General features: G+C 42.9%; 28 protein-coding genes across 28 annotated transcripts; 10 read left to right on the forward strand and 18 right to left on the reverse strand.

The window, feature by feature from the left end:
• Nucleotides 1-358: 358 nt before the first annotated feature.
• EAE97_003773 (uncharacterized protein) lies at nucleotides 359-3,063 on the reverse strand (the record flags this gene model as incomplete). The annotated part of the gene is made up of 5 exons (XM_038874285.1): nucleotides 359-448; nucleotides 497-2,579; nucleotides 2,630-2,818; nucleotides 2,873-2,996; nucleotides 3,054-3,063. The coding sequence occupies 5 exons, from the start codon at nucleotides 3,061-3,063 to the stop codon at nucleotides 359-361; spliced, it is 2,496 nt and encodes an 831-aa protein (XP_038734894.1).
• A 328-nt stretch (nucleotides 3,064-3,391) lies between these two features.
• On the forward strand, nucleotides 3,392-5,924 carry EAE97_003774 (uncharacterized protein). The gene is made up of 4 exons (XM_038874286.1): nucleotides 3,392-3,865; nucleotides 3,912-4,370; nucleotides 4,425-5,080; nucleotides 5,190-5,924. Exons 1-4 carry the CDS (start codon nucleotides 3,690-3,692, stop codon nucleotides 5,561-5,563), a joined length of 1,665 nt encoding a protein of 554 aa, XP_038734895.1. The 5' UTR covers nucleotides 3,392-3,689; the 3' UTR covers nucleotides 5,564-5,924.
• A 1,786-nt stretch (nucleotides 5,925-7,710) lies between these two features.
• On the reverse strand, nucleotides 7,711-9,732 carry EAE97_003775 (uncharacterized protein; the record flags this gene model as incomplete). Its single annotated transcript, XM_038874287.1, has 1 exon — nucleotides 7,711-9,732. The coding sequence occupies one exon, from the start codon at nucleotides 9,730-9,732 to the stop codon at nucleotides 7,711-7,713; it is 2,022 nt and encodes a 673-aa protein (XP_038734896.1).
• A 7,554-nt stretch (nucleotides 9,733-17,286) lies between these two features.
• Nucleotides 17,287-17,631, forward strand: EAE97_003776 (uncharacterized protein; the record flags this gene model as incomplete). Its single annotated transcript, XM_038874288.1, has 1 exon — nucleotides 17,287-17,631. The coding sequence occupies one exon, from the start codon at nucleotides 17,287-17,289 to the stop codon at nucleotides 17,629-17,631; it is 345 nt and encodes a 114-aa protein (XP_038734897.1).
• A 1,821-nt stretch (nucleotides 17,632-19,452) lies between these two features.
• On the reverse strand, nucleotides 19,453-20,562 carry EAE97_003777 (uncharacterized protein; the record flags this gene model as incomplete). Its single annotated transcript, XM_038874289.1, has 1 exon — nucleotides 19,453-20,562. The coding sequence occupies one exon, from the start codon at nucleotides 20,560-20,562 to the stop codon at nucleotides 19,453-19,455; it is 1,110 nt and encodes a 369-aa protein (XP_038734898.1).
• Nucleotides 20,563-21,569: 1,007 nt separating this feature from the next.
• EAE97_003778 (uncharacterized protein) lies at nucleotides 21,570-23,063 on the reverse strand (the record flags this gene model as incomplete). The annotated part of the gene is made up of 6 exons (XM_038874290.1): nucleotides 21,570-21,880; nucleotides 22,036-22,113; nucleotides 22,164-22,225; nucleotides 22,282-22,670; nucleotides 22,729-22,802; nucleotides 22,856-23,063. 6 exons carry the CDS (start codon nucleotides 23,061-23,063, stop codon nucleotides 21,570-21,572), a joined length of 1,122 nt encoding a protein of 373 aa, XP_038734899.1.
• Nucleotides 23,064-24,212: 1,149 nt separating this feature from the next.
• Nucleotides 24,213-26,184, reverse strand: EAE97_003779 (uncharacterized protein; the record flags this gene model as incomplete). Its single annotated transcript, XM_038874291.1, has 4 exons — nucleotides 24,213-24,520; nucleotides 24,582-25,294; nucleotides 25,349-25,797; nucleotides 25,918-26,184. 4 exons carry the CDS (start codon nucleotides 26,182-26,184, stop codon nucleotides 24,213-24,215), a joined length of 1,737 nt encoding a protein of 578 aa, XP_038734900.1.
• Nucleotides 26,185-27,087: 903 nt separating this feature from the next.
• Nucleotides 27,088-29,042, reverse strand: EAE97_003780 (uncharacterized protein; the record flags this gene model as incomplete). The annotated part of the gene is made up of 2 exons (XM_038874292.1): nucleotides 27,088-28,788; nucleotides 28,842-29,042. The coding sequence occupies 2 exons, from the start codon at nucleotides 29,040-29,042 to the stop codon at nucleotides 27,088-27,090; spliced, it is 1,902 nt and encodes a 633-aa protein (XP_038734901.1).
• Nucleotides 29,043-29,443: 401 nt separating this feature from the next.
• Nucleotides 29,444-30,281, forward strand: EAE97_003781 (uncharacterized protein; the record flags this gene model as incomplete). The annotated part of the gene is made up of 3 exons (XM_038874293.1): nucleotides 29,444-29,448; nucleotides 29,588-29,699; nucleotides 29,826-30,281. The coding sequence occupies 3 exons, from the start codon at nucleotides 29,444-29,446 to the stop codon at nucleotides 30,279-30,281; spliced, it is 573 nt and encodes a 190-aa protein (XP_038734902.1).
• A 1,049-nt stretch (nucleotides 30,282-31,330) lies between these two features.
• On the reverse strand, nucleotides 31,331-34,694 carry EAE97_003782 (uncharacterized protein). The gene is made up of 5 exons (XM_038874294.1): nucleotides 34,495-34,694; nucleotides 34,120-34,322; nucleotides 33,068-34,066; nucleotides 32,207-33,009; nucleotides 31,331-32,152 (listed from the first exon to the last, which is right to left on the reverse strand). The coding sequence occupies exons 2-5, from the start codon at nucleotides 34,231-34,233 to the stop codon at nucleotides 32,062-32,064; spliced, it is 2,007 nt and encodes a 668-aa protein (XP_038734903.1). The 5' UTR covers nucleotides 34,234-34,322; nucleotides 34,495-34,694; the 3' UTR covers nucleotides 31,331-32,061.
• A 3,360-nt stretch (nucleotides 34,695-38,054) lies between these two features.
• Nucleotides 38,055-41,799, reverse strand: EAE97_003783 (uncharacterized protein). Its single transcript, XM_038874295.1, has 14 exons — nucleotides 41,321-41,799; nucleotides 40,845-40,991; nucleotides 40,691-40,793; nucleotides 40,581-40,632; nucleotides 40,360-40,527; nucleotides 40,138-40,305; nucleotides 39,914-40,081; nucleotides 39,695-39,862; nucleotides 39,461-39,628; nucleotides 39,342-39,406; nucleotides 39,176-39,251; nucleotides 39,024-39,119; nucleotides 38,866-38,965; nucleotides 38,055-38,790 (listed from the first exon to the last, which is right to left on the reverse strand). Exons 1-14 carry the CDS (start codon nucleotides 41,483-41,485, stop codon nucleotides 38,470-38,472), a joined length of 1,965 nt encoding a protein of 654 aa, XP_038734904.1. The 5' UTR covers nucleotides 41,486-41,799; the 3' UTR covers nucleotides 38,055-38,469.
• A 1,316-nt stretch (nucleotides 41,800-43,115) lies between these two features.
• EAE97_003784 (uncharacterized protein) lies at nucleotides 43,116-44,930 on the reverse strand (the record flags this gene model as incomplete). Its single annotated transcript, XM_038874296.1, has 5 exons — nucleotides 43,116-43,377; nucleotides 43,429-44,051; nucleotides 44,103-44,544; nucleotides 44,607-44,806; nucleotides 44,859-44,930. 5 exons carry the CDS (start codon nucleotides 44,928-44,930, stop codon nucleotides 43,116-43,118), a joined length of 1,599 nt encoding a protein of 532 aa, XP_038734905.1.
• Nucleotides 44,931-45,428: 498 nt separating this feature from the next.
• On the forward strand, nucleotides 45,429-46,135 carry EAE97_003785 (uncharacterized protein; the record flags this gene model as incomplete). The annotated part of the gene is made up of 2 exons (XM_038874297.1): nucleotides 45,429-45,593; nucleotides 45,728-46,135. 2 exons carry the CDS (start codon nucleotides 45,429-45,431, stop codon nucleotides 46,133-46,135), a joined length of 573 nt encoding a protein of 190 aa, XP_038734906.1.
• A 224-nt stretch (nucleotides 46,136-46,359) lies between these two features.
• Nucleotides 46,360-47,663, reverse strand: EAE97_003786 (uncharacterized protein; the record flags this gene model as incomplete). Its single annotated transcript, XM_038874298.1, has 6 exons — nucleotides 46,360-46,389; nucleotides 46,472-46,546; nucleotides 46,615-46,644; nucleotides 46,779-46,897; nucleotides 47,105-47,172; nucleotides 47,548-47,663. 6 exons carry the CDS (start codon nucleotides 47,661-47,663, stop codon nucleotides 46,360-46,362), a joined length of 438 nt encoding a protein of 145 aa, XP_038734907.1.
• Nucleotides 47,664-48,208: 545 nt separating this feature from the next.
• Nucleotides 48,209-50,481, reverse strand: EAE97_003787 (uncharacterized protein; the record flags this gene model as incomplete). Its single annotated transcript, XM_038874299.1, has 3 exons — nucleotides 50,017-50,481; nucleotides 49,663-49,951; nucleotides 48,209-49,602 (listed from the first exon to the last, which is right to left on the reverse strand). Exons 1-3 carry the CDS (start codon nucleotides 50,215-50,217, stop codon nucleotides 48,209-48,211), a joined length of 1,884 nt encoding a protein of 627 aa, XP_038734908.1. The 5' UTR covers nucleotides 50,218-50,481.
• Nucleotides 50,482-52,403: 1,922 nt separating this feature from the next.
• EAE97_003788 (uncharacterized protein) lies at nucleotides 52,404-55,590 on the forward strand. Its single transcript, XM_038874300.1, has 6 exons — nucleotides 52,404-53,223; nucleotides 53,319-53,428; nucleotides 53,539-53,923; nucleotides 53,978-54,288; nucleotides 54,381-54,958; nucleotides 55,212-55,590. Exons 1-6 carry the CDS (start codon nucleotides 52,736-52,738, stop codon nucleotides 55,362-55,364), a joined length of 2,025 nt encoding a protein of 674 aa, XP_038734909.1. The 5' UTR covers nucleotides 52,404-52,735; the 3' UTR covers nucleotides 55,365-55,590.
• Nucleotides 55,591-55,819: 229 nt separating this feature from the next.
• Nucleotides 55,820-59,581, reverse strand: EAE97_003789 (uncharacterized protein; the record flags this gene model as incomplete). The annotated part of the gene is made up of 4 exons (XM_038874301.1): nucleotides 55,820-55,823; nucleotides 55,879-56,018; nucleotides 56,143-58,759; nucleotides 59,559-59,581. 4 exons carry the CDS (start codon nucleotides 59,579-59,581, stop codon nucleotides 55,820-55,822), a joined length of 2,784 nt encoding a protein of 927 aa, XP_038734910.1.
• A 1,581-nt stretch (nucleotides 59,582-61,162) lies between these two features.
• Nucleotides 61,163-62,384, reverse strand: EAE97_003790 (uncharacterized protein; the record flags this gene model as incomplete). Its single annotated transcript, XM_038874302.1, has 2 exons — nucleotides 61,163-61,819; nucleotides 61,905-62,384. 2 exons carry the CDS (start codon nucleotides 62,382-62,384, stop codon nucleotides 61,163-61,165), a joined length of 1,137 nt encoding a protein of 378 aa, XP_038734911.1.
• A 1,236-nt stretch (nucleotides 62,385-63,620) lies between these two features.
• On the reverse strand, nucleotides 63,621-65,100 carry EAE97_003791 (uncharacterized protein; the record flags this gene model as incomplete). Its single annotated transcript, XM_038874303.1, has 3 exons — nucleotides 63,621-64,350; nucleotides 64,451-65,004; nucleotides 65,086-65,100. 3 exons carry the CDS (start codon nucleotides 65,098-65,100, stop codon nucleotides 63,621-63,623), a joined length of 1,299 nt encoding a protein of 432 aa, XP_038734912.1.
• A 6,263-nt stretch (nucleotides 65,101-71,363) lies between these two features.
• Nucleotides 71,364-72,296, forward strand: EAE97_003792 (uncharacterized protein; the record flags this gene model as incomplete). The annotated part of the gene is made up of 4 exons (XM_038874304.1): nucleotides 71,364-71,453; nucleotides 71,592-71,703; nucleotides 71,769-71,938; nucleotides 72,072-72,296. The coding sequence occupies 4 exons, from the start codon at nucleotides 71,364-71,366 to the stop codon at nucleotides 72,294-72,296; spliced, it is 597 nt and encodes a 198-aa protein (XP_038734913.1).
• Nucleotides 72,297-76,880: 4,584 nt separating this feature from the next.
• On the reverse strand, nucleotides 76,881-78,222 carry EAE97_003793 (uncharacterized protein; the record flags this gene model as incomplete). The annotated part of the gene is made up of 5 exons (XM_038874305.1): nucleotides 76,881-77,493; nucleotides 77,548-77,707; nucleotides 77,818-77,991; nucleotides 78,050-78,068; nucleotides 78,202-78,222. 5 exons carry the CDS (start codon nucleotides 78,220-78,222, stop codon nucleotides 76,881-76,883), a joined length of 987 nt encoding a protein of 328 aa, XP_038734914.1.
• Nucleotides 78,223-79,670: 1,448 nt separating this feature from the next.
• Nucleotides 79,671-80,995, reverse strand: EAE97_003794 (uncharacterized protein; the record flags this gene model as incomplete). The annotated part of the gene is made up of 4 exons (XM_038874306.1): nucleotides 79,671-79,951; nucleotides 80,028-80,537; nucleotides 80,589-80,805; nucleotides 80,864-80,995. The coding sequence occupies 4 exons, from the start codon at nucleotides 80,993-80,995 to the stop codon at nucleotides 79,671-79,673; spliced, it is 1,140 nt and encodes a 379-aa protein (XP_038734915.1).
• Nucleotides 80,996-86,039: 5,044 nt separating this feature from the next.
• On the forward strand, nucleotides 86,040-87,649 carry EAE97_003795 (uncharacterized protein; the record flags this gene model as incomplete). The annotated part of the gene is made up of 3 exons (XM_038874307.1): nucleotides 86,040-86,404; nucleotides 86,462-86,897; nucleotides 87,425-87,649. The coding sequence occupies 3 exons, from the start codon at nucleotides 86,040-86,042 to the stop codon at nucleotides 87,647-87,649; spliced, it is 1,026 nt and encodes a 341-aa protein (XP_038734916.1).
• A 1,435-nt stretch (nucleotides 87,650-89,084) lies between these two features.
• On the reverse strand, nucleotides 89,085-95,500 carry EAE97_003796 (uncharacterized protein; the record flags this gene model as incomplete). The annotated part of the gene is made up of 2 exons (XM_038874308.1): nucleotides 89,085-92,262; nucleotides 92,310-95,500. 2 exons carry the CDS (start codon nucleotides 95,498-95,500, stop codon nucleotides 89,085-89,087), a joined length of 6,369 nt encoding a protein of 2,122 aa, XP_038734917.1.
• Nucleotides 95,501-95,735: 235 nt separating this feature from the next.
• EAE97_003797 (uncharacterized protein) lies at nucleotides 95,736-96,444 on the forward strand. The gene is made up of 2 exons (XM_038874309.1): nucleotides 95,736-96,207; nucleotides 96,267-96,444. Exons 1-2 carry the CDS (start codon nucleotides 95,781-95,783, stop codon nucleotides 96,413-96,415), a joined length of 576 nt encoding a protein of 191 aa, XP_038734918.1. The 5' UTR covers nucleotides 95,736-95,780; the 3' UTR covers nucleotides 96,416-96,444.
• Nucleotides 96,445-96,476: 32 nt separating this feature from the next.
• Nucleotides 96,477-97,898, reverse strand: EAE97_003798 (uncharacterized protein; the record flags this gene model as incomplete). Its single annotated transcript, XM_038874310.1, has 2 exons — nucleotides 96,477-97,482; nucleotides 97,681-97,898. The coding sequence occupies 2 exons, from the start codon at nucleotides 97,896-97,898 to the stop codon at nucleotides 96,477-96,479; spliced, it is 1,224 nt and encodes a 407-aa protein (XP_038734919.1).
• A 1,241-nt stretch (nucleotides 97,899-99,139) lies between these two features.
• On the forward strand, nucleotides 99,140-100,383 carry EAE97_003799 (uncharacterized protein; the record flags this gene model as incomplete). The annotated part of the gene is made up of 2 exons (XM_038874311.1): nucleotides 99,140-99,686; nucleotides 99,743-100,383. The coding sequence occupies 2 exons, from the start codon at nucleotides 99,140-99,142 to the stop codon at nucleotides 100,381-100,383; spliced, it is 1,188 nt and encodes a 395-aa protein (XP_038734920.1).
• A 333-nt stretch (nucleotides 100,384-100,716) lies between these two features.
• On the forward strand, nucleotides 100,717-102,869 carry EAE97_003800 (uncharacterized protein). Its single transcript, XM_038874312.1, has 3 exons — nucleotides 100,717-100,894; nucleotides 100,949-101,391; nucleotides 101,476-102,869. The coding sequence occupies exons 1-3, from the start codon at nucleotides 100,834-100,836 to the stop codon at nucleotides 102,727-102,729; spliced, it is 1,758 nt and encodes a 585-aa protein (XP_038734921.1). The 5' UTR covers nucleotides 100,717-100,833; the 3' UTR covers nucleotides 102,730-102,869.
• The last annotated feature ends 781 nt before the right edge of the window (nucleotides 102,870-103,650 follow it).

Below are 103,650 nucleotides of genomic sequence, written 5' to 3' on the forward strand. Positions count from 1 at the left end.
GCTGTTTTTCAGCATGTCAACGTTAGGTAGGATTTTACGACAAAAGTGTCTGTTTCACAATTCGAAAAGGTAAAATGTTGGTGTGAATGTCTATTGAGCTTTCCAGGCTGTTAAAGCGAGAATACTCCATCAACCGGGCCCTAAATCAGAAAACGTACATCGAAACAAGTTGGTTCAAAGTTCATTGGTTTTAATAGATAGTCTCCATTGTATTCTTTGTCGCTCACGTTATGAACTTCCAGGGCTGATACCTGGGCGAACATGAGTAGCGCCACCAACCAATTACTTCATGCAGTACGCCGAGTAATAATAACTTTTCATAGATTTTCTAAATGCAGTTCGGTTACTTATAACCTCACTACCTTGGCTCCGACCAATCTACCTGATCCGTAACTTGTCCCGCAGTTGGGTGCGCATAAGAAATCTTTAACCTCAGTCGTAATGGTGGCTAAAACAATCAGTAAATGATCTGTGGCATTTTGTCAAGAAAACTTACCCCTTTGCTTCCTGTAATCCTCATTGATTGTGTTGCTTCTGCCCCGGGTCCCAGATCCGAGCTTGACATAGCTTGTAATTGGAGTTTTTGCGTTTTAGGTACTGCAGCTTGTAATGCCACTGCAGAGAAAGATTGATGCATGGAGGAGTTCTTAAAACGAGCCAAGACTTGCACTAAACCTTCTGCATTTCGTTGAAGTTGCAAAGTAATGTTAAGATCATTTTTGTCGTAACATGGATGGGTTGGGAAAGAAGGAGCCTGAGGTGGAGGCGAAGATACACTAGAGAAAACATCGTTTGAAGGAGTTGCCGTAGCAGATGGGGGTTGTTGAGATGGAGTGCTACCAAATAGCTCCATAATTGAACTCATATTTGACTGTTGAGCTGGAGGTGATGTAGGTTGAGATGAATCGGTGCCTCCAAGTATGTCTGCTAGAAGGTCTGCATTATTTTGGGATCCGCTATTAGCACCTCCAACACTTGCATCAGGCATTCCTCCGTCTCCCATTAGGTCAAACAACAGATCCTGTTCCGCTGGTTTGACGATCTTTGACTTCCTGTTAGATGCTTTACTTGGTTTCTTGCTTGCCTCTCCCAGAACTCGGGATTCTTCCTTAATTTGTGGTGGTGGCATTTTTTCCAATACACCTTTTCTAATGGAATCATAGCTGAACAAGTTGCCATACTCTACCGCTCGCTGTTGAACCTCGATGTCAAGGTTCGTGGAATTGTTGGACAAGATTCGTCGAATCCGATCAATTTGTGCAGGGTCTGATAGACGTGTACTGAGCTTCATCAAGGATGTGACAATATATTCTGTTGCAATTTGAGTGGCGTAACTGCTGTTAAGAATAGTTGAAAACAAATCAACAACTTCATTCTCCTTAACTTCTTGGACAAGTTCCTCTTCCTCGTACTGGCCACCACGAAGTAAAGTTTCTCCGTACTCTCCAATACACCAGGCACCGGCCAAAGTAAGACCTTCTTGAGTAATGTCCTTCTTCAAGCTAGTATAGAGCTTCTGAACCGCATAAGTTTGCAATTCAGGAGTGGTGGCAATAAGCCGAATGAATGAAGATAGAATTTGCTCCTTGACGTAGTTTCCTGCTAAAGTCAAGACTCTTAGCATGGTATCTACATGCCATCTTTTGTTCGGCGAGAATCTGTCTGCTGCGATACCAATTTGACTGGTCATAATTGGCTTGAACTCATTATCGGCAACTTCCAGGAAAGCAAGAAGTTCCCTAATAAGTACCCTGACATTGCTTTCATTGATGAGAGTGAAACTTAAATCTAATGCACGCCGCCTAATACTGATATCAGGATCTCGAAGACATTCAAGTATAGTATTTCTATGTCGTTGAACTGCGTTTGGCTCAATTGCGACCACTTTAATGAGTGTATTCAATGCCACATATCGAATATTGTTGTCTCGATTTGAGAGGAACTTTCCAAGGATATTGACACCAAGTACTCTCAAACCAGAATCAGCTTCGATATCGAGAATAGTAAGGACGGCCTCGTATAAAATAGAATTTCCAACGTTCTTTGAAGAATCTGTATTTGTGGCAACTTGAGCCAAAATGTCGTTGATTTGTTCACTTGTTTCTGAATCTCCACGGCCAAGAACTCTCAACAATTGTAATATCTTAACTTGTAAGAATGGATCCGTAACTCCAGTGACATCATGCTCAGGGGCATAACCGGAACTAGCCAGTCCCTTCAGCGTTCGAACTAAGCCGCCGCTAAATGGTCTGAATTTCTCCACGATTCCCTCCTCTCCTCCTTCCGCCTCGTCCATTTCGCAGAGATTTGTTACTAATGTAAGACCGCACAACAAAACACCATGATTTCGATCCGACAGGAGGTTTGCGGCCTTTTCGAGGAAATGCTCTTGTAAATCTGGTACTTTTTTGCATATTCTCATGGCACATAATGCAGCCTTGCGACGGATATAGGGGTTGGCGGTAGAAAGAAGGGTTTCGATTTCAGGAAACAAGTCTCGAGACATTTCGACCGATGCAATATTTCCCAGGGTACATAGAGCCAATCCAACGATATATTGATTAGAGTGATTGAGGTCACTGTGTTCGAGTCAGCTTCATGGCCCCATGAGACTAACAGTTGCGCATACTTTTTCAAAGAGTTTGTAACCAATGTCAGTACCTCCTGATTTTCGTCCAGTAGAAGCATTGTTCCTAAATAACCCAATCTCTTATCCGCAAATCTTGGTGATGCAAGAAGTTTGAGACATTCTATTTGGCCAAAATGCGTTCTCTCACCCAACGTGAATAGGTATAATAGCTTCGCTACATTGTTTCGCCTGCCAGTCCGATATGTCAGATATGTTCAAATCAACAAGCGGTGACCTTCCTACCTGACATTATGATCACCACTCTCTTCACGAAAGCTTGCTCTTATAGCAGCACTCTCCTTTTGTACGACTGCGCGCTCATCTGCGATTGTTTTCGAAGCTCGCACATTGCGAATGAATTGCTTCACTGTGTATGATGAGCTTGGAAATCGAGGGGTATGGGGCATCATTGTTTGTTACTTACATGAACTCATTCTGATACTGTTCAAGGCCCAAAATGGGCCAAACTTCTAAAACTTCCCAGCTCAAGAGACCACAAGTTTTGCTTCAAAAAAGGAGCAGGAATAATAAAGTGATTGAATAGTGGTCGTTTTGATTCTGAGGTGCCTAATTGGTGATGCAAAGGCCACCATACTTCGCTTGATGTCTTGATGACTTTCAGGATGCATCCCCTAAGCTTAGACTAGTCCGCATATGTGCTAGTACCGAGTGGCGCCCGAGGCTACGATTAAGCCTACTGTGGCTCGGTATGGCCCCGGTGCGTATTTAATACGCGGGCTCGCGGGTAAGGCCGCTGGTTGAGTGAGTGGGAATATAACCCACAGCCTCGAATATCATCATCCATGGATAATGGATAAGCAATGAACCAGTCAATCTGGTCAAAAATTTCTTATTCTGTTGATTGTATATGAAGAAAAATGGAAACGTATCTAATTTGAGTTTCCCTTATGAAATGACATATTCAACTGAGTCCATAAAAGTTGCCAGACCCTTCCCAAACTTTGATTTGTTTCAAAAGGGGCATTCATAAGGAGCTTCATTCCCCCAATCTCTGCGGCCAGCTTCACTTAATTTCTAAATCCATTTCAGTACACACGAGATGTCTACTTCTGCGGATGTACACACCAATGGGAATGGTCATGATCATATCTTGCGTCCCAGACCCCAAAATAGCTCTAACCCAACAATTGTTCGAACAATAAGTGAGGAGGGGTTATTACCAGTCAACAATATCAAAGACTTCTCTGAAGATGGTATTTCTACAGGTCCAACTAGGTGAATCTCTCAAATCAAGTCAAATGCTGTATCTAACATGAAATAGTGGGCGTACAACACCTGTTCCCGAAGATGCACCTCCCTCCGTTCAATCGATGTTCTCTGCGAAGAGGCAAATCAAAGCAGAGCAAAAACGTCGTATTTTCCCTATAATCGAATACACCTCAAGAGTCTCGCACTTAGATCCACATAGTGATCACCATGATTTCACTGGGTTTTACATCTTGTTTTGGATTGGTCTTGCTATCATGGCAATCACAACGATGTTACGAAATATCAAGGATACCGGTTATCCCATGAGAGTGGAGATTTGGCAATTATTCACAGTAAAGGTTTGGGAACTTGGGGTCGCAGATGCATTGATGGTCGCATCTACATCCATCAGTCTTCCCCTTCATAAGTTCTTCAGAAGCAAGCCAGGTAAATCTTTAGGATTTCAATGGACCAGAGGAGGGATGGCCACCCAGAGTTTATACCAAATTATTTGGATGGCATTCTGGGTTTCGTAAGTGTCCTTACTGCAGACAATAGTGAAGCGCAATGCTGATATGTATTGTAGCATACCATTCCTTCGAGATTGGACATGGACAGCTCAGGTTTTTCTTTTACTTCATACTATGGTCCTACTTATGAAAATGCATTCATATGCATTTTATAATGGTCACCTGAGCGAAACCGAACGACGACTACAAGAGCTTGACTCTCCAGCAACTGCTTCAAAAGCACCAGCATATCAATATCCAAGTCCAGGTCACAAGAGAACAGCGTCAGAGATTAAAGCTCTTACTCAGACCAAAGCTGACGAGGTTGCGAGTCTTAGGGAGGATTTAGCTCTCGAATTGACGTCTACCATGGGCTCTGTCACATACCCTCGGAATCTCACGTGGTACAATTATGTCGATTATATATTCTGCCCGACACTCTGCTATGAGCTCGAATATCCACGCACAGCAGGTATAGTCTGGTCAGAATTGGGATACAAAACTCTTGCTACGTTTGGTGTCATTTTCTTGCTCACTATCACTTCCGAAGAATTCATCCATCCCGTTATGACCGCATCGGCAACGAGACTTCAAACTGCAACCTCGTTTACCGAAAATGCCCTTGTCATTGCGGAATCTATCAGCTTACTCCTCTTTCCTTTCATGATTACTTTCCTTCTCGTATTCCTTGTAATTTTTGAATTCGTCCTCGGCGCATTTGCTGAGATAACCTGTAAGTACAAAATTTTCAACGACCCTCTTGGCTTACCCCAAATCTTTTTGCACCACGGTGCTTTTCCTTTCCTTGCGCACTGTACTGACAAGTAATTCTAAACCCATAGGCTTTGCAGATCGCCACTTCTACTCTGACTGGTGGAATAGTACAGACTGGATGCAATTCTCCCGCGAATGGAACATTCCGGTCCATCACTTCTTTCATCGTCACGTATATCTCGGCTCTCGCTCGTATATTGGAAAAGGCGGAGCCACTTTTATAACTTTTTTCATTAGCGCAATTGGCCATGAAATAATCATGGCTTGTATCACTAAGAAACTTCGAGGCTATGGAATGGTACTACAGATGAGTCAACTTCCTATCATTTGGTTACAGAGTAGACCATGGGCTAGAGGGAAGAAAGTGTTGAATAATGTGTGTTTTTGGTGTAGTATGATTTTGGGGTTGAGTGGTATGTGTAGTTTGTATGTTTTATTGTGAGGCAAAGGGGATGGGGGTGGGAAGTAGAGTTTGGCCCAAGAGTGGCCATTTCATTTACCATTAAAGGGGAAGGTGTATTATATGGGAGGCGTCGTTGGTGGCTGGCTGGTGTGTTGAGCCTCTATAAACTGCATAGATGGATACCAGAGCGTGCACTGCTTATTCTTATAATTTTCCTTGACTCATCACAAGTTAGATACCACAATTTTCAATCATCGTTTCTTTTGCTTTTTGTTTCCTTTGTTACATTTCTTATCACGCGCGATTACATAGATCTCATCACAATAGTTTGGATATGGATTCATACCGTTTCCGAAATGTTCTTAAACTTTATACATACCACTCTCTATAATTAAAATGATATATCAAAACCATCAAACTCCACATCATGATTCCAGTACGAAGAAATTGGTTAAAAATAACTCCAACTCTCATCTCCCAAGATTTCCTAAAGACATGCAACAAAAATATAAAAATCAACATAATTCACTCGTCCCATTCATCCATCTCATTTCACCCCATCTCATCTTTCATATCTGCATCACTAGGTACGAACAGCTCTCCCTCTTCATTATCCCCCTCCCCCAAATCTATACGCTCGCAACTTTCTTAGCGAAGGCAATGAAGATTCTCGGGCAAAACATCAATTTTAACATATGTAGCTTGGATGTGCAATGAAAAGTACCTATCTACCTACCTAAAACCTCCTGAGTTTCATCGAAATCCTTAGCTAGGTGGGTACCCCGAATCAAGGTAGGTTTTACCATCCCCTTTCACACCGTCCTATCTTATTCACTTCCACATTGCATAATCTCATCACAATCCAGCTCATACGTTTCTCCTCTTCATCTCATCTCTCTTGAATCTTGTCGCATATCTATCCATTTACTCGAGTATTCATCTACCATCTCCCATCTATCCATATATATAGATATCCCCCAGCATTAGCATTAGAAATGACATTCATTCCATTCCAAATAAGTAGCTGTTCCTTCAGATCTCTCTCTCCCTTTCAATTGATCAACGGCTTTTGCTTCTCGTCCCTTAATTCCTCTTTCGAGCACGAGCTCTAAATATCGTTCCTACAGAACACACCATAACATAACTTTTATATACTCCTTCCACACCCATCTAAGCCCCCACCTCGATTTCCACGAAATGGCTCCTCATCCTCGTCATCCTTCCTCGTCACCCTGGTCCTGCCCACTCATACAATGTTCAAGATCTCCCACGAGCATCTAGCCTCACTTTGAAGTTCACGGTTAGATTCAGAGCACGAAGCACAAAAACAATCATTACTTGAGAACTTGTAGAATTCCATTCATTCGTTCAATCATATCTCATATCTATCATTCCAGCCATCATCCATGGCCATGTTCATCAATCAGCACCCAGGTATTTAGATCACTGGTCTGCATGAATATTCAATCATATCCTTATGTCCTCCCTAATCAAATCTCTCTTCTCTTCTCTCCCTGCTCTCTTCCATTGTACAACTCCTCCCAAGCGAACCATTCCATATACCATGCTCCTGCCCGTCCATGCACTCTCGCAAACAAATGCCACAAAGAAACTCAATAAATTCATCCTGCCCCTATGTGTAATCCATCAATTTCACCCATCCGCCTTCTTCACCACTCACTTATCGCGAGCATTGCATAGTAGCAATATAATTTGCGTATCAATAACCCAATCCACTCAATCCATCCAATCATAAAACTACAACAACGATGAATAACTAACTCGATTCAATGCAATAGCAAACTTGAGACTCTTGCAGCGAAACATCGACGAGGAGAGAGCCAAAAGCGAAAACCAAGAAAGAAGAAAGATTTGTAACGATTTCTTTTCTCAATTTTCTTGGCTGGGTGTATCAGAAAAAAAATCTCTTGCCTTCTCGACGATTAGCTAGCTGCTATAGCCTGTCTGTTTTATTGCATAATTCGTCGTGTTCGTGTTATCCCCGTAAAAAAAAAGTAAGAAAAAACCCAACCAGCAAATACCGTAATAAGAAAAGTGGGGAATCATAATGTGCTGCGCTGTCGTTACTGTATAAAAAGGTGTATTGTGTTTAAAAAGTGGGTGTCGGTACAAGAAGAGTAATTTATGTAACAAATTGTAAAAAAGAAAAGTTGTTGAGCAAAAGCTTAGTAGACCGATTCACGGCCACGAGCCGGGGTATAGGGCGTATAATCACGATGATTCCCCGGTTCAGTAGCTCTATAATGCGTTCCAGACGAATAGACAATATTGTCGGGTGTGATTGGAGCAGAGAAGTTTACATTGTATTGTGGTGCATATCCACCACGACTTGTGGCCCGAGCAGCCTCTCGAGGTTTGGGTTGGGCATTGACAACTACGGGTTCAGTCGGTTCGGGCGCAGATGTTGGGTGATATCCCCGTGACCGAGATCGCACCTGACGAGAAGCACTTCCACCACTTCGTGCCAAAGGAGGACGAGTGGTTCGACGAGGAGATGGACTTCGAGGTCGCGCGTAAGCAGCATCGCGGAGATCTGATCGATAAGAACCCTTGAGTTCACTTCGCCCATTACTACCAATGACATAAGTTTTGGTAGTACCAGAAGGCTCAGGAGCTCGAGGCTGTCTAACATGAGAATATTGTGGTGTTGGTGATGGCGACTCGGAGTCAGATCCAGAATCAGATTCTGACACCGGATTCTGAACAACCCGAATTGGTCCACGACCTCTATCCCTAGTGTCTGTCTTCGTACCCATGCCTTGTGTAAATGTGGCTGCTCTGGTAAATGTAGGTGGTGGAGGTGGTGGAGGTGGCTCTCGAGGATACTCCGTCTTTGATCGACTAGGTTCTCGTCTACCCGACCCAACCCCAACTATCGGTGGCTCCGAATATTGTTTATTGAGGGTAGGCTTCGTAGGAGGTGAAGTTGATGCGGTATTCACATATGGTGACTCCCTAGTTGAGCGTCTACTTGGCTTTGGCGTATCTTTATTTTTCGAAGGAGTCTCTGCAGAACGGCGCGATGGTCGTGCTGCTGATCTCCGTGGTGTCTCATCATCACTATGATTTTCATAAGCAGCAGATGGGTGTACTTTGTAGTGATTGTTATATGGTGTAGATGATGGCGCAGCAAACGTTTCTGCTCGACGCATAGTGGGCATTGGAGGTGGGGCTGGCGCAAATGGCACCTCTGGTTTAATATCCGACTCTCTGCGTGAAGCTTGAACATAACGTGCAGCATTTGCCATATGATCTTTCCACTTCTCTCCCATCGGCGAGTCTTTCACCTCTGGAGGATCTCGTTCTCGTTCTCGTTCTCGTTCTCGCTCTCTTTCCCGTTCCCTCTCCCTCTCCCTGTCGCGTAACTCTCGTTCTCGCTCACGTTCTCTGTCACGATGCTCCCACTCTCGCTCCCGTTCTTGTTGAAGTCGAGCAGCAGTCTCGGCCCTCAATTCCTCTGCCCTTCGTGCAGCTCGTTCCGCTTTTCGTCGGAAATCATCCTCACTTGATTCTTCTTCAACATATGTGCCTGGACGTACTTTCTCTTCGGTGCCACGTCTCTTCTCCTTGTCGCGAGACTTCTTTCGATCTCCGTGATCACGCTTAGCTTCCTTCTCCATCTTCCGTCTTAACTTCTCTCTCTCATCTTCTTCCTGGTGTCTTCTACGCTCCCTTTCATCTCTATCCGAATCTCTAGTTGTTGTTTTGGATCTCCTGAAAGATGGTCTCGGAGTTTCTTCATACAAATCCTCAAAGGATCTCGGTGGCGGTTTCGAATACACATTTGACTCTTTTGGTGGCTTTTGCGCAGTCTTTGGATACGAGGAACTGTATGTTGACGTTCTAGGTTCTGCGGTCCTGACGTTGTATTCATAAGTTTTACTAGTCGAAACTGGATTTGAAGTTGAAGTCGAAGTCGAAGTTTTGCCCAACTCCTCTCTCAACTTGTGCAATTTGACTGTTTGGTCATATTCAGATCTCCTTGATACATCACTAAGTATTTCATATGCTTCTTGGACTTTTTGAAATTCATCGACTTTTATTGCCTTCAATTGGGGATCTTGAACCTTGTCCGGATGACACTGGAGAACAAGTTTCCGATGTGCTAATCGAATCTGAGGTAATGTCGCTTCTTTATCAACACCGAGGATTTTATATGGATCTGGAGGGAGGCGTGGCGAACTCATGGCGAAAGAAAAATGAGGGTATTAGGTTCAAGTAATGAGAAATGGGATTTGCGTAGTAATGTATTGCTCGTGAATTGCAAACCTTCGTGACTGATCTATTGCATTGTCGTCGAGGAACAAACGAAGGAATTGATGGAAGTGAATTCTTGGATGTCGATGTCGTTATTGATCTGCTATGAGAAGTGAAGATAGAAATCTATTGATTGCAATGCGAAAGTTGGGAAGTTGATTATATTAAAGAATGTTGGAGAAAGGAAGATCGTTGAGACGATTCAAATCCGAAAAGAGCTGAAAGGATTTCCTATCCAAATACCGGTAGAGTAATGGTCGATATGCAAAGGATCCAAATGGTATTGAAGAGAAGATAATTTGTCAACGGAGGAGTTGAGAGATATTTGGAAATATCTTGGATCCGATCTTTCCCAATCCTTGAAAATCTTTGGGGGTCCAGGTTCTTGGAGGCTTGGATGAAATGAATAGTGAACGAGGTCACGGATTATCCCAACTGGGTAGTAAGTACCCCGTTAAAATTGTCAATTACCTATGGGATGAAAACGGGCTCCAACCAAGGGACCGAGATGCGAACCACGTGGAATAGGAAGGTTAAAGGTAAAGGCAAAGGCAAGGCAAGAGTAAGGCAAAATTGAAAGGTCCAAAGCAGAGGCTGGAATTGATTGGTGATTAATTGACAATATCCAGACGATGTGGAATCCCAAAGGGTGAAATCTTGAGTCAGCAAGGCGCAGCGAAATCAACGGGAGAGCGGAAATCAGTCAAAATCCCGTGAAACCAGCGAAGAAGAAAAAGAAAAGGCTTTCGTAAGCTTGTGGCGATTTGTAACCTTCTTCAAGATCGTTCCTAAAGGAATTGAATGGACAGAATAGAAATAGACCGGTAGACAGAGTGAATGATGTGTACAAATTTGCCTTTCGGGTCGGATGTATACAGAGAATGGTTCCGTCCGGTGGTCGTCAGAAGTGAATACGGAGTATCCGTAGCGAAGAAGATGAAGCAGTAGTAGTAGTAGTAGTAGTAGTAGTAGTAGTAGTAGAACAGTAGAAGTAGAAGAAGAGTGAGGCGCCCAGGTGTGAAGTCTCTCTCGACGATATATCGGACTGGGGTTGTATTTGAGATGGTAATGATAATGAGGTGATGTGATGATAAGGGACAATTGGTATTGACGTTTTGTTCTGCGCGAGTACTCTATACACAAGGTAAAAAGTAAACACACCAAAACGAAGGAACCGAAAAAAGGAGGAGAAAGGATTCTAACGGGTACTCAATCAGGATATATGGGAATGACAGTAATGCTGAGGATTCGAATAGATTCCCAAAGAATGCCCTGGTGGATTGATTCGGTCCCCGCCTTATTACTAGTAATGGCAATAGTGAGAAGTAGGTAATGCTAAGTAAGTAATACTCCGCTTTCCTGGTTCAACTGGCTCAAAGCAGTGTAAGAACAACACGAATGAACGTATCGTATCCTTTGTGGTGGTTGTGAATGGGTCTAGAAATCCGGTCTCTCTAGTAAAACAGTATCATTTGTCTGTCAAGGTACCAGGCTCAGTATAAACGGCAACCGCAGTAAAAGGTAGGCATAGAGTATCAAATAAGAATATAGGGCGATATGGGGACAACGAGGCGGTGAATCGTCGTCCTGACGATTACGATTTGCGAAGGAAATGGCCCAGCCGGGGCATCCACTCCCTGAAACTATTCACGACGAATGATTGAACGAGGTTTCTGTAGAATGTTGTAATCCTGCAATTGAAAAAGCTTTAGGCCGTTCCAAGTGATGCTTGTCAGAATTGGAATTAGTCGATAGCCTTAGATATTTTATGATTAGTCGAACTCTAAAAGGGAGTATCCGTTCGATAGTCGACAGATGGATGGATTTAACTCTATTGGTAACTCTGAAGCATTCAGTGTACCAGAACTTCAAATCAACGTCAACGTCAATAGGCAATGGGCCAGAGCAGGTAAATGGGCTTCGCTGCCTTGGTCTTGGGATAATGAAAGTTGAATATGACGCTGATTGATTTGGCTTGACTCGATTTAATGGGGATGATATGATGGGGTGATGCAAGTGGGAGAATTGGAACCATACGATACGACGCTAAGTCCTGTATGATATGTATGTATGAGACCTGGAGATAGTAATGAGGTAAGCCTGGCCTGGGCTAGATATTAGGAAAAGATAGCCTGGCTTTTTTTTATCGAATGGCAGAGAATGGAGTTGAGTTAAGTAGAGCCTGGCGTGAAGATATCAGAGTCCCCACCGCGGAAGAATTCGAAGACGTCTCAATAGCGGTAGTAGATCTAGCAAACCAAGACGCGCCACAATGATACTGATCGAATAGAAGCGGAGCCAAGTCGTTGAACGGGCAATAGAGGCAGCACAGCTTGTTTAAAGATTGTAACTTCGTAGGGTATAGGCTCAAAAGTGGTTATTATTTGGTATCAATTCAGCTGGGTTGGTTGACATGTAAGATAAAAACATCTGAGACTCATGGCCACCAGGCATCTTATGTTGGGAGAATGGATATAGTATCTATGAAGTATTCATACTAGACATGTGACATTTCCACTTTATTGTGGCTCGAAGTCAAGCATTCATCTCCATCACCAGCCTTAAAAAATCAGTCCATTACCGCATTCAGAGTCACTCATCCAAAATCAAGTAAATAAACAATGATGGCAACGCCGGAAGGAAAGCAGGACGTGATCGAAAGACCTTTCAATCCATTGGTGATAGATTAGCCAATGAAAAGCTTCAAACTAAGTCCCATCAAGGACTCATAGTGCATGAGACCACCACGTTTCTACTGCACGCTCGAGTAACTCGAATGTCACTAATGAAGTAGTCTGTCCACAGCTAGGTTATTCCAAGCTACGGCTAAGCGATATAGAATTCAGTCATCAGCTTTGCCTGCCGAGCCTACCTAATTATAAAATTCTTTTACCGCCGAATACAACTGTGATTATACTTGAAGTAGCCGCAAAAGAACATTTCCCGACCTCCAACTCTGAACATCTAGAATATGGAGGGGGGTATAGCTAACGTCAGATATACCGGATAAAGACAGGTACCAAAGTCACTGTCAGCACACCCTTCCATCGATTGCTTCCCCCTCTTTTCCTGATCCCCTGAATGGACGAATAGATCAAATGGAACGTCGCCTGCATCAAGGCCCAACTTATTGTATCTGCGGCCCCGGCATATCAAAATCTATCAAATTTGTATGGTCCATTTTTGATCTCTTCTCTTACCAAGTGAGAAATCGTCAGTGTCTCCAGAATCTAGAGGTGCAGAGGTGTTCCTGAGCCGAGACCTTAGATTATCAATTTCCTGCGGTGTAATTATCATCATGCAGACGCCCATGCAAAGATAGCCTTGATCTGCCCCATTCTGTACTCGAAAGTACAAATCATCTCTCTTTTTCTTCCCACTTCCATTGATAGAATAGCTTTTTCTAGCATATCATGCATTCTCATGCATTCTCATGCATGTACTTATGTACCTCGAGCATTAGTTTGGCAGGTCTTAACGATCATTGATGGTCTCCTTCCCTTCGTTTCCATATGCCCCACTGATTGATCACTCGTACAGAGTACACGGTACAGCAGGAAATCGAGAAATATCCGAAGCTTCACCTCGAAAGAAGTCGCAAGCTAAACATGGAAAGCCCTATCAGGATCTACGAAAGGATTTCAAACAATCAACAATATCTGTACCGCCTTTGGCGACAGATCTCCCGCACATCAGAGGCACATATATCATGTACTAAACCAAACCAGGACATTGCGGGTTAATTGTCACCAAAATGGGGTCGCAGAGCTCATGACCTTTACTCAGGGACACTTCCCTAGTAGCTAGTAGGTCCACCTATCAAACTGCAAAAATTCGCCATCATCCCAGTAAATACATTTTTCTGCTGACAGTTGCATTTTTCGAAAGTCCGATGGTGCTCCTGCAGTTAATAATGCAAATGCGATGCGAGGACTTCCTTGTCCTGTATCGGCTGCCCCGCCATCCAACCTGAGTTGCCCTTCATAGCTTTTGTTTCAGCCAAAAGGCATCATACATTTTGACACGCTTTTTTTACCCCTCAGTTCTAACGATCCCGATGAATATCCATCCTCCCCGCCTTTAATCATATGTTCACAGTTACGATTCGACGAGAAGAATTTGCTTCATCTTGGGAACTCAACACAGCGTGTTTGAGTATAAAAAGTCGCGAGGCCAATTGCAGAATGTTAGATAGGAAAGGTTATGGTGGAGAAAAGAGGATTTGGGTTTCACTCAATTGGCGAGATCATCTGAACTTTCTCTTTCCTTCTTTTTTGACATCGTGATTCACATGAGAGGGAAGGAAGGGTCCGCTTGACAGCGGACATCCCGCCCTTGAAGGAAAGAGTTTTGACTTCATACCTGGAGTCTAACTTTCCAAGACTATAAACCACGGCGGAACCTCGGATAAGAGGGGTAACCTTAGCAGTGGCGATACCCAGGTAGTATTTATCCATATGTATCAGTATCAATATTTGACAATCCTGCTACGATTACGACGAAAGTACCTCAACTCCGCGAGTACATACTGATGTCAATTGTGAATTGTCAATTATGAATTGGCAATTCTCATCCAAGCAATCCTAGGAACAACAATATCATAACACCGAGAAATCAAAGACAACCCTTTGCAATGGACACTACCTACCTGTGTATGCCCTAATCCTCCAATCCTTCAACAACATCCCTAGGTCATGTTAAACGATGTCTAGATTCCAGCTTTCCCCCCGTACATTTATGATATGATCATTGATCATTTAGGTCAATCGAAATCCTTTGGCACCACGTATTCAATACTTATCATGCTTTACAGCGTTCATGGGCCTTTCATTAGACCACAACAATCGCTTAACCAAGCAAAAATCCGTTTTGTGGCCAATATTAGGCCTATTTCACATATGTGTACAAGCTCTCATCCAGTAAATTTTTATTATCCCCAGCCACCATCACTTTATGCCATTCATACAAACAAACAAACAGTTAAACAACACATCAAAACTCATTAAACTTGGATTCAATTAACAAAACTTCAAAATCCTTCGTCGCCTTGGAAGTCACTCCACTACTATGATGAAGTTCCACCAATTCGGTTTATTCTCCAACCGCGAATGCCCAGATATGACGATGTTTCTTTCGATAAGTCGATGAAATCGATATATCTCCTGATCGGCCCCAGCTGGATCATTCTGAGAGTCGATGGCCATGGGGTCGTCGTTGATCCGGGGACTCTGTTTGTTTTTAGATTAATACCCGACTTCAGATCACGTTGATTGATATCCACCTTTTCTTATCCTCTCCTTACGGTGTAGACTCCACTTCCAAGTCAGAGGACTCTCCATCAACTTTAGGATCTCAAGTATTCGATTGCGTCAAATGCGCAGGAAAGGAAAAATATCCTTTCCTCTCATCCCACTTCATTGTCCCCACTATGTATGCTCAAGGACCCATATCAAGATGCCTAAGAACCTGTCACCGTGTCATGAGCCTTTTTGAATTACCCCTCATGTTCATGTTGAAAGGTCCTCATTCTTATTTCTGTGAGTCAGTACCTGATCAACATCATCAGTACCGATTTACTTGAGACTTTCATGTACGTCATTCCCCTTTTCGTTGAAACAACCAGTGCGTGATCATCGATGGAAATAGTCTGTTTCCATGTTGCTGTAAGATTCACTTTCTTGGCCTTACTTGGGCGTGCAGCGGCGGGCATACAAAGTCAAAATATTACATGCCTCCAGCCGAGCCATAGTGGTGGGGTGTGAGAACCAATGATACAGCACGACTCTTCAATTATCTTTCCTTCACATTGATGTCTTGACATATCAGGAATGATATGCTTCTCAAGTCCTCTTGTCAAAACTTTATTTTTAATAATGCACATCACGAAGGCTGCAGAAAATAGTCCCGCCTGCTCTTTTCTGGAACATTGTACGCCCGTCAAGCCACTCCGAGAAGTAGCTGGAGTCAAAATCCCAGCTCTTACTTGATCTTGCTCAACGTTTATTCCCCCTGGTCTCACAAGCCGGGCGTGTAAGCCAATCTGATCCGCATCCTAAATAAGACAGCGCTATTGAGAAGTTTGACACTTATCCTAATAAAGGTCATCATCGCACAACATCAATAATCACAATGTTGGTATTCATCGTCAACTGAATCACGAGACAATCTGGAAGAGCATCACTCTCTTCATTGTCTCTTCTCTCGTGTCCTTTTATCTAGTTTTCTATTGAATTGTTGCTCTGCATTTTTACGCAAGGGATCTCTTGTCTGAATACGAACAATCATAATGCCACGCTGTAAACTTGTATACTGCAGTTGCAGTGCTTATAACATTTTGCGCATCTTGGGGTTGCACGGCAAGAACTATTTCTGCCTGCACGTGTGACAAGGCTCGGTGTAACGGGTTTACCCCTCCACACTCCAATGTAAGACATGGCAATCGTTATCAGAAGGCCCATCCATCCGTGGCTCTCCAATGAACCATCTTGTGGAATTTCTCTGTGAACACAATCACACATGTTGTCACAATCTACTCGGTGATATTCAACCTCGGCGCTTAGACAGCCTGGTTTGGATGTGGCGTCCGGAACACAAGGCTGGCTGTTGTGATGATAGGTTGGGGAAAACACGGTCTGGATCACAACTTGAGAAATCTTGTTTTCTTGGGTGTGATCCCAGCATATGTCTGTCTTGAAATGGTTGGGAAAAGACTATCCGATGGAATGTTTTTTCCTCAAAAGTTCACTTGAGCCGCATAGTATCAAATGAAACTATTTTGAGAAGTGTCTCAATGAGTAGAATTATTACCAAAGTACGTTGTCTCACATGGCGATATATGGTTCTAATGCACAAAATAATTTTGCGCTACTTAATCTCTCCGCGGCTTCACTAAACGCGCAGGTTGTTGGAGGTACGAAACAAGGTCGATGCCTCCACACTGAGACCCGTTTATGATGTTTACGATAAAGAGCTGCCTTTATATTATGGTACTCATGTTTTTTTTTTGGCAAAATGGGGATTATTGTTCCTGCGTGATAGAGATATTCAAGCCCTACAAATTCGAACCCAATACATTCAGTGACATTCAAAATTCAAGCTGAGCAGTATCAGCTCGCGTAGTGACATACATAGTAGCCGCGCTGAAAGCCTGTGATGGCTCAACAGTCGATCGCTCCAAGGTCTCCAACTGTCGAATATAGCATTTATTAAGGATTGACAAGTGCCGGGAACTGCGGAATGTATTTCAGATGCCTCACGATACTACTCTTTATGCTATTGTGCCCATTACAATTACTGCTATCATATTGGTGTGTTCAAAATTTCGGTCCAATAGGCTGGGTTGAAGCTTCAATATTTCAACGCGATCTAACATTCTGAATTACTTTAGTATTCCAAACTATTTGAGTATTCTGGTTGGATTTAGGTATTTTAAGCCCTTCACTGTCGGGACACAATCCGAATTATTGGAAACTCATTAGATCGATATGCATTATCTTGCTGTTCAGGGAGAATCTTCCACTTTCACTGATCGAGACGAAGATAATCCTATTGAAGTAACATATCTGTTTATCACTTACAGAAACAAGTACCTCGCTGCGATTTTTGTATCCATTCACATGAAAGACAAAAGCCTCTTACCACATAATCTCAAGATCTCTGGTCCTGCTTACAACCCATACTTGTGGCCCCCAATAAGCACTCATACCGCGCCACCAACTATCATAACAAACTACAACACCAACGTGGTGATCACAAACGCACACCAGTTGATTCTTTCATCTCACGCAGAGTTAAATCTTACCATGTTCAGCCTTGGAGCGCTACTGTAAATTTCGTTGGTGTTGGATATAGAAATCTTACTTCGGCATGTACAGCGCCCCATCAGCCGCAGGAATGCTTGTTGAATTTTGTTGGTCGGGTGTTGGTCTTATGGGAGAGCTGAGAGAAACACTCGTCTTGGGGACGGTGGGGGTTTTCTTTGGATTCGGGACATATATTTCTATTGTTGGCGAAGTTGAGAGTGAATATACGAGAGAATGATCAAATCCACGATTCTGGAAACTTTATTGGTGTGTAGAACCTGGGTGTTGAGTCTTTTCATTGAGTGAGTTTCTGGGGTGTTTAGAGGCAAACTTTTCAATACTGTGTATTCTTTGCGAGTGTATCATCAGCTGTCCACTATTATAATGCTGATATCGTCCAACTCCCTCAGCTCGGAGAGAATTTCGATATGATCACTGCTGTTTCTCGGCAATAATCTTATTACGTTAAGTCTCAATTTCATCAACCTCGAACTCAACCCCAAACTAACCTCGAGCACTGAATACGTCCTCCAGCAGCTGTTAATTTCTCTCATATTTTTTCAATCAATACTCTTGATTATTTGTCTGATACTCCTTTGCGTTTTACCTCTTTCCCTCCTCTTCTCTTCCTTCATCACCGTTCTCTTCAAGTATTTAGTATCTCATGGTTATTGTTATTACTCGTCTAAATCTTAAATAGTAAGTCCTAATCTCGTCTCAAAAATATCCGACCTATTCAGCTTATCCATCTATGTAATCTTGATTCTGCGTTTCTCCGCATAGGGTTCTGTATTATGATAAACCGTTTCTTGACACTTTATTGACTTAGGGTACGATGTGATGTGTCGAGGAGGGAAATACGAGATGCTTAGCTTGTTTAATCTTTCTACTGAGCTTCTTCATGCTTTAGGTAGCCAGTTTTCTAAAAAATTCTTTGCTACCGTAATCATGTTGTTGAGATGACTAGCGCTTTTATATATGCTCGTTTCTAAGTATTTTTGATTTAACAGCGGAGATTTTTTAGCGTCACTTATCTATATTTTGGTAATCGAGATGTTTTGAGCCAAAAAGCTAATATCGTAGTTACTAGGTATGTTGTTATGTTAGGATTGGAATATCGTGTGTGGTATCTAATTTAACATCCAATAAATATATCACTATCCGATATGCAAGGTCTATCAATTCAAACATAGGATTTGGAAAGTAAACAATCAATCCTCGAGCTAGAGGAATGTGTATATGCGTAGTGTGACATGAAGTCTATATGTGGAATAACAAAAGAGAGCCGGGGCATTTATTTAACTCTGCATATAATAATGAAGTTTGTGGGAGATACAGCGAAGTGAAGATTGGAAAGGACCATAGAGTTATAGTACATATATTGGAGACTGAGTTCTAATTTCGATGAGGATCTAGAACCCGAGGAGTTTAAGGCAATTGATAGCTGATTATAGCAAGCCGTTAAATTAGCGCATAGAGTGGATTCAAAGTACACACTCAAAAATAAGGAACAACAGGATATCAGTAGACCTCTCCAGTAATATAACAAAGCACTTTCGACTGCCGATCATGCAGTGTTGGGTATCAATCTCATCTTGCATTTTGAGGTTGCAAACAAACAACTGTTAAGTTGTGATATGTCATGGGTGTATTTCAACTAATCACGACGAAATGGATCCAGGGATGAATGCTTTTGGTACTTCCCTTAAAGTTGTTTCGCACGATTGCTACTGATACTGCTAAACTATATGACCATCAAAAGACGAAGAGCCCGAACATCTACACATCTGCTCAATACCCACCCGTCCACCACTAATACCCCATTCTCTCAAAGTCATTATCGCTCAACTAGCCACTACCTCCAGCAGGTCGTTTGCGTTTGCTGTCTGTATGATCTCCTGATGGCTTCCCATGAGCACCTGAACTCCCTGCTTTCTTTGCAGTGTTTGGACTTCCCCCATCTGCTTCCTTCCTCGATTTTCGAGCTTTAGCGTTGTCATAATTCTTTTTCCTCTCATGACCTACATGATGCGGGCACGTATCCCTATGTTTTAGTCTATCATCTCTACTTCCAATGAAATTACAAACATCATCTAGATGGGTTTCCATATGCTTTATAGCGTCTCCTTCATTCTCGAAAGCAATATATTTGCAACGTCTAGAAAGTTGGCACACAAAGCGACTGCGGCCTTGTAACTCTTTTCTTGCACGTTTATCATCATATGGTATTAGTTTGTAATGAACATCTCTCGCGACTTTGTAACATCCTGGATAGTTAGACTTAGATCGGAGAGCTTGACTAGCAGTGCTATCACGGACTTGAGCGTTTGGTTCGCGTACTTTTCCAGCTTTGTTACTGACTGGCTCTTTGGAAGAATTTCCCGATAGGTTCAATACAGACATGGCTGCAATAGTATTATCCTCGCTTTCTTTCCCTCTGGCAGGTGTTCCAATCTTACGAGGGGCCGCGGCAATGTGTGATGCATCTGTGCTAGGGGGAGCGGGATGGTGTGTTTTAGGTTCAGAATGAGCAGGAGCAGACTTTCTGTTTGTACCAGGCAGCGTTCTTTCTCTGTGAGCAAAAGCTCTCGCCCGCGCTTCCTCCTCCTCTCTTTCCTTCTCTTCCTCCAGATACCGTTCGTTCTGAAGCTTTTTCTGAAGCTTTTCTCCCAAAATTCCATAACTCGCCAGGTCTTCATCTTCCAAGAAATTTCCATGACGGTTTGGTGGAGGGCCCCGTCTGCTGAGAGCTTCATCTTTTTTTTTAAAGTATTCTCGAATAGAGGCATTAGGATCCAGGTTTCTTCCAATAAGCTCACTATCAAGATCTGACATTTCATCACTCGAGGATGGTTCAACAGAAGAATCACGCCTTCCTCTTTTAGCAGCCGAAGATTTTGTTGTAGGTCGTGAAGTTCTGCCGTATCTGTCCCTTTGGCTAGCTGAGTTGTGTAACATGTTGACGATTATAATAGTATGATTATTGAGGGTATTAGGGTATGTAAAGCACTGGATACTGGCAAATGAAAGTCGATATGATGAATTCGATACTAGATACCTAGGTAGTCGTAGTAATGACGATTGAGTAAATTGGATGTGGATGTTATTCTCGCTTGGTGGGCAGTCCTGCCATTCTTATACTCAAGTATCAAATTTAGATTGATGGGTTTTGGTAGTAGAATCGCAACTGATAGCCCTCTAACATGCCTTTCGACATTGGAATAAGTAAGAACGGATGAGGTCAATGTCTCGTAGACCGCAAAAGGTCCTCTGATAATGGTGGCGCAATTCCCAACTGAAGGTCTTGGAGAACGAATTACCAACCAATTCGTAAACAGGCTCGAAAATTGTGGTAAAAGTGGTCTTAAACATGTTAATAAACAAGTACGAAACTCAAAGTTTACAGCCGCTTGTTGTGCTACAATTAAAAATCATTGGTATAGCCTTCTGGTGAGATCATTTCCAGCCAACACGGCCATCATCAGATACTTCCAACTTAGAATTACCAACTCTTTGATATGACTATTCACTTTCCTAAGACTCTCTGGGAATATGATTCGAGGACTGATGTATAACAGTATATAGTTCCTAGGTATTCAGCATTAATCAGAAAGCTTATTTAATCATACCTAAAAGATGCATTTTTTGGTATGTCATCTGATCTAATCTGTCCTAGGAAGAGAGACCCATAGTGAATAAAGCCGACTTGAATATTTCCAAAATGCGTGAATAAGACGAGATTGGATCAAATTATTAGGAACGGGCAAATAATTGCTTCACTTAGACCAAGTGAAGGAGATTCCTGAGTGTAAGCATACCAAAAAAGGAACGTTTTCCATCTTAGCTCCAGCGAACACTTATCTCGAACAGGCTAGAAACAGTCACAAGTAGGCAGTGAGCTATCGATTAAGACTAATAATGAAATTATAAGATTAATGACAAAACCTAATGCTTGATCAACCTGTCTATTTGGTAATTGTAATGTGCCTTGTAACCCAAATCCTATTGTCAACCAGTGGACTTTCATCCGAATCTGTGTCGAGGTCCTGATTCTGCCATTCTCTCCCACGTTGAAGATGGGCTGTTGAAAGCTTTTTCAACTGATATGAAGGTCCAGATGAAGGTCCAGGTCGATCGGTGAACTGACTTGGTTGAGTTGTGATTCGCGAATGATTTTTGGAGAATTTGCTCGCTGATGTTGAAGCACCCAGTGTTGAAGAGAACCAGTCGCTGACAGATTTTGGAAGTTTAAAATACGCTTTGAGTATGGGTCGAACTACAAAAATAGAGAAATCAGTAACTGTCGATGAGAAAAAATAGTTTGGAGCAATAACGGAAATGGTAGCGTTGAAGTAGCTGTAGGAGATGAAAAAGAAGCACAAAATGAAAGAAGGAAGTTTGAACCGAAGAATAGATTTCGTGCAAACATACATGTCGGAACGCATGCTCCTAAAATAGCGCTTCCTTCCTCAATCATCAACCACTCGTTTGCAGTCGAGAATCCAGAAACTAAATAGACTTTAGTAATTTCCAGAACGAAATGATCTCACGTTTCCTACAATGCTCTGGATCATGAGGCTGATATGAGTATGCTATGCGTAGTATGCATGTCACAATAACGCTGCAAGCTAGTTAATATCATGTCACTCGCGCCGTTGAAAGGACGAAATTACTTACAACCCACCGAACCAAAAAACCAAGAATAAGAGAACCTTCTTCCGTACAGGGACATGAAGGTCTCTAATGACGAAGAAAGGCAAGGCGAGAATAACAATATCCAAAATTGCATTGGGTAGCTCGAAGCCAAGAACTATCTCTCCGTATGGAATGCAATGTGTAGTGGGTTCGAGTCTGAGGGCTAGATTATATGCCGCTTCAATAGGTGTGCATCCGAACACCGTCAAGCATACAGTGATTATGAACCATATTATGCATAAACCCATTGTTATATCCACGCATCGAATGAGATTTGGGGTTGTTTTGAATAGAGAGCGATACATGCATAATATTGAGATTTTGACGGCCGTGATGATGAAGGGAAAGTGAATGGAACCAATCCATAACAACTGTATGAGTGTCAGCTCAGGACTACTAAAGAAAGCTAGATTATATATGGGATTCTACCTCGAGCATTTTCAAACGATGATCTGGATTCATGACTAGATATGGCTCGAGGGTGCCTGATATCTTGGTGATGTCTATTCGATGCAGTTAGCACGAATTACCTGCTTTGGTGATGGTATGTACTCGCCGCAAATAATCACAATACAATGCGAAGCATACATCAAATAAGCTATAAGAATCCACCAGTCATCATAGCGGATGAATTGCCCGGTCGTCGTCGTGCCCTTTGTCTGTATTCTGGAAATGACGCGTAGAATGAGAGCTATTGTGTCTATGACCAAGAACGAAATAGTTGCCTCCATATTTGACATTCCATCCGGGAGGATTGAAACCATGATTAAAAATGATTATTGGATAAATTTTCAAAAGTGTAACGACAGAGGTATGGAATACGAAATCAAAAAGGGCCTACATGATGTAGATAAGATTATAGAAACCTTTCTAATCTAAGGAATCAAGTGAATGTTACAAACCACATCAGTACCGAACAACGAAGATAGAATGTTATGTAGAACGGTGCGGAGGATCTGGGGGTAGTTCCCCATAATCTCGGATGAATCAAGATAAGGAGTGTGATATCAAATCAATAATGCGGCTTCGCGGCATGATGACCCAGCGGAACGGTATATCAAGATTCCCTCTCCCCAACAAAACCATATGGAGGACGCGCCACCTGACATTTAGACAAGATTGATGGCAATTCGATGGGAACTGTCCAGATATGGATGTGACGATGAGTTGCCAAAAGTTGGTGATAGATGCAGGTACACAATAATCAAATTAATGTATATATTATATGGACGGCCTGATTCTGCTGACAATATACAACAAAAACGTGCCTTGCAGCATTTTCGATAGAAATCGAGACTTGTATCAGATCATGTAATATTGAAATTGCATTCACTATTGAATTCAGCAGCTTAGGCGGCTTTGAGGTCTCCAGCAAACATCAATCCAACAGCTCAGCATTCAAAGGGGGTTTGACTTGGCCATTCGGTACCGCCCATCCGCATTTCCATTGCTTGCAGGAACGTTTCGTAACGTGCGGTGCATATCTACAATTTGTGCTGTATCAAAATTCGATAGGTATGTTGTAAATCTCGGTAGGAAGCTGTGATGAATGGGTTTTGAAGGTTGGAAAAGGATGGGATGCAATATGGGGGGACCTGTGCACGGATGTGGCTCAGGGAGGAATTCAAAGCCGCATCACACTCGTGCTTCCTACACCATCATTCAGGACCGTTTGTGTTCTTAAATTAAAATATAGTTTTACTTTCGAGCCGGGTGTCCATCATATGCTTCATGGGATATCTAAAATAAGAAACAGCACCTCAAATCATACATAACCGTGTAATTCCCTCTTCCCAACACCTTCAATATGCTAACTTCTATTATGATCCTAAACGTAACCTGGAAACACATCAAAACTCCTCGATCGCTATGCCGCTGAACTAAAAAATTCAAAAAAAGTCGTACTCTCCTTCTCATTTACTGATTTTATTTTCGGGTTTCTCTCCATCTTTCACATCTTCATTCTTCTCGCTTTCGTCGTGAGCATTCAACCTTCTCGCTTCCCGTTCCTCCATGTCCTCTATTGTCTGCTCCGCCTCATCTTCATTTGAAGAAGCTCCCCTGATCTCCGCCAATACACGTGCCGCTTCCGCCGCGAATTTGCACTTCATTCGAATGGATGCTCCATACTTATAAAAGAGGAATGGAAATGGTACGCAGGCTAATGCGAGGAAAGCTGGAATTGAACTTGCCCAATGAATGCCGAGGTTGTTGTACATATCTAATCATACAGTTAGTTAACTGTTTGACACACAGCCATTGAGACTTTAGGTAATACTTACAGGTAGTAAAGAGCGGGAACGCCGCACCAAACAAGGAACGAAGAACACTGCTGGCCGCCAAAACGGAAGCGGCATAAAGAACATACGCATCAATCAAATAGTTCATGACACTCAAGAACACCAACACCATCCCACATCCAAAGGGAGCAGTGCCTATAATACTGACAATCCAATGTACGCTTGGAGAATTTGTCCATGCGAACCAGAAGAGACCAACAGGCAAGCAGATACTTCCGATCAGGGCAGGTGGAAGTCGAGCTTCGGGTGGAGCTACGTTGTTATGCTTAGCAGCTGTAGCGTTATATCGTTTATTGTCCCACACTGAGTAAAGAACTGCAATCATCATTCCTACTGCAACACCACAGAAAGCCAATCCACCAATGCCAGCACTCCATCCGCGTCCAACTTGGTACACAATTGGGAATGCTCCGAACATCATGTATAAAGTTCCGTATATAATGGCCAAGTACAAACTTAACAAGAACACGATAGGTTCTGTGAACAACAAGATCCAAGGTCTTGAGAGTGCCGTTTTAAATTCTGCTGATATAGATTTAGAGCCGTTATCGACTTCGATCTTGGATTTGTAAACTTTTCCGGTCATGGAGGACATCTTGTTTGCTCGGCGACGAAGGATGACTGGGGAATAAGTTTCGGGAATGGTGAGGGTGCCAACTATCCAGAGTGCACCGGTGAAGATGGCCATGAGTCCCCTATTGATAGTGTTAGAATCATAGTAGGAATACTGATTAAACGATGCAACTTACTCGACCCATCTCCAACCTTCTGATTCTCCCAAGAAGCCACCTACAATTGGTCCAATAACAGGGCCTAGAAATGGCGCTGCGGCAAAGATACTCATAGCAACTCCTCGATGAGCAGCAGAGAACATGTCGGCAATAACTCCACCGGCATTGGTAAGAGGAGAGCTACCAAAAGCTCCTGCGAGGAATCGCATGATCAAGAGCGTCTGTATATTTTGTGCTCCGGCAGCCCCAGCATTGAAGATAGTAAGCATAGCATAAGTACCGAAGAAAAGGACCTGTCGACCATATAATTCTGACAAGGGAGCCCACATAAGCGGTCCGATCGCAAAACCCAAGACGAAAAGCGAGACTCCTAAAGTGACGACTTCCGTACTGACATTGAAACCCTTAATGATCTGTTCGACCCCACCTGTATATGCTGAAGACACGAAAGATACTGCCAATGTTGCCTTTATCACAAGTTAGTATATGGGCAAGAGAAGTATATATGTCTCACCCCCATCCGTTACACAGCTTGAACTTCGGAAAATAATAACCGAAACCTTAATGCAAAAAGGGGGAGAGCTTACAAAGGCAAGTAGTAAAGTGATAGTCCATTTCTTCAACATGGTAAAATTCATTGGATTTCTGCGATCGCCGGGAATATATTCCACCACATAAGGATCCTGTTCTGTTCCAGATCCTCTATAAGGGTAATTGAGTACTTCGGGCGTGACATGTATCTGATCGAATACCAACTCCCAATGTCTAGCCTTTTTTTGAACATTTTTCTGTTCTTCCAAATCTCTGTCCATATTTATTGTAGTTGAAGAACCAGAATCTGAGGTTCGAACCATGATGTTGTTACGAATTTATTCGAGTTTGGGGTTGGTATCTAGGAAGGTGTGGTTAAATGCAACCCTGCCAAAGTAGTATTTGAACACCGAAATGCGAGATTGAATATGCTCAAAAATACTCAAAACGTTTTGCGGCGCACGACACACATTATATATGATCTGCAATATAACATCATTTGAAATCCAATTTGAACAGCACCTTTTTGTTGACTCATTGAGACCGCTGATTGAACATCCGATGAGGAGATACCTAAGCATTTATGCGAGTTATGCTGATCAATTGGCATTATGCAATGCATCTATTGAAAATATACACAACCGGGGGAAATTGTTCCCGGAATGTCATGAAGTCTGATTAAGGACGTACCCTTTAGTGGATCGATAATAGCCTAAGTTGGGGTTATGCAAATGGGAAAAAAGTAAAGTTCAATTTTGTGAATGGAATCCATGGATCGAAATCTCCAAATGGGGTAAACATCCGTGCTTTGGATTCCTTTCATCCCGCTAAGTAGCTGACAGAACGATCTTTCGACCTTCCTCAAGCTTACTCCGTGCGCCGATGTGTAGTGTATCATGTGTATCATAGTAGATTCTAGTCTAACAGGTGCCGACATAGCCGAATGAATCTTGGCAATAGCGGATGTAATAATTATCGCCATGCTTATATCTAGAATGTGCCAAACATCTTGAAGAAACCGGGCTTTTGGCTCCTATTCCGTGTCCGTCCCGGAGGAAGAGTTGATATTCAAGATTGAATCCCGAGCGCTTGTCATACGAATGAACCCAATGTGAGACGGCAAAGCCCCATCTCCATTTATATCATCTGATTAATATTAGTGACGATGGGTATTCCACAACATCATCCCATTTCAATATACAATGCCTCCGCTAATAGGTTTTACATTATCTTTTTGTTTTCTGCCGTTTCTTGTCTTTTACACTCATGTTGACACGTTTCTTAATCGCATCATGGGCATGCTTGTTGACCTTCGCCTTTTCCTTCTTCTTCTCAATAACTGCCTGCACCTCCTTTTTCTCTTCGACTATCGGTGCAACCTCTTCCTCAAAGCCATCCCATTCATCGTCGTCTTCCGGTGAGAAGTCTTGAGCTTCCTCGGGTGCCACTTGGGCATCGACGTTCAATATCTCTGCATCTTCCTTGTCTTTTCTGACTGGTAACCCCATCAAGTCGCGCACGATATGCCCGCGTTCATCTCTCAGGAGTCCGGCTTCAGGATCCACAGTTGATGTTTGATCTCTCACGAATCCTGACAAGAAGAACCCCATGGTAGCATGCTCATCTCCTTTGTTGGCTCGAATACATCCTTCTGCAACCACTTCATCACCATCGCATGCTTCTATAGAGCCTCGAACAGGCCATTCCCTCATGCCCCGGATTTGATTATCACGACGAAGAATTTTCCAACCCTTTTCTTTTGCAATATCAGAAGCTAAAGCCTTTTGAACGACATATTCGTTTTCTTCGGCATGAATTGAACAAGTGGAGTAGGTGATCTTTCGAGCAGCAGGATACTTGAATGCATGAAGAAGAAGTTCCAACTGAAACTCTGCAAGAGCAGTTAATCTAGCCTTTAGTTCGGCATCGCTATCGACAGCAGTAACGACTCCATCGTCATCTACCATCACTTCTAACGCATCACCATCCTCCTCGCGCTTTCGTTTCTTGTTTGTCTCTTTCTTACTTGTCTCCACTGGCTCCGGTGCCTTCTTCGGCTTCTTTTTGTTTCTGGAAGGTTTGGCAACGATTTCTTTAATACCTGGTAGATGTAATTCGGGCATATCATCCCGACCAACAATTCCACTTCCTGAGCAACTGGGATCCAGCAATAAAGCACCAACATTCTTGTATGTACCAGAATTTGGGTCAGTTTTCAAGAAGTCATATCCAGCATGGAGTGTAGTAAACGTATTCGACTCTGCCAAGTTGACCATCTTTTCCAGAGTTTCAGCTCTCCCTTTGTTCTTCTCAAATGCGTGAATAACTTGAGTAGATTCATCTGGTTCAGGAAGTCGATCAACTAGAATAGCCGCAATATGAGTGGTTTTGTTACCAGGCGCTGAGCAAGAGTCGATAATATCACCATCTTCAGCAAGAGGATCAAGAAGATATGCTGGAAAACATGACGCTTTGTCCTGAAAGATAATTTCTCCAGATTTGTATGCTACACTCCTTGAGAGATCGATATTTGGAGATATAGCAATGAGATTTGGAATATGAACATCGATGTATAAGCGTTTAGACCCCCGGTGTCTAACAGCATCGATCGTCGCTGCACGCTCAAATCCTGCAAAAGTAGATTCGAGTTGATCCTCAAGAGTAGTCTTCAAAGTATTGATACGTATCCAACGAGGGTAAGGTGCTTCAGATGTATCAGTTGCATTCTCCTGACCCGTCTCGACATACGCTTTTAGAGCTTCCATGGTACTCATTTTTCTCCGAAGTCTTGCCTTGGTCAACTCGGCTTGCAATCTCCCCTTATGCCGCTCAATTGAGGCTCGTAAACCATGAGTAGCTGGGAGAGCAATTCCTCTCTTTGCCAAGAGTAAGTCATGGACGAGAAGAAGAGACAAAGTTGGAGTTAGCTATAAATAACATTAGCTACTATTTCAAAGTCTCAATCTATCGCAATACTGACCTTTCGCTCTAAACGTAATAAATCGGCATTTTCGATTACATCCTTCAAAACAGGACTCCATTTACACGTCTCTATCGCCAGAGCATAGATTTGAGCTGGTTGTGATTTTAAATCTTTCTTGCTGAAAATTCTTGATCTTAAACTACCACCTTGATTAGTAGGAGCAGCTAGAACTTCAGCTGCCTCATAATAGAGCGACATTGTAACCGTCAATGTTGAGTTGTCGAGCTTAAAGATTCTTGAAGGAAAATATCAAAGTACAAATTTCTCGCTACTGTAATTGGTCACAAGAGGTACTTGATGAATGTAAGAGATCATCACATCAACAAAAGACCGTAATCATTGATGAAGTCGACTATGTAATTACAGTAGGAGAAGGATTTGAGAACCTTCTTCGATATGAAAAAATAATAAAATCAACAGAGACAAACAGGGGATATTTGTTTTGAGAGAATCTCAAATGGTAAGCACGTGCCACCGCTATCTTATCGGATGGCGCTAGTGAAAAAAGTCGGACATTCCTCCAAAATTTCTGAAGTCCATACTTATCCATCGACAATCCAGCACAACGACAAGCTGGTTCAGAAAGAAATACCGCCAACATGAGGTGAGAGACTTTCCCGATCATCTATTGCATCAAGTCTCTTTCCTGGATTCTTGGACTTTCGAGATCTCAATCGCATTTGCAATCTTTTTGACGATAAAAACATTTATCGCAATCTTTACTTTTGCTAATTCATCAATAGAATCGAAACCTGTTATTTTTGCTCGCAGCCCTGCTACCCAAGTAAGGGCATAACATTCGTTCGCAACGATGCGCGAACCTTTAGATTCTGCCGCAGTAAATGCCACAAGAATGTACGTCTCAAGCACATCTATGTTCCTCCAATCCAAAACGCCACAGCCCCCCCCCCCATCTCACCATGGCACCTGTCTCTCCGATGCTCAATCCCCAAGCCCTAACTAACAATTCCCTTCTTCTAGTTCAAAATGAAGCGTAACCCCCGTAAACTCAAATGGACCAAAGCATTCCGCAAAGCCGCGGGCAAAGAAATGGTCGTCGACAGCACCCTCAACTTCTCCGCTCGCCGCAACGTTCCCGTTCGTTACAACCGTGAACACATCGCCACTACCCTCAAAGCCATGCAACGTGTATCCGAAATTCGGGCCCGTCGCGAACGTGTCTTCTACAAGAAGCGCATGGAAGGCAATGTGGCCAGACAAAGAGAAGCCAACCGAAAATTGGTTGCAGAGAATGAGCACTTGCTACCAAAGATGCGCGGCAGCGAGAAGAAGAGACTCGAGGAGTTGGGAGAAGAGGTCAACGAGTTGGATTTGGAGAGAGAGCAAAGAAGTGTGTTTGGAAAGCAGAAGATCAGGCTCAAGGAGTTGGTTGATGGTGGTGTGGAGGAGGCTGATGATATGGAGATGGATGATTGAGGGGATTGTGAAAACACCCAATTTTGAGATTGATGTCACATATGGCTTGCGGCTGGCCACCAGAAGCTGGTTTGGAAGCAACGAGATTATTCCATCTGACCTCCTTCGAATCGACAATACCTGGATCAGCAATGTTACAAGGACTTGCCAAAAAGCACGTCATGAAAAGTCAATCTTTGTTAGGAAGGATGGAGTTTATGGATTTGTAAAAAGGGCGTTTTGGTATCACAATAATTATATTAGCCTATCTGAGGAGAATTTCGCAACACGAGAATTGCAAAGAAGCCAAGATTCAAAATTTCCCTTCCATAAAGTCTAGTATCGAAATGGGTGGGGGAGAGAGGCATACACATGATTGTAAATAAAGTCTTTCTTTCAATACATCATTCTCAGTTGCATACCTCTATATAGCAGATTTCCTCCCATTCCACGATTCATTGAATACCTATTTACCTACTCGGATACGTATTTACATTATCTACCAACCCCATCCCATCACTTCCGACCCACCCCACCCCGTCTATCTCACAAACCTCGAGATATATGATGCTCAATGCTTCAATTTAATACCTCATATTCCATACCTCATATTCCATATTTGTAGTTTCATTCACATCTGTCTGTAATCTATCATCTATAATCTATAATTTACACACACACACACACACATACATACAAACCCTATATACCCCATACCCCATACCCTATACCTAATATATACCCTCACAATCCCTCTTTCGCACAGCCCATCTCTTTTCACCAAGGACGACCTAGCCGACCTAGCCAGACTCACCTCATCTCATATATCTCACCTCATGTATCCCATCTCATATATCCATACCATACCCCATCATCTCAAGGTTCCTCTCCAATCATTCTAGGCATTCCTACCTCTACACCTCTACTCCCCTATACCAGTATACCTATACACCTCCGCACCTTCAATTTCTGCATCTCTCCACCCCTCCCCCTGAGCCCTTCTCCAACAATGAATAGTTGAATATTCAAAGTCTCCCGATACATTTTATTCATGTTGAATATACACAAAACAAATATACACGAGAAAGACATCACTCATCAAGAATTTCAGGACACCATACCTACCATACTCACATCATACCCTTCCCCATCCTCAATCGCTTCTCAACATTCTTTCTTACAAGAGTTCCAAGCAAATTTGATATCAAAGCCTAACTAATAGCCTCAATCCTATACACCTTCCTATATACATACATTCCCAAAAAGCAAGCCAGGCTAGCGGCACCAGTAATCCATTGTCCTCCTCCCCACGAGCTCCTACCCACTCATCATATCCATTGAATCATAACCGACCATGTCTAAAGTATACCGCCCACCCATCCATCATAAAGACCAAATATCAAATGCAAATCCCCATATTCCCCCCATTCTCTTTCCATTCCTTTCTTTCCCATTTTAATTAAACACCGATTCTAATCCCACCCATAAAATGTACATAACAAAAAGCATAACCCATACTCCCAACCTTAACATATAAGACTCGTGGGGAAAATGTAACATAATTCAGATAACCTTCCAATTCGATAACCTCCTTTACATAACGCCATATTATGAATCGATGTAAATAAAAATATGTGTGGGTGAAGGTGAGTTGGTGGAGTGGCCGAGAGGTATAACCGTTGATATAGTAGTAATGTGCTTACAAACAAAGCAAGTAGGTGGGGTGTCCTCTCACACTGTGCAGAGGTAAAAAGAAAACAAATTCAACAATTGCAAACACAATTCATATCGGCGAGGTAACTCAAATGCGAGCCGCAAGAGAGCCCGATACAGGTGTCGCAGCAAGTTTTGCAACACTATCGAGATGGAATTGAGAAATACTTTGGAATCCCCTAATAAAATTGTCAATATATTTCTCGCAATAGGAAGACGGAGAGAAAACCTACTTTGTAAGATCAAACCCTTTTTCTTCCTCTTCTTCAACCTCATCGACATCTGGCATCTGAAGTTTTCCTAAAATTGAATTTTTGATAGGACTCGGAGCGGGCGTCCGTCGCATTGGAGGTGGACTGCTATCAGGAATGACACTAGGTTGAAACCTTTTGATAGGGCTATTATCATAACCACGAAATCCATGATTAGGAGTACCGTCAGCGAATGTCCAAAATGGCGCAGGGGAGCTAGTTGGCATGTGTTGACTTGGTCGCTGCGCAGTGCTTGGCGGTGCTAAATGAGGATAAACACGATGGGGGGCTGGCGTGACAAACGTGTTACCATCATCCTGTTGATAAGAAGATGAGAGGGTGGGTGGAGAATTGGGCAAATTATCAGAAAGACCAGGGGCGTTCTTCTGAACTCGTCGATAATGTCTAGGTAGTGGACTTCCATCGCCGGGGAAATCATGCTGTAAGTTTTGAATCCGGGGCGCCCGTTCGGGAGTGAATTGCGGTCTGTTAGTTTGGTGTGGCCTCACACGGGGTGAGCGTGAAGCTGAAGATTTCCTTTTTCGAACGACAGAATCCGGGCTGGATTCATCATCAAACCCTCGATCGGCAGCGGTGGTTGGTGATACTGGCTGTGAAGATCCTCGGTGGCCACCACCTCTACCAGGAGCTGATTGTGCGAGTGCTGCGATTGTCTCATAGCACGCTGGCCTGATGAACCACTTTTTACCTTTGCCGGGCTCGTCCTTTCCACGTGGGATCTTGTCGTAATTTTGGTTAAGTGACAAGTTGTGGCGGATAGAATTCTTTTACCTCGTTAGTTTTGAGTCAATCAAAGGATGAGATAGATGCTAGGTAACTTACTTGCCAGCCGCCGGGTGCTTGAAATCTGTAATAAGCGTATTTGGCCATAATGGCTTGGTAAATACCATTCAGTAATAACATTTGATTGGGTGCTTCAAAAATTACCTGCGCGATCATTTGCGCATAGCTGTAACCAGGCTTGATATGATGATTGGAATCAAGACTGAGGTCGACATTTTCAGAATCATTCATGATCATTGTACCACCAGCCGAATAACCAGTATGGGGTCTCCTTGCAGAACTTGGTACTTTGAGGGAAGCGCGAGGAGTAGCAGCACGTTGCCAATTAGCTGGCGCTGGAGCAATCGCTTGTGGAACTCCATTCTGAGTGCGGGCTCCATTAGTTGAAGGGGGCAAAGGGACATCAGAAGGTTCCTCGCTATATCTTTGAGCATCCTCTACGTCCTCTACGTCCTCTACTTCATCAGCTTCCTCTACATCGTCCCCGGTACTCTCGATTTTTCGCAGGTATTCCGGATCGATTTTGAAGGGACCACCAGGTAAAACGAATATCATCTCGATGCCCGAGATATTGATCACATCTCCACTATGCAACTCTCTTGGCTCATGATTGCGGGTAAGATTTGTGCTGTTGACTTTGGCTCCGTTGCGGCTATTGACTTGAATTCGCCAGCCATCGTCGAAGAATATTCTGGCATGTTGTCGCGAAATCATCTTGTTCGGGCCCAGATCAATATCGACCTCAGCAATAGCTCCTGAAACTTCTTCTTGACCCTCGGCCGGGTTGCGCCCAATCTGGACCTCCTGATCCTTGACGTAATAAGTCCAACCATTTCCAGCCAACTTTGCGAAAGCTTGAACTCCTCCGCCGTACTCTTGTTCATATTTGTCGTCCGCGTGGTCGTCGAGAACTTGTACGACACCAAGTAATCCCAAATGTTTCTTGAGCTTAAAGATAATCTCTTCCTGGTTTTCCATCTTGGGGACGGGTTGTTGGTTTGAGGTTGAGTGTTTGGATTTAGGATTGGGTTCTGAAGCCTACATCTCGTGTTAGTGGGAATGGCATATGCGCCATCATGAAATAAACTTACCCTCTTTCTTCTCTTCGGAGGGCGAGAAGGTGAGGAGTCCGGAATATCAATCTCCTCCCTCATGGAATCTCGACGATAGGGTCTTTTAGCGGAGGTTGGCATTTTGGTATGCATAATTTTTTTGCGACAGCGTTGACCCGGTGATTCTTGCGCATAAGATGTCGTATGGATCGGTACGGCAGGAGATAGGTAATTGTTAACGACTAGAGAGAACAATGAGTATTGTGTCGTCGAGGAAGCGTAGGAGGTGTAGACGGAGAGGGAGGGGGAGAGGTGCAGTCACCCTTGCGAATCAAGTGTCAAAGAGTTGGTACCTATAATGAGGGGAGGGGAAGGTTGTAACGATGCGACAGATGATATAATGAAATAACTTACCACGGGCAAAAAGGACCACCGAAATGATTGACTGATTGATTTAAACAGCAATCTCAGCAATTGGCAATTAGCAAATTGATCAACTTATTGAGATGTCGTGAGGAGATTATTGTATTGAATTGTATTGAATTGAATTGTATTTGTTTTGAAAGGAAACAATTTTTTATTTTCTTTGCGGTTCTCCTTCCTTCAATAATAATGCAATGCAATGCAATACGATCAATCGCCTCTCTCCCTATCGTGTGGACCCGTCACGCGGAAGTCGCGTCCTTGTTTAAGGTACTTGCTTGCTTACGAACGAGCGAGCGAGCGTGCGTGCCTTGCCTTCTTGCCTTGTCTTGATGTGCATTCGGAAATTGATAGATATAATTGGTTATAGTTAATGTAAGAAACAATTAACTATAACTATGTTATATGTGTGAATTTATTCTTGAATAGAAAGATGAGATTGTATGGTGATGTATTGTATTGTATTGTATTGTATTGTATCGTATTGTGTGTGTGTATGCGTGTATGCGTGTAAATAAGTAAGGGGAATGAGTATTTAAATACGACGTTAAAGTTGTTGGATTTGATTGTTGAAAGCGAAATTTGGTAGCCGTGATAGCCTTTTACTTGTTCACCTCTTTTTACATTTTTGGAAAGTGTTCAGTTATGATATGATTGGTTGAAAATGACTTGGAAAACAATCGGCGCATTTTGGGGGGAGTCCGACCTCCTCCCCTTCTCCATAAAAATTGACTATCGATAATGGAAGAAAGTGCTCAGGCGTGGCGTGCTAGACATTTACTAAATAAAGTAGATATCTGTCCAAATAATATGATGATGACTTCATTGAGCTTTTTTTTTTTTTTTTTTTTTGGTTTACTCTAGATCTCAGCCTGATCATATAAAGTACCATACCATGACAATATTGATGAGCGCGTACTAAAATGTTATTTACAGATCCTCCCTCACAAGAACGGTCGACCCACTTTGGCATTGACACTAATAATGGTTTGGTGGTTTGATGGTTTGATGGTTTGATAATCTGATACTGAGATCTTAACTTTGATACTTTGGACTTTGGACTTTGGACTTATACGAGGAGGTGATATACCTATTGGATCATCATATTTGAATCTTCCTATGACAACTACCTCCTCAGAGACTTGATATTTCTTGATCAATTATAATTTCTTCTCTCTCTATCAACTAAAGTAAGTAAACTGAAGGTAAAAACATCATTCATTCTCCATCTATCTATCTACCTATCTTATCTTAGTCCTGATACATACCAATACCTACCTTTTCAAATGCACATACTTATGAACTACTAGATACGATACTACCTACGACTCCCATCCCACAAGTTCTAGACCCAATATGATCCACACGTGCCACAATTACCCAGTGGGAAGAAATCTCATTAACCTTTTAAGCCTCAATGATCTATACTAGATGAGTCTATCAGGTATATCTATCTATCAATGCATGTTGTCTATTCCTTATTCTCGTGGATTGATTTGATTTTGTTAGATCTTGAGCATACAATAAGTTATTCTATCTACCTGCTAAGGTTAATCATGCTATGTTGACAGATCGATAGACTCTTCTATTCTTTGGTACTACTAGGTAAGTCGACAATGTTCTCTATTCCAATCCCATCCCATCCCATCCCGTCATTCTATAAATCAATCAATTACAAATCCTCACCACAGCCTTTCCATTTAATCCACCTTGGACTGTCCACCAGACACCATCCTCACCATATCATAGCATGTACTCTCATCTCAATATACCATACGACATACACATCAAATACCCAACGTGTCCCCTCGAAGGAAAAACAATATCATCAGTACACAGCGACATTCATACCTAATAGTACTACGTATGTAGAAGCCAAGTTTTTCATCTCATATCTACCAGCCCAACATTTCTTAACATCCACTCCAAATTGAATACCTATACGAAAAGAACCCAGAGTATCCAATAATACACACTACAATCCCATACCCAAAAGACTAGAATTTTCGGATTTTACCCGTACAATCCAGGAGTTCAGATGTCGAATTGGTTTTGGATATTGAATTACCTACCTAGTACCTAGTGATTACAATTCTGAGATTCGATTTAGACAAGTATCTAAGATGTATCCATCGCCATGATAATTCTATCGTGAAGAATTACATACCCACGTGGGAGTTTTCAATCAAATCTGGATCATCAAATCAAGCCCTCTGAGATATTGCTTTCATTCCGAGCATTCACGGAAAGAGCTTTTACATCTCGACAATCTTCCATCTGAGATCCTTTTTATGAGAATCTTAGGTTATTACAAGAATAACACTTCTTGAAAACAGTTTATGTCTCCATACATACCCACGCATCCTCCTCTCTTCGTCTTTTTGTGGATAGGTAGCTCTTAGAAATGGGATGAAAATGAAAATTGTAAGATGTAAGATGTAACATATATCACCGTTGTCAAACTCACCTTACAACTAACCTATCTAGAAATCAATGGATGTCAAGAAACTACCCAGCATATACATAGAGAATCTTGAAATATCTATTTATATATTTCATCTACCTATCTACCTAATCACAGGAGAAAAGGGGCGAGAAAGTAAATTGAACAATATCTCATTCAAGATTCAAGAATCAGTGTACCTGAAAATGATGAATAAAAACTTTAGGAATGAAGATGAGGTGAGGAGGTAAGGAGAGAAAGCAGAGTCATTCAATCTTCATTTCGCTTTATATTATTTCATGCTACTAGATTAGTAAAGTGGATTGTGTTATATGAGGATATAATATACGATATATATAATATAACATAATATCATTCATTATAATATCCATTCTATAGTTATCTATATCCATAACTTATCCATATCTTCAAATTCAAACTCAACCGAACTACACACAATACAAAATTCTATCTGTAGATTTTATTATATCTCTCCTCACTATCAACATCAGGTAAGATGGTAAGATATCGAAGTTATTTTTATACTTATATCTATATCTATATCTGTACTCGATTTGAACATTAATATTAATATAAAGGAATACTTGCTCTCTAAATATATATCTAGATATATATATATATATCCCTCCCGAGCCGAAATATTCAAATATTCAAATATTCAAAGGAATATAGAATCTCAAGAATACATGTATTTCTCCTCGTATAATCTTCCTAAAGAGAATGAGAAAACAATTAGAGAATCATTAGAGGGAAGATTTAGAGTCATGTATGTTAGTTTATGTTATTTGATTTAGATGATTTAGATACTGAGTACCGAGGTAGGTGGATAGTTTGAGATGTGGGATTAGATGTGGAAGTAGATGTGGAAGTAGATGTGGAAGTAGGTGTGGAAGTAGATGTGGAAGTAGATGGATATGTGTATCTACCTCCTACGTGCCCGACCTACTTACCTACCTCCTTACTTCCGAAAAGTAGATGAAAGATTTTGATTGATAGACTGCGATCTGGAGGATCCGTGGAAGGATTAGATATACGGTTACGAGTGTATCTTGGAAGGAATAGCACAAGATAGAATAACACAGGACAGGACGGGACAGAATAGAATAGAATTATAATATCTACAAATAAATTAAGAATTACCCCCTAAGATCCCTCTCATTCACCCCTCTCATCCATTCATTTTCCATCCGCTTTCCAAATAAAACTCATCAAGGAATGTTATCTTCTCAATATCCAATATCCAATCCTTAGCACATTGTATCGTGTCATATCGTCATGTTCTTCCTTCTTCCTTCTTGCATGCCATCCATATTACCCATATCCAGATGCAGATCCATAATGCTCCCCATTCTTTCCCTCTTATCATGCTGCGTACATGCATCCGCCCAGTGAAGAGAAGAAAAAGCAAAGAAAAGAAAACGAATATCGAAGCATCTTCTCTTCTTTTGTTTAAAAAAAAAAAGAGAGAGAAGAAAAATGCCACCCGTCACCCACTCATCCATCTACAAAAGTGCCAAAACCCCCATCACAAACCCCATCACCAATCCCGGTGCATTCATTCCCGCATTATTCGCCTCCACTGGCGCACTCGGGGCAATCGTAGCTACGCTCGTCGCCGCTACACTACTTACGCTAACGCTAGGCTGAACGAAATAGCTCGTTGTCTGGCCCCCAACGGTCAAAGTGCTGGGTTGGATGTAAGTTGATGTTTGTACGTGGGTTGTGTTTGCGTAGTAGGTTGTTCCGAGGGTGACGGTGCGGACGATGGATGGAACGGTGACGATGGCGATGGTTTCAATGGCGTGGCCGATTGTGGTTGGAATCTGGGGATAGGATTAGCGTGTGTTAGGAAGGGTGCGAGAAGAGAGTGGAAAGGGATGAGACAATTGGATGCTTACGTAAACGGTGGTTTCGCCAGTTGCGGCTGGGAGGGTAGATGTCAAGGTGTGAACTGCGGTCACTTGGACTACGTTTGTTTGAGTGGCGGTCAAAACGATGCTACGGAGATGTCAGACTCTAATGCTCGTTGGGATAGGAAGGGAATTTTTTAGCTTACGTTGAACCAGCACTGATGGTTGTATATACACTTTCGATGCATGTAGTCGTCTCGTAGACATCAGTAGTCTTGTATTCAGTAGCTTGAGTTGTGGTGCTGAAGCTTGTTAGTCTCGACTTAATATTTCGACTTTCGATGGATGATTAACTCACTATTGAACAATTGTTGTAGGAACCTGGACTTCAGTGACGATTGTGCTGGTAAATACTTTTGTGATCGGAACGCCAGCTAGAAGGTGACTATCAGTATTTATTTCTTTGAACTTTCAAGTCATTTGAAACATTGAATACGTGTGAAACTTGGGAATGAGATTCATACAGATTGTTTGGATTTCAGTGACTGGGCACAAGCTAGTAGATGTCTGATAGACGTAAGTTTCGATTCTTCATGCTAGGTTAGTCATATATCAAGCGGACAGCAGGGGCCCAAAAACTTACGTCTTAGTTCCTGCCGGTAAAGTAGTTTTTGAGTAGTCCGTAGTATATACATCAGTGACTATAAGGCTAGTTGATGTCTTTGTAACAGTATATTCGATTCCAGAAACGGTTTCGACTTCAGTTACAGGGCAAAGACTAGTGATAGTTTGAAGTACTCCAGTTGCAACACTATTTTGCTGATTAGTTTGCTGCTCTCGCCTCATATATATATATATTCAAGAGAGGAATGCTCACGTGGTAGTTTTCGCTGGGAGAGTAGTTGCTACTTCGACGGTGGTTCCGATGTTTGTGACAATGAATGAAGTAGTTGTATAGATAACAGTTACCAGGCTTCCCGAGACTGTTTTTGTCTCTGTGACTGGGCAGAGAGAAGTTATTGTAGAAATTACTCCAGTGACAGCGCTAAGAAGAAGTTAGCTTCCAAAGAGGAGAGAGTGAAATAGGCTTGCTTACGTTTTTGTTTTGTCGGGAGCAGTGGCTGTAACTTCAACATAGGTAGGAAGGATCGTTGTGTACAACGACGTAGATGTGTAAGTTACAGTCTCCTCTTTTCCTGAGATGGTAGTAGTTTCGGTGATAGGGCATAGGCTTGTAAGAGTTTGGACTACCCCGGTCTCAATCCTGTGAAAAACGTTAATCCAGGACTTGAAGCATAGAAATTTGAGAAGAATACATACGTCTTTGTGTTATCAGGAGCGGTAGCTGTAACTTGAACATGGGTAGGAAGAATCGTTGTATATAATGATGTCGATGTATAAGTTACGGTCTCTTCTTTTCCCGAAATAGTGGTAGTTTCGGTAATAGGACAAAGACTCGTAAGAGTTTGGACTACCCCGGTCTCAACACTATGAAAGCCATTAGTTGAAGGATATGGCGTAGAGATTAGGAAGAATTCATACGTCTTTGTATTGTCAGGAGCAGTAGCTGTAACTTCAATGTATGTAGGAACGTGAGTTGTATACAACGATGTTGAGGTGTAAGTGACTGTCTCTTCCTTTCCTGAAATGGTAGTTGTTTCAGTAATAGGACAGAGACTCGTAAGAGTTACAACCACTCCAGTCTCAACACTAGAAAGATATCAGTTTAAGAACAGCTTAGAGATTTAAGAAGGATTCCATACGTCTGTGTAGTGTCAGGCGCAGTGACAGTGTTAACGATCGTGGTGGGTACAGCTGGACTCAAATATCAGCAATGATTCGTCAACACCTGGGTAATCCTAAAAAGTCTTACCAGTTTCAACAACAGAAGTGGTGGTGTATGTCTTTGTGTAGGTATTTCCGGGAGCAGTGACGGTCTCCGTTACCGCGCAAGTGGTGGTATACGTAACGATGACCTAAAAATGAGTCAATCTCGATGATAAGTGAACATTATGAAATGATCTTACATCGGTGGTGGTGGTTGCCCATCCAGTTGGGCCAGGTACAGTGACAACTCCACCACAACCTCCAACACAACTAGTGACAACTACGGTTGATGTAGCAATACTTGTAACCCATTTCGTTGTTCCTTCTTCGGTGGTAGTTGAAGTGACCTATTAGAAATGAATAAGCTTTTGCCTTTGAACGTGACAGCATGTGATCATTATGGTATGGGATCTTCATCATCATTAAAATCTTTCTCGGATACGCTGAAAATCTCTCATCTAATGGAAAAGACAAATTTCCTTTCAAATGTGAGAAGGCTCTTGAACATTGTCACTCCTCACCCTTTGACAAGATGGTGTTCATCTGAAAGGTAGGAAGTAGAGATGACTTCATCCAATATTTCAGATGGGATCAAGCACTAAGAATCTTCATGATCATCCCACAATCTCATGCCATCCTAATGATACAACATCTCAACAAGATGAATCTTACTTACAGGACAGATAGTGGTTGAAGTATAAGTGGTCCAAGTAGTAGTATCAGTCTCAACAGGATACCCAGGAGGGCTCGAATAATCAGGAGGACTTGAATACCATCTTTCCTGAATCCCTTGAGCGAGAGTCGAAGTGGCTAAAGCCAATAAAGCGAGAGCTGCCTTCATGATTGCAATATGTAGCGATATGTTTTGAACTTGTACTGCGTCAAACTTGTATAACGATAGCACACTCTGTACTTTGCACCACAGAGAATAGGTATAACGACCGACTTAAGTACTTGAGAGAAAGAAAGGTCCGAAAGCAAATACTTCTGGTGAGGAGGTTGGAGGGATATAATATTTGGTAGAAGGTTGGGACAATCAGAAAATGAAAACAAACACAAATACATGCGGGAACAAGGGCACTATTATCTATGGAATGGCAAAGAAATCTTGATCCTACCTTGAAAAATATCTAGTCAATCTTCGTGCATCTTATAAGGCCGCATATGATTTCATGCTGGCGATGCAAATTTGGGCAAGTATCGGTATCTTTTCTGGTCTACTAAGACATAAAAAGGTCTCCTCTAACTGGCCAACCAGTATGATACGTAGCTTTGGGATACGAGTATAGTGCTGACCAACAATATTTTTCTCAATTCCGAGCCAAGCTTTGAAATGAGAACTCTAAGTATAGTAATACAAAAAACTCGTGTATATAAACATATGTCAATTCACTTGATCGCTAACTATTCGGAGGCTGCAGCCGTGGGGAAAAGGCTGGCATAAACATGGGTTCCTAGTCGCTTAATGCTGTGGAAGCAATATTATGATGCATGAAAGAGAAAGGAACACGAGCTTTTGCATGATAAACAGTATTCTTACATGGTGCCACCTCATGAATCACATTTCCGGGGGAAAGCGAGGCCTGGTGACAAAATTTGTTTTCTGTTGTCCGTTCTCGAGGCCTCTCGAAATCAAAAAACGTGGTGTGTCATTTTCTTGGGTAGCTTTTGTACCGATAAACCAGGTAACACAACAATTTTTGTACCTTTATTTAAATATTGGTGAGTGATTTTCCCCTGCATAGGAAGTATGTTGACTTCCGCTTTCGCGGCTAAATGATTCCTACGCAGGGTATCGAGCATGTCTTTTTATTACCAGAGCAAATCTCGAGATGCATATGAAAGACTTCTTGCTTCTTCGTATTTGACTGTAAGATGCATTAGGATCTACTAGCAAACGCGGGGAAGGTTGTCTGCTAGGATCCTGTATATGGATGGGCTGAAAATCTGTGTCATGCATAACAGAGGCGGGGTGAGGTCCAAGGTAAAAAAAATCAAGGATATGTTAGAATATGAATCAATTGCTGTGCTCCAAATGAGATACAAATTTTTTGCGTGGGAGATGCATCGATGATCCGATCAAGAATGCCTCGGAAAACAGATAATGAAAGCAGAGATGTGGCAGAAGGGTGACATTGTGCGATGATGGACTTCCGTTGGTAGCCTTTTCTCGGTATCTTTTCTCGCTCTCGCTTCACTGTTGACCTGTCACCCAGTCGTTGCTAGGTATAATTTGGGCTGTAAATAGGCCTCAATACCGTGACCGAACACGCCACCCAACAGCTCTGAGTCGTTAAATTTTCTTCCCGACATGTAAGCTGACAAAGTTCGCATGAGAAATCACCGAGTCGTGCAGACTCACCGAATTTCGGGACATAGTTCAGGTAATCTGATGTGGTAAAAATTTAGGTGGCTTAGGGTGGTATTGAGTCAAGCTATCTTTACCTTATTCGTAATTACTTACATCTCAACTAATCATCATCGTCGTCGGTGTCACTATCCCAACCTTCTTCATACGATTCCGCGATCTCGCCAAGAGAATTACTGAGCGCCTCTCGTTCATCCATGCCAATAGCTCTATTTACTATTTGCTGAAGGCTTTTGATCCGCAGGGCCACAGAAGTATCAGTCGAAAGAGATGTGCTGGTTGAGAGATTCTTGATGTTCTCATCTTCATGGTTGAAGATGCCAGGGAAACTATCGAGAAGTGGAAAGGATAATGGTGTATATGTCCTATAAGAATACAGTAAGAAAAGTGAAGATATAATAAAGAGGGCTACTCACTTTGAAAGCAATGGAAGACTGGCAGCAATTCTAAGAGCTCGTTCACGACCCTCATCATTTCTGTCGTTTTCCTCATCGTATTCCTCATTTCCTCTATAATTCTCAACTTGGCCAAATACATGAACCTTGCCGGACTTCCGAGGACCGCGAAATTGCTCTCCTGTTTCTGTGGGAAAGAAGCCTATATCAAAATTGGCAGTGTCATTTTCCACGGGCACATCCTCACCACGACTCGAAGTCCTTGCTGAAGTAACCCTCGTATCTGTGGCCTGCGAATGCCCGTTCGTTCCTGTATGAATGAGATCATTAATTACTGCCTCAGACTTTTGTTTAACTGACATGCGTAATTTCGCAATATTCTGGTTGCCATTGACATTCAATGTGCTTGCCAATTGGTCCAAAGTCTGCCTTGTACCGTTTTGAGGCTTTAATCTCGAAGGTAGTGTCATGCTTTCCATCGCGGAAGATAACAAGCCAGAAACTTCCCATGGAGAATTCGCGTCCAATTTGACGTAGTCTGGCAAACGTGTCGATGGTAGGGTAATTGGAATGAAAAGGGACGTTTGTGGAATGATTTCCGATATTGACTTCGCCGTGTTCGACAACTTCAAGAACCGTTTTTCCTGTCAAAATCAGTACTGATATAAACTCCACCTCAGCTCACCACAACTTACTCGGGGTATTCCCTTGATATTATCTTCCAAACCCCAGAACCATATCGTGGTCTTACCATATTCATCTCTCAAGCGATCCATATATCGAGCAGCAAAACCACCCCAAGCATCGTCAATGCCTCCCATTATCTGTATGCCTTGCATATGATCAGCTTCCTCGGCGAAAGGTCGAAGATCACGATCCAACAAATCATGCTCTTTGTCTAAGGAACTGAATAATTCTTCACCAGCATCCCAATTTTCGAATGGCATCAAAGATGAATTCAATTCATATTCATTGAGTTGAGCTATTGACCTTGGATGATAATAGACACGATTGAAGTCTGACCAATATCGCACCGATTCTGAGGTGAGCTTTGGTGGTTCGAGACCTTCTTCCAAACTTTGTTGATATGGACTCTGCTGGATGGCCGTTTGCCGTTGAACTACAGCTGGACCATTCCTGAAATGAAGTTATAGTCAGCAAAATTCTCGACTCCCTAACGATACATTTGGACTTCTTACCATAATCCATCAGTAATAACTGGTTCATCTATTTGATACAAAGCATTAATCTTTCTTAAAGAACCAAACCCCCCTTTCAGATCATATATCAAAGTTCTTGGAGTGAAGGTTTCAGTACCATCAGCTCCAATACCAGGTCTGAAATGAACATCATGATCAATGAGAGATTCTTGATCTGCCGAATACGTAAAGTATGATTCCTATTAACGGGTCAAAATACGCTGATAAGTCTGGAAAAAGATGTAGTGTTACCTGAGTGTTCCAGAAATGGGTAGCAAGGTAATTACTCTTTTGTCCCAACTGAAGGGTAATGACTTCATGCATATTCTACTATTTCCACGGTTTTCCCCCGAAAAGGTATCCAGTGCTCTGAGTATTGACAGCTGTCAAAGTTGTCACAGCCTCTTGTGGCGATGGAAATGGTATGCTTTGATTATCGCTCAGCACTCGCATGAAAGATAAAGTTTAATGCATAATCAGCTTACCTAGTGTATATGAATGTCAAACTTCGGGACTGTCAGATCAACATACAATGAAGGTATCTACCTAGGTATCCGGTGATGTTCGAAAGAAGGAGGAATTTGGAAAATCTTCCCAAGATCAAATTGTTTGATACTGATACATTACTAACCTTACAAGGCAGGACGACAGGGATTACGATAAGATAAGAGACCCATGCACAAGAAAGCTACCCCACGTCACGAAGCTTTTTCCCCTCTATGAAATCATCGATATGATCCTGTCGCTTCCCTTTCTCCGATTGTTCGAGAACGTCAATATCAACAGCTACATCAACAGTCACATATACATATTAATATCAAAATGACCTTCCAACAAGAAGTCAATTCATGGGTTTCTCCATCTCCAATCGACGTCCAATCACCTCCAGAAATCAATTCCAAAGCACCTTCATCATCCAAACTTCCACTCCCAAATTCTAATGGAAACCCTACTATTATCACATTCCTCAGACATTGCGGCTGCCCGGTAAGTTTCTAGTTTTGTTTTCTCACATATACACTGCTTCAGGCATCTTACTCTCCATGTATCCCTCAAGATAATTCCCCTCTTCTGAAATCAATTCCACAATTCAACCCATAGCTAACCCCTCCCCTCTCCAGTTCGCAGAAAAGACCTTCCTCACTCTCCGCAATCTCGCTGTCTCCCACCCAAATATCAACATAATAGCTATCTCCCATTCCACATCATCTTCGACTGAGACCTGGCTCGACTCGCTCGGCGGCGCCGGTCCCGTCCAAGTAATTGTTGATTCTGATCGCGAAATCTACGGACAATGGGGATTAGGCACTAGTTCCGCCTGGCACGTACTGAATCCCTGGAGTATGTTTTCCGTCTTTAAGCTTGGGCGCGAAGAGAAAATATGGAATAGACCTACGGAGAGTGGAAATCGATGGCAGACGAGTGGGAGTTGGGTTGTGGATAAGGAGGGGATTGTGAAGGGAGGGGCAGTGGCGAAGAGTGCGGATGATATTATGAATTTTGAGGAGGCCATTAAGTTGATTGAGTGATGGAGAGAATATGTGTCAATAATATCATGGTTGACGAAATAAGAAACAACGACGATAGTTACTTGGATTTGGTAATTGGTAATGCTTGTAAGATATGTTTGGCAAAACTAGAAGCTCGGAATAAAACTTAGATTGATTCCGTCCAACCATAGTTAAGTCTTATATCAATCTACATAAACCCCCTTACTTATCCGAAATTCCCATCCATCTTCGAATTTTCAATCTTATTTAGCATTCTGTACAGCAGCCGAATCCTACCACATATTCGTCAGCCATCAATCCCCTTCTCTCTTTACTTCTTCAATCTGCATCAATGACAACTATAAATGCACTCACCAAATAAACTTGATAAAATCCCAATTTCCACTTTCCGCCCTCCTGAACCATCTTGGCCCGTCCGGCCCATTCAACCTATTCCACATATGAGTATACGTCCGCACGATATCATCCATAGCTATAAGATAAGTTTTGAGACTTACATCGGCCTTTCTTCCATCTTTCAATCCATACTATATCATCAAAGTATTAGCATCGCAACGCACACATCTTCGGTAATTTGCCCTCCCAACCACCCACTCACTCCCTTCACTCCAATGCAGACTCCCTGAAACAGTAAAACATAAAGTAGACAGGAAGAACTCACAGCCACAACTCCAAACAACATAACCTCCGTGGATCCCTTTCCAAAAGGAAAGATTTTGTGCGCCGTATGCAAACGACTAGCTACCTTTTCCCACATGCCCTTTCTGAAAGCGAGAATTTCTAGGGGTTGATGTTAGCCTTTTCCTTTCTTTATCAAGCCTCGAAGTCCTATCCCCTTTCCCCTTTCTACTCGCCCAACCTCATTTCGTGCAAGAAAGCACTTTTTGCCCAATCCTCCAAATCTCGTGAGCCCCCAGACTCCTCTCCTATCATCTTTCCACCATCCACACCAAAGAATGCAAAACAAAAACGAAAGTCAAAACTCACCCTCCCTCCCCTGAACCCTCTTAATGCCCATGACTACCTCCGCATCTTCAGCAAATTGATTTGCATACCTATCGACGCATCCACATATTAGTTTTATCCTTTTGGCCCACCACTCCATCAACTTAAAACCCGTCCATCTGCATCTCTAGGATTCTCCATCACTCAAATTCTCGCTTTCCGTCCAGTCCCCCAATACTAGGATATCAACCTCATTCCTTTCCACCCTCAAAGTTCCATTCACATCCTTCCTACATCATAACGCTATCAAACCTTCAAGCCTCTGAAACCCGAAGTTTTCGAGCCCCTCTTTCACCCACTCCTTCTACCCAGCTCCTTCTCAAGAGGAAAGAGAAACATCTGTTCGCTCCTCGCCACTCCCATCCCTAACCCAGCTCCTCTCCAAAACTCTCTGAACAAAAGAACCAAAGAAAAGCTCAACTCACTCCTCATGTTTTTCCTCCGTATCACTCAACTTATAAAATGCCTCAAAAAACTCTCTAATCCCCTCATCCACTTCAACCCCTTGTGGATATTCCGATTTGTATGAATGTTGCGACATGTTTGCTAACTACTGATGATGAGATGATGATGAATTAATGAGATGCCTTGAAAACAATGTATAGTGTGTGATGAGAAAGTAACAAACATATATTCTGCAGATGCTGTCAAGGTGGGATGCTTCGGGGAGCTATGCTTGAAATGTGGGGTGCTTTACGGGCCCGAGTAGATCTCATCTCATCATAAACATTCGACGGCACAGACATGCAAGCTAAATGTTGAATCACTTTAAATATTGATAGGCACAATTTAGAGTTTATAATGTACTGATTCAACCATATACTACATTCCATTTAATGAGAAGGCTATTCCATTCATCAAACCCCCAGAAAGCCCCCCGTTGCACTATCGTATCATTCTCCGTATTTTGATCAAAGCAAGCAAGCAACTAATGTGCTGAATAAACTTCGTACTCCATCCATACCAGCGCCACCTTATCCCTATGATATAATTGTATTGAAGCGTAATTCAGCCCATGATATAACAACCAACCATCCCAAGAAAACTCCACCCGATCAATACAACCTCATGATACTCAAAAATCAACTACTCATCATCATCATCTGTTTTTAAAACGGGATACAAGCTCTCAACTGGCTTCTCTTCAGCCTTTGTTGGGATCTCTTTCATATCAACATCGGCTGCAGAAGTGTCTTCTTCATCCTTGACATACTCTCCATTTTGAAGACGATCACTGACATATCTTCTCAAAGCTTCAATGACACGAATGTTCTCGATCCATGCCTCTTCAGCTCTATCGCGAGCACTTTCGAGAGTATCAACTGATCTGACTGTAGGTGAAGTTACAGAAAGAGCGGGATCAATGTTACTTGTGACATCAGTTTGAACGATAGACTCAGGGCGGGGAGTTGTTTCTTTTGGAGATGGTGATGGAGAGCTAATGGTAGCGGTCTCCATAGACTCGCGATATTGGCTAGAGTTGAGTCCTCCAGCACTTCTTTGAAGTACACCACCAGAGTAACGACGACGAGGATCACTATCAAAGTTTGTGCCAAGGGTAGATGTTGGTGCAGTCGCTGAGTGATGTGGAGAGTATCCGAGAGATACTGCAGGGAGATTAGGGTATGCTGCAGTTGATGTAGAACTGTGTCTAGAGATGGGAGATAATCCACTTGAGGACATTGGAGAATTGCCAGAAGTGTATGAAACGGAACTTGAGGAAGGTGTTAAAGCTGGTGTACCAGATGAATGAGATGAGTGGGTGGCAGTCATTGGTGCTGAAGCGTAAGAAGTCGAAACATGTGGTGCCATTGAACCAATGTTGTGAATATGAGTTTGTGGTGGTGAGTGACTTTGACGGAAGTTAATAGACTGGTGAGTGTAATGAGCACCGGGCTGATGGATGCCAGCTGCTGCTGCTGCATTTGAACTTTCGTAGACTGTAGATTGCATTTGCTCCAAGAATTGATCAATGGAATTCAAATCACTCTTGGTCCTCAAGTTTGGTAGAGGGAGGGAATATTGATGTTGTGGAATAGGACCTCCATGACCACCATGACCTCCGTGACCTCCATGGCCATCAATTGGAACTAATTGAGGTGCTGAATGAATGTAATCATGGATAGCTCCACCTCCACTGATAGGAATACCTTGTAATGCCATCAACCTTTGGTTGACTTGTTGATAAGAATTGGCATCAATCTGACGACGCTTCGCAGCACCGAAAAAGTCATTCAAATTATCATAATTTCGCTTTTTCTCATCCCAAGCTGCATGTTGACCAAGGTCAGGGTTGTGAGACATCTGGTAATAGCCTGGGCCTCCTCCATATGAAGATGATGGAGGATGGGCAGGTGCATAATATCCACTGTGACCGCCATGATGCGAATTGCCATACATCCCGGAACCAGGGTGCATGGAAGCATTATGATCATAATAACCCATGGGGTTTGCTGCGAGGTGCTGCAAATTAGCAATTACTACATAAGAAGAGTTAGAGACGTTTGTATGAACAGAAGGCAACTTGCGCCCTTACGTACCTTTACCACCTGGTTGTCTATATCCTCCGTTTGGGCCACCAGGTTGTTCTGGAGATCTCAATAGAACGGAATCATCGGCATGAGTCTTGACATGCTTCTTCAAATCTTGAGGACGCTTGAATGCCTTTCCACAGAATTCACATTTGTGAGGTTTGAGTGGAACATGCACACGAATGTGAGATGTAATATGATCGCGTTTGACAGTAGTAGTACGGCATGAATTCCAGCCGCAAGTGAGGTTTAAGTTATTGGTACTTTTTCTACCAACATGTTTCTCGCAGATATGTTCCTAAGATAGAGAGTATAAGTATGAAGACTTTGGATTGGCATGACGGAAACAAAAGGCAAACATACAAATAAAGTTTCTGGTGTAGGGCATCTTTCAGAACATTTCTCCCATTGACAGAGTAAACTGTCATCAGATACAACATTTTGTTGAATTGATGGAGTTACTGTGGAAGTGGCTTCTGCATTGGAACTCGAGGCTGTCGAAGTCTGAGGTTGTGCAGTTTGTTGCTGCTGCTGCTGCTGCTGCTGCTGGTCTTGACTAGACATCGTGAAATTGGGAATAGATCCAATAGATCAGATCAACCAATGAAGAATAGTCGGTTAAATGAGCCTTTCACAGACTAAACTGTGTAAGGAAATAAATGTATCCAAAAAGTTATGGGGCCTTGGCTGTATCAATATCAGATTGCTAACAGCAACGAAATCGATAAGAGTCCAACGTTTTGATAAAATATTGATGGCAAATTGAAGTCAAAGAAAGAAGGAAACTCTTATTCTTTCGAAATTGTGTCTGTCTTAAGAGTTCTCCAAGCAAAGGGAGGATCTTGGTGCCTTCTTGTAAGAATAACGGAATCCGTGGGCGGGACCAAATCTTGGCAAGAGCTCTTGGCGACCGTATTAAGATTAGCTTCCACTCGTAGTCTCTTGGCATTCCACTCGGATCAAACTTGAGTTGATGATTTGATTGGCTGAGTCATCTTGGCGTGTATGGAAGGAACATGAGCAAAATCTAAGCTTAATGCCCATAGGCAGTAAGCAAAAATTGCAAAATTGCCAATAATTTTTTTGAGCATTTTCAACCCAAGAAATTGCGCCCCGAGGCCAAGATCGGAGAAACTTGGCTATCTGCGTATTCTCTTGGTATTTGGGCTGTGTTTTTCTTACATCTAAACTTGACCTTTTTTATCTTATCATTTCCTTTTACCTTTTTGATTTATACTCATTAAGAGTTTCATATTCATAAGATGATTCAATCTGAGATGACCGTCACACCATGTGTATGTAAGTGAATTTTGGAAGAAAAGGGTTAATGTATCAGGTTGAGTACGGTGTAGGTATGATGGAGGGTATGATGATATGATGGTATGATGGTATGTATGATGGTATGTATGATGGTATGTATGATGTAGAAAAGGATTCCAAGTGCTTATTAGTCCGATAGTTGATTCTACTATGTAGAGAAGCAAAAAAGTATACAGTACGCATGTATGTACTAGGTAAGTGTTCGGTTACATTTATTAATAAGCTTCACGATACTGTATGGCTGATGACTGACTGCATACCATACCATTTATCTTTTGCCTTGGATATCTCTACTATGGATATGGATAGAGTTTAACTAGAGAGTGAATTGCATCTAGCCACGGTATAAAAAGTAGGTAATATTACGGTATTAGAGATTCAATTTGGATCATAATGCAGTCAGTGGGGTTGCACTTGAGGTCTTATATGTAATTCGAGTACATCGTACCATCCTTTCTCATTATTTATTACGTATAGTATGCAAAGCCTCAAATGCCTCGAATTCCTCAACCTCAAATTTCTCAAAGACGCCTTTCATACTATGCCAGACTCGAGTAGTACTTCCGTTAGACGACCAGCCATCAGCTAACATGTCAGCTTGCCTCGTATCGATACGAGTATGTCACCATCATACATCTGAGAAGACCGTATGGAAACTCCGTGTATCTAAAATGGTCAGATTCCGTGGAACAAAGTGCCACTTGATTTGATGAGATGAGAGTACGGAGTACAGAAACAGTAGGTAGGTATCGGCAAATCATCAACTCATTTCTCTCAAGCTTTCTTTCCATTTATGCGGGGTGGGATGATCCACCCCTTTTTGTACCTCCAGCTGACTGACTGAGCGCTTTAATTTAAATATCCCCATATTCCATTCCAATACTGCAGATGGATGTACGAAGACGGAGTCTCCATACATACCTACATACCATGGGGCATACATACCATGGCCACACGGAGTATACCTGGTCATTCATAATAAATATGCATACCTGAATGACTTATGAAACACTGTCTTTTGGCTATTCGGACGGGTATACTCTCTCAGACTCTGTGTGCTCAGATGTTTTTCCTTATCACCAATCATTTCTCCATAAAATCTCTCCTACGTACTGCCCAGACCTTGGCCACCCACAAATCTTTTGATTCCTCCGCCCATTCACCAAGCTTTTCCACTCTAATGCCAATTTATTTCTCTTTATTTTCATTTCCCTTCCAGAGTTCGATGATTGTGTAACTGACCAATCAAGTATATCTTTGCTCACCACATGTTCTATTATTATTCATACAATTATCTGATCGCCGACGGAGACGGAGGAGTACTGCAAGTCTGCAAAGGAAAATGTCGATGCCCTTCAATTTGTATTGCAAATTTGATTGTACGTACAAAGTTGTATGACTCACTGGCCGAAATAAAAGATGCACATCCTTCATTTTTGGAGAGAAACTGGCGACGATGACTCTTCTCGTATATTCAATGCTGCAAGATCCGTCAATTGAGGAACCACCAAGGCAGATTTGAAGGTAAGCACTGATGTGTAGGTAAGGTAGCAAATATACTCCAAAAATGTTAAAGGCAAAGCAAACTCTCTGTCGAATCCCCAAATCAGAATAAGACACAAAAAGCTCCTTCTTTCTTTCTATTTCTGTATCATTCAAACAATAGTTGTTGTACACAGATCTCATTTCCTTCCCCTTCAAACCTATTAATCTCTATTTCTGAACAATTCGAGCTATTTTTACCCTCCTCCACACTTTCCCCATGGCAGACGACACAAATAATGAGGAGTTGATACTCACGCAATACTTCCAAGACCAATTCCACGTCCCCACTCCAGGATGGTGGGAAAAAGCTAATCTAGCTTTCCAAACATTGCAGAAACTTCTGGATCCAAGCCTTGCGGGTCCAGAGAAGGACCTTGATAGCCAAGATCAAGGAGGTATTCCAAGTGCTCGTTGTGCTCGCATTGGCGCCCTTCCAAAGCTTGTCTGTTTTGCTACTGAAAGCCACGCCATACAGTGTACGGCAAGAAACGAAACATTGGAATGCGTGGTTTTTGGAACCATTTCGGCAAGTTTGTTTATAGAAGTGTTTTGGGAGGCAATCCAAAAGGCTCAAGTTGAGTATCCGGATGCGAATATTGCTGTGTTATCGATTCAGCCAGGCGCACATCCGGTCTTTATTATACGGATCAATAGCTTCGTCTTTGAGGTTAGTTATGGCTGTTGTGAGCCATTTGTGAGAAGAATGTATGTTACCAAGTGCCCCCTTAGATACCTATCGAAGGAATCTCCACTCATGCAACGGCTGTTCGAACATTTAGTATTGCTCACACATCGGATAGCCATGATGATTTGCCTCAAAGTATTCCACTAGCGGCCCTCCAATACTGTGACGAATGGTTGTCAAAACAAGCCATTAGAATTCTTTGGTTGACCGATTTCGCTCAAAAGTGTAAGCCCCTATCTGACTTAACCCCTCTCAGAACTTCATCTCCATTTCTTGGCCATTCGCCACATTTCCGCAGAAATATGACTTAGAAATGCCAATCTGACATGATACAGTCAAAATAGATAATACTCTACACCATGTCTACCACTACATCAGAGCCTGGGCAACGGTTCAAGGACTCTATGGAAGTTCTAATATGGGAAATCTTACTTCCATTTCCATCATCGCCCTTCTACAACATGCATTATCATCAGGTTCCGAACAACATTATGTGAAACCCAACGCTCCAGACACCACGGATCAAGAATGGGAAAATTCAATAATTGCCTCCCTCTCGTCTGGCATCAGATCAGAATCATCCCAAGAGAAGCTCGATTTTGAAACCAGAATCCGTGAATTTTTCACCTACTATGGAAAAGTTCCAGAAATCGACCTAACACCCTATTACATGGAATGTGGTACCGGTCTCTTCAACGATGAAAATGAACATCTAACCGAGTAAATTTCTTTTCCTTTGCCTATCACCATATGGACACTAACATCACACCAAAGAAACCAGCTCACTCAATGGATCGACATCTATAATCTCTACCATCTTCAAAATGTAGATAGATCGACCCTCGAACTTCTTTACCTAAAATTCCAGCTTATGCATTCCATCATCGAAAGTACCCTCACAGAAAGTTATCACCATTTCTTATATTGGAAAAATCTTCTCGCGAGTATTCAACAACAAGATGTGCCGGCTAAAGTTGTGGGTGAAAATGTCATTCAAATAGATTTCGTATATTCAGGCACTTCCTCGCTGGAATGTGAAAGGTGGTTGGATATGCTTCGTGATAGATTGGTAGTATTGAGGAGCTGTAAGTATATCCACTAACCCATCCGCCCACCCATTCATCATCCACTCATCTCTTCCATAAACCAAAATACGATTTTAATAACCCCTCTATAGCTCTAACAAACCTTACATCGTCATCTTCACCCTTAATCCTTCATCTATGGCCCCAACCCCTAGTCGATCAAGAAGCAGATGATTCGTCTCCCTTCTACGAAGGATGCTTTCTCCTCGGTCTGACCAATATCGACTCCCTAGATCTCAATCCCGCCCTCGAAAAATGGCTTTCCTCACTCCAGAAAGAGAAATCCACACCCCCAAATCAAAAAGGCTATCTATCCTTTACCATCCACACCTCATTCCTAGAAACATCCCATCTCCATCTCCGACCCAGCACCCGTACTTTCTATCCCCCCTCCATCACTCCACCCAACACCTCCCTTTCAACTTTCTCCCCCACTCACTCTGCAACCCCAACCCCAACCCCAACACCTCTCCCCCTCCCCACACAAAAGTCCCCTCCCCTCCGCACCGCAAAAGATATTCTCCACCGTCTCCTCCACGACCCCTCCTACTCCATCGAAAACCACTTGATCGGCTATCGCGATCGCCACGCTGGCGTCATGTTCAAAAATGCTTCTGACTGGAAACTCGATACCATGGACGAGGAATGGATTCCTGAACATAAAGTTTTGGTATGTATTTATTCCTCTCTTGCCTATCTACCTATCTTTCCCTTTCCTACGTGCCCCCCCCCCCCCCCCAGCCCCTCCGCTCTCCCATCCTGTCCTACCTTTATCCTTTCTGCCCTCTGCATCTCTTAACCTCCGCCTCGCCTCGAATTCCTTTCTTCTCTACACAACACAAAGTAAACCCCCAAACATAAACCACCCATCCACCCATCCATCAACCCACAACACCAAATCTAACACACCCACCAACCCTCAGTACTTCATCCAAACCCTACCCGACAAAAACAAAAAAAAATTCATCTGGCACCGCGAACAAAAACTCGATCTCCTCTTCGGAAGCGGCGGATCCATATCGCGCTGGGGAATCAACGGAGAGAAATTCAATATCAAGGTTCCTGGATTTATTTGATATGAAAGAGAAATACCAAGATGGTGCTGCTGGTATCATACCAGAATACATAAATAAAATACATATAATATAAGCAGAGGCGTGGAATGCGATATCCACTACAATTTAAATACACCTCCATTACATCTCCCCATTTATCCACTTGTACATATGATATTAGTTGTTGATACACATACGTCCCCACACAGACAGCCAGGCAACCAACCAACCCAGTAGCCAGCCAGCCAGCAAATTGAACAGAGGATCACAAAATCACCCTACCCACTTCCCATCTCTTATCTCCCATCCATACAGTATACATACATAATCATACACTCTCCGAACCAAGATTGTAAGGAAAACATCATGAATTCATGACCCATCGCCTCTGTTGCATGCAAGCAAGTATGCAATCATTCCAATTCCCAAAGTCATTATTATCAATCAAACCAGCCAGCCATATTGTAAACTCCATATTAGCTAATTAGCCAATCAGCAAAGCTACCACCCATTATTATCCCAGCCCACCCATTACCTTTTCCTCCCTCTAGCGTTGACTTCCCCTTTCTCGCCAATTCCCAAAATAATCCTACAATCCGGACAATACCACTTAGTGGTTCTAGGAGGAACAGCCGTCATTTCCACACATTCCAAGTGAAACCATTCTTTCTCGCACTATCAATCAATTAATCATTAGTCTCGTCTCGTCTCAGCCAGTCTCTATTGCTTCCCTTCCCTTCCTCTCTTCCATATTCAATACAAACCAAGACACGGACCTCTTGTGGAAAGAAAGACTCACATTATCATTCTCACAAGCAATCATCGTGCCAAAGCTAACCCGGTTACAAGTGCAATACCTCTGTTCGTTTGGATCGATCAAATTTCCATCATCATCTACCTCGTCCAAAACTTCTTGAACCGCACTGCCTTCTCTTCCATCTTTCTTCTCCTTTTTCTGTCCTGCCTTTTTGCGTGGAGCAGCACGTCTCTTGCCAACGCTTACAGCAGTAGATCCACCTTCTGTAGTAAGAGTTACAACACCTGGAGCCGGCCTTTTTGCTCTTTTGCTCGGTTGACGAGTTTCTGGTGCCGGTGTGTTACGAGCTGTGCTAGTGCGTCTAGGGCGATCTAATACTGCTGGCATAGGAGCTGCAGAGATGGGCTCTTCTGCTTTGATAGCGGCGGCAGTTACCGCTTCCTTTGCAGCGGCTGCTTTGCCACGAGAAGATGTTGGTCTTTTAGCTGGGAGAGGTTCTGATACTGGTGGTGTAGTGGGTTCAATTACTTGAGCAACCGGAGTTGCTTTTCGAGTGGCACGTGTGTTAGTTGTCTTCTCTAGCTTTTCCGTTTTTTGATCTTCCTTCTTTTCTGCCAATTCCGATTCCACAACTGCTTTGGCGGCTTCTTTGGCTTCTTTTTTAGCAACCACCGCTGCTTTTCTCGCCTCTTTCTTGGCCTCCTTCTTTTCCGCACCCGGAGGAAGAATTGGTGTTGAGGACTTTGGTGGTGATGTAGCCGTTACTGACGCAACCGGAGTAGAACTGATTGGTGTATCTGTAGTTGGTACTGATAGAGCAATGGAAGATGCCACGGATACGGCAGATTCCAAAGTTGGCACAGGGGTTGCGCGGGGAGTGGCATTTGTGATGATGGGATGAGGGGGTGGAACCGGGGTTTCAGTCTTCGTTCTCTTGAATTGAGGCTTACCTAATTTCGAAGAATCTACTTCATTCACTTTATCCCCTTGAGTGTCATTCGTGTCAGTTAAGCCATCTACACTTGGTGGGTTTGCCTCGCTATTCGCCTTTACATCTTCGATTGTAGACTCGCGTTTTCGTTTTTTCGATGCTGGCTGCTTCTTAGGTGTTTTAGTAGGAGCTTTATCTCTCTCTTTCTCTTTTTCTTTTTCTTTTTCTTTTTCTTTCTCTTTTTTCTCCTCTTCGGGATGATTCCCAAAAAGGCTCTTTACTGTACTAGCAGCTTCTGTCATCTTTCGTACAGATTCTTCAGCTTCTTCAGCCGCCAATTTGGCAAGCTCTTTTGCGGCTGCCTCTCTTTTTAATTTCTTGGCTTCGTTAAGCTTCATACCACGATTGCTAAGTTGTATCTCCTCTGTGCCTAAGGCTTCTGCACTTATAGCACCTTCCGCGATAACTGTCTTCCCGGTGAGTTGGGGTGGTACCGATTGTTCGAAAGGCTGTCCTGCAGCGTCAGCCTTACTCTTTGCAGTACGATACGCTTCAATTCCTCGTCCCAACTGTTTTAATTCACGTGCGATCATTGTATCGCTCGGGCTCCATACCGCATTCTTTTTCATTCTCTTTCTGAGCTTCGCAAGCTCCCATGCGGTCAACTGAAGCCAAGGCGCATCTTCGGTTCCCGCTTTCGCATCCGGTGGTGGAGGCTGGAGTTTCGCCAGTGCGTTACTTGTCGATATTCCAGCAACCGCGCTATGTACGTTTGTTCCCATAACTCCAGGTAGCCTTGGTGTCCGGGGGGCTTTTGGTACTTTCTCTTTCTTGGCTGGCTTGACTTTCAACTTGATCTTAGGATTGACTGATACGGATCTCGCAGGTGTCTGGCGACGTGGTGTGGGTGGACCAGCGTCGGATTCCGAATCATCACTGTACGAATCGTAAGAATCGTAGTCAAGCTCATATGGAGCCATGACCTCACCAGGAACAGTGATGATTGGCGCGCGTCGTTTGCGAACACGCATACGACCATCAGGGTTTCCAGTTCGTAAAAGTAATTTTCCTGGCAATCGATTCGCGACAGGAGAACTTGGCTTCTGCGGAACAGGACTTGTTTCTCGAGATTCGGGATAGTTTTCTGCCATGGTCTGAAGCTTCGCCAATATATTCTGGGCCCTTTTGTAATGTCTCTCCACGTTCTCAACCAGATGTGACGCTTCTGCGAAAGCCAATGTACGTGCACCGAGGGCATCAGTCAAGCTGGTAGAGATATCTTTTCGCAGAGAGACAGGGTCAGGTTTCGTATCGGCAGGAAGATCGGGGAGGTGACCATAGGTTTTTGTCAAGTCATTCAAGTTCGATGAAGCATTGACATACTTCTCATCGAGGTCACTGATTAGTGCCAATGACCGAACCAAATCAGAAGGTAGATATTCCGTAAAATCGAGAAAGTCTGTGATTGTTGCCTGTGCATCCGGATCCATGGGTGATTCCATATTCTCGATGTTGCTATTCAAGTTTGCCATAGATTGGATCGTTTCCGCGAGCTTGGCCTTACGGCCAGGGCTTGTCATCTCCAGAGCGGTATCCATTGTATTATTTGCGGCCACGTTGATGGAGTTTATGTTGGGATTGATATTATCGATTGCTCTTGAATTATCGACATGCGAATGTGGTGGGACCTTGATTCGACAGCTCCAAATACCTGACTCATCAAGCCATCTAAAAGAGAGAAGAAAAAAACAAATTAGTAAAAAAATCCAGAATCCAGTATATGTCGTAAAAAGAAGAATTGTCGAAAGTCAATTGTTAAGGAAAGGTAAGAAAAAGACAAGTGATGAAATATTGACCGAAATAGTACGAAGTAGGTAGGCAGGCATGTAGTGTAGTAATAATCTGTCGTGAAAGCAACTAAAAAACGCGAAAATCTATCGGCAAATTGTAAAGCGCGATACTGTCACCAATCCAAATCCTTACCTAGCGCCTACTTTGCGATCATTGGTAGGTATTATTTTGGATTTTTGGGGGGAATGGGAAGGGGGATCTTGGGTCTTTTTTTCCTTTTCCTTTTCTTTCCCGATAATTTGCCTTGAACCTCTTGTATCTTTTTTTTTGTTTGGTTGCCCTCTTGCCCTTTTGCCCTTTTGCCCTTTCTAATATTTGGGGCCTTGCCTGTACCTGGCTGGCTCTTATTCTGCCCCCCCCCCCCAATCGGTCCCCCAATTGGTCCCCATCTTTTCTTGCAAAGCGGCGGGAACAGGAAAGCAAAGCCAAAAACCAAAAAGCCAAAAAGTCCAGTCAAGTGAAAAAGCATGTAGCATACATAACATAAAAATGCACGTGCTTTTTGTGGAGGGGAGGGGAAGCTATGAAAACAGCTAATGTAGGTGTCTACGTAGGTAGATCAAAATAGTATCAAGGTACCGGTAGTTATGGGGGAAATGGGTAAAAATAAGTACAATATAGTAAATAGGAAATAAACAAAAAAAGGGGGAAAGAAAGCATCTATCAAAAAACATACCTTCTGGATGCATCTGATGCCATATTTGTTTAGGAGAGTTGGATGCTATTTTTCTTCTCTATCTTGATCCGATCGACTGGTGTTTTAAGTTTGTAGCAGAGGGAGGAGACGCGATATCGATGAGGCTCTGAAAGGGAGGATGTGTGGATGGATGTGTGGTATGGTATGTACAGTAGTAATTGCAAATACCGTGATAAAATACTGAGAGTGATGGCAAATAATAGGCAGGTAGTAAAGTTGGCGACCAGAATAAAATAGATCTTTAATCGAATCAAAAGACAATTAAAAAATCCTAGATTTGGCTTGGTGTATTACGAAGCCTACATATTTCATTATAAAAATATGTCAAGAGGTGTCATGGGTTGGTTCCAAGGCTTTGTTTCGTGATATTTCAGATATTCCAGATATATCAGTGATAAGTACCGCCGTGAGTAATAAGTAGGTAGATATGCCCCAAAAAGATAAGAAGAAAGTAACAGCAGGAGAAAGCAGTGGCCGTGACCGTGACCGTGGCAAAGTGGATGGAATCTGTACGGGAGGATCTGTATGGTATCTAGATCATACAGAAAGGAGTCAAGTAGGTGTCGAAGGCTGAATATGATGGGAGGAGCTGATCATGAATAAAATCAACTGGAAAAGGAAGGCTGAAATGGTAACACCACGTTGAGTGCGTATGGAGTATGAAATTGATGGATGTATTTTGGTTGTTTCGGGAATCGATGTAGACAATGAATATTTAATTAATGCTCCAATGCTAGTGATTATCAATATGTTTTATTATAATCTGATCCGTTTAAAATGATTGTTTGCACCTTCCCATTTACGATTTACGATTTCACCCTTTATTCACATCAGCCCTTTCCCTTTCCCCCCTCCCCCCTTCTTGTCTTGAAATTGCGGTTAAGCTATGGGTCACAAGATTACACGATATGATCTGAAAGGAATAAAATGCCTGCTTACTCTCGCATCTCAAATGTCAACCTAGTCCTATAAAATATGGACAGTCACAATATCATTTATCAAAGTATCTTTAAAAGTACCTACCTCCCTAGGTATCTATCAATGCAATACGTTTCAATTCACATTCACTCCATACTTATATAATAGGTAGGTACACATACAGACCTACCCCATACCCCTTTGTTGAAATCAATACATGCATCTATTTTTAGAAATAACTTTGATACCGGCATACAATATCCATCAAAATCATGTGCACTCCTTTTCAAGAAATCAAAACCACAAAGAATACAATACAACAAGGTAAAACAAATCATCACACCCGCCAACTATTACTTGAATAGCGTTTATGATTATTTCCCCCCGGATGAGTTGTTTGATCCCCTAGCCCTTCTCGCCGTGTCGATAAGCAAACATGTGAACATATTCCCCCGTATCTCAAGCCAGTGAAAAAAATCAAAAAAAGTCTCGCTTCAACCAGTCAGCTATACTCCGCCAAATCAATAAATCCCAAAAAGAGGAAATAGCGAGATTCATATGCGTCTTCTTTCATGTACAGTAATTCTCTCCTTCATCTTCACTAATGTACCTACCTCCGACTTCTCTCAACGTCAAGCCATCAAATCTGCATCACACTTTCCTCCCTAAACCGCACCCACAAACCCCAATACACCCCCACAAATTCCCGCAGCCACAACCCAGATACCCGAATACGCCACAGCACCAAGCGCCTCAACTCCCTCAACCGTAACATACGTTTGCAAAAAGGTGTTAACACCTGTAATCATCATCAAAGTAGCCGTTCTCTTGATAATGATTCTAGTTTTGTTCGAAAAGCCCCACAAATTATAAAGAATAGTCTCTTCCAACGTAGCTGTTTCAGGGTTGAATGGCGGAGGTACCGAGTCTGAAGGCTTGGTAGCTGTAACTGGGGTGAAAATGAATGAACGTGTCGCGAGGCCTAAAAGTAACATAACGGGAAGGAGAGAAGTAGGTGTTGCGGTGTGAGCGGCGGCAATAGATGGGATACCTTCGAAATAGGTAGCAAGGTAAACTGGCATGTAGGACATGTATGCACCGTAGAGAGTGACGCTGTAGATAGAAGCTGCTAGGAGTGTAGTAATGATCTGAACGGGAATATCTGAAGTAATATCTCGGTTTGGTACAGATGGTGCGTCTGCGTGAGCGGGAGAAAGAGGTCGAAGTAATCGGAATGGAATGTAAGTTGTGAGGGTATCGATCAGAAGAGATGATACAACAGTCTTCACGCTAACTTCATAGAATGCGTTAAGAAGATACAACTAAATTCCAAAAGTCAGTAAATACTCATCACAACTACGAGCGCAATTTGCTAGTGGGGCAGAAATTTGGGGTAGAAAAACTTACTGGAGGACCACGAGATAACAAAGTCATAGCCGCAAAATCATAGCCATCATAATTACCAAACCAACCTAATGCCAATTCTGCTGTCCTCCACGCAACCAACCCCGCCGCCTCTTCCCATCCCTGATATCTTCTACTAACGCTTCCCAACTCCTCTGCCTCAACATAGTTCGCACGCAAACTATAAGCAAACCCACTTCCCATCAAACTGAGAACTACTACTAAGGGAAACCTCAATAGATCTGGCACCTTCGATGGTTTCCGCTGTGAGAATCCAGAGTCGGCCAGCATTGACTTGACAAGCATTGATTTCTCATCATTTTCTCTCTTCGCCGCTTCCCTCTCCGAGTAATATTCATCTAAATCATCACCCCTTTGCAGATGGCTCAAATCCCCATTAACAAGTTGATCCGCTGCCGCCTCTGTACTGTCTGCCAGGCTCTCAACCTTGTCTCTTCTTAGTGATCGTGTTGCTGGAGCCATTTTCTCCTCTTTTCCTTTACTTTTACTGCTTTCGTTCTGGTATATTTCGTTCAGAATCGTGTTACGTGGTAAGTTCCTGTGCACTTGTAAATAACTAACTTTGAACGATTATAAAAACAAATGAAAGCTCCATACCCGTCTGTCCTTTCCTAACAATCCAGTCCGGCAGCAGATAAACAAAACCAACGCGTCTTCTAGGGCCGGCGCGCTTATCCCACAAGTATAAAATATCTTTTCACTTTTCAATTTCTCTTTTAATGATCACAAACCAACAAAATTTTCGAGTTTGATCGTTTGATTTTATATCATTGAATTGATTCTTTTGATGTATAATTGTAAAAGTTATGTTCTGCCCATGCGAATTTTTTGCTTGCTTTGCATGATGCAGCTTGAGCTTGGACACCAAGACGTCACTACCGGTGAGCTATCATCAATCCAGTTCCTTGTATACAAGAGTCGTTCTGCCAACCACCATTTTTTCATTACAATTTTCTCACTTTTTTCAATTGGTATCCACATCGAAAATTTTGATATTTCTAATTTAAATAAGTAAAGTCGCGTTGCTTCAAGTTGTTGGAAAATGATTTTCACTTGATATTTTGTTTTGCTTTGCTTTCTTCTTAACCTCTGACTGACACCTTCATCTGTTCATACAATAGCTTCGTTTGCTTTTTTCTCTACATCCGCTCCATTTATGACTACTGCACGCCCAATTATTTGCCAACTACTTTCTTCTACGTCAAGAAACTTTATCCCAGACCTAGATAACAAGCCGCACCCTACCCAACCAATGTCCAGCAAGTGCTATCTAAAAGCCTCAAGCCCAGTGATGTTATCTGAAGGGGAATGAAACCCTATTGAAAAGGGACTTGCAAGTAGTTGCGTGCTTGACAATACAATATACCTCGATATGCCACTCTTAACTACTTCGATATCGTCGCCACCATCACTACTATCATGTTCACTATCAAAATTGGTATCAAATGGCATTGACATTAGGAGGTTGCATGCCTGGCGGTTGAGTATCTTCTTTTCATTGATAACATTTGTTTTTATTGTTCTGGTAGATCAACCCGATTCTTAGTTTTAACCTCAGTGGATCAAACCCCCACACATTGGTGCTAAGAATCGACCGAATTTACTTATTACATTGCTACTACAGGAGAAGAAAAGAGAAATAATCACAATGGCCAATCGAAAGATTGCTTCGATGGGCACATTTAGATTTGTCGGTAGTTATTCCTCCATACGTCCAAAAACACCATCATCGTCTTCATCGGAACGACCGCGGGAACGCAGATCATAATCTTCCTCATCTCCCATACTATCATCGCCATCGTCCATTTGTACATCTCCATCTCCATGGAGTTGGTGACGGTCATAGCTCCCTCTGGCAAAACTTTCCCTCTGCCGCGGGCGAAGGCTGGGTGTGTAACTTGCTGAAAGATCATTCAAATATTCAGCAGGGATTCCAGGTACAGGAGGAATATCGTCTGGGAAATCGCTTGAAAGACCGTGGGCCTCCATTGCTGTGGTTAAGGTATCTTCCTCTCGATTCTCATTCATTCCGGAAGAGGGCGGGCGACGCTCATAATTCTGTTGATGGAAAAGACCAAAGCCGACCGGAACGCTAGCACCAAAGCGTACCCTATCCGACATGGTATAAGAGTCACTATTTCCAGCATGTATCCTTGATCCGTTGAACGAACTGCCACCGTATGCGTGACGTATATCCGCTGGTGGTGGTGTCATATCCGCGGAGCTGGCACGATCAATCTCGTGGTCACCCAGACTAGATGCAGAATCCTGGTCATCACTTTGAGGGTCCTTTGCAGAGTCCGGTGGAGTATTGACGGAATCTTGATTCATTCCAAGAAGGACGGCAGCCGCTTCTAGCAACTGTACTTGTTGATGCTTTGAGATCAACAATTTCGAGGTGTAGGACCATTGTGGTGTATGTTCCCATCTGCAAACAAAAAGTTAATAACAATTCACAACACTGTCACACAAAGCTTCCGCGCTGAAGCCCATGTGGAGGAAGATAGGAAAGGATGGTGGGCACGAACAAATGCTTAGACAAGCAACTGCTGTGCTTGTATCCTTTTCCGCACTTGTCACACTTGAGATCATTGGCATTGGCCTTCTTGCCATCTTTCAAGAGTTGTGATCCTTCGCTCGCTCTTCTCATTCTGTTCTTTGTAAATTCGTCGTCTTCTTCGTCCTCCATTTCCTCGTCGTTGTTATCATCGTCAATTGCACTCTCTCCACGCCCCGACTTCATAGTCAACCTTATTCTGTGAGTTGGCAGACTCGATGGTGGAGATGGTAGACTGCCCATAGGTCCGGACCTCATTGTTGCTCTTCGTGTAGAAATTGGCATTGCCAAAGGATTATCGCCAACCTCGCTCGCTGTCGCTGCAGCTAGAAGTGCATTAACATTACTCGCAACGTTTGAAGATACACTTTTGCGTCGAGTCACCCTGCTGCTCGGTATAAGTGATCCTGCAGATACTGAATGAGAGTGATTTCTTGTATGAGACTGTCGTGGATAGGAACTCGAAGAATTTGTAGACAGTGATGGAAGTCGGCCTTGGCTAGGTCTCGAAGAATGCTGAATTTCCTGTGAGAGAGATGAGAATGATCAGCAGTGTTCCTATAAATAGATAACGCTGGTATGTAATGAGGGAAATAAGGTAATCACCTTAGAAGATGCCATTCTGACAATTATTTATTTCCTTTGTTCCACTTTCGAATTCGCAGAGCCGACCTTCAGGCCTCGAGCTATGATAAGCAATAATATGAGAGCGAGACAAAATAATGGGATGGAATATTGGCGATTGGTTTCGTAAATTGGTCGGGTTCGAGCTCCAGCTATAGACCGCGTGGTTCTTTGTAGGCGAGAGCAAATTGAGTGATTGGAGAAGCACAAAAAGAAGGAAGTATTGAGTGAATGCAATGAATTTCATAAAACGATTATTATTCAGAGAGAGCAACAAGGCAAGTGAATCTGCCAACGTAAAAAAAAATGTTTGGAAATTTGTCGCAGTTGGAATGGAGAAATAAAAATGTTTAGAACCAGGATGAATCCAGGACTAAACGGAGGATCGAATGGCTGAGACGATGCAGGCCAGCGGGGTTTCGCACGTTTCCGTTGTAGGCCACTGAGAGATTTGTTGTGCTAAATGTTTCGATGAAGATATGTTTATATGTGGAAGATAACCAGTGTAAATAGTCAAGATCTCTTGCTTCAAGGTTGTTATTGTTTCTTTTTCTCCCCCGAAGTAGGATAAATGAATGTCTGCTATAACTTCTGATATAGATTGAGGGATTGTGCAAATTGAACTGGTGCACAACTGTAAAAATATCCAAAAAGATTGGGAAGGGGAAAAAAAAGGTGCGGTAACAGTAGATCTGGTACCAATTTTAGGTTGCTTGGTTGCTTTGCTAGTCTTTACCTTTTCCTTCCTGGGGATTCCACTTTCCTTCTCTGTCGTATGTGTGTGTGTTCTCTATGGGGGGGGGGGTGAATCACTGGTTGAACCAGGGTCTGAATGGTAACTAACAAAGTGGTCAATCGGAATTGGGGTTGATAGGGTCACTAGGTAGGAGGTTTATTATTGAGTGATGTAAATTGTTGATGCTGATGTTGATATCTACGGCCGCCCTAGAAGGTATAAGAAGGTAGATAGGGTGATTCTATCTGAGGGATCTACTCTGTAGTATATGTGAATAGCCTACGATACCGACTATAGCTACTAGGTAGTATTATCAGGATATTGTTATTCGATTTCGATTTCGATTTCGATTTGATGGAGTCGTCCCACTATCAAGACTTTGGTTGGTCTTTTAGTTCCGGGGCCGGCTCGTAGTCGTCCACCGAGCCACTTACTACCCAGGTACCCAGGTACCCAGCCAGGTAGGCTGGTAGGCTGGTAGGTAGGTGTAGGTACAGAGAGTATATTTCTAAATTCTGACCAAGCCGCAAGTCGGAGGCTTCTCCAATGGTGAATAAATGGGGGTCGATTAGTTTATTCCACGGATACCCCTACCCGCCTAGTACAGAGAGAGTGGTGTATGAGAGTGAATACTAGGTGATGCTAAGGTCGAAAGTTGATTGATACACTGTACTAAGGCTTAGATTGTTGTGTGCGTGTGACAAGAATGTGAAGTGCTAAACGCTGACTTTGAGTAATTAAAATGCAAATAAATGTGTTAAATTATCTGAAAATCAAAAGGAAGGAAACAATTGTCAATGTCGATAGGCAGGTGATTGTACATGGTAATTAAATTCTATTTTACATCTTTCCAATGGTTAGGTGATGTGTAATGAGCAATGCAATAAAGAACAAAGAAACAAACGTACGGTGTGTGTGTTATGTCAGCTATGAGGGAACATTCAGAAATCAAGAGTCTTCAACAAAACAAATCATTGGAGATAAGAAAAAAAAAAATCAAGGCAATAAATAATAAATGTATTTTGTTCCCCAATTAAGAATGCAGCGAGAGGAGAATGCTCATCAAGGTTTCTTTGTCTGTTTATTCAATTTAATTGGATTCGTTCATTGCATGGGAAATCTCCTCTCAGTTGACCTCAATTGATTGATCTACTCTACGGATAAGAATCACCAGACACCCATACGCATACATTTATAGCATTTTAGCGTCACACATACACTTCTCTGCGAAATGCATTCAAGATTTGAGAACAAGGAAATGGATGGATTGAGTGAATTAGGTAGGTAAAGGCAAGGTATATAGGCAAAAAAGTTGAGGTAAAGATCTCACTCACTCAATTTGTTCTTAAAAATCAAGGGCTAATAATAATAGTTAAGTAATATTGGGAACTTCAAATCATGGTCCGGTGTCCATAGAGTAGAATGAATATCTGATTCTTATTAACCCATAACAAAGATGTAGAAGGGATCCGTGACATATCTACCTAGGTAACCAACATATAGGTAGAGAGGCAGTGTAAAATTCATAGTGAGGTTTGATCATCCATCTCACCTGGCTTGCGAATATTCGCCTCCTTGAGGTCCTAGAGTAAATCGTCTCGATCGTATACGCGGTCTATCTAGACAATTTTGGAATAAGTATCCTTCCTAACTTCCTAACTTCCTAACCTCCTAAGACTAGGTACTTTGTAAAGAAAAGACTCCCATCCCTCCACCCCCAATATCAATCATTCCCTCTCCCAGTCTTTGCTCCTTTTCAATTGGGTACACATCTTACCCCCTTCCAAATGTTGGTATCAATATTATCAATATCAATAACTTCAAGTGTGGATGCAACTAACATGGATTGATAGTAATATCAAGCGCAATCGCAGCCGCGATGGCACGCACAAATTATTTTGCATATTGATGAAATGGGCCCGATGAACTCATACCAAAGGTTATTTTAAATTAAAATTCTCCATACTCCGTACAGAATACCATGACGTTGATTCAGATTTTGATGAATTGATAAGAAATAAATCTTCAGGAGATATTCAGGAGGTTCAGGAGGTTGCCCTCCCCATTTGTATGCCCCTTATTATTGTCTTATTGCCAGTTCACAACTCCGTGTTCGTGTTGTATTTCTACCACCGGCCTGCACATTTGCAGATTTACATTTCCATCGAAGCCACCTACTCGTATCTACTCTCTAGAAACTTGAGATAAGAACCCTACCCAAATATCCTCGGCTAGGTAATCAACTTCAGACCTGTCAACACGATATCCTTCCATATGCAAATTTCCAGCTTGCCATATTACTTTTGCATTTGCTTAGAATACTTTGACAATCGGTCCTGCAATTTTAATTCCTTTCCCCGGAGCCATCTTGCACAAGTGGAGGAGCGAACCGAGCCGAAACGATTTGATCAATCTTTACATAGGTAGTCCAGTACAGATTTAGACATCGACTTCATTTCATAGACGCTGGGAAATTTTTACCTTTCCTAAGCTCATACTACAACATTGATAACCCAAAGATTACTTTTGGGCTGATAATATGAGGTAAGATGACCCGCGTGGACAGTTAAACATACGTAAGGTACAACTCAGCTATCATTTGTTGTCTCTGCTGCCTTTCTTTTTCTTTGCATCCCCCGACATGGAAATCTTTGTTCCTGCGCCGAGACATCAATCATGCCGCCCGTCCCTAATATCCAAAAAATCAAACACTCACCATCCCGCGTGCTCAAAATATCCAACCGAATTCGATTTTTCTTACGTTTTCAACTTTTCGCCTCCAACTCTGTCTCTGACATTGTGAATGAGGATGAGATTATGAGAATGAGAATGAGAATGAGAATGGGAGAATTCCGAGAAACCCAAAGATTAAACGAAGCAAATGGAAGTGCAGAAAGAATGGTTCTAGACCTTTTTAATACCTGGTTGACTATGCGCATGCTCTTCTCTAAGGGGGTAAAGATCATCGCTGCTTATTTTTCTTAGACGGATAGATCGCGCTGATTAGCATAAAGATACCAATATGCCCTGGTTCTTGGATGCATATTTGGTCAACTATCTCGAGATTGTATCTTGAAATTGAGCAATCCCTTCTTAACTCAAGGATAAATAAAATATTACCAGGGATCGAACAAATACAAGAATCCTCGGAATCCATCCCCACGACCTTTAAAACCCATCTGTTATTCGCTGCGAGCCTACAGAGTACAACAACAAAATAGAAGGACTGTGTCGATCAATTGCTTTTATGAGACCTTCCCGCAGCGGCTACAGGCATGGCTCGCATGGGTTTTATCATTCTATTTCAGGGCGGGGAGGGGACAGCTGGAAATAAGTAGCAAACTATCAACCATAGCTTGTTCTTTTACCCTTTCGATAAGTATAAATCCTAAAATGATTTCGGAAAATGGATTAGGAACTCTGAACTTCCAATTGGATCTGAGCAATCGACGGCTAGTGATTAATTGATAACAGTTGGTGCTTCCTCCATGTGACTCTGGAAAAATCGAAGAGAGATCTTGGAGATTCTAGGGTTGGATTGTGGAATTGAACATGATGAATTTTTGGGGATGCGACCAAGACTTTATTTGTTACCACCAAGCTTCCTGGATGATACATTCTCAATCATGAAAGGGGACTTTGGGATGAGTTTACGGTTTCCATGGTTTGAATTTGATGTACAGGTTCTGAGAGATGACATTGTTTTAAGATTCTCCATATTTATATATCAATTGATCTTCTACCTCATTATCTTTTGAAACATTTTCCAATTAAATATTTCCATCCTTGCTCCAAATATCATGCATGGGCGTCAAAATGGTGGTTGCTAATGCAGGATCATGTTACCTTTCATGGATGTTTTCTGTATGACCGGCAGCACACAATATACGAGATGGGGTGGGTGATATTTCTTATGGCGGAGTAAAGGATGAGTTATTGATGTTCTATAGTGAGGCCTTCCACTTCCCCTCGTGATGGGGTGATAGTGGCAGAGAGTGGCATAGAGTGACATTGAACCTAAGATGTATTCTACTTCTGTAGTCCATAAGGTCTCATAGCTAAAACACATTCATACGTCTTGTGTGCTGTGGTGAGTGATGATGGACTTGGTTCTTTTCTTCCAGTAGACACATCTTATGGGCGCCACACCCCGTGAAATACTAGCAGCCATCCCTCGTCGTCTAGGTATCTAGGTATTCTATGTGAAATTGACCTTACGTTTCCATACATCTTCAAACCTTCCACCCAGCAGAATGGATCCACACACTGACGTTATCATACATACTCATTCAACTTCTCCCTCGGGGAATCAGCAAAACAGCCCGATGGTACCCGCACCATCGCATTGAACAATCTAGAACGATGTGGTCTGCACCGCAAACCGACAGAATTCTTACTAAGATCTTACAGCATCAACCAAGAATCTCCCTTCGGTTCTGTCGGCTTTCCAGCATCGACTGCCACAGGAGGAGGTCAAAACTCTGGAATACCACACACGTGAGAGAGATATACTGTATTTGTTAAATCCAACTGGGGTTCTTCCGATGTAGGAGGTAAGAGAGAAGAGAGAGGTGCGTAGGAGGCGTTATCTCGGTGCACAAACACTTCTTCTTACAAATATATTGGGAAAGAGGCTTGGAGGGAGTATTGTATTGCAGAAGAAACATGGGAAAAAGAAACCCCGAAAATTCTCTTCAAGCCATTGTGTGATGAGATGAGGGGAAAACATTTTCTGCACACTGTGTATAACAAGTCTACAAGACAAGACAAGAATGTGTTGCACTACATTTTTGACATCCTGTAGCTACCGGTTCTTGCTTGTCTACTTGTCTGCTTGTCTGCTTGCTTGCATTCTGTAACAAAGTACGGTATTCTATATTCACTTTCCGGTCAGAAGACACATATACAGAATTTATATGAATGCACTCGTATTTACTTGGAAGAGACACCAAATGCACCTTAAATAAGCCCTCCCTCTATTTACCCCTCACACGAATTACCCCGCCAAACGATCAAATCGGCCCTCTCGGTATTTCCAGAAAAGAAGAAAAAGATCTCCTTTGCATGTGCGTGCAAAATCTCCGGGTGTGTACTACTTCACATTGATAGACGGTATTAGGTAACTCCTTCTTGAAGCTCTTGCGCGGGAGAAAAAACAAACAAGTGGTTGATGCCCAGAAAGTTAATTCCTAGGAGAGTAATTGATTGCTTGGAAGATGGAGATAGAATGAGTCAAGGTCTGAGGAGTGGGAAATGTTTATCTATCTTATCTATGATTTTATGATCTTGCAAGAAAGAAAAGACAGGAAAATCGTCATTATTTTTTATTTTTTTGATCGAATTGATGCGAATATAGATACTTGTTTACCAACTTCTTTGCGAACACCGCTGATTGCTCCATCAATTGATCATATATAGTGATAATTCGCTCATTGTTGAGATTAATTATTTTTACAGCTAAACGATATACCCAAAAGCGGAAGAAAGAGCAGGAAACTAATTCCAAAGGCGAAATCAAGAAGAGATGTCCCAAGAAGCATATAAGAAAGTAGGGCGAGGCGGCGCGGGGAATTTCTACAGCAAACAGGATGTAGAGAGGAGTAATGGTACTTCTGTATGTATAATGCAGTTTCTTTTCTGTATTCCCTTCATCCCTCTCCTGCATCATTCAGAACTGCGTCGTCTTCATCTTCGCCTTCTCGCCTTCACTCAATCCAAACATCAAACACACTCTAATCCAACCCGCGGATAGGATCTTGAAGCCCAATCCTCCTCCTCTTCCATCAATCAAAACAAAGCTTCCTCCTTACTCTCACAAGCATTGCGCTCCAAAGGCGCCGCTGGGCCACCGCCAGAATACCAACGTTTGTTCTTCCTCCATCTCTCTTAATTCCAAGTAAGAGAGAACTAGCTCACACCTCAAAATTAGACACCGGTCGCGGCGGCGCAGGCAATTTCACCTCTCCCGCTTCACTCGTGAATTCAGGTCTCACGCAAACATTGACGAATTATGATAACCCGACGATTAATCCCGCGCCCCCATCGAGCTCGCCAAGAAATGTGAGGAGTAGTATGCAGAGTGTTGTTTACAAGGGTGGGGTGAGTTTTGGATTTCTTTTCACTAGTGCAGGAGAGAGAGGTTTTGGGGGGTGGGGGGGCAGGAATTGAGACGAGGAACATGGCAATGTAGAAGAAATTGGAAAATGATTAGCTGACAGATTTATGCACACAGCGAGGAGGCGCTGGAAACTACGACTGGGAAAGCGACGAAGCATCCAGAGAAACGCAACGCATCTCGGAAGAAAACTCGCGCAAGGAAATTGAAAAGAAAGTGGTGGGTGATATTGATGGGGATGGAGAACAGGGGCTGAAGAAGCCTGGGAAGGCATATGATATCAATGCGGGAAAAGAGATGGAGGGTTCGAAGGGAGGGGCTTTGGGTGGTGTTTTGGAGTAATTGTAAAACTGAATGGCGGAGTGGTGTTTCTGGTGGGTTGGTTATGGATATAAGAATTGGATACCTATGTATTGGGTAGGTGGTATTGCTCGGGGATAGTTCATGTGATGCGTATATCCCAGGCATTAGAGCGATTTTGAGTAAGTGTTTATATTGACAGATGAGAGAAGGTTAGACAGGATGAGGTCACAAGAAGCTGTCGCTGTAACTATATTGTATAGACATTGGATTTAGGTTTTGGGTGATTGGATATATACATGGCAGCTGACTTTCCAGTGTTGACCTTTTTCACACAGTTCTTGAATGGGTTACTTCAATCGAAGGTTGCCATGAGAATCTCCCAGTTCCATGAGAGAAAACTGAAAACTCGGTGTAGAAGTAATGATTTGTCGAACCTATGATCTAGTGGTCTTACGGGTATCACGCTCAATACCTCAGACAAATATTTGATTTGCAGCTGTCTAACGGGAACTTCAAAATACTTTTTCAGGTGGAGGTATGAAGGAGTTAAGAATATCGAAAAGGGCGATCTCAGAACGTCAAAGAAGCAACAAAAACGTGAGGGGGGAAAGGGTTTCTTCATGAATGAGGATCACAGTTCGGAGATTATTATGGTATAACTTCGATGCTGGATATTAGACATCGGACTTTCTTTCACGGTGCTCATGGCCTTTCGGCATTTGGATGATCGTCGGTGCTGAGCTATCTTGATTTCTCTTGATATCCTGATGGAAAGAAAATGTTCATGAGGGATAGTCAAGATACTTCTTACTCTATTATGTATATTTATTTGTGCTCGTGGGAAGATGCGGGGAATGGGGAAAGTAGAGAGGACGTAGAAAGTCAAAAGATGCGTGGGAAGTGAAGATAGGTGGAAAGAGATGAGGATTTACTTTGCAGAATCAAGATGCTTGCTTGTATTTACTAAGTATGATCTCACAACGCCTTTCACCTACCTTTTTCTGTCTCGTTTTTGAGTACAGTTGTTGTGCACATGGATGAAAGCGATTGTTGGGAAGTTTTCACAGAGGATCTGGCTGAGAGGTACTGCAAAGTAGCCTGTCTACGAACAAGGAAGAAGAGAGCACACTGTGAGCGCTCCAAAGTTGCGGCTCTTGAAAGACTACCCCCTCGTCACGACTGTCGATTTCTTCGCCGTCGTCAGTTCGGGACATCTTTATTCGAATATGTGGTGGGGAATTTCAGCAATGGTTATATCTTGATGATTGTGTCATTTTGCATTTTGCATATGAAGCGTAATGCACACATACTTTTTTGTCTAATGAACCCTATATCTCCAATTTTGGTGTTAGCGAACTTGCGAATCTGTCGGGATGGGTAGAATCGAATTCTCTATTCATCAACTTGCAGGATCATGTCCATTGCGAATTAGGCGATGCGGAGTACCAGAGAGAGCGGGTTTTACCATTCAGAAAAGCTCGTGAATTAGAGCATAAATGGGCTGCTGTTCTTGGAACGGGAGCCTTGAAGCAGAATGAAAGTTACCCAGGGCATGTCTCATCAGTCTCATCCAGGTCATTTTTGTGGGGATCTCTGTCATATCCTTCAATTTCCCCTGGCAACAAATTTGTCTCAAGTCCTTCAGCTTCGTTTGTTGAATGGTTCCTTAAGATCCTGATAGAGGTGGACAGGACGCTGTCAGGTAGCACTCATTGATGACGGCATTGAAGTAGACTCAAGCATCTAAAGTATGACGGAAGATGAGCTTCTGTGCTCGAGAAGAGAATAATACAAAGATCAATACTCATCACTATTTGTCTAGCAGCGGCAAGGGTCAAGCAGCGACAAGCCAAATCTGTTAAATTTGCCCACAAAGCCCAGCTATATGTTGTCAAGCTGAATGTCACTTTAATCCGTGGCGAAGCTTACCATATCAAGCGTTGGAGTGCCCCGCAAGCAAGTCATTAAATTGTCTCTAAATTGACATAGTATCAATACTACTCTAGAATATTTGCACGAAAGTAGACAGGAGAGTGCATATCATATCCACGTCGTAGACTGCATCGTCCTCGGAAGACAGAGAACCCAGAACACCTTAAGACCGCCATTGCTAGAATTTGTGAAGCAAAGATTCTCATTTTCCCCTGCTAGCCTCTCGTAACCAATACAGCATCTTCAATCGTTGATTCTTTACTCGTAGCAATTCGTTCTCAGTCCAGTAATGGTTCTCTGTCCTAGTCGAAAATACGACAGACCGTGTCCCCTCGTATTGGATATCCATCTTGTCCATCACTCAGGCAAACATAACTCTTCCCCGCAAGAATACAGTTGAATGGATCGATAGCCAGAACACCTCAATATCGATTTACAATGAATACCTACCGTCACCTTTTCCCCCTCATCATGACGTTATTCACCAGGAACTCTTTCCACTCACCTTTCTCACACATCAGCAATACCACTATTCAATAGCTAGAGCAATATTCAAGGGAAGTAAAATGGTATACAAGAGAGCCTCAGAACAATATATAGCTCTAGATACATCTAAATATATCAGAATTACAAATATGAGTTCCTCATCTCACGTACCGACAGTCAGTATATACTTTCCTAGGTAAACCCATTTTGAACTTCCTATCCATGTAGAAGGAGAATGAAGATTCTATCACTGGAAGTAGAATGGGAATATTCAAGTTTTCAATGAAAGCACTACATGCCCGTGATATCAAACGAGAAATCTCACGATGAGAAATCGTTCAACGGCAGCAGAACTCAAAACCAAACAAATGACCGATGGTCCCAGAAAAAATCAAATCAACAACGGCGCTAAATTAAACATTAGGAGCATTGTATCAGATCTAACTATCAGAAAGTGGTGCCAAAAAGACGCTCCTGGCAGGGACCAAATCGGGCAAACCAACCAACATCTGGATATCCCCTCGTCTCCGCCCCCTCAAGGGAATAAAAAAATAGATGAACATACAACAGTGGGGATTCGCTGGTGGTCACCCACCCAACTACTAATCCACCGATCTGAAGCTTGTGTATGGCAGAGCGGACGGGATGCCCAATTCTCTTCAGTCTATGGTCGTATGTGGAAGAGATGTGGTTGCTGTAGCTTATATACTCGTCGTGTTTTGCGAACCGGAACGATCACCTTGCCCCATCACAAAGCTATTCTAACCCTGAACTTGAAGCGTGGCATGTTAGCAGGACTGAATGAATGTCCCAGTCCTCTTCATTCCGTGGTAGAGCATGCAAGACGTGAAGGACTTTAGCAATACTAGATGGGATAAGATGGCGATGATGTGGAATAATTAAACGAAAATCTGCCTTCCAACACATGAACCGCCAGGTTCAAGCCACCACCCGTGCTTGACAAACACCTGTGAATGTCGGCGCTTGATTTGCCACACCCTCAATCAATCGTTTCGAAAAAAAATTGATGATGGAATGCACATGTGATTGAACATCGAGGACATGACTGGAGTCGAAACCACAGAACTCCCAGAAACATACCGACGCCAACGACCATACTGAGGCTTTCCACAGTATAAAGTAAGGTATCTGCCATTAGCAGTAGCGAGAAGTCAGACACTTAAGTCATAATTCTTCATTATCAGACAGACCCAACCACATAGTCCTCTTAACATACTTCCCCAGATAGCCAACCGAACATCCTCAGGAAGCTATGAGATCTCGCTCAGCCGGAGATGCAAACGAAAACATTGACGGATTCCTTTGGAATGTGCTTGTGTCGTGCAATGATCATGAATAAAAGGACATCTTTATTCCCAAATTATAACAAAAAAGGCTTTACAATAAGGAAATGTACCTAGTCTCTTCCAAGGACGACAGAAAACTAAGGCTTTACTCCCGCCTATGTAATCCACTTAAAAAGACTTGAAAGCAGTGCCAAAAGGGGTACAAAGGCTTTTATACTCATGTACTCGGGAAACCTCGGACTTGTAAACCTAAACTTTGTTGGACATACCTTCTCCATAACCGACTACATATATACAGACAGGGACTTGAGATTTACCACGAGACAGCGGGCGTGTCATGTACTTGGTAGCTCTTGCTACGTACCTATCTCACTCCATGGATAGAAAAACATTCAAGCTAGACTTCATTACTTCCTCCTCCCATTGATATGCATTTATCAAAGAGCCAAGGTCTAAGCAACAAACAGATATCAAGACCCCAAAACCAAAATGGAGAGAAAGCGCCCGTTTCATTTTATCTACCGTTACAAGCAAGTGAAATGCGAAGAAAAGCCCGGGTAACCAAATCCCACCCCCAGACCGTCACATAACCACCCGCGCAAGGTAAGACCAAAGAAAGACAAAAAGACAAGTTGTTGAAATGGAAAAGAGAAACGTCCCATCACGAAACATCATTGAGAGCCAATACGTCCCTAGTATTTGTAGAAGCTTCTCTGTACATTCATTATGAGCAAAATCCTTCATTAACCAGTTCACAATGCAATTTTGGCCCTTTTTTAAATCAAATTTTTTGTTTCTCATATAACGATTGCGTAAAACACAAATTTTTTGAGATCATTTCTACATATCATGTTGTGCCATGTTGTGAAAGATCGGCATGTTAAGTTTCAATGAAACTTTATGCGCCAAGGCTTGGGAAAGCAGATTGGTCCTCGAGTTGGATGGATGCAGAAGCACCTCCGTTTCTTGGAGCACTTTGGCGTGGTGGGCCTCTATCGCCACGAGCGCGTCCACGTTGGCCCTCACCACGTCCTCGGAAACCTCCTCTGTCGCCACGTGGTGGTCCATCACCACGTCCGCGGCCTCCACGGAATCCTCCTCTACCACCAGCACGTTCGGTGGGTTCAACATAACGTTGATCAATCTCAACAATTTGCTTTTGAGTGCGTTGACGTTCACGCTTGGCCTTGCCACCAGTTCCAGCGACGAAGTCTTCCTCATCCTCCTTGGCGATAGGCTTGGCGTTAGCCCACTTCTTGTCGAGCTTGCTGTCTGGCTTGCGAGCTTCAGGGGTAGCGGCGTTGAGTGCGGCTCTCTTCTCCTCTAATTGAGCGAGGTAATCGGTGTAGGAGACACTGTTGTCTTCTGGCTCCTCTTCAGCGGCGGCCTCAGCTGCTTCACCATCTTCCTTAGCCTCGGTCTTAGCAATAGCTTCACCGGCTTGCTCATCGGCGAGCTCAGCACCACCTTCGGTGGCACCCCAGCCATGAGCAGCTTGCTTCTCGGAATCACTTTTAGAGTGTCAGTATTTTGTGCTACCACTTGTATCATAGGGGATTTCTTACCCTCCGACTCCACGGCTGTGACGATCGAACTTGGCACCTCCACGAGCACCACCTCGGCCACGTCCACCACCTTCACGTCTTGGGTGACGATCTTGTCTGACAGAGTCATCGGTTGGCTTGCCTTGGTTGTTGGCGCTGCCAGCGTTACGATCACGGAATGCTGTTAAAATAGCATTAGCTTCTGTTCTTATTGACCACTGCACCTACCTCAAATATTTCGTAAAACTGGACGTATTGATATGTGCAAATTGAGATTGTCCATGTACTAACCACCTTCGTTTCCGGAGTATCCTCCACGACGAGCACCACGTCCGTCAGCTACAGGAGCCTTGGCTGCTGGGGCCTCTCCAGTAGCATTGCGCTTGGTGTTGCGGGCTGGAGTCTTATCGACAACCTTCACTGGTGGCTCTGGCTCCTTGTCGGAATCATATTCGTGGTCGTTGCCTATATTTGATCAGTTCTCGTGCTTCAAAGATTGTTTTCTGAGTAAATTCGTGCATACCGAGAAGCTCGTAAAGGTTCTACATTGATTCATATTAGCCTTGAAACTCGTAAAGAACTGAAAGTCGATGGATGGCTGAATCTGCGGCGCATCTTTTCAAGCGCAAACTGCATGAAAAATTTATTGTTGATTGTTGAGAGAATAATAATTACCTTGGAAGCGATACCCGACATCTTGATCTGCTTCTCGAGTGCCTCCGAAGAAGCTTTTGCTACCGAGAGAACAATTCGGGGGTTGTGAGTTTAGAAAACGAGACTGACAGATTCCTGAACACAAGGAAGCCGTCTCTCGAGAATTGCTGATTTGCGGTTGGTGAACAAGGTAAACTTGTAAATCGTCGTTGATGCTGAAAAGTCGGTTCGTTCCTCAGTACACAAAGAATCTAAACTTAATTTAGTTTAGTGTTGGATATAAGCGAGCAGCCCACCAGGGCTTTCCAATATTTCGCTGAGATGTGGGGTTAAAGTCGAGAATTGCTTTGATTGTAGTGATAGGTGATGGTGAGTGATAGACGTGATAGAGTAGTGATGGCAGAATTGAAAACTTCTCATTAAGATTATTGGATGTTAATTTAACAAAGATTAGTGAATAAGCTTTGAGGAATCATTTGACTTCAATAATGATAGGTTCATAGATACCTAGGTAGGTATTATGTAGGTATGACAATCATTTGTGCAACATGGAGTGTGTTTCCAAGCCATGATTCATCAATTGTCTTTGTTCTTGTTGATCACATTTCATGGAGGCGGCGACCTCAGATGTTCTGGATTCCAATACATTACATTACAACTTTTTTCTTAAGATAAAGATTGATATCTCGCGGATTGTCTAACAATTTCTATGGTTGAAGAAATTAATCAGAGCAAAGTATCAACTTGTTTTATTTATAATTTCTTGCGTGGAGTTAGCAGGTACTGTAGACAATATCAAATTATCATGTTAATCGCTCGTTTACTGGTATTATCATTCATTCGTAATTAAGTACAGTTTTACATTCATCCAGACGTCAACATCAACGTATAGTCCAAGAGAGATTATGGTATCATTCATGAGGGAACGATCACCAATCCAAATGACAGAAAGAAAGAGGAACAATGAGAAAATGAAAGACAGTGCCGTTGAAAATGTATCTTAAAGAAAAGGGAACCATCCAATATATTTCCATTTGTGGATGCTTTTTTCTTCCTGCCATTGTCGCCAGGCAGGAATACCCGTTCATGGAACTTACTCCGCCCATATCTGCCCTTAAGTATGCTCACAGATCTTCCTTATCCATCGTGAAAGCCATCTCCATCATGAGATAATGAAATGCTCAATACATACAGTGCTTATTTCGACCGTGCTCATGACCGCGATTGTCGCGAAGACATGCGAATGATGCTATTCATGCGATAGCAACTCGAATCTGCCAAAGCCTTTGCTCATAAACTTTTTTTGCTCCGTCCCTTCCATTTTTTGTTTTTTTAAACTCCATTCCAAATGCTCCCAAACCGAACCCCCAAAACCAAAAAAATCATTGCCTGATCCCACGAGACATCAAAACCGATTATCATTACTCGAACGCCAGCCGAAATCGTAGGAGAGATTATGCCCAACCGTGGGTATCATGAACGATGATGGCTCATCGCATTGAGCTCGTGTCGAAAGAGAATTGAGTTGGAAATTGCATGCTTGCCGAAAGACCGAAGGGGTCCATGTCGAGTACCGGGTCGTAAGGATCGAGTAACTGCGTCATTGAACTATAGGCCTGAGGCGTGTTTTCGCCGTGCATACCTTGCGAGTGTGGAGGGTGACCGAGTTGCTGGTTGAGTTGACCAGCGGGAATCGATTCGGGATATGGGCCGGGCCCTGAGATTTCGGGTTGATCGTCAACCATGTCGGCTTGCGCATCGTACTCCTGTTCTGTACTCACGGAATCAATCTAGGACGAACATAGTTCCAAAAAAAGAAAATGATAACAGGGGACGGGACAGCTTGCCGAGTTGCTCAATATGATTTTGGAATGACGGATAATAAGAAGGAGCTCCGGGAGCGCCTCCTGTATTACCCGCACCATTGCCATTTCCTTGCCCCTTTGCCCCTAATGGCGATGCTACATTAGTATTAACGAGAAGTCCGGTAGTATTTGACAATGCATGCTGCGCTTGTGTTTTAGCGGCATGAAGGCGTTGTTGCTGTTGATGCTGCATCTGAGAGTCAGAAGAAGGTGGAGTTAGTACGCCTTGATTGTTGAAGCCTGGCGAGCTTGTGGTTGGCGACGACGCGTGCGAGGGTGGAGTCGGTCTTGACTGTGGCGATTGGTTGGCATGGAAAGAGACTCCGGGCTCAAGCTTCGGCGCAATGCTCGAGTTCGATCGTCTAGCTTGATGATGCCTATTCATAATGGCACGCTGAACAGTAGGTGGCTGAGCCATATTCTGTTGCATGTGCGTTGGGCCAAGGTGAGGACTTCCTGTCTTCGCACGTAGTTCGGCTTGGACATCAATTCCTGCCAAAATAATTAGATTATGCTCGAAAGAAAGCTCATCGACGTAATCACCTTTCTCTAGAAGAACTCTTTCAAGGAGAGAGTTCTTATATCGGAGCATCAGACACTCATCAGCGGCACTTCTGTGAGCATTCTGGAGATTATGAAGGTTCGTCTCATGAACTCTGATGGTTTCTTCAAGTTGCTTGATATACTCTGTGCGACGCTCTCTAAATGCTGCTTGCGCCTGGCGATTGCGTTGTTTACGTTCCTCTGAAGTAGCATAAATCTAAGGGATCGCATTAGCAAAGGGGTGCTACAGAGCTGAGCATCTTCTATCAACATACAGGCTTTCGGCCGCCCTTCCTCTTTTGTTGGCCAACACTTTCTGGAGGGATTTCTGTCTCCGCCTCTGGTGTAGAGGCATCCAAAGATTCATCTGTGCCCTCTCGGACGGATTCTTTTGCGTCGATAGACATGCTTGTTGAGATGTCTGCCATTTCAATGGGGAGAAATTGTGATACTATGGTATTTCTGAACCCCGCCTTTTGTTGGCCCCAGGTATTGGCCTCGGCAAAAATTTATACAGATCAAACGAATTAAAAGAGTGAATGCACCCTACAACCAGTACAGTATGAATGCTTGACAGAAGCTTGGACAGCGAGGTTGCGTCTAAAAACAGTAATAGACTACTCGTTATCAGATGCTATATGGCCCTATAGGCGCCGTTCCACTGACTCCCGAATTTCTGGGAACTGGAGATAAGGTAGGGATGGCGTACGAGGCTGAGAGCCTGAGATGAACCGGTGGTTGCGTGATAGAGATTGATACAGTTACAATGTATTGGGGAATGATTGATAGAGTAAAAGATAGAGTAATAAGAATGTGAGACTTCGGTCAAAAAGTTGTGTAATGAAAACTCAGTTGAGGAGCTTCTTCCTTTTAGATGGAGGAGAATATTTTTCACGGTTAGGGAGGGGTTTGAATCAGATCCGATTCGGAAAGCACGGTACACTACTATAAGTCAGAACCCTGCTTCTTGATGATGTTTCTAGTTCCAAGGTTCATACGTATTTTTTATTTTTTTTGGGAAATTCTTCTAGCAACTAGTTAAGGAGTACCAGGTAGTTTGGGATCCACTAGTTTGAACTCCGCCAACAGAGAAGAGAATTTTTGCGGTGTTGGCGTTGGTGCGGCTCGGGCTATTCATCTAAAAATGCAATAATATGAACATGATTGAATTGGAATACAAGGTTACCGTGTGAAAGGAGTCTTGGCAACCTACGGAGTGTGTTCTTCTGAGAGAGAGAGAGAGAGAGGCTTCGTTAAACTCACGGGGAAGAATATATATATGTACATACGCCGTTTGGTGGGTGACTACCAACGACTAACTACGAAGTATGATCCTACGGACAATGTTGAATGAGTAGACCGAGTAAGGGCCAACTCTACGGTGGACTAAAACACCATGAGAAAGACGAGACGACGAGGATCATCAGAAGGGCTGGCAATGACAATTTGACGATGATGCAGCTCGGGATCTCAGATGATGTTTGAATTCAGTTAGCCAGGCACAAGACCGAAAGAACTAGGACTTTTGAAGTTGTGATGAATCCATCCAAAAGATTTTTAATATGGAGCCCATTAGTACGGTCTCTTGATTGGAGAATTGAGATTCCATACAGATTCCATACCGCGATCGGAATGTCGCTGACTGGAAACTACATCGTCCTCTACTGCACAGAGTAGCATTATACAAAGTAGGTACGAGTGCGCCTTTGTCTTTGCTAGGTAGGTAAGGTTAGATTAGGTAAGGTAAGGTATGGAATTCGACCAGTATACACAGTTAGCTGCTTGGGGCTTGCTGTCGAGTACAGGTCAATAAAGTGACATTGTAACCGTACAATGTAAAGCCAAAACCCATCATGGTACGAGGAATGCAGAGAGATGCAGGAAAACGCAGTAAACTGCAGCAAAGGCGGAGAGGAACATGCACGATTCGTGACTCGATAGAACCTTGCTAGGAATATTTTCTCCACATAAACTATAATTGTGGCTCTTTCTCGGCATAACTAACCCAGAGTGAGCAAGGTTAAATCAGGTGCGGAATCGCGGATGTCGTATACTGGCAGTGCGAGAGTGCTAATGAGAGTGTAGCTTTTTCTATTGATGGCCCTGATCGTCTTGATGGCCTTCTAAATGGCTTCTAAATGGCTTCCATGAAAGCTACTACTTCGCACTACACGCTTCATCCATTATTATCTGAACACGCATAAGTTTCTCAGCCACCAAAATCTGTGTCATCTCGATATCTATTCTATGAACCAACGAACCACTGGCAGCGACAATACAATGCCAACAACACCAGCCTCATTACAAAGCTTGGCCCTTCAGAAACCGTTGAGAATGCTGGTCATTCATCTATTTGCCCTTACGGACCTGATTGCTTCTTTGTCGATTTGCTCTCTCCTTCGCTTGTCTGTGCTACACACATACATACACACATACATACATACATACTTATTGATTTGCCTGAAAGGATATTTTGCATAAGGTCTACATTCTTACAATATGTGAGTGGTGCTCGGGACTGGTGATTGTTACATCCTACCCACATCCTACCATTGCCATGGTAAATGCTTGCATGGCTCTTTTGGCATTTTACCCTTCCGCTTTGCCCAGTGCTTACCACTCCTCACTGCATCAACGAACTTGGCTAAAAGTTCCCTTTCCCCCAAGATGAATATCAAAACTGTAAAGCCATGTTTGTTTCCGGGAATCTGGTCATTCATCTTGATCATTAAGACTGAAAGTCATCATTCGGACGCGGCCGTCATAAATTCACAATGATTATTCGGGATGTCTTCAAATGACAATTACAGAGCATGGATGATTTGATCACCTGCCAAATAGCAACTTTACATCCTGATCCATTGCCTGGGTTCAATTGGAGTCTTACCTATCGTGGCTTTTCACTCGGCTGCAACTTGCAACTTGCTCGTTGTAAGTTGAGGTCGTCCAAAGAGAAACTTTTCTCAACTTCTCAAGGCAGCGGCCAACTTCCCATCTGACAATGGAGCAATACAAAACGCCACCATGAATTATAATTGGCCCAGAAAAGAGTGACAAAAGATGCGGGCGTTGATTAAATGGGTTAGATTCCACAGTCGAAATACAGAGATTTAATAGACGAGCAAGTTTCCACATCTTCCAGCCTTTAGAGTCCAAACCACACAGTCTACAAACAGCTTGTATAAGTAGTCAGTACTATACGGAGTAGTCACTTTGGATATTGCACGCGTATATCTAATCCTTCACCACGGCATTTCACATCCCTCTTAATATGTACTTCACCCACACCGTGCGGGCGTCCACGCTTCATGATTCATCAATTTCATCATTTATAGGTAAGATCCTACATATCTGGGGTTCTGAAGCAAAAATCTGCTGCTAAGTTTTAACTTCCAACCTTGAACAATACCCTTGTACTTCACACTTTCGGTATGAGAGATGTGATTTGTATGAAGTGTAAGCTAGCCCGGGTTTCTATTCAAGCTAGATGATCACGTCAAGGATATCTCCACGGAGCCTTATCTACCAAGCTATCTTATTTCAGCAGGTCCAGCCAGGAATGTAGCACTGTACTTAAAGCCTTCTGTTTGACTGACTGTTGTCGCACCGATTTTAATTAACCAATACACATTTAGTTGCCACAAGGCTGTGATTATTAAGATGTATGGAATTTTAAGCATCAACTCTTTCTGGTCTGTACCATGATAACATCATCCATGACATGACAAAATGCATCCCACTTTTGTTATTTTAAGGTTTCCATTGTCACGTTGAATTGAGATGTGCCAAATAAACGCAGATCAGTCGGAGAGACTGTGGGACTTGATTATTCGGATTTCATCTCCTCAAATGGTTAAGATCAAAGGGTTTTAAGGCTACGCGGTAGAGTCCATATCTCAAGATCCATGGACCTTGAAAGCTCCATCAATGTATATTATATACCGAACCAATCCTTGAGTAACGAGGAGGGAATATATCAGAGCTGACGTTTCGAATTGCGAGGCCGAAAATTGAGTATTTCTCTCAGCTCAGGATGCATCCCATCCACTTTCGACTGTGATTTACTTTCAAAGTGCACACCGATACCGCAATCTCTCGGTCAAGAGAATGGGGTCCGAATTCGGCAACTATGACCACCATGCGCCCATCATGAGTCCATGAACAACTGCGGCTACTTGCCGCGTGATAAAATGAAGTTTTCAGAGAAGTACAATCGAAGTATATAGTCACCAACCAAGCCTCTCTGATAATCCTTGGATGCTGTCACTGAGTCTTGGGACTCGGTTGAAAGAATGGACCTCGAAGAATTAATTCATGAGCGGACCCGAAAAACGGCCCTTTATCTTAGCAAGAAACGACTTATTACTGGGTTTTCACCGAGCCTTATATCGTCGACCTCGGTCGACTCGATCCCCTCCGGCATTTCGAGTCTCGACTTTGATAGGGGATCAAACCGGTTGGATGCCAATGAATGGATACCTTTATTGGGGATTTTCCGCTTCTAGGAGTCTAGCACACTGATCCATGACGTGTTTAAATGAAAAGGACAGCTTGCAATGGAGAAGGCATATTGTTATTTCACGACCTTGCAAACTTCCATTCATGATTTAGTTTCATCTTTGAGGTTATGTCCGAAATGCTCTTCCAATTCCAATGGCAACTGCCGCAACGCCGACGACTATTCTTGTGCCATGGCTCATGTGGTACAGAACCACGCTGTCTACTGACCTGTTGATCTTGGCACTATAGAAAGATGCTCACGGTTCACGGAGCAGGTATTCGATGTCTAGAACCACTCCTCATGATAACTCCCCGAGGCTCTGAAGTGGCCAATGAATATCAGTACTAGAAGCTCACACTAAGTCCTCGGAGGTTGGTTGAAAGCTCCAGTTTTTGAGGCTTTTTTTAGACTTTGATTGACTGCCAAAGAGCTCACTTACTCCTGTAACAACTTTTAGTACCAGCAAGTTCTCTACATGTATGGTTTGATCAACACAAACTTCAAAAGACTTCAAGTTATTTTGCTATGAATTTGTAGCTACACAGCAGGCAATAATGTCACCACAGTATCTCAGCCTTTCATTCATAACTCTCAATTGCTATCGTTAGAATGTATCATGCTTTACTTTAATTTTTAACATAGATTCTATTTGATCTGCTACACACCTAGGAACGTAGCTTCATATTGAACACCTTCCTAATTGCTTCATGAAATGCAATGGCACGTGACGTAAAGCGCCAAAACCTTATTTTGGTGCATTGCCGTTATGTGTCCTCCTCGGTACCTGGAAAGCATTAGGAAGCTCCAACATAACATCATACCTTGGTCAAATTTCTTGAGCTTTATCAACAAGCTCAATTTATTTCCACAATTATTACTCTCTGACGTTCCCAACTCCCAGAATAGTAGAGGTTAACCCATTCTAAAATTCCCGAGGGAAACCAACCAACATGCGATTCACATCTTTACCCTCGGCCCTCCTGCTTGGACTCGCCTTGCACATTGGAGTAGAAGGTGCAGGCTTGGAGGACAAGAAACCCAAGCCTGTTGACCCATGTACTATTTCATCGACGACAGGGTCTTTTTTTGATCTGAGACCATTATCGATACAAGCCCCAGAAGAAGGGAAGAAACCTGCCAAAAACGCGAAGACAGACAGTTGGCACGCAAGAGGATATGATTACAAAGGAAACTTTACACTGAACGTGTGCGCGCCAGTGGTAGAAGAGGTGAAGGATTTTGTGGGAGTAGACAAAAACCATTGGAAGAATGTGAGCGCATTTTATGAATATGATGGAAAGAAGTATTCCGTAGGGTAAGTTGGATCTTTCTTGCATTGTTACGGACAAACAGATTAACCAGCATCTTTCAGACAACAATCAGGAAATTTAACACTCCGCGGAAGAAAGCTTGTTGTAGAGTATACGAATGGATCGCCATGTGGAGGAAAGAACAAAAAAAGAAGTTGGGACGATGACGATGACGATAAATCCATACGCCGGAAGTCTAGCATAATATCTTTTCATTGCGAAAAAGACCCACTCGCTACTGCATCCGCCTCATACGTAGGAACCGATCCCGAAGAGTGCGCCTATTTTTTTGAAGTGCGCTCACAAGCTGCTTGCGGAGGCTCCGAACCTGCCAAACAGACTGTAGGTCCGGGTGCTGTCTTCGCTATCATAGGAGTTATTGCTATACTGGTATATTTCCTCGGTGGTGTTTTCTATCAACGAAATGTCGCGCATGCAAGAGGGTGGAGGCAATTGCCCAATTACAGCTTTTGGGCTAGCATAGGAGATTTCATAAAGGTGAGCTGCAAAAAATGTCTTATGAGATCAGCACCACAACTCTTCCCCCGTGTAGCGTCCGTTCGGGATGGTTCGTCGATATTACCGACGATGGAGGTGAGGGGAATGTCAAATCGCAGGTCGCAGAAGTCGTATATACGTTCTGAGTAATTCTATACACGGAACACAAGTTCTCTCATGTGGGAGGACGAAGTTTTCTTTTATATATTCAAAATAATTGAGCCAGCGAGCGAACAGCGACACTCAGCATAGCATTTTCTTTTCGATTTTCAGGCTGCAATTAGGATAGGCATTCAGCATTATAGCATACAATACCCGGCGTTTCAATCAAAGATTATCACAATCTTCCTTTTTCACTACTTATCGCAATGAAAACCCTCACAAGCGTGTCAAAGTCAAGCTGCATCCATAATCACACATTGCTATTTGCACATTTCTTTTTGTCTCGGTATACCGCTATCCACTTATCTATTCATTTATACAGAAGAATAAAAGTCTTGGCGAAAAGCATAACTAACACTAATTAGGACGTTTTCATCATCGCTACTTCATCATGCTCAAGATGTTTACCAACTCATAGGGGATATAACACCTTGAGTATCTCTGCAAATGGAAATTGTGGAGATGGAAGTAATGGTAGAGGGAGTGGGAGGGATAGAGGCGTTAGTGCAAATGAAAGTGGGAGGAGAAACTCGGGGAGTGAGGATGAAAACCGTTTGATTGATCAATTGGATGAGGAGTGGGATGATTAGAGATGGGCATCAGAAAATTTGTGGTATAGGATGTATATTGGAGAAGGGGAAAACTGGGATGATATTGGGCTAGTATGGTGTATAAGGACAAGGCGTTATGGATTCGAAATAGGCGAGTGATGGCAAACATCAGGAGGGAATCAATTGTTATGAATACGAATGCGAATATGAAGGCTCTGGAATAGATAGTTGACCTACCTATGATATGATTTTCCTTATTTCTCGACTCTTCTTCTCTAGTCTTTGTCTTTGGGATTCCAGCTCTGAATGTATAGTATCGATTTGAAAAGAGTAGATGGGCATTTTCCTGTTCCTTGTTTTGAAGAAAGAGCATGGAGGTTTTGCAATCCTCTATTCTACGTTTTATGATGTATTCTAAAGATACATTAAACAGTCCAGCAGGCAAACGATACTGCAAAGAAGAGCAATGTGAGATGAGAGACGTGTCTAGGAATTATTCAGTGCACCCATTTCTGTCAGTTTACATCAATGCTCCTCGAGACCTTTCTAAAATTTGAAATTTGAAATTTGATGATGATACTGACTTTCTGTCTACATTCGAATAGTAATGTATCTCGAAATATATGAAAAATGGACAATTGGGGTGAAACAGGTGACGGTTTTTATTTTCTTTCTTTCTCTCCTCTCGATTCATTCCTCTCGCTGAACATTGAGACGAGTCCTTTTCTTTCCAGAATCTAGATGCAGTCGTTTTGGAAATTCATGGTCAACTTCTCTTCTACATATCTTAACTCGCTACTCCCTTTTCCCCGTGTACCTGTTCATACCCCTCTCCAATTTCTCATCTGTCTCTTTTCATCGCCATTCGTGTCATTTGCACGTTATTAAATACACATCCAGTACAAGTCTCGCCTAGTTGGATCCTTTTCCGGAACTCTCAATATCTGGGTAAGAATTACAGGTATTATATATATATAGAAGAGATTGAATAGATGGAAATGATTAGATGACTGAGAATGATTGAATGTATTTGATTATGTGTAGGTAAATGTGAATGTTGAAGAAAGGCGATATTTTGAACGGATACAAAATGAGAAAGCGTACCCAACAGATCCATAAATGAATGTCTCCAGAAAATTGACGTGTTATCCTGATCAGCATGTTGAACACTCCACCAAAATATCACAGCTCATCAATAGAATGGTTGAAACACTGAACAAATGTATTAGAGCTACTCTGAACAGTAATAGACGTTTCATTAAGAATAAAACGCGTTGTTAATCGATCATAAATACTAAAACACAGGGATATACACCATACCAGTTCTCTAATCATATCCATAACCATGCCTCAAACACCGTAACGCTATGCTATCCATACGCCATTTTAGCAAGGAATCACTTCCTTATCACTCCGTTTTTTATGCCATTCCCAACTCCCTCCATCCCATATATACACGTTCTCCTGGGCAATACTAGTCCCTAATATAAACCGGAATACCATAAACACAAACCGCAGCCGCATTCAGATATTTCAATTTGCAAGCCCCCTTCGCCTGTGCCACCGCCTCAATCAAAGACAACTTTCCTCCACCCTCTAAATCCTTCTCCTCTTTCCCTTTCTTTCTTCCTCCCCCCTTCTTCTTCTCTTTTCCTTCCCCTTTCTCCTCCTCCTTTCCCAAAAGTCCCCACCCCTCCAACATCTTCCCCGCAAACCGATCAATATCCCTATCCGTAACATCCCATAATGTCGCTACCAATGCCGCACTCCCCGCATGCATATAATGTATCGGCTGGCCCCCCAATTCGAATTCTCCATAATTCGTGAGCGCACCACTACTACAACCCATCAAAATTGTCACTGCGCATTTCTCCATCTTGCGAATTTCTTTAGAACGAATGAATTGTCCTCCACTTCCATGGCCGAAATACAAGAAGACGTCTTTATTTTGCAGCTCATATTTCATTTCTTCTTCAGAAGGTGCACGATTGACAATGCCGGACCACGAAGGAAGTGCTTCTAGAGGAGCTTGGAAAGTGGTTTGTGTGTTCTTAAGATCGCCTTCGGGGTTCAGGATATAGGCACCGTTATTGCGATCGATGTAATGCCCCTCTGGACCTTCATCTGACGCTTTCTGTTGTTTAGAAATTCGGTCCCGAAGACATCCAAGGGATGGAAGACGCGAGACTGCTAAGCCTTCCATACATGGTAGTGATTCCCATGGAAAGATATGGAGAGCCTTGTCTAATATCAGGATAGTATGTTTCCCTTCGTCGTGCTGACTCGAACTATGAGCAGCTTCGTGATAGCAACGTAGAGCATCATGGATTTCAATGACGATTGAATCGAAATCAATTTCCGCATAAGCGTTCAATTCCCCGTGGAATTGAAGAACGTCAACAACGAAGTATAAGAGATCAGTCAGTTGTTCGGAAAAATCGCTATCATCTGCTGATGGATTACCAAGACCGATGAATAACTCCAAAATCCTGCTGTCTAACGTAACACGAGGTCCAGAGTTTCTCTTGCTCTTTCGACGAGAAGGGAGATGCTTGTCAAGTATATTCTCAAAGGATTTTTGGAAACGAGCGAGAAGGTCTGACTTTCTGGTGAATTGAGAGAATATTCCTGCAAACCCTCCTAACCAAACCTTCTCAATATTTTCTAGTAGGTCCTTGAGACGAGAGTCTAACTCTGCACGTTCTGCCCACCAAGCAAGTTTGGCTTCACGACCTGTCCTGCTAGGGCCGCTTTGGGAGTTGACCTTCGCAGAATCAATGATATTCAAGAGCTCGCATTTTCCCTGCTCAAACCCAAATACTTCTTCATCTGCATCCATGGAATTGTTACGCCCTAAAGGTAGACGAAGTACAAATGGACTATGACCGGTTTGTAATTTAGTGATAGAAAGTTCTTGACGATTCTCGCTCAAAGATATTGAGAGGGCAGTCCATGTTTTGGGGAGGATATCTATATATTCCTTTTGAAATTTCGGAATATCGCAGAATGATAATGAAGCGCCGAGACTTGATCGCTGGGACAAAGCCCCACAGTCGGGCCATCGTAGGTCATCAAGTTCTGGGATACAAGTCTCTTGTAAGATGACTTTACGCTCTCTGCGGAATGCAAGAGTACGCGCAGAATCAATGGAGCAACTTGCAAGACCGGGTTGAGATCTTCCCTTGACTGGCCCTGCAGCAGAGAGCAAAATGGAGACATTGTTCAAGAGAGAAGTTATCTTGTGCATAACAGAGATTGGAGCAACGAGAAATGCAACTGGGTAGGTTTCCACTAGAATCTCTTGAGCTCGGTGTAACTTGTCAAAAAGGTTATCCGGACTTGGACTCTTTGCCCCACGACCACTTCTCGATGTTTGTGTTTTTCTAGGTGGTGATTGTTGTACGAGATTTGAGTTTTCGGCGTGGCTCTTCGTGCCTTTCAGACTTCCGACAACCGATGGAAATGAGAGAGTTGAGTCTTGAAGTACAGAGTATACAGGATCGGAGGCCATTTGTTCCATGCATCGTACGAGCAAACATCGAGCCTCCGAGAGACCTTGATATACTTCGTCCAATTGGCTATTAGAGTATTTACTGGCTTCATCCAAGAAGACCTGGGCTTCATTCCTTTTCTTCACGCTCATGAGAGCGTCAGCCAATTGCCACAGAATATTTGCTCGTAAAGAGTCTAATTGAGGACACTCTATGCTGGCTGATGATTCCACGGGTGTTGGAGTTTTGGAACGAACGACGGGCTTTCGGGGAACTGGCAATTTCTTACGTGTGGTAGTTTTTCGAGCGGCTGGCGCTTTTCGCTTTGATATAGAGAGCGTTTGAATTCCGGTTTCCAAGGTATCAGGAACATCCGGCGTACTAATATCACCCAGTTCGAGGGTTGCAAGAAATGCAGGGTCTATGAGAGTTTTGAGAGTTTGATTTGCTTCCTCCAGACATGCAATTTCTGCTTTACGATCTCCAAGCATTCCACGGAGACGTCCAATTTGACATGCAACTGTGACCGAACTTTTGCCCCTGGTCCCGTCTTTATAGAACTTTTCCGCGTCCGTAAGGTAGTTGGTGCCCTTGTCTAAATTCCCAGCTTTAGTCCAGATGTTTCCAAGCGTGGCCAAAGCTATTGCAGACTGCCCATCAAAATTGAATGATTTAATGAGCTGGTGAGCTTGCTCTCCATAATGTAATGTCTCTTGAAATAGCCCATGATGAGCGTAAAGATTTGATAAATGAATCAACCCATGGAAAAGAGGAGCGACTAATGGCCAGAATCCAATTCCCGATGGGCTGTCTTGTGGCTGAGGTTGACCCGCTATTCTGTTTGTAGAAATATCAAGTTGTGAGAGTCCATCCACCACTTTCTCCGCATCGTCTCTGGGTTCAGCCGCCAATTTCTTTTTCCGAAGTATTGCTTCGGTGGTAGCCCATGCGCGCCTGAGCAGTCTGACGCTCTGTTTAGCATGAACAAGAGCAGATTCTGAGCCTCCCTGTTCAATGGCAAGCATTGATCGAATCAAAGAAGCTTTCGCCACAACACAATTCAGTCGAGTCTTTTCTTGTAGACTGAGAGGCGATTTATCCTCCTCTAGTTCCTTTCGTTCCAGAACAAAGGCTCCTTCCGCACACTCTAGATGAAACTGGCTATTTTATGTCAGTGGGTTCTGGAGGATCAAAATTTGTGGACATACCATTTTTCAAGGTTTCCAAGTGCTAACATGTATTGTGAGTGTGCAATGTGGAGATCTGTTTTGGCACCAAGATTGCTACGCAAGCTAAAGCTTTGCGCTTTGTCCAATGCTAATCCAGCTTTTCCAGAATACCCAAGTTGGAGCCACGAGAGGCCCAAGGCACTGTAAGTTGACACAATGTCGTTGTGACCAGATACTTCACAGTAGAGTTCATTGTAATCAGCGATAAGGCGAAGAATGACAAGCTTGTCAGTTTCTAGACCTCGCATTTCCATGAAGTTGGCAAGTGACTGTAAGTGAAGCAAGAGCTGCGGGATATTCTCTATGCGAAGCTGCAAAGCCGCGAGATTTTCAGCTTCAGAACAAATGGTTCGCCAGTTCACGACGCAGTTCTTCAGATTTTTGATGCAAATTTCATCTTTCTGAAGTTCCATTATACTTACTGCCATAGCCACCCAATGCCTCAAGTAGCCTGCTAAACCAGAATCCTTGGTTGTGTCAATATCGATAGACTTGCTCATAAGAGCCGTGAGTGTCTCAACCATATAACCGCCTTGTTGTTCATTGTGCGAATGTTGAAATATGGTCATTGCCCTCAGCCTGCGCAGGGGATATTGGTTCAAGTCGTACAAAGAAATTAGGTGCTCAAGTACCTTGCATTTTAAGTCCATGGCAACAGAAGTGGGATTAGTGAGGCCGGCCAAGATATCCAACTCATGTTCAAGAACAGCCCCCTTTTGCTCATCCGTCCAAGAGAGACCGAAAAGCCAAGGTTCGGTAGAAATTTCTGGGTGATTGAGATATACCTTTACCAGAGACTGTATAGTCCGAGCGAGAACTTGCGCATCGTCACTACACTCCCAAGCCTTGCGAATAGATATAATTTTGGCGTTTTCAACGACCTTGCACAAAACACCATTTTCTACCGTCTCATCTCGTAGCATAACAAGGGCTTTGAAAAGCTCGTCAAATCGACCCATGCTTTTGGAAAGATCCGCCATTCTTTCCAGTTTCATAGACATAAGGCCAGCGTTCCGGTCCGGTAAAGGCCTTGATTTGAGACAGTCAATTGACCTTCGGAGAACTACTCGTATCTGTGGAGTTCCTTTGCCAGCATCGTTGTTACGACGCAAGTCAAGAAAATACATGAAATAAAGGTTAGAAATCTTGATATAGCACTGTGTCGCATTGAAGTTCTCATCTTCCATAGAATCCTGTTCTAACCGGTCGAGCAATGTAAGACAATCTTGCAGTAAGGAATCTATCCGTTCCCATACTGGCGCCTCTTGTTTCAGAAGCAATTTGACCAAGAATAATGCAGAATCAATTGCATGGACGGAGGGCTTGGTGATGAATTTCCTGCGTTGTTCGAATCGCACAACATCCTTGCTTGAGGCATTTTCATCCGGTTTCTTACCAATATAGCGAAGTGATAGTCGAGGGCATAAGGAGACGAGAGTTTCACACATTTGACGGACTTCGGGCGATAGAGCGTTTGTATTGGACGACTCCTCAGGCACAGAGTTCGAAATCGCAATGATAGCAGCTCTCCTTGCCGAAGAGACTTCTGTCAACAATTCATCGATTTCAGATGCCTCCCCCTTAAATGGTTGCTCTAGCACATCCAACAGCTCGATCAATAGATTTTCCGTTTGCTCGCGTTGAGAGCCCCGCAGAGTGAGAGAAACTAAACGAGCTGTGAGGGCACTATGCCTAGCATTGGAGTCGGCTTTAGAATCAAGAAGATTTCTGACCATTCCAACCCATTCAATAGCTTCATCAATAATATTAGCTTCTTTAGAAAGGGATCCTAGTATACGGTATATTCCAATCAAGGCAGGTGCCGACTTGAGCCCATCGGTTTCGTATTTCAATGATGACCTTTTGAGATGTGAAAATGCGTTGGAGCATTTTGTATATACCTTATCAGCCTCATTTTGACTTCGTCGGGCAAATGCTTGAACACATCTAAGGAAAGGATCAAAGACATCTTTTTCAACATCTCCTTTATGATTTGCAAGTTTCCACCACGATAAGCGTACATCGAGAGCTAAAGCTTGTAATATGAATGCCGCCTGTGGTGTTAAGCTGACTTTACAGTCCAAAGCGGTGGCATCTTCTGAGGAGGAGATGCTTGGACTCATAGATAGAAGCATGTCCGACAGAGTTTGAAGTTGACGGGCAGACTTGTTCACTTGCGTTGAATCTTCGGCGGCTTTCAAAAGGAGTTTTACAGGCGAGGAGGCATGTCCGGGCCGTAGAAATGGCATTGCGGCTTCAATGGACTTAGGTTTCCAGGAGGCAATCATAAGCCTTAGCGCCTGTAATTGAGTTGTAATCACCAGACCTAATTTCGCACCCGTTGCTGAGATCTCCCCAAAATCCAAAAGTTCAGCTAAAGTTTGTGGCGTTGAAATGGAAGCTGCATCTTTGGTTACTGGCGCAGTCTTCCCTTCAATTTCCACGTCCAGCCGTCGTTTCAAGATTCTAAGCTCTTTAGTTGCCAAATCCTCTAAACCAAGTGCCAGCAATTTTCCAACCAGAACCGACATTCCGTTTTCGAGCTGCAGAGGCGGCATAGTAAGGCCTGTTATGTTCGCAGCTTGGATTCCTCGTAAACACAGAAAGGCAGCCCTGGCGCATTCCGCAACCGATCGAACTCCGGGAGAGCATGCTGATGTTGAAGATGCGGATCCATCTCGAGTTTTTGAAATGTTGGGCGAACTAGAAACTCGATTTAAAGCTCGTGGTTGTAATGGTGCTTGAGGAACTGAACTTGATCTTCTAAGCCCTTTGCGAGCTGCTGCTTTCTCCTTGGTAGTTGTAGCGTTCCGGGGCTGAGATGGTGCCTTGATCGCTTCTGTTAAAACTTTCAATGTATTATTTACAACTTCAGTAGCAAGTGTAAATTTTTCTTTTCCAGACAGCGATTCTACATTATCGTTTGCGCTCGCATTTTCCTTATTCGCCTCGTTGACTTTGGACCGCGACGCAGGAACTCGAATTGTGCTTTTTTTTGTGGTTTTAGCAGTCGCTTTAGGTATTGTTTTTGAGGATCCAGAAGTATTCAATGTTGTAGTCGCCTTAGAAGATAATAAGTCACTGAGCAGAGTGACTGTTGCTGGAGTACATGTTGTTGTCGAAGATATAGCGGCGCGCACAGCATCCGCGGATTGCTGTGATGAATTCATTACAATAGAAATTTTGTCGAGAAAGAAACAGTATTATTGGTACTTAGACATTATTCCAAAAAGGCAAAAGAAAAACAATTGATGTCGTCTCCGAGTGATGTAAAGAATCATCAATCTCCATAATCGAAAAACGGAGGTCCCCTGTTGACTTTGTTTCCCAGGCAACCAAAGACTAAAATTTTCGGCTCATCCTAAAGCCCTACGGAAATTCAATTTTTTACAACTCCAATGCTGTTCACTTATTTACAACTTGATAGCAATACTCTAATATTCGGTCACAATGAACAAATCAACGATGATCAAAAGGCTTATTTCTGCGCCACCTGCTATCAGAACCACACTTCTTCAACAACGATTATTATTTCCCCAGTCTCGCCAATATGCCGCTCAAAACGTCACTCAGGCTTCGTTCTGGGCGAACATGATTCCTAAACCATTTCGAAAAAGCGAACGAGCCGTAAGCAAAAGACCGAAATCCAAAGATTGGAATCCTGCGACTTTTTTCATATGGATCTTCCTTCTGATTGGATCCATGTCAATTCAGATGATCGCCTTAAGAAATGAATACACAACTTTCAGTCGCCGCGCTGATGCCAAAATTGGAGTATTGAAAGAGATTATTCAGAGAATAAGAAATGGAGAAAAGCCAGACGTTGAAGCACTTCTTGGAGTTGGAGATCGAGAGCAAGAACGGGAATGGGAAGAAGGTATACATGTTATTCATGATTAAATTCTTGGGGTATAATTCTAATACGTCTGGATGAAGTTTTACAGGAGATCGAACGAGAAGACGCAGCGTTACAACAGTCACCCGCAGAAAAATCCAAGTCAGAAAATGTTGACGTTCCAGAGACCAAAAAGAAGGCTCCCGAAACCACGAAGAATAAGAGCAATGTGCCCTCGGGATTCTATTGAGAAGATTTATGTACAAAAAAATGGTCTACTATACAAGATTACAAGATTGATGGATGTATTTCTACGATAGCATGTCCTTGAACATACCGCTATTTTTCTGTCGTGCTTCGTAAGGAGTTTGAACGTCGTCTTTTCTAGACGTGAAGCCGATCCGATTCAATTGACCAACAAGTGCAGGTAGAACTACATCAGTTCCCAGTTCGGCTCTTACGCCGAGTTCCCCAGTTTGGCCACCAGAGAGATTCTTAAAGAATGTCTCCTCACCTCTGACCCCACCCAGATTCAAAATTGCGATAGGCATATTCCTTTCTTGAGCACGTCGTGCTAATCTCCAGGCAGAGTATGTGGCGAGCGAAGTTCCCAGTACCAACAGCCTACCAGAATCGTCTATCGCTTGTTCAGCGGCTTCCTTTACTTGCGCATTTATACTCTCCCCAAACATGACCACAGCGGGCTTCAATATACCCGCTGTACTCGTTGCTTTCCAAGCTCCCTCTTCATCAACTTCCACAATCGATTGCGATCCATCTTTTAAGATGGGAGGATTTTCAAGACAATGAGGGCACGGCGGGTATCTGAAGGTGTCATATGGTGCTCCGGGTACGTCAACATCTCCGTCAGGATTTGCCTTCATGCCTTTTGCTCGTCGGTCCTCTGGGTCTTCCGTAGTCAAAGCTCCAGATTCAAGTATTTCAGCCAAAAATGTCGCCCATGCTGGATTTAATCTTGCTAAAGATTCTTGGAAAACATCTCGAGGTAAGTCTTTTCGGCAGGTGACGCATGTCAAAGCACGAAGATATCCATGAAGTTCAACAGTTGCCAGATTTGGATGTGCCTCCGAGTGAAATGAATCAACATTTTGCGTGACCACCCGCTTTACAATGTTCATATCGGCAAGGTCTTTAATAGCATAATGGGCGGGATTCGGCTTGGCTTTGTGTAAATTCGTCCATCCTAGGAAACTCCTCGCCCAGTACCTTCGACGTGCCTGGTCGCTTGCAATGAATTCATGATAGTAAACGGGTCGATATGATTTGTTCAACACATATGTGCCTTTGGAACCTCGACTATTGAGGATGGAAGGTTAGCAATCGTCCACGCAGTGTGAGCTTGGCACTGGATGATATGTAGAGTCCCGGATGGTTAATATGCAATATCATATATACCCTGTTCGCTAAGTAAGAAGCCCCCTGAGTAGATGATTCACCTCTTGTTGCAGCAGATGAAACCACGACCTATGGATATAAAAGAACCAATGTACTCACTAATCTGCCAATCCTGAAGCCACAGATATGCCGGCTCCTGACAAAATTACTGTTGATTGTGGGTCTTTGACTCCATCCGGAAGGTTATGTGAAGGCGGGGCAGTGAGGAATTTCGACAGAGCGTGAATTGCCCCCGGTAATGAGTTTGCGCTTCGTGGTAGGATTGATGGAGGGGGTAGTGGACCCGTATAGGGTATTCTCATAAGAGGTTTTCGCATTGGATGATCATGGATCTGGCATTTAACATACAGACACGCGTTCGAGGATACAAAAGATTGTAAATAGAATGAATGAATTGAAATTCAATATATACTAACGTCATGGTTAGTTTGGTGGCGGATCAGGCTATGATATAGTGGCTTAGTCAACGCAAGGCTATCAAGTATCTATCCACCGCTATCTATCTATCTATCCTCGCTATCCACGAGGTATCCATTCTTAAAGTCTAATCGTCGCTTTTTCCGCTGAGCACAACAAATAGCCATACTCGCGTATCCAGCGAGTGGGCATATGGATACTGTCTTCAAGCTCTAAATATTAACTCGGGTATGCAAAGGATGATGTTCGGCTGAAGTGACTATTATCTGTATGAATGCCGGTAGAAAAGATTCCCGGTCCAAACTACCCAAAGTCTCATATACGTACAAGCAGTTTTTGTTTTATATCACGGATGTGGAGATATATTCAACAGTGACATTCCCTAGATGCAATTCATCCAAAGGCCACGCAAGGGCCAAGAAATATGTCTATATAGAGTGTTTCATCTGATTTCTAAAGAATACCTAGGTATTCAAATGGCCTTTCGATGACTGGCTACTCGAGTACCGTCTCGTCCACAAACGGTTCATACCCAGGTAATCGTCGTCATTTGGGAAGGTTGGCTTGCGAATTCATTTATGCAATTCGATATTAACCTTACGAAAGCCTTGTTGTACTCGTAGAAAGTTGCTCCACACACCATCTAACGTTTGCTAATTCCTTTCTAATTCTTCACTAAGCAATAATGATGTTTCCACTTTAAGCTTATAATATATATTTTTTCCCCTTGAGCTCGCTCCGTACACAGTACATCCATCGACCCTTAACGTGGTCGGTCCATAACGCTCCTTGTAAAAGCACCTAGTACCTTTAATGAACGCCTAGAGAGGGTGTACACGAAAAATATATTGTCCGGTTAGAATACATTTCTTATTTTATGGTTAATTCCAAAAATAAATTATTTATGTCCATGCCTCTTCATTGCTTCTCCCATGGACGCTTTTCGTTAAGGCCTGTCGTCACACTGGGGTTCAAGTCGAACATAAGGACACCTCAATATCAAATTGCCCGAGTATTGCAGACTGCCGCTTTCGATTCCACTTTACTGAATTATAGTACTAAAGCTCACAACATTCATCTTAAATCCTTCCCAAGACTTCAATCATTATCCGATAACTTCAATCCTAGACCACTCAATTCAATGGCCGCTCTCACAACTACTCAAACGCGTTCACACGCGGGCCACTCCCATCATCACCATCATGATAATACATACCTTACTTCAACGAATAAGAACGATGCCGGTGTGCGGATTACCCGGATTGGACTTTATTCGAACTTGGGCATGGCGGTTGCCAAAGGAGTAGGAGGATACATGTTCAACTCTCAAGCTATGTTGGCAGATGCCTGGCACAGTGTCACCGATCTTGCCAGTGATATCCTTACATTGGCGACAGTTTCCTGGAGTCTCAAACCTCCAACTGAACTCTTTCCAACAGGTTTTGGAAAGGTTGAGAGCTTAGGATCATTGGGTGTTAGTGGCATGCTTCTTTTCGGAGGGATGTTCATGTGCTTGAATAGTTCTGAGATCCTGTATGCACATTTCTTCTTAGATGCCCACGCGGCCGCAGAAGCTGCCGCACATGCACATGGACATAGTCATAGCCATGGGCCATTACTACCTAGTTTACACGCTGCTTGGTTAGCTGCCGGTACAATCGTCGTCAAGGAATACCTGTACCAAGCAAGTAAGTTTCCATTGGCTGTTCGTTGATTTATCTTGTGCTGACTTAGATCTCCACAGCAATGAAAGTAGCACGAGAAAGAAAGAGCTCGGTTCTAGCCAGTAATGCGATCCATCACAGAGTTGACTCTCTCACCGGTATCGTTACCCTTTTCGCGATTCTCGGAGCAAATTTCCTACACGAGGCAGCTTGGTTAGACCCTGTTGGAGGATTCCTCATCTCATTACTCGTGATTAAGGCCGGATGGGGCAATACTATATCAGCGCTATACGAATTAGCAGATAGAGGAATCGACTCCGAGGTTAAGGAGTCTGTCACAAAAGCGGTACAAAAGAGTCTGCTCAATCTTACAGAAGGGTCAGAAGTGGAATTACGAGAAGTCGAAGGTGTTAAATCCGGACAGAACTATCTGATAGAGCTTCAACTTGCCGTACCTAAGGGATGGACAATTGAGGATATCAGAGAAGTAGAAGATGGTGTCAGACAAATGGTTGGCTCAAAGGTTCGAGGTGTTCGACGAGTGAAAGTACGCTTTGTACCGAAAGATGAAGCTAAACCTTCCCTTTTCGATGAGTTTATCAGTGGAGATGTGAGCCCACGAGAAAGTCCTGAACCTGAATTGAATGGACATGACCACGATCACGATCACAATGGACATGCCCACAGTCATGACACTAAGAAGACGTTAAAGTCGTTATAGAAGATCGTATGAACATTCATGGTTGGAGTTTGCATGGAATTGGAGTCGGCGTTAGGGATGGGTGGTAAGACTTCATGATAAGTTTTTACAACTACAGAGGAGCAATTTGGCGTAGGGGGTGAAATTTCTACGAAATTGTACTCTATGCAATGTATCAAAATTTATAGAGCCATTATGATGGAAAACGATTGACTGCTTTGATTGGTGCGCATCTAAACACCCGAACCACTTGGATTTGTGGCTTTCATTTAGGCTAAATGTGGATACTATTTCAACGTCAACTTTGACTAATCCTCCCTTTCTCCATAACCCCACGATAGAGGCAGGTCCAATTCTTTGTGTATAAAATAGCCCTTTCGTTCTTTCTTTGCTCTTAGATTTTGTGATATTTAATTCATTCATTGCATTCTCCGTCACGTCAATATTCAAATCGAGATCACAAAATCGAACATGTCTTCAAAAGATGAATCTTTATACCTAGGATTTGACCTCTCCACCCAACAACTAAAAGGTATGTCCACGTGAGCATAGTTTCCTCATTCTACCGCTCTCTAATTTTTCCAAGCAATTGTGGTATCATCTTCCCTCAAAGTCCGATACGAAGCTAAAGTCGACTTCGATGCCGACCTCTCCAAATATGGCATCAAAAAAGGAGTACATGTCAATGAAGCCGAAAGAGAGGTTTACGCACCAGTAGCCATGTGGCTCGAAGCTGTTGATTTAGTTCTGCAACGACTTTTTGAAAAATCTTGTCCCTTTCATCTGATTAAGGGAATTTCAGGCTCAGGTCAACAACACGGAAGTGTTTACTGGAGCCAAAAGGGTGAAGAAGTATTGGGAGCTTTGGAGACGAAAAAGAGTCTGGTAGAGCAGTTGAAGGATACGTTTGCGCATCCGTGGAGTCCTAATTGGCAAGATGCTAGCACGCAAGAGGAATGCGATGCTTTTGATCGGGAGTTGGGAAGTGAGGAGAAACTCGCAGAAGTTACGGGGAGTAAAGCTCATCATGTTAGTTCTGTTCTGTTAACTCTCGACTTTTACGTCGCAGGTGTCATGCGTAGGTGGATTTGCTTTGACTAACAACATTCACAGCGATTTACGGGACCTCAAATCATGCGTTTTCACAAAAAGTATCCAGAGGTCTACCGCCGTACTTCTCGTATAACCCTCGTTTCATCTTTCCTGGCATCCTTGTTCCTTGGGGAAGTTGCTCCCTTCGATATCAGTGATGTTTGCGGCATGGATCTCTGGGACATAAAATCCGGATCTTGGAGCGAGCCTCTTCTCACCCTTGCAGCTGGCTCCGATGGCCTTGCTTCCTTGAAATCCAAACTTGGAGAGGTACGAGAAGATGGTGGTGGAAGCATGGGCTCTATATCCCCTTATTTCACATCTCGCTATAATTTCCCCGCTGATTGTGGAATCGTCCCTTTCACCGGTGACAATCCAGCCACAATCTTAGCTCTCCCTCTTCGCCCCATGGACGCTATCGTCTCCCTCGGAACATCCACAACCTTCCTCATGTCAACCCCCAACTACGTCCCAGACCCCGCTTACCACTTTTTCAACCATCCTACTACAGCCGGTCTCTACATGTTCATGCTCTGCTATAAGAACGGAGGTCTCGCCCGCGAAAAAATTAGAGATGCTCTCCCTACATCCAAAACCTCAGATCCATGGTCCAACTTCAACAAAGCGGCCACAGAAACCCCACCTCTCGCTCAAAAGTCTCCTTCTGATCCTGCAAAATTAGCCCTCTATTTCCCTCTCCCAGAAATCGTGCCAAATGTCCGAGCTGGTACCTTCCGCTATGAATCCTCACCAAGCAGTACACTAAATGAAGCAAAAACACCATATGATCCAGAAACTGAGGCTCGTATCATTGTAGAATCGCAAATCCTTTCTTTGCGTCTTCGTTCGCAGAAATTGGTTACTTCGCCTTCGAAAGATATACCAGCTCAACCTCGTCGTATCTATCTTGTAGGTGGTGGCTCGCATAATCCGGCCATTGCGAAGATTGTGGGTGAGGTGTTGGGCGGAGTGGAGGGAGTATGGAGATTGGATGTGGGAGGGAACGCGTGTGCCCTGGGCGGTGCTTACAAAGCCGTTTGGGGCGTAGAGCGAAGCGACAAAGAAGGAGGAAAGATTGGAAGTGGCAATGAGGCGAAATGGAAAGGGGAGAGTTTTGAGGAATTAATAGGAAGAAGGTGGAAAGAAGAGGGCGCTATTGAGAAGATAGATGAGGGGTATAGACCTGAGGTGTGGAAGAGATATGGGAGTGCTCTTGGGGCATTCGAGGAGATGGAGAAGGTAGTTCTGGAGGGCGAGGAAAGGTTCAAGAAGTGATATTGCTCGTAGAGTTTTGGAAGGTGATGATTGACTGATATTCAGGCATCTACTGATGTCGTTTTACGTATTTTAGCTCTGTGGTTTAACTTGCTCATAATATTACAATCTGACCCCAAAATAAACGGACTTTTATTGTATGTAATCAGTGGTTTAGCTAACTTCAAAAAAAGAGTAATATAACATGGATAGAAAATCAGGGGTCCCAAGAGACTAACATGGTCCTAACCATTGCGAATGATGTAGAGATTATGTAAGGGGCCACGGCAATATAATGAGTTGACTAAGGTAGAAAGATGTCGGTAATGTAGAAAAGAATGAGGCTCATGTGCCTCGTATACCCATTTGACGTCTAAATTGGGATCAGAGGGTTTGTACGGATCTCACCCACGCAGGCACATTACAACCATTCCCCCTCCCTAAAAAAAAGATAACTATTTGTTATCAGAGACTTATCTATTGATACAGTATTCCACAGTAAACTGAAGATCACGCAAGATTGAATAACGTAAGATTAAATTGTTGTTTCCTATGATCCCCCACAAGGTAACCACCTATACATGGGGAAAACGCAGCCTTTCCATGGTGGGAGTGTGAAGACACTGTGCCAGTCGAAGATTCTAGTGACAATGCCATCGTTATCGGCTAAGATATTCCGCAGCGATAAATCATCATAAAAAAGGACAAATTGCAATGGAATGGAATCAGCGGTAGGAATATACTGGGAACAAATTTGAAGAGACTTCCGGAAAGGATCTTGGTGTTTTACACATCTTCAACCTCATCTTCATCATCAATAATAAAAAGATTCTTTCCTGTTCAATAATTATCAAGGTGAGATGAGTATATAACAGTCTTTGCTATTGATGAATAATCTTTAAGATTTATCTTATGTGATATGAACCCCCCTCCCCGCCAAAA

The sequence above is a fragment of the Botrytis byssoidea genome (genome assembly GCF_014898295.1).
Source record: "Botrytis byssoidea strain MUCL 94 chromosome Unknown BBYS_006, whole genome shotgun sequence".
Lineage (NCBI taxonomy): Eukaryota > Fungi > Ascomycota > Leotiomycetes > Helotiales > Sclerotiniaceae > Botrytis > Botrytis byssoidea.

Excerpts from the sequence above, each read along its gene's own strand:
- EAE97_003774 (XM_038874286.1), top strand. The coding sequence starts at position 3,690 with ATGTCTACTTCTGCGGATGTACACACCAATGGGAATGGTCATGATCAT. Across the intron at positions 4,371-4,424 it reads TGGATGGCATTCTGGGTTTC|CATACCATTCCTTCGAGATT; the intron begins GTAAGTGTCCTT and ends TATGTATTGTAG. Across the intron at positions 5,081-5,189 it reads CGCATTTGCTGAGATAACCT|GCTTTGCAGATCGCCACTTC; the intron begins GTAAGTACAAAA and ends CTAAACCCATAG.
- EAE97_003797 (XM_038874309.1), top strand. The coding sequence starts at position 95,781 with ATGAACAAATCAACGATGATCAAAAGGCTTATTTCTGCGCCACCTGCT. Across the intron at positions 96,208-96,266 it reads AGAACGGGAATGGGAAGAAG|TTTTACAGGAGATCGAACGA; the intron begins GTATACATGTTA and ends GTCTGGATGAAG.
- EAE97_003800 (XM_038874312.1), top strand. The coding sequence starts at position 100,834 with ATGTCTTCAAAAGATGAATCTTTATACCTAGGATTTGACCTCTCCACC. Across the intron at positions 100,895-100,948 it reads CTCCACCCAACAACTAAAAG|CAATTGTGGTATCATCTTCC; the intron begins GTATGTCCACGT and ends AATTTTTCCAAG. Across the intron at positions 101,392-101,475 it reads CGGGGAGTAAAGCTCATCAT|CGATTTACGGGACCTCAAAT; the intron begins GTTAGTTCTGTT and ends CAACATTCACAG.
- EAE97_003788 (XM_038874300.1), top strand. The coding sequence starts at position 52,736 with ATGGCAGACGACACAAATAATGAGGAGTTGATACTCACGCAATACTTC. Across the intron at positions 53,224-53,318 it reads GAGCCATTTGTGAGAAGAAT|CCATGATGATTTGCCTCAAA; the intron begins GTATGTTACCAA and ends CACATCGGATAG. Across the intron at positions 53,429-53,538 it reads GACCGATTTCGCTCAAAAGT|TCAAAATAGATAATACTCTA; the intron begins GTAAGCCCCTAT and ends GACATGATACAG.
- EAE97_003782 (XM_038874294.1), bottom strand. The coding sequence starts at position 34,233 with ATGCATACCAAAATGCCAACCTCCGCTAAAAGACCCTATCGTCGAGAT. Across the intron at positions 34,067-34,119 it reads CTCCGAAGAGAAGAAAGAGG|GCTTCAGAACCCAATCCTAA; the intron begins GTAAGTTTATTT and ends CACGAGATGTAG. Across the intron at positions 32,153-32,206 it reads AAAGGGTTTGATCTTACAAA|GGGATTCCAAAGTATTTCTC; the intron begins GTAGGTTTTCTC and ends CAATTTTATTAG.
- EAE97_003783 (XM_038874295.1), bottom strand. The coding sequence starts at position 41,485 with ATGAAGGCAGCTCTCGCTTTATTGGCTTTAGCCACTTCGACTCTCGCT. Across the intron at positions 39,252-39,341 it reads CACTGAAATCCAAACAATCT|CTGGCGTTCCGATCACAAAA; the intron begins GTATGAATCTCA and ends GTCACCTTCTAG. Across the intron at positions 38,791-38,865 it reads CTGGCGAAACCACCGTTTAC|ATTCCAACCACAATCGGCCA; the intron begins GTAAGCATCCAA and ends TCCTATCCCCAG.